This window comes from Meriones unguiculatus, chromosome 15, assembly GCF_030254825.1.
Source record: "Meriones unguiculatus strain TT.TT164.6M chromosome 15, Bangor_MerUng_6.1, whole genome shotgun sequence".
In the NCBI taxonomy this organism is placed as follows: domain Eukaryota; kingdom Metazoa; phylum Chordata; class Mammalia; order Rodentia; family Muridae; genus Meriones; species Meriones unguiculatus.
The window spans coordinates 51,510,725-51,654,903 of record NC_083362.1 but is presented as its reverse complement, the minus strand read 5'-3'; the positions used below and the strand labels follow the sequence as shown (position 1 = coordinate 51,654,903).

Below are 144,179 nucleotides of genomic sequence, written 5' to 3'. Positions count from 1 at the left end.
CTTCTCTTCCCCAGTCACAAAAGATTTAGACATAACTATAAGCCATTGACTCCTCCTCTGACTTAACAATTTGGAAAGATGGAAGGGCATTTATTGAGTGACCACTGTGTACCTAAAAGCAAACTGAACTATGAGATGATACCCAAAGCATACAAGATTAGTGTTCTCTGAGAAGTTATTAAGTTAGAGACACAAATGATTAAGCAATGTCATTATGAAACAAGTAACAGAAAAAGACAAACTCATAAGCAGGTCCACCGCTTAGTGCAGGAGTTGTGTTCTCTAAAAGATGGGTGACTGCTAATCTGGGGGCACTGAAAAGAATGAACTCTTTACACAGAGCTTCACAGAATAAATGGACTAATGCGCTGGTATTGCAAGTTGCACACTTTAGGAATTATTCTTTCCCCTGAGATAGCACTGGATCATTCATAGCTGCTGGGAATACCCTCTGAGGTCCTGTGCAGATGCCTGGGGCCATGGATAGAATCAAGCTTTGTATGTACTATGCTTTTGTCCTACACACACCCATAATGATGTTTAATTTATGAACTAGTCACAGCAAGAGGTTATAAAAGACAACCAATAATAAAAATAGAACACTTGGGATAATATACTGTATAATGTTACGTGGATATGATCTATCAAAAGAATAAAATCAGATATTAATATTCTCAGAACACAGTAGACCATAGATTATGGAAACCAGGAAAAGTGAAACCACAAGTAATGGGAAAATACTGTATGTGCTTTGGGTTATTGGTCCAGGAAAAACTGTAAGTTAGGAGGTAACTATAGAATGTTGCCTTGATGAACTGGATTTTAGGTGAGAGGCAAGAGAAAGTGAAAGGCAAGAGCTGGTAGTGATCTGGGAGAGGAACAACTTTTCCCACATGCTCAAAGTGGAAGAAAATAGCATCAGTAGGTGCTCCTCACCTACATCAGTAGGTGTAGGCTAAGCCATATATATTATATATGCAGATATATATAGCATATTATATATATATCATATTAACTGGTTGTTATGATTTTCATCTCTTTTAGCTAGATGATAAAAAATTAAAAAAAAGAACAAACCAGCTGTCCTCAAGTCCACAGTTGATAATCTGGCAACAGCCACCTATTACATTAATGGCACCAAGTTTTTCACATACCTAACAAACCCACACCCAACTCTTTTCTGGACCTCTCTTTTATCACTTGGATTTCTGTTGCCTTTAGGCTTTCTGTTATCTCCTAAGTAGACTCCATTTCCCCTTTTTCTGAAGTTTTCCCTGAATAGCCCAGTGCTCCAAAGTCCCACCCATTCTGCTCACATAAGCCAACACTCTGTGAAGCAGGCTACAAAACCATCTTTTCTAGGCTGCCTTCCTTATTAGGGTGTTCACGTATTGCTCTTCTCTGTTCCCCATTTAAAAGTAACCTTCACAGCTCATCTTTTCCTTGGTATGACATATACTCATCCATAAGGTGTTTCATTTACAGGCTGTGCTCCATGATTAGATCATACGTTTCTAAAGATGAAGGCCATTCTTCCATTTCTTTTACTTCTTCCAGATAAGCCTCTGGCAGCACCAGGATTCAGTGTTATTCGGAGCCCAACTGTTGTTATGGGGACGATCGGATTCTTTTCCAAAACATGAATGTCTTTTTTTTTTTTCCTTAAGAACAAAATTTTAAATGTTGCTTAAGCTTCTTGTCAGGCCTGCAAATGTGTACTTGTTTATGTTATAGTATTAGTATCATTAATCTAATATTAGGGCCGCTGTGCTCCTTACAATGCTAATGCATATTCATTCAAATTGTATGTGCTATGTGTACAGTTCATACTCTTCATTCTTGCTGTATGTACTTATTCATTCAAACTGTACGGTGTAGATGGTGTCAAGATAATGTACATGGTCCTTTCTCTGGTTATAGGCTACCAAGATAAATTATAGCAAATGTGAATAAAAAACAAACAGTGCTTCTTTAACAAGGACTCGTTTTTACTGAGACCTAGAAATCATTTACACAGAAGTGGAAGGGCTGCGAGACAGAAGTAATTGTGTGAGGAAAGGTTCTCTGGGAGAAAAGCTTCTCATGCTGAGAAACCTGGAAGGCCCCTGCGTCTTCAACATGGAGATGAGTATTGGTAACACACAGAGATAAGTACTGGTAAGAAATGTTATTCTGGAAGACAGAGAGACCAGGTCACATTGGGCTTGGGCCCCAATGAGGAGTCTGGGTTTAAGCTAAAAGTGATGGGAAGCCACTGGAAACTTTTAGAGAAGGATGCATTTTTGTGATAATAAGTTGGATATGGCTTGTAGAATTAACTATGCATGGGCACATTGTGTTTGCATGGGGACAATGGTCTATACAGGTTGGCCATGAGGGAATGTAAATAATGAATGCCTGTGTTGTGGTTCTAGACATGGCCAGAATGGAGTCCAATAAACAACCTTCTGCATCCCCTTGTGGGTTGCTGGGAATGGACAAAAGGTCTGACATCGGTCTGTAAGGCTGAGAAAGTATGTGGTCCATATCTTTGGAAAGGCCAAAAGCTGAGGGCTGTAAGCAGAGGGACAATGCAAGCTAGAGAGTTGCAGGTTCAACCCTCAGAGAGACCAAATCCCAATAATTACTAAGGTCAGTGTGCAAAGTTTACACAACTGAGTCTGAGAGAAAGGGAGGTGGAGGTTAGCAACACAAATCACCTAGGATCGTGGGGCTTCTATTGTTGGTAATGGCAGATATGTGATATGAGAAAACCCACCTCTCCCATCCCCCAAAGCAGTGGCAGGAAACTCAGTGGCAGGGGTTCCTTCTGGTTGCCCTGGCTTTGAGGAATAACAGTGTACCCTTGACCCACACCAGGAAATCTAGCAAGGTAATAAGGTACGCTATCAATTATAATTTCAATCTGGTCAAAGAACCGAGCCATGAAAGGAAAAGTCAGGTCCATCATATTGCCACAGTCTTCTCCCAGGCCAAGAGGATAGTTAGTAAAGTCGTCTCTTGTCATTCTGTAGCTATAGTGGATGTTTGGGGTGGGGTTAAATGTTAAAATGTGTGAAAGGCTTGGTTACATAAATGGAAAGACTGGTTTGAGGATAACAATCAGTGAACAGATATAACTTGAAATATGACGTACAAATGGTGATCTTTCACCTCCAGTATAAATATTTCAGATAGAGAAAAAACAAAACTCAATAGCTCACATCGAATGTAACAGTGCTTCGGCGAGGGATAATAAGGTTGAGAAAAACCAATTAGCACTGTGGTCACATGTAAAGAGGTCATCAATAAAACAATTATTTCCAATAAATTATGGCAACCTAGACATAGAAATCGTATTAACTTCCAAATAAATACAGTGTAGCACACAGGGAGCTTAAAAAGTGAGGTGGCTTGTTCAAAAGGCTACTCAGAAAATTAACAGATTACCACCAGTTATGGAAACACATTGGTATAATGTTCTTTTGAAATGTATACATCTTACCCTTGTTCATTCAAATGCTGATTTCTCTCCCCTACTCTCTGGTTTCAATCCGGACATTGCATTGGGATACTTATTCTAAGCATCACCTGTCTCAGCTTTGTGTAAACATGCCGAAATAAAACAACCAGATACAATGTTGAGCAATGGAGAGGAAGGAGTAGGAGAGGAGCCAGAGGACAGGAAGGAGTGGGAGGCAGAGATGGAGAGAGAGGAGAGAGAGGCTGGAGGAGAGGTCTTGGAACCATGTGGAGAGATGGATGGGACCTAAGATATCACTAAAAGCAAGTATAATGGGTAAAATCTGAATGGTAGGAAACTATGTGGGCTTGGAGGTTTAGGATGGAATAACTATTGCCCAGCATTGTAATCTAGGTTAATTAAATAAATCCCAGTCTCTGTGTGATTTGGGTATACAGCTGTTTAGAATTAACCACAGCTTTACTAAAAGATATATCAACAATAAATATTAGCACAACTACAACAGAGAAGAGACCAGAATAGAGAGATTGAGAAAGATTGTGTAAAGTAAGTGATCGTTTCTAAGACAGAGCAGAATGGCACAGTATGGTAGCCCACTGCACTCTGCTACACTGAGCTGAGCTAACGTATTTTGCATTTGGCAGCCAGCACTATATGATAGGAAACATTAATGTGTTGGCAGAAGTCTGTGCAGATGACCCAATGTGATGCTTGACTGACACAAAGCCTTTACCAATCATGGAACGGCTGCTTCTCAGTATGGAAACATGTTTAGGAATAGGGCACACTTGGTTTTCAAATCTTGAATAAAGAGCAATAGATTATTCCCCCTTAATGCATTTTTGGCGCCATGATGGTTCACACAAATCTTTTATGTAGGCCAGCAGTTCTCAACCTGTGGGTTGTAACCCCTTTGGGGTCACATATAGATATCCTGCATACAGATATTTACATTATGATTCATGACAGTGACAAAATCATAGCAGCAATGAAATAATTTTATGGTTTGGAGTCACCCACAACATGAGGAACTGTATGAAAGGGTTGTGGCATTAGGAAGGTTGAGGACCACTGACGTAGACTATGAAGTGTGTACGTATCAAAAATACATACGCATCTTTAGTTGGCATGTTTAACATCCAAACATTCAGAGATTTTAATATAAAAATTGGGACTTTTGGTTCATTGTTTCTTTGTGGCAGTAATTCAGTAAACTGATGATAGCAGGCTTCCCTTCAAACAGTGGTTCCATTCATTAACAGAAACGACATGAATAGCGCTGGCTGGTTCTATCTCACACTCTTGAGGGCTTTGCTCACAAGCACCTGTGTTCGTAAGTCAGGTGTTTGTGATATAAGGAATGCCTGCAGTTTATTTATATCTACAGGTGTTTTGCTTTCTTTTTTTTAATGTATGGACTTCTCTTTACCCCAAATGCAATTTTGTTTTTCATTTAAAAGTGACCTAGATCCATACTAAACAGGTCACAGATAAGTGAGATAAATGAAATCCCAGGAATAGAAAGAGAAATAATGAGTTTTATGGGCAAATCAAACATTATTCTCCTAATTCCACCATTAGCTTCTTAAGGAAGATCTGTTGGTCACCTTTGGGTACTAAGTATTTTAGTGTGTGCTTTTAACTTTAATATAAGGTGAGTGCTGTGGTTCTTGTGAAAGACAAGTGTACATAATGTCAGGGTCTTTTTATTAGCTGCCTCCCACATAACTACTTTAACAGATGCTAATTCTTCATCGCTATACCTTGAGGCTCCATAACCAGTATTAGCAGAAGCAGAACCTAAAACCTTCACATCACAGCTGTCTAGTCATCATTTGTAATGTTGATTGGGTTATGAAAATGAAATCAATATGCATTTGCATGTTTGATTTTTTAATGAAGATGTTGAACGGCTCTCTATATTATCCCAGGATATAGATTGGATACTAAGTTAATACCTTGTATAATTCTTGTGTTTAAAAGGAGTGGTTTGGAATGCGACATTTCTTCACATCTGCCACCTGTGTCATCTTACTACCCACCCCTTTCCCCAGAGTGAGTAATTGGAAGCTCTGTTTCCGTCTTTGACCATGGGAGGGACTGGATGGGGCAGAGGCCCTGTCTCAGGGAGTTCATTTCTCTGAGCCTGCATTTGATGGGGGTGTGTTCACTGCATCAAGTTCACCCTGTCTTAGTTCAAGAATGATTGACAGCACTGATCTAAGTCCATTAAGCTAAAGGAAGATTTTTTTTTTCCCAGGGATGGCCACTATTTCCTCTCAGAATGAGAATGCTTTCTAGAAGATACAAAATCTACAATCTTAGTTATTGCTCTTACGGAGAAAGCGTGGAAATGGAGAAGCCGTAAAAATATAAATACATGAAAAATTAATGTAATGGGTTCTTTTGTCCTGATGATTTTACTTGGTTAAAAGATTATTGACAAAAGCCATGAGCAATCATCTAGCATGAGGTAATCTAGTAAATTATAACTAGATATATTTAGGTCATACCTACATTAACCTACCCTACACTGGAGCCCAGCTCACTGTCCCTGTTGTTATCGATACATAGTTGTGCTCTGATAATCAGATTTGGTACATTTTCTTTGCACCACCCCCACAATTGCCATGTAAACGACTTAAAAATTACTTTAGTCGGGGCTGGAGAGAGCAAACAGTGTTGGAGCTCGCCAGCTGCTGTTCCAAAGGATCCAGGTTCGGTTCCGCACATCCGCATGGCAGTCCACAGCTGTGACTCCAGCCTCGGGGGATACTGTGCCCTCTCCTGAGCTCTGTGGGCACCAGACATGCCCACGGCCCACAGACGTACATGTAGGAGAAAGCTCCATATTTTAGTTGTTGAATTTGTAGTCAAAGAACTTATGGAAACATTGTAACATAGTTCCAAAAAGAGTAGAGTGTGGTGGGAGTTCAAGCGTGCTTACCCTTCCCTTAAAGGCTACCTCTCACCAGATGAGCATTGTCTAGAGTCACATTTACCACAGCAGCTGGCTCAAGCTATGCTTCTAGTCTATTTAGACTTTCATATGTAGCTAAGTGTCTATCAAGCCACAAAAGTATCTCTCCTCTTCAAATAAGTATTGCTTTACATTTTTTTTTCAATTTTTATACTCAACTGGCTTCTTTTAAAAACTTCTTTTCTCATTTATTCACGATTATCAAAGAAGTCACTGAATAGAAGCATACATTTTTTTTCTATTTTACCTGTTTTTTTAAGAATCGTTCTCTGACAATGTTCTGATCGGAAAGTGATTGTGTGCGTAACGAGTTTGCAGCGGGGCCCCAGGGAGTCAGGAGAGCTGGCCTGTCCTAACAGTGTTCATTCCTGTCCCCTACCTGTTGCCATGCATGACTTGAAACCGTGTAACAATACTGCAACAATAATAAAGCTATAAATAGAAGCCAAAGCCAGGACAACGGAAATGAGAGCCAGGGATGTCTCAAGTTCAGGATCAACACAGGGAGCTGAAGTCCAAAGGGTACAGTTATAGTTTGGCAAACTTGGTCTTTGACGTGCTATTGACCTCAGGACGAGAAGACACCTTATCCCTCTGAGTTTCCTCAACTAGAAAGAGCAAAGCCTGAACTATTAGATGGTTTCTGAGGTCTCCCTGCAGTTGTATGCCAGGATTTTGTGACTTGTGGTCTCTAGAAGCCATTACGCTAAATACAGAAAAAATACCGGTTTTATGACTGAGGCGTGACTCGCATATACAGTCAGTTTTCTTGTCAAATGGGTGTTGTGGATCACGGAGTGCACAATACAAGGGGGTGTGGGATGCTTGGTTTGTCTCCAGTGGACTGAGTGAGCCCTACATTTGACCATGCCGCACTCCCCTCAGGACAGGATGTGCAGTTGACCATCATTTCTGCCTTGGTCTGATTGGCAAAGCCCCCTTTCAACAGTAAGAGAGAGAGAGAGAGAGAGAGAGAGAGAGAGAGAGAGAGATCCTTAGGTATATTTACTAATTCACTTAGATGGAAAAATAACTTTATAGGTCTTACATAATATATGTTTACATGACAAAGCTACTTTAAGCAATCTGGAAGTGTTCAGGGAGAATGCAGAGACAAGACATGAGGCGACAAAGACATTAAATTCCATAACCCAGAATTCAGACTCCCTGAGTATTGCTCAAGTGAGAAGCTATTTTAAGAGAGATCAGGTAGAGAAAGGGCTTTGTTATAGCAGATTATCTCAAACTTATTATCTCAAGCAGTAAGAAGTGACTTAAATTTGGTACAAAGAAAAATAAACTGAAGTAAAATGAAAGGTCTTCCTGAGCAAACACACTTCATATGAACGCCATGAGGAAGAGACCTTTGCCCTAGTTTAGCCCGTATATTTATGGTTGTATGTAAGGAGGAACAGAAGTCAAAACACTGAATGCTAAACTCCCCCCTACACAGTCTTTTTCTTTTGCTGTGGTGTGAAGTGTCACACCTGACCATACCTTGGCGTGTAACTCCAATCAAGCAAGGAGACAGAGACTTCTGAACCCAAAGCTAGAAAAAAAGAAAGAGCCCATATGTTACTGTTTAACATGAGCCTTGGGGAGTTTCTGGAAAGCTGGCATTGTGGCTCTAGGTATAAGCAATGCCTATCGTCTGTGCTTCTTTTCACACACAAAAGCAATGACTTTTGAAAACCACAGAGTGGCACGGTGGATGGACAGACATACGTTCAAGGCAGTAAAGATCTGCCCACCTCCCATACCCTACTCAGCCAGATTGTGCACATGGAGGGCACCGGTAAGCTCATGAGAAGAAAGTGAATTTTAAAGTCATTCTTACGTATACCCTTTTGGGAGAAGGCGTTACAATGCCCACATTGCAAGTGCATCTCTCTCAGAGAAACGATGCTGTGAAGATGCCTGCTCCAAGATGCCTCAGAGAAGCGCTTTGTCAAGACTTCGAGTCTTATGCTAGGTGGCAAATGCAGGACCAGCCCGGGAATCCTCTGTGTCAGTATCTGTCTGTTTGCTCCTCCCCACTCTTGCCATCCCCTCCTTCCAAGAGATGCTGGAAGTCCAGATGGAGCACTGTTATCCCAAAGAACCGAAATCCCACAGACATGGTGGGATAATGTGACGCAGACTGAAAAGCCATCTTGCCCCACTTATTTCAATTCCTAAGTTAATGCTCTCCATTTCCTGTGTTTAATGCATTTTTGTGGGAATTTTTTCTCAAATGCATACTATGAATTAAAACTTGTCCAGGGCAGGCATTCGGTATTCCTGACAGATTCGTGTAAATCCCCATGCCTCAGGACATGATCGAAAGGGGAAAACACAAATAGGCTCCAACTTTCTCCCATGCAGCTTATTTATGCAGTTGCTTTGCCTTGCTAAGAATCTGCCTCTTGTTGACCTTTAAAATCACTTATTAGAATATTTATCAGTTATTAGTGCCTGCGTGCCTGTGTGTGCTCACAGAAAGAAGCTACTCCAGTTACTTCCTGCTGGGACTAATTTAGGTTGTAATATCTTGTATGTGGATTTGAAAACAACTGAGTCCAAGAGGGGATGGAGGGAGCATCCATCCACTGAGGGAGAGAAGACCGGTTAGCCAGGAGGTGCAGACGCCCAGCTCCCTGCCTGCTGCATCTCGGGTTTCTGGATTCAAAGAGCCAGCCTCCTAACAATCCAGACATAGGGCCTCTGTTGTCCATCACTATGGCTGAATGGATGTACAAGTGCCACCGCCACAAACACAACAAAATGCCGAAAACTGATTGGGTTCAATGCAGAAATCATTTCCCCCACAGTTCTAGAAGCTGAGATCCAAATTCAAGGCATCTTCAAGATCAGCTAGCTCTGGGGTGTCCCCACCCCCTCTATTTACAGCAAGCATTTTCCCCCTGTGTCTTCACCTCGTCTTCCCACCGTGCCTGAGAAGGTCACCACCAGTCACACTATACTAGGGTCTATACTAATGACCTCGTTTTAATCCAATTATTCCCTCCAAATTCCTGTTACCAAACGCAGTCAGGTCGGAGGCACCAGAAGTTAGGTCTTCAGCACCCACATGGGGGTGGGGCATGATTTCAATCCACAAAACGTAGCATTCCCTAAGGCAGCAAGCACCACTCTCACTGTGACAGCTAAGGTGCAGCTGAAATGGCACCGGAGTGGAGCTTTCTTATTCCACGACTGTCTTTACACAGCTTTGTGAAATGCTTTATCGTGTAGCTGTTATAAAGAGTTGGTTGCTCTCTGTGCTGGGGATGGCTGTATTCCAGCAAGGAGTGGAGTATTTCATGTGCCAATTCAGTAGTGAAGGAAAGAGAGGGAAGAATATTGGGTTTATTAGGACTTCCAGTCATAGTTATGAGATAGTCAGGAGTGCAAGTTTTAGTCCCATTTTGAGATTTCATTTGCATGGGAAAAATGTTAGTTATGGGTTGATAAAAAGTTTGAATATTTTCCTTCTCGCCCAATCCTAAAGGGACTTGAATTTGAATGCTCTAGAACATGGTGAAGAGGGTCAGAATATAATTGGTCCACTAAATGATCACAGTAGGTTCTCTTGCTGGCACTTGCAGTATTTTCTTTGGCTGACCAAGTACTTTTCTCCCTGGAAAGTAAACAGAAAACAGATGTCTAAGAAATGGGTCAGAGCAAATATATTTGGCCAGGTGCAGGATAAATAGATTATAGATTGGCTAAAAGTGCCCTAAATAAAACAAAACAAATCTCTTGAGTCACACAGACCCAACAGAAGGCTTTCAAAACAAAAAACAAACAAACAACAAACAAAAATCGAATGTATTCACGAGTAGTTCATATTTCATAAAATGACATGTCCTAAAGCTTGATTTTTGGAATTATAGGTGATCAAAATATTTTTTTTAAATCAACCCAAAACACAGCCTGAGCAGAATTTTTACGAACTAGGATCTCCTATGATGTCACATATCACAGAGGTCTGGAGATCTGGAGCCCTGTAAACCACACATGTTATGACACACTGAGCCCTGCTCCATGAGGTACGAGGAGAATGCACTAAGTTGATAACCAGGTTTATATTTTAGGTGGCAGCTGATTCTTTTAGCGACCAGAAAAAAAATGGAAGAAATACAGGGACAAAAGAGAGGGCAAGGGAGAGGCAGAGGGACAGAAAAAAAAAAAAAAAAAGAAAAGCCTCAGAGATGACTCAGTGGGAAAAGTGCATACTCTGCAAGCATGAAGGCCTGAGTTCAAATCTCCAGCATCCAAGAATGAGCTGAGTGCAGCAGCACACACTTGTAACTCAAGCGGAGGAACCCTGGAGCTCTCAGCCAGCCAGCAGAGCCTAAATGAGAAGGTCCAGGTTCAGGAAGGGCCCCTGGCTTCAAAAGTAAGGTGGAGAAAACTGCAGAAAAAGGCAGTTGAGGTCAATCTCCATCTTACACAGGCAGATCCATGGGCACACATACCTGTACCTACAGACACCTGCACACACACACACACACACACACACACACACACACAGAGGAACATATAGGGGCAAACATTCAATTTCAAGAAGAGGACAAGAAAAAAAACCCTATCAATTTTGGCAAAAAAAGAAGCAAAACAATTGTTTTGTGTTTGTTTGCAAAGAGAATGAGAAATTTAATGAATCCATTAGACAGAAAAATTCTGTGAACCTTTTGGGTTTTTTTCCCCCTATTCTGTTTAAATTGTCTCTATCCCTTAATAAAACTCACATTTGTTACAGTTGTAATTGACATGAGAGAATTCTAGAGTTCAGAAAGAAGTTAGGGATGTTTCTCTGGGAATGCCTTTGGTTTGGATGGTATTGCTTGGCCTCCCACCTCTCTTGTTGAATTTCCTGTCTTCTGCCTACAACCCTTCTTCTCCGCCCATCCTTAAACATCAGCGATTCTGTCCTTCACAGTCTCCACTCTGTTCTCGGGAGATCATTGCCTTTAGCAACCCTCCCTGAGCTGATGACTCCTACTGTGCATCGGTACCACAGCTCATCAATCCGTCTCTGCCTTGACACTATTGAAGTGTTTTACACTCAAAGCCAAACACCCCAAACTGAAGTCTTCATCATCTTCAATTGTGGTGGCCAGCTTCCAAGATGACCCCCACGAACCCCACCTCTTGGTGTTCATGCCACCGAGTACTGCTTTTCACACCAGAGAGCGTTGATCAATGTAATTCAAATAAATGACACTGTGAAAGTGATGGCTTGTCTTCCACGGTTGGCTCTCAGAAGGAGCTGTGGTCTCTTGCACCACTCACTGGAGGAGAAGGCCGCTGCTACACCATGAACATGAGTCCCATAGAGAGATCACATGTCATCATTGGTTCCTTATGCTAGCAACCAGAACCAAATGGCCACCCACCTTGCCTGTTATAGTCAGCCATATTGGAAGTAGATCTGTAGCTTCAATCAAGCCCCTGATGCCTGCAATCTTAGCCAGCACCTTAAGACAGTGGGATTTAGTCTTCAACAAGGTGGCTTGGTCTATCTCTTAGCTTTGCTTCACCACTTTCTTGGTGCTACCGAACTTTGGGGCATGATGACTTTAGGCTCCCCGTCTGACCACACCCAACATCTGATCAACCGACCTAGGACCAGTCTCTTCAGCAAGCTTGTAGGGAAGCCCTGAAGTTCATTTTGATTGGATGTCTACCCCACAAATCAACCATTACAGTAGCTGGCTTAAAAAACCAAACAAGCAAACAAACAAACAATCACTGTCCCACGAAATGCTAACATGTAAAAGCTGGGAACATACAATTTAGCTGCGAAGTTGTTAGGTCTAAATATAAAAGGAGAGTGAAAACAAAATAGTGCCTAAGCTAAGATTAGAATCAATTGCCTGAATACTGACCAGTATCCGTTGTACCCTAGCATGGGAGGTGAATAGTCTGGCAGGTTTCAAAGAAAGAATGGCTTCCATCCTTCCTCGACCCCCAGCTATCATTTCATTTCATGCTGGGTCAAAGTGCCCTCTGTCCTACATGCTGAGAATGGAGCCTTGCCCATGTCAATGAACTGTTGTTTTTTTGAGATTCGGATCCTTGGGACTTGTGGAACAGAATGTAAATGAGAAAGAGACCTGTGGGGAGAAATCACCACTGCTATGGTCAATGGACTAGGAATGGCTACACAAGGGACCTATTGGCATCTTTCCTGTGTGCTGAGACTGGTTTCCAGCCTGGAGTCCTGGGAGGGAAGTCTCACTCCCACACCGGCGCAGAGCAGAGTATGCAGGTGGGACTCCACAGTAGCAAGAGGCAGCCTCTGCTGTGTTGTCAGGAGCCGTGCTCCCTTCCCGGGAGCAGCCTGCGCATTGCATTTGTCTTTAAGAACAGCGCTGGGAGAAAGCGAGTCAGAGCTGGGAGCAGTCAGGGAATGCTGCTCAGGGGAAGGATCATGAAGCCTCTACCCACACTCCTCAAAGCTTGTCCAGGAAATGCTCTGGCTCACCCAGGTGGGTTAGCTTTGAGACCATCGGATGTACTGTAATGTTTAGAGACATTTGAAGGACAAAAGCTCAATTTGAAAGCATGTCCTATGGCCGAATGGCACTTTTGATTTGTGTTTCTTCTCATGTATGATCAGACTCCATTTTCTGTCTTCCATGAGAGTTAATTAATTCTAGCATAGGGAAGCTGAAGAATATTTCTTTCTGACTTCTGAACTCACTTTCTTTTTAATTCAATGTTTTTATATGTTTGTTTGTTTTGTTCTATATATTATGTACTTTAGAAGAGGCAGCCAATGCCCCGTAGGGTCACTATTAAGAAAATATACAATATAAAAACATATTGAGCCAGAGAGACAAAAGATAGTATTTAAACTACTATGGCTTTATAATCCTCATTATTCCTAGCAATAAGAATTGAAGTAATAAGCCTACATTCAGAAAGAAAGAGCGGGCAAAAATGTATCCCCATGATTTGTTTTTTTAAAGGATGGCTAGTAATACTTAGCAGCTGGTCTTACACTGCTTACAAAGGAACAATTGTGAATGTCTGCCTTTTGGAGTGTGTGTATGTACAGTACAAAGAAGAAGTGGCATTTTGCATTTGAGACACCAATTCTGAAAATGAGAGTGACTTAGAATTTCATCCATTAATTTTCATACATTTCTAACAATGGCCTCCAGGTATGCAAAAACTCATCTTTTACTGTCTAATTTGGAGGACATTTTCTGGTATAGATGGTCATAAATCTTGAGAAGATTATTTCTCTCTCTCTTTTTTTTTTTAAAAAGAAGAAGAAATGGTGATTCCCAGTTGGGGGAGGGGCCGCTGTCACACCCCTGACTGCTCTCTCTTCCCAGCAGAGGTCTTCCATATAGGCTTGGCAGCCCACGGTTGCCAGCAATTTATGGTGACTGTCCCACACAGAGAGAGGGTGCATCACCAGATCTTCCTGCTAGTGCAATCTCGTCTTCCTGGAATCTGTAATATTTTTCTAATACAGATAGGGAATCTTTTTTTTTTGAGAGTGCACAGTCATGTTAACGTAAATACTCTGGAGGAATACTCTCAATTAAAATTCAGAGGGTTTAGAAATCCAGGCTAGAAAGGATTTCCCTGACCTACAAAACCTAATAAGATTTTTTTTTCTTTCCATTTTATCCCTTCTCATGCCTCCTAAGTGTGTGAGGCTGTCCCGCTTTCTTACCTGGTGGCCCCATTTACATCTGCCCTCTAGACATCTCAGTCAGAAAATGGCTTTCAAGGGTATTTCGAGAAAACTTGACACACTGATCTACTCTCAAACTCAGTGATTTTTTTTTTCTGTTGTAAAAGAGAAAAGAAATCGCACACACACGGTGTATACTGTGAATACATGTTCATGTTGTGTGCATGTGTAGGTAGGTGACCATTCTCATGTATGTGTATGTGGAAGCCAGAGTTTGGTGTTGGCTGCCTTCTCTGATTGCTTTCCATCTTATTCTCTTAATTTTTTGTTTACTTCTTGTGCACGTGGAGGTCAGAGGATAACTTCCACCATGTGGGTTCCAGAAATCAAACTCAGGCTTTTAGGCTTGGTAGCCAGCACCTTTAGCTCCCGAGCCGCCGTCTCTCTGGGAACTTCTCTCTACCGTATTTCAGACACATCAATCACTGAAACAGAGCTCTGGGCTGGCCGGTCGATGAGCTCTGAGATCCGCATCTGTTCCTTGTCTTCAGTGCTTGGGTAACAGATGCGCACAGCGGTGCTCAGCGCTCAGCCTTCGTGGGGATGCTAGAGTTCTGAACTCTCAAGTACTACATTTGTGTGATGGGCACTCTCCTACTGAGCCCAACGACAAGTCTGACCAGGATAGGATTAGTGTGGTATGTGTTTGTGATATCAGCACTCAGGAGCCTGAGACAGGAGGATGGCCTAGATCCAGGACAGCCTTAGGCTGCGCAGCAGCGACAGTCTGAAAAACAACCAGACAAACCAAACCAAATAGATCAACAAAACTTCCCTCCAACCACAACAGTAAAAACTGACTAGGAGCTAGGTAAAAATTTATGATGACCAATGAAAGAAGTTAATATAAGAAAAAAGGATGCGGCTGGAGAGATGGCTCGGTGGTTAGGTATTGCTGCTTTTACAGAGAAGCTGAATTCAGTTCCTAGCACCCATACCACAGTGTAACTGCCTGTAACACCAGTCCTAGGGGATTCTATACCCTCTTCGGGCATAGACGCGTGTGCACATACCCACATGTGGACAGACACATTCACAATGAAAGATAAATAAATACAGAGAGAGCAGGGGTTGGAGACTTGGCGGGAGGCCAGAGCAAAGGCGGGATGGATTTGTGTTAGCATGCAACTATACAGTTACAGAGTGTCCTCTGTCCTGTAGGGCAGCACCCCTGGCATTTCTTCCAGCTTTGAGAATTTCTTGGTGAGTTTCACACGCTATCTACGTGACATGTGTGTCCAGTTTAAGCACAGTGCCTCAAGCCTACCTACTTACTTTATTATCTGGAGTTCTCAATATAAATAAAATGCTAAGTGCCTGGGCTATTCTAAGGGAAAGAGAACTCTTTTATTTGTAAATGTGTGCTCATTAGGAATCTGGTTAAATGCAAAGACGCACGTGAGAGCCAAGAAGCAGGAAATAATGCAAAGAGTGCTAGTCTGTAGAGTCGGTTCTTGATGGAGCTAGAGCTAGAAGTAGGGAGTTCCAGGAGAAGCACTGGGCCAGACGCTTAGGAGGCCTTCCGCCTGGGGGCCTGCATGCTAGAGCCTGCACAGAGCACTGAGAGAGTGCCTCTGTCAAGTGAATGCTCTACGTGACCCTCCTGCCCAGTCCTAGAGCCTAATAATGCTTTCACTCCTGGTGTCCAAAGACAAAACAACCACTATGGCTGAAGTCCTCTAAGACATTATTGCGGGGTCCAGCATGTGAGAGGGAAACAGGGTCTGTGGAAGACTATGAGGTTTACCTGCAGAGATGACCTCATGCTCAGTCATCAAGATCCAGAGGGACCTGCTAAGGTTTCCACTGTCGACGGTAACGAGTCATGACCTCATTCTTTCTCACACCAGTTTTAGTGAAGATGCCAAGAATAGCAAGTAGGATCTTGTTGTTGGATTTTTAGGGAACACACTGGGGGGCTGAGAAACAACTGTCACCTTCAAAAGCTTCACTCCCCCATAGGGCAGAAGATATGCCAAATGTCTAATGAGCCTCAAGAAACAAGGCAAAGGATCTCAGAGAATACTAAACAATTTCTCTGTAAAGGGAGCACAGATTGGATCCTAGGTGCAAAGATAATGAACCTAAGAAAAGACAGTGTGCTGGGGATCTAGCCCAAGTGGCAGAGTGCTTACCTGCAATGCCTGAAGCCCTGGTTTCAACCTTAAATGCCGAACACACTAAGTGTGGTGGCCCGAGACCATAATCCGACAATTTGGGGAAGTGAAAGCAGGAGGAACAATCACTCTGTCCCATACAGAGCTTGAGGCCAGCCTGGACTACACAAGTCTCAGGAAAGTATAAGGAAAAGTCAAGTCAAAGGGTTAGGGCCGAGGAGGGCTCAGTGGGTAGTGCTAGAGCCCAGATCCCCTACTGTTTCATCTCCCTAGAGTCATGCCACCCTAAGCAGTCTCTCCAGACCACCTAGAAACTTCTCCAGCTCCGAGGAAGAGTTGGTTCTCTCTACCCTCTTGCAAGTCCAGCCCCTCTTCTGTCTAGATAAACATGAATTATAATTTAACTTCTTTCTAGTGCCTTCCTGTCCTGTGACTCCCGGCAGGGGGCTAGTTCACATGGTCTAGGTTATGTGACCTGGAACTTACTCTCCATTACCATCCCCCAAATCATCAGTACGCGCAAGACACCTCACCCTCCTGCCACGGACACACTCCCATTGTTCTCTGGAACTGAGGCCTCTGTCTCTTTCCCTTCGAGGACTCCATCATACTATACAAGGCTGCTCTCTATTCTTAGGCTCTTACTTTTCAAGGCTTCATCATGATTGCTTACAGCCACGAGTCTCCACTAATAAAGCTCTTTGGGAGGGTTCAAAAAAAGACAGGAAACGAACCACCCTTCAAGAAGCTGGACGGCAGGTTGTAGGCAGACTCCAGCACAGACGTTTCGTTTGACCATCATATTTAAAGGGTTTGTAAGGGTGTGCCATGCTTCGGCCTGCCTTTAAACACATGATCCTCCTGACTCATCCTCTTCAGTGTTTGCCTCCCAGCATGTGCCACCAAAGCAGATAAGGTAAGCTAACTTTCATCCAGGCAAGCTACTCAATTCACTCACCTGCTCACTCAGTGGAAATCATCCACGGACATAACCCGGTAACAAACACTTTACAAAAAGGCAATTTGTACTGTATTAGGGAAATGTTTGGCTAGGGTAATAGGAAACCTAAATGTACTGTCTTTCAGCATGCAGGTTCAATTTTTTTTTCTAGTGTAATAAGGTATCCAGGCGGTAATTTCTTTGACCCTGGGTCCCCTTGGTTGTTCTTTCATAACCAAAATATGGCTGAGCAGCTCTAGCTAACTGAGGCAGGTAAGAAAGGCAGATGGAAGATGTGGGATGGCTGCCCCCATCTGCAAGGGAAACAGACTCCTCCCCAGAACCCAAGACTCTTCCAGCATTATGTTTCAGCTATGCTTCCTCCTAAAAGCACGGGTTGTAGTCCCCTGTACCTTGAGTGTGGATATCTTCGGAGCCAAGATCTTGGGAGCAATCAAGTTAACATGGGAGTCATCTGGGTAGAGTCACTATGGCTGGTGAACTCATGAAAAGAAGAAATGTGGAGGCAGAGCTATGCATGCTGGGAGAATGCTCAGTGAACATGAAGCAGCCACCCATAAGCCTCTGTGTAGGCCTTTGCTCACCCAGAGGGAAGCCATTTTACTAACACCTCAGTTTTAGACATCAGACTTCAGAGCAATGAAACATGTCACTGTTGTTTAAGCCACCCCATTTTTGTACTTTTCACGGCAGCTCTCGAAAACCCAATGCATGCCAGAAGATTTCTGTTTCCATCTGATTGGCCAGAACTATGCCCTGGACCACTGCTATCTAGAGAAGTCGGGAGAGTACAGGTTTGCTCTTGAGAAATGGACACTGGGTGGTTCGAGCGCCCTCCAGCATGGAGCAGAAATGTGAAATAACGCTTTGCAGCTCAAATTGCTCAGTGGGAAGCACAGAGAACCACAGACAGCTGGGCTTTTCCATGCCCACGCTACATAACTTCTAAGTTACTGGACAAATGGGAATACGACTGTATACTCTTAGCATTTTAAGGCTATCAATATCAGGAACTATCCAGAGTACCAAGTAGAGCAGCAGTAAGATTGTTGCTTTGGCTGTGTGGTTGGTTATTTATTCCGCTGAAAAGGGGTTATGAAGATCCTCAGGTCCAATATCTAAGCTGGAACAAATGAGACTTCTCTTGCAAGTTACAGTAATGGAACAGGAGCAGTAGCTCCCCCAAATCTAATCCTCCCCTCAAAGAAGACATCAATTGTGAAATGGAAAGGATGCTACGGAAAATAAGCTCCTACCCTCACAGCCAAGAGGCGTAAGCAGGTGAGGATGTCGCCTCCAAGCTTCATGATGCTGCTTACCTAAGTTCAGAGAGAGGGTGTCAAGGGCCCCCTTGAAATAATGTTTCCCTTTTTATCATGTGTATGTGTGTGTGTGTGTGTGCATGTCCTCACATGTGCATGCATGTATATGGAGTGTATGGTGTAGTGTGTGTGTGTGTGTGTGTGTGTGTGTGTGTGTGTGTGATTTCTGCTTCTATGACTGTATGGAAGCCAGAGCTTGACATCTGGCGTCTTTCTTGATGGCGACAGTTCTCCATTTTATTTTGGGGGGCAGGGTCTCTTGCCAAACCCAGGTCTTTGCAGTTTCAGCAAGCCTAGCTAGGCAGCTTCCCAGGCAATCCCCTGTCCCCTCCTGGACAGCAGTAGGAGTGCAGGTGTGTGTCTCGCTGTCCTGACTAGAGCTACCACTGCCAGGATGAGCCGCCATAACCAAAAGAAACTTAGAGAGGGAAGGGTTTTTCACTTACAGTTCCTCATCAAATGCCGTGAGGGCAGGAACCTGGAGGCATGATGGAGAGGCCATGGAGCAGAGCTGTTTACTGGCTTGTTCTGCATGCTTTCTTGTCAAACCCAGGCCCATCAGAACAGGGACAGTGCCGCACACAACAGGCTGGGCCCTCCCTCATCAAACACTTATTAAGAAAATACTTTCTAGCCCAATCTTATTGAGGCATTTCTCAGTTGAGGCTCTTTCCTTTCGGGTCTGTCAGGTTGACATAAAACTAGTCAGCACAGATGAACCCTTAGCCCCTAAGCTTTCATGTGGGTGCTTTCATGTGTGTGGTCCCCACATTTGCACCCCCCCTTGCTTTATGCACTGTGTCTCCTCCCTTGCCTCCTATTTCTAACTTCGGCGTGTAAAAATTGCTGGGGACTTTTATTCAAAAGCACTTTGTAGCTCTGTACGTCCAGATGGGGCTGCCATTCTGCATTGGCCAGTTGTCTGGTGGTGCAGGCCTAAAAGCCACACTTGGATGAGCAAGGTCTGCCCTGACATCCAAAGGGAAGCTGGCCAGAGATGGGGGAGCATCCCAAACTGAAATTCAGTATAACTGACCTTCCTTGGCACTGGAGTGAGCGCACGCAAGCACACACACACCAAACAAAAACAAAAACAAATGCAAACAAACGAAAAATACCCAAGGACTGTCACTATCCTTGCCTGAGTATCCTGCAGGTTTCCTCAATAAACTCAGCTTACAAAAGAATGTGGGAAAGTTGGTCAGAGAGGCACGCACCGGAGAGCAATTATAAACAAATGGTATAGATTAGTCTGGAACCTTTAAATAGTGAGTCACATCATTTTAAAATCATTAAAGGATAATATGAGAGGTATTCAGGAGGCAGACCTATGGTAGAGACCCTATTTCCTGAACACTGTGGGAAATTCATATAGCAGCCTTGTTGGAGGCCCACCAAAATCTCCTAAATCAAGGATATATTTTTATTTTGATGTATTTTCTTAAGAAAATTCTAGGAGTCACAACTAAACTCCTGGCGTGTTCGGGCTCAGGAAGATGAGCAATACAGTCTAGGGATCAACATCCTTGCTTTAAGTTGGAGGCAGGCCAAGCAGCGTAATGGCTTTGCCTGAGCGATGACCCAGGCACTGGCAGGAGGACTGTGAATATGGTATTTCTAAGCAACACAGCCAGTGAAACTTGTTACCATTCTGGTGCTGTGGCTTGACTGTGAATGTGTCTGAATGCCTAGTCCAGAGCTGATGGTACTCTTTTAGAAGGTCGTGAGACCTTTAGGAGGTGGAGTCTCTCTGGCTCGACAGGGCTGGCCCTGCTTTCTGGGCCACACTCTGCTTCCTGTGCTGTCGGGATGCAAGGAGAGGAGGTGGCACAGCTGCAGGCTCCTGACGCCACGGCACTGCCTGCCACATATCCACCCCTACGCGTGGGACCCTATCGCCTTACCCTGTGAGGCGAAAGAAACTAGGTTCCTCCCTTCCGCTGCTTGTCAGGAAATTCGTTAGTAGTGACGGGAAAAGTAACTGATATTCGTGGTATCAGTGTGGGAAATGCTCAAGGCATGATCAGTCAGCCCGGTGCCTAGATAGGAAGTCAGAATGAGCTCGGTGTCGAAAGGGGTTTGTGGAAGGCTTCAGTGTTCTAGTGTTATCTAGGTATGTCACCCTCAGAGTTCTGACAGGGCAAGCAAAGCCAAGCACATTGGTGTGGCACTCAGGCTTTGGATTTAGCTCACCTGACCCCATCACCCAGGAGCTGTGCAGCCTAGAGTTCTTATTTCGCCTTCCTGTGCCTCACTATGCCAAACAGATGGGCAATGGGTGTACAGGTCGTGTTTTACATATGTTATTCTATGCCTACAGCACCACACTAGGCACAGAATAATGTGTCTAATGCCCTTACCCAGGGCCAGGTACATGGCAAGCCTTGTGCATGTTGGCTATAATTGTCAGGCCTACCCATTGTGTAAGCCTAGGTGACATGGAGTTAGGAAGGATACCAAATGTGTTAGACTATAAAATCAAGAACGAAAAAAAGACTTTTGAGAGATAGGAAATATAAACAAAGCACTAAATAGTGACATTTAATGAGAACACAGAGAAACTCCTACAGGGGCAAAAGAACAAGTAAAGAATGAGATTGTCTTGATATCAGCACATTCAAAAACTGACTTATAGGGTTTTAGCTGATTACACTTAATGTATATACTTGTGATAAGCTTGTGAAACATTAGATTGAAATCACCTTAATAGAAATGCAGCGTCTAACACTGACCCTAAATACAGTTGGAATTACACTCCAAACTCTTTGTAATGGGCATTGAAAAGTGAGTACATCTAAAGGAACCGAGTGTCTTTTCCACTAAGATTTATTCATCTTTTATTTTATGTACCTTTTTTTGCACCAAATGTATGCAGTGCCCATAGAGGCCAGAAAAGTGTATCATAACCTTTGCAACTGGGGATGATGGTGCCCACGTGGGTGCTGGGAACTGAACCTAGTTCCTCTGAAAGATCAGAAAGTACTTTTAAATACTGAGCCATCTCTCCAGTTCCTAGATACACATCTTAAAAGGAAATGTTTGTTACAATAAAGAGAAGATTCAGGGATTTGGTAACCGTCAATGTGCTCTTTAGGGGTTGGTACAGGGAGGGAAAGGAATTTATTGGGGTGGCAGGATCTACAGAAGACAGATCCACACCCAGTGTGAACCTGTAAGATGTCAGATAGGCATCGTCTTAGTCTTAGAAATGACTAAGAAGCTCACTCTGATCAGGAGTTATGACACTAATGTCCTTTCCGGGTAAAGGGCCGTCTACTGTTGCTGTCTGCTGCTCTCTCACCCTAGCCACTTATCATGTTATATTGATGCTATTAGCCTCCCCAACCCCCTCCACCTCACAATGCTTGCGGGGAGAACCCAGGATCATTCACATATTGAACAAGTGTTCCAACACTGGTCTCTGCCTCTTAGTTGGTCCTGAGACAGGGTCTTACTGTGTGGCCCATACTAGCCTGGAGCTTGCTCTTCATCTGTCTCAACATCCTATGTGCTAGAATTACAGGTGTGCACCCTCATGCCTAGTCCAAATCCAGCTTTCTGAAGTTGCTGAAATTTCTCACCTTCTCACGTTTTCGGCTGTGTTTGTTACTTAGCTTCCAACCTCAGTCTTCCTTGGAGTTATTTCAGTGGCATATATCTCTGCTTATGGCTAAACATCTCTCTGGTTTTCCTCTCTCTTCAGGAACCAGGCTTGGTGTTCAACCTGCTCTATTGGTGTTTGTGGGCATTCCCAGCAAAGGGTCATTAAGGGCTCACTGTGACTATGGAAGTGGTCAGAGCTGAGAGAATGTGACATGACATTGGAGAGTCTGCCCAGAGATGAACAACCAATGGCAGTCTCAGAGATGATGTGGAGGAACCTGATTGGTTGCCCAGAGCTGTATAACATGCTCTCTCTTCTGTATTAAACTAGTCTGTGTCCACTTGTCCTCGGGTTGCATTCACCCTTCTCCTGGTGTCTGTGTGGTGATGCTGCACCTCTCACCCCCTCTGCCTAGACTCCCTGTTTCACCCACAGGATGGACCCTTGGGAGGAGGACCAACAAGTGTTTTCATATTGGCTTATACTTTCTGTTTGTTCTCAGGCGGAGTGTCCATCCAACAGCCATCTGGTCTACCTTTGCTGGTGGCACAATGAGCTGACTGCGGCATGGAAACACTTTGCAAAAGCCAAGGCTGGGAACATGGAGTTTCAGGGCACTCACTGTAAAAGCCACGTGGACTCTGACCAGCATTTAGATTCCTACCCAAGAATTTCTTATTATCTTAGCAGCTCAGCTATGATTTTGTCCCTATCCATTTCTCCTAGTATTTTGGTTGTCTTACAGAGAGAGGAATCTGACTTGATAACCATCTCAGCTATATTACTCTTCTTAGTTTTCATTTAGCTCTGTCTTTGAGTAACACGTCAGTTCCAAAATGGTAAGAATCACATTCATAGCAGCCTAATCCCTAACCTAGTGATTGACAGAACAGGTTGTCAGTAGCTTCCAAGTAATTGGAATCATAAAATCTGGGTAGTGGCCTGACCAGAAGCAAAAATCCTATAGCTCAGTTTTCTTTGCTTAGTTTAAGAGCCAAATGACCAAATTCACAGAGGTGAAATTTTTGTGTTCTAGGGACATTGATTCACAAAGCAAATTTACAAGGAACTAATTTATAAAAAAACATCACAACGTGATCAGTATTTAATGAGAGACCTAGCTAGAATGATAATGGGCACCTATTATATATCTTTTTCTGTTCTCCCTTTGTATATGACTTTTGTCTTTTATTTAAATATGAATAGGTTTTTGTATTAAAAATCTTGTTTTTTTTATTGTATTTATTCATACGATTCTCTGGGAGTAGAAGAAATAATAGGCAAGTATGAAAATAAATAAAAATTGATACCATGTGTTTATCCTCTTGTTACCAAGGGCAATCTTGCATAAGTCAATCCACTCTGAAAATGAAATCACGAGCAGGGGTTGCCATGGTGAGGGCAAATCAGAAAGGGGAAATTCAAGGTTGCAAATACTCACAATAAAACTTCTGAAGAAAATCTCTTTTAAGACCAAGTGATCTTTAAAGGTCACTTAGTACCAAGATGTCCTGACCTCCCGATGGTGTGGAAGAATCTTGTAGTTAACAAATTCTTCCTCACCGGTATTGCCGATGGTTCATAAAAAGGCCCATTATCACCTGATGGTCTGTAATGTGACCATATTAAGATTACATGGTTTCTCTTTTAAAATGTAACATGGGCCTGAGTATTTGCTGATAAACTTGTTATGGTTTAGCTTTAAATCCTACAAAGGTTCACAAAGGGTAAAGATTTGGTCCTCAGCCTGTGGAGCTGTTGTGATAGGACTTTCAGGAAGTAGGGCTCAGTTAAGGAGATTATGTCACAGGAGGGGGGTGCCCTTAAGGATACATTGGTACTGGAGACCCTTTTTGACTCTTTCCCTTTGTGTCTTAGGAAGTGACTAGCTCTCTTCCTTCTTCTCCTCCTCACATTCACACAATGATGCACTGTCCTGCCACACAGTCCAAAATGATGAGTTCAAGCAACCATGGACCAAAATCTCTAAAACCATGAGCCAAAATGAACCTTTCTTCCATTTAATTGATTTTTCTCAGATAGTTGAACACAATGAAGGGAGAGCTGACACAACTGGGCAACATCTCACAGAAAAATATATAGAATGTGACAGTAATCCTAGAACTCAGGAAACCAAGATAGGAGAATACTAACTTTGAGGTCAGCCTGGGCAATATAGTGAGATTCAGACCGGCCTGAACCATAAAATGAGAGTCTGCCTTATAAAAAAACCAAGAGCAACATAGATACTAAATACTATACATTAAACATAGTATATGTAGTATTCACAAATACAGATAAACTCAGTTACTGAATACTAAAATTCCCCAGTGCTTAAGGCCCTTATGTAAGGTGATAAGAGTATTTGCATATAACCTCCACACAGCCTCGTGTGTACTTAAATCATCTCTTGCTTATTCATAATACTTAATAGGATGTAAATGCTGTGTAAATACTTAGCCACACTGTATTGCTTAGAGAACAACTAACAAAAATGTTGATGCATATTGAGCATACGCTTCTTTCGGTACACGAGGGCATTTCTGCCCCTTGGTTGAATGAGTCTGGTGCTACAGAATCCACATGAAATACCGACAGCACAGAGATTTTCCTAGAAATCTTAAAACGTTTATTTGCCTGAAGTCCATCTGACACCATCTGAAGTAACATTTCCTCTGGTTTAGCCAACTAGACAGAAGGTGGTCTAAAACACTACTGAAGACGGTGTAAAGCAACATCCAAACACTACTGAAGGAGGAGGAGGAGTGTCTAAAACCTCTACTTAGCATTCCTCACTGAAGAAGTTAAGGAACCATTTTTATTCTTTGTATGCGTAGCTGTGTAATGTACACACATATACAATCTATATTCGCACGTGTGTGCAGGTGCACAGACATCAGGGAGAGATCAGAGGTTGCTCTGTGTATCGTCCTTGTTTGCACTCTAGTTATAGACAGGGTCTCTAGCTTGAACCCAAAGCTCACTGAGTCAGCCAGTGTACTTAGCCAGCTTGCCACAGCGAGGCCCCATCTCTGCCTCCTGAGTCCTGGGATTACAAGAGGGCTGCAGTGCCCACTTGGTGCTTAAGCGGGTGACCTGGATCTAAACTCCCATCCTCAGGCTTGTGGACCAAACATTTTACCCACAGAGCCACCTCTCCAGTCCTAAGTTGACTACATTATTTTAAAACTACAGTGGGAGTTTCTGCTCTCCTCAGACATTCTAGATGGCATGAAATTCTCCGTAGAATGCTCAGACAATTCTCAAAGGAATTGGTCTTCTCAAAAGGGTTATGGTGCAATGAGTGTGCAGAAAGCACAACCGGACAAAGGAACTGATCGAAAGCAGACATTCCTCTAATTGTGTGAACTGGTACTTCAGAAAAACAGAGGGCACATATGACATAGGGAAATGGGGTAGAATCACATTTGGGTGGTTGGGTGCAAAGAGGAGTCTTTCTGGGTTGCTCTGTTTTGGTGTGTGTGTGTGTGTGTGTGTGTGTGTGTGTGTGTGTGTGAAATGGGACTGCTTTGTCTTAAGTTTGGCAAACAGCATTTATCAAAAGGCCAAAGTGAAACGATGCCCGGGGTAAAACATGACCACCTTCATTTAAAGCAATCCTTGACCATTGTAAACACTGAGGAGAGGGCAGTTTGTTGGAAACTGTCTTGGATGGGCTGCTGGGTAGAGTGTCCCAGTGTCTTCCTGGCTACTCCTGGGTGGAGCAGAACTACCATTGAAAATGGTGATGTACTGGACATCTCTACCCACTCCAATCTCTACCCATTCCTCTACCAAGCGGAAATTCAGTAGAATTCAAATGAGCTCCCAGTCAGCAAAAAAACGGCTGCTGACATTATTAATCTTCCAGATTACTCAGATCCATCATATCCATAAAAACTCATCATCGGGCACTTGTGGAATAGGTATCCTTCACCTAAGAAATGGTCATTGTCAGCAAAGTTTGCAGCACAGGGACTTTCTATCAAATCAATCTTATTTTCCCATTGATTTCCATTACAAAATCCTAGGTACATTCTGCTGTTAACTACCATTAACGGCCTATGAAATCCTTTGGAAATGGCACATTTAAAAGAAAAATGATAATATTCCAATAAAAATGACATTGATGGTTACTATGTTAATAATAACGTTGTGTTGCATTCAACATGTCACAACAAAATATGTTCAGGGTAAAATATAAAACTGCCTCACATTCACAATGGGAAATAATCCGTAAAACATGGGAGCTTAATTTATCAGTACCTTTATAACTGTCTCGGCTTTTCTCCCCTTCTGTAGCAAAAGTCGCTTTTTATCATTTAGGAAAATCTTTTCTCATTTCCTGCTGGTTTCTTTCTTTAAATCTTTGTTCAGAAACCCTTTAATGGCTTCTGATGCTGTCCGTAGATGAGGAAAATCAGCCTACCAGCGACAGTCATAGAGGCTTAACCCTGTGCCTGCAGGGATTTCCCCATTATTAAAGAGAACCAGGTGCTGCCTGCAAGGAATGCTTCAGAAGCAAGCACAGAATAAAGCATAGACTAGATCAGTGGTTCTCAACCTGTGGGTCACATTGTGACCCCTTTGGGGGTCGTATAAAAGATATCCTGCATGCCAGATATTTACAATTTATAACAGAAGTAAAATTAGAGTTATGAAGTAGGAAGGAATAATTTTATGGTTGGTGGTCACCATAGCATGAGGAACTGCATTAAAGGGTTAAAGCATTAGGAGGTTGAGAACCACTGCTCTAGATGCTTCTAGTGTCTTGTCTAATTCCTAACACAACCGTCTACTGCTACTACTGTCTAACACTGGTGATATGTCTATGTTTACCAAACTATTTTCAACCAATGCCCTTCACACGATATGCTAAGTTAGGTTAGACTGAGTACTTTCCTGAATATATGTTGAATGACTGATTGAATCCCAATGATTTTGTTCATTCTTCATTAGTGCAATCATGTTACAGTGGTGGCCTTAACCATCTAAACAATGTAAAGCCTGGGCTGGACATTCGTAACCATGGGCTTTTACTAAATTCTTGAATTCGTTACTTCTTCATTACGGTAGATGAAGCAGTAAATCACTCAAGTTAGGAGGAGAAGCCCATTGTCTCTCTTACCCACACATGCTACTAGCAAAGCATCTACTCATCTTTTTATTTAACATGTGTATGTTCCAAAAAATACATGTTTCAATATTCTGGGTTGCCTTGCCCATTTTATGTTAAAATAAATGTTCTATTAAACTATTACCCACAGAATTCTGAAACAGAAAGATTAGGGGTACTGCTTGCAGAAACATCAGTAGGCCATTTGCCAAGAGTTCTTGGTTAATTCAACCGAGACAAAATTTTTTTTTTTTGTCAATCATGTTCAGAGTTTTCCGCATTGTCAGCATCTCAAAACTGGACACACACAGAGAGTGAGGTCCATGCTAACCAAACTCATAAGTAATAAGCATAGAGTTAAAACATTTTTGTATTGACAATAGCAATCACCATGGTCATTGTGTCCATGTTCCGTAAGGAGGCACATTTTTTTTTCTTTTCAGGCAGAGCAAGTGGGAGCCAAAGTACGGGCACAGAATAAAAACTAAGACAGATGTTTAGCCTCTAGAAATATTAGTCTATATACGTATGGTGGTTTGAATGAGAATGTTGGAGGCCATGCTGGAGAATACATGCCACTGGAGTTGGGTTCTGAGAGCTTAAAGACCTCATCCTACATCCAGTTCACTCTCTCTGCCTTGTTCTGATCATTCAGGACTTGAGCTCCTGCGCCATGCCTGCCACTTGCTGCCATGCTGTCCCCGACACTAACTCTCTGGAAAACTAAGCCCACAGTGAACTCTTCTGTAAGTTTTCTTGGTCGTGGTGTTTAGCCACAGCAACAGAAATATAACCAACACAATACAAGAGGCCAGACTTTAAATCAGAGAGACAGCTCTCTTCTTCTCTCTCCCTTTCAATCTTCCACATTTAGACCTCATCTTCTCAGTTTCTAACGCACCTCTACCTCTTGTTAGATACTCCTGTTTACATGATGCAACCGCAGAATGCTCCACAATTTCACGTTTTGTTTTAACAAGAGTGTAAAGGGAAGAAAGTAATGAATAATTGAAAGTCTTTTTTAAATTGTTATTATGATTACTAATGCATATTGTGTATCCATGGTGGAAATCATTCACTGATGGTCTGACCATTTGTAAGTCGGTCGCTCATTCACAGGTTTTTTTCTTAATACTCCCCTTCCCCATGAGGACAAAGGCAATATAATGCAAATACGTTCAACTCTGCTGTAAAGTGAAATTGCAGATCTTGCAAGGGGTGTTAGGGTTCATAATGTCAATAACATTGAGGTCAAAAAAGCCACTATTAAATGAAGAATGCAGACTTAAACAGAAATAAACAGGCAAAAAAAAAAGAGAGAGAGAGAATACTTGGATTACAAAAAAATTGAGATCTTTGAAGAGATGTACGAAGTCTCACATTTTTACAAAATGTCCTTTTTTATGCTGTGGAAGTCTAATAGAAGATGAAGTGACTTAGATGCTGAGCAGTTTCCCCACTCCTACTGTAAGGTTTATGCCCTCTATACCAATAGGAAAAGATGGTTTGGAAGAGAAAGGACATCAGATTGAGTTAAGCAAAGTTGCATGTGAGATGAGGCCCTTCAGAAATGAAGACCCAAGGAAAACTGCCTTTCTGTGCTTAGATTTGTGATGAAAAGGTGGTCGTGTGGAAGTGTGAGTGGACAAAGGGCATATGACTTACGGATAAACTGGGGAAATAACAAGGCCTGAAGCTCAAATGCTTCTGCCAGTGTGGGGCAGGATGCTTTCTACATAAGGCTCTTAAGGGAGATGGTGGGAAATCACAGGGTGACATCTTTCCTAGCTATGGATCACTTTGGAGGAAAATAATCCGGTTTATGCTACAACTTCAGGTGAGTAAAGAGGGGCCGCGGTCACCCTGAAAGATTTTGCTTTAGTTTCAAGTCAAATTACACAGCACAGCGCTTACTGTTGAGATGCTGTGTCCGTAAGCATCTCATGAGATGACGTGTCCCCAGACAGGTGCTTCACGTCTCATAGGCAAAAATCAAGTCAATAAAATTATGTTATTAATTTATTCCAAAATTAGCAGAAAGCTTTACAAAACATCTCCCTCCCCACGCATTCAGCACTACACAGAATAGATGTCTTAAGACTGAGACTTTTAAAATTTTTTTTGAGAATTTCATACATAAATACAATGTACTTTGATTAAATCCATTTCCTTTTATCCCTCCTATAATTTCTCTATCTCCCCTACCGCCATTTCTTCCCCACTTCATCTACTCTTGGTTTTAAAATCCACTGAGCCCTCTTATTGCTACCTGCATTTAACATTGAGTTTTAGTTTCCAACAAAATTCCAAAACAAACCTTTAATTAAAAAAAGAATATTGCTCTAAAATTTAGTCCCTGTTTTCAATAGATTTCCCTGGAGGAAGCTCTGCCAGTCCTTAGCACAGCAGGGAAAGGCACTCAGGTGTAAATGAAGCTGAACCTATCTGGTGGTAGCGCATGCCTGAGGGATGACGGGTCTTGCATCTGGTACTTTCATGTCATTACGGTCCAATGCTCAGGAACAAGGTAAGAGAGGGAAGGCTTATTTGGGCTTACGGTTTTGGAAGAACTCAAGTCCATCACTGCAGGGAAGCATGGGGAGGACTCAGCCTGTGGCAGTGGGATCATGAAGAGAGAAGTCACGTCTATTGGACCAAGAAGGAAAGAGAGAGGGGCCAGACCCAAGCAGGTACCTCTTTAGAGACCCCACCATTTGCTATCTATTTTGGATAGTCAGGCCCCACCTTTTAAAGGCTCCGCCACCTAAAGCAACACCATCAGCTGGGGATCAAAAATTCAAACCCATGAGCCCACGGGGACATTCAGATTCAAACCATCTCTTATCTACATAGTCATTAAAACGTTTTAAAGATCTATGTGTGGGAATGTTTTGCCCACACATATGTATGAACGCCATTTGTGTGTCCGGTGCCTGCATATGGGTTTGAGCCACCATGTGGATGCTGGGTCCTCCCTCTACAAGAGCAGCAAGTACTCTTCACTGAGATGTCTCTCCAGCCCCATATATTAATTTTTAAATTATTTATCAAAATATTCTCATTTCTGTATTCATGGAGTTAATATTATTTACTCTTGGGTATTTCCTTTAGTATCACTTCCAAAGCATTTTTATTTGTCCCTTTAAGACAGAATGTCACTCTCTAGCCCTGGCTAGCTTGAACACACATTTGGCTACCTCTGCTTCCCAAATGTTGAGATTAAAGGCATGACCACCACACTCGGCCATTATTATTGGAAATACTATCATTGGTGTTTCCCAAGAACATGGTCATGTAGGAGACAGATTAAAGTGCTTCTGGCACTTTACAGACATGGAGCAGTGAGCAAAATACATGCATTCTCCGAACTTCGGTGTCTTCATCCATTAAAACAGACCAACCCACCACGGTGGTAAAGACCTGAAGTGAGAAACTGTTGAATGTCAGATATTGCAAAGGCATTTGATATATGAGTCAAAAAAGGTGCAGGTTATTTTTGTTCTCTTATGGTCTTAGTTTGTTGATTATTTTGTATATTGAGATACTTTACATGTGCTTTTGCAAGAGGAAACTAGGATTTCTAGTTGGCTATTAGAAAATACCCAACAGAATACAACTCCTGATACACGAGGAGAATCCAAGAGACTCCCCAAACAGTATAGGTTATTTCTGTCAACCCTGGTTGCCTCCCAGAGGGTGAAGGTAGGTCCCTCCCTGTTGCTGAAAACATGCACCTTAGAGGCTGGACCCAGAGGATTCATGCTACATCTGACCGGAAAGACTCGTCCCCGAGGCTCAGTTTTCACAGCACCGGAAGGCGCTATAAACAACCCTCCCCAGATGGGGTGTCTATGAACCACAACGGCCAGCATGGCACAGTAACCCTAGTGGCACACATCTTGCCAGCAAGCAACAGCTCTCTAATTGGAGTTAAGGCCTCTCAACAAGAGGGAAGTCCTGACTGGCTAGTGAGGTCGTGGATCGTAGAGAAGAACCTACCACCGCTACTTAATTTGGCCAACTTATCCTCACACCACAGACGAGTACAACCCTCAGCCCCTCATCAATAGAACATCCCTCTGCAATAGACAGATACCATAACAGACAAATTGTCAAAATTCAGAGAGCAGTTAATCTTGGAAAGGCCTGCCTCGGTGCCTCCATCTACAATGAAACTCCTGCATCTAAGGCTCAGGGAACATCAAGGAAGAGGAGGCAAAAGGATTCTAGGAGCCACAGGACCAAGAAATCTGCTGTGGGGTTGGGTTTCCTAGAAATGACAGGGAGCATCATCCATGGTACCTCAAGACTTAACCGAGCACAACACCAGTACATGTGGTAACAGGGAAGGGGGAAATCTCAAAGGGCCCCACGCCTAGACAGAGAATGCAGGCAACAATAGAATGCTAAGAGCAGGAGAAACAGTCTTCTCCAGAAATGTGCTTCCTATGGGTTAGCCAATACCAAGTGGTCAGCCCTAAAATAATAGGTATACAAGCAACACTAAATGGACTGAGCAGGTTACATTTATATACTTAGGTATGTATACGTATGTATAAAAATATACGTTTACTTGTTTATGTGTACATACATATGTATGGTATCACACACACACACAATACCAAAGAAAAAGAGGCCATGAATTTGAGAGGGAGGAGGAGGGGACATGAAAGGAGTTGGAAGGAGGAAAGGGAAGAAAAAGCTTTGAAATAGAGCTCAAAAAATAATCTGTAAGATTTCTTTGTAAAACTTCATTGAGCGTTGTTTTTTTTTTTAATAGGTTGGGTGCCTGAAAGTTACATGGGGAAACGGTGAATGGCAGTCCTCCAACCCACTGGGGCACTTTTTTAAAACACATCTTAAAATCAAGAAATGGAATGTTTTGGTATACAGAGCCTCATGCAGAAGTCTTATAAATCAGAAACTCCTGGACTCCAAGTGCTACCAGGTCACTTCCGGCTTATCTGACCGTGTTTAATTTATATGCTAAGCTTGGAGATCTTCACCCATGTAAGCTGGAATACGGAGAATCCGTTTGGACTGTCCTGAGGGTTACAGGGGACACGGCACATGAAAACTTTAACGTGCACAAAGCATAATGTAAGTGTGATAACTATTTCCAAAATCTTCAAACTCAAAAGTTAAGGTATATTTTCATCAAAACAGCAACAAGCAGGCACGCCTTTATTCCCTGCACTCAGCAGGCAGAGGCAGGAGATTTTCTGAATTTGAGGCCAGCCTCTTCTACAAAGTTGAGTTCTAGGACAGGTCAGGGCTACGCAGAGAAACACATTGTCTCAAAAACCAACAAACCAACCCAACAAATGAAGAAAACAGTAATAGTGTAAAAATGTAAAAGTTAAATTCTTGTGACTAAATTCTCTTGCCTTGATGTTTGTCTCCTGTATCCAAGGTTTTTTGTTTGTTGGTTGGTTTCTCTTATTACTCATGAATGCACTTTCTGCATTAGGACCCCTCAATGCATTTCTACCCAAGCCCTAAAACCAGTGGAGATCTCCTAATGAAAAGTGCTTGCTACCTTGCTTTCTTCTTCAAGACCCTGGCCTGCTCCCTATGGAGCCTATTAGTTCAGATACTATTTAATTTCTTTGCTTAAAACTGGGGACAGTGACAACTAACATTTAGTACCTCTAATGGTGACATATACTACGCTAGATGAATTGCAAACAGCATTTTGTTTTTTCTAACAAGTAAGGCAGGGGTTTGCATTCTTGCTCCTGAGACGGGGAGGCAGAGACCTTGACTGCCATTTGCTCAAATCATGCAGCTAATTAGTGGCAGTGTTCATGCAAGCAAGGCATCAATTATACAATGAATTTTGTTACTCTGACCGAAAGAATCTCAGGCACTAAAGGGCGAATAAACCAGCTTTTCTCCAATCTTAGTAATCTGTTTACTTTCCTCTGGAGAATGGGGAACTTCTGTTTTACAGAACCAATTCAGTATTGTTGCTAAACAGATAGGAACGGTATGGAGTCGACTTAAGTTGTGTTTCTTCCATTGAAGGTACAAGGAAGTTTCTGGTCTTGTACCGAATTCTGCAGTCATTCCGAAAGCAGCCCAGCTCTCGGTGTATTTTGGAGAAGCCTGTACGACCCTAGCCATTTAAGGTCAAGCTACTGGGCAACTCTAAACCACGTGCACTGAGCCGGTTTCCATCTCCGAGCTTGCAGAATCTCGACATCTAAGAGCCCTGCTCCATTCCCAGTGCTCCACAATTCCTCCAGGGAACTACTGGACTAACCTCTTGTCAGCATCCACTGCTCCAGCCTGCACCCTGGTTCTCCCTACTCTCTTTCCCGCACACTCAAGGATGCCGGGCACCAGACTGCCGGGCAGGTCTCCGGCTCGGTCGGAGGACCCGGAGGGCGGAAAGACACCGGCGGCGCGCACGGGGGCGCGCGGGCCGGGGCGGGGACGGCGTGCGGCGTCGGGGGGCGGGCGCACACCGCGTCTCCGCGCAGCTCGCCTTTGTTCTCTGCCATTGTGAGGCGCTTCCCGGTCGGGCGCTTCGCTTCTGCACCCTGCGGGGAGCTCGGAAAGGGGCTTTGGGGACTGTAGTTTGGGGGTACGTGAGGCTGCCCTGAGCCTGGCCTGTCCCTCGCCGCCCTCCTTCCCCACGCACGGCGGGAAGGCCGATTGCAAAAAGCCTCCTGTCCCCCCGGCGGCTGCACCGCCCGCTCTCTACCGGCTGCTCCCGCAGGAGGCGTCCCAACCCAGCACCGGGGAGCGCACGTCCCGATCGGCCACCGGGGCGGCCCGGTCCCTCGGATCGGCACGGGGGACGGGCGCCGGCGGCCCGGACCAACCCCGCAGCGAGGGTCGGAGGCCGGGGCCGCCCCGGCGTCCCGGGAACCGGTGCGAGTGTCGCGGCGGCCCTCCCCGGTCGCTCTTGCTCCCCGACCGCCCGGCGGCCGCCTCGGCCCCCTTTATATAGCCCTCTAAAAATAGCTCGCCTCGCACCGCCTTGTAAGGCAGCAGGGAGATCCGCGGCGCGCCAATCGGCGGCCGCCGTCGGGGCCGGGCTCCGCCCCGGGGTCCGCTCCGAGCGCCGCATTGGTCCTCAGTGACTTCATGAGCCCCCTGTTTACCTTACATGGTCACACGCGGCCCTAATGGACGCCCTCCTCCGAGATCCCACGGCTGCGCGCAGAGCCGGGCGGAGGGAGGGTGTTTGGGGAGGGGTGGGGGGGGAAGAGCAGGAGGAGGAGACAAGGGGGAGGGGGGACTACAAACTAGAGAGGATGGGGTGGGGGGGTGGGGAGGGAAGGGAAGGGAAAGGGTGGGGGGGAGAGACAGAGAGAGAGAGAGAAGCGATCGCGAGAGAGAGAGAGAGAGAGAGAGAGAGAGAGAGAGAGAGAGAGAGAGAATGCAACCTCCCAAAATAAAGAGCAAAGATTGCATTAGGAGCGAAACAGCGCTGCAGATATAGATGGCAGCTTCGTGTCAGTGAGTTTGCGTCCCCCTTCCTGAGCCACGAGCTGGAGTGATTAGAGCCCTGGAAGGGAATTGTGACTCCCGTGAAGTCCCCTTTTCCTGGCAGTCATCTGCACTGTACAAGCTGGATCCCTCTCTCCATCCACCCCGCTCAACTCGCTCCTCTCTTCTCGTCTCCTCTCTCCCTCTCCTGCATTGATTTTTTTTTTCTTCCTCTCCCTCTCTCTCTCTCTCTTTTTTTTTTTTTTTTAGTTGACTGAAACAAAACAAAACAAAAGGGCCACTGGATGTCTGCCTTCCTGGGGGGTGAGCCAGACAGACTGACAAACAAACAGACCCAGCTGAGCTCGGGGGAGGGCTTCTCCTCCGCTTTTGCCCGGCAGCAGCAACATGGACGTGTTGGCTAGTTATAGTATATTCCAGGAGCTACAGCTTGTCCACGACACCGGCTACTTCTCAGCTTTGCCGTCCCTGGAAGAGACCTGGCAGCAGGTGAATGATTTAAATTACTTGTGTAAATCGTGGCGCGGCGGCGGCGGAGACGCAGGGGCTGCGTCGGTGTGGGGTTGGAGTCGGAGATTTTTTTAAATTTTTTTTTCTTCCCTTAGAATTTCTTTTATTTTCGGCTGGGTGTTGTTGGAAATGTTTTCTGAGACAATCATAGGCGCTAACCTCTCCACCCACCCTCCTAACCCCTTGGTGTGCTGAGCTGAGCCGGTCCTAGCTGCCTGCGTTTCTGTCACCAACACACATCCTGGAGCACGCGTTGGTCGGCTCGCTGTCCTCCCAGGCAGAGACCTGCTGGCGAACTTCTGGGCTTTGGAGGAGCCGGGTGGGAAGGTGGTCGAGCAGTGGTTGACAGGATAGCACGTCCCTAAATGCGGGAGTTTTTGACCTTCTCGGTACTTAAATCAGGTTCATCTGTTTCAACTGGTGCCGAGAACCGTCAGATGTTGGCCGGGGGGCAACGGGGTGTTCGTCCCCCAGTAATTTAGCGAGTGCCGATAAAGAATAGGAGCTCGGTTTTCAGATTAGACGGTGAGCTGTAAGGAAGAGAGACCAGGTGACAAAAGATGCTTGAGGATGTGTACCAGGAAAATGGGAAGATGCGTCTGTTTCAGGCTGACAGGCATTGTACGCTTCCCCAGCTAATATCTCCAGAGAGAGCAGCCTCTACTGTCTCCTCGCCTCTCTTTTTCCTTTGGGGTGCCGCTCAGGTTAGCATCACCTTGGACAAAGGGTCGTGTGTGCCTCCGTGCTTTCGACTTTTGTCTTAGAGGACTAGTTAAGAAACTCCTAGGATGCTAAAGAGTACCAGTGCCAAGTTGGCTTGGCATCTCGGGGAGGTTGAAGCCTGACCGGGGACAAGTTCACTGGGCTTTGTGAAGTGGAATAAAGAAACTGCTGGTCAGTGGAAAGTGCTGGGTCTGCTGCGGAAACAGTGGTTTTTCCAGCAGCGATTAGGAGCTGCTGAGGGGACATTCTGCAGGAAAGATGGTGGTAGGTGGGGGTGGGGTGTCTGTGGAGAGGGGACACCGTGGGTGTTTAAAAACTCTACCGTGTGCACAGTGGAAAGTCCAGGAAGGCAGTCTGGATTTTCACGCCAGGTGTGTGAACTTGTCCAGTCCATCCTGGAGAAAACGGCTAACCCGTGGGGATGGCCGAGCGATCCTTGGTGTGTGGCTGCTCCTGCAACTTCTCCACTCAGTGACAGCAGCTTGTTAGGACTAATGAACGGCGGAGTTTCCTCTGCCAGGATCCAAAGCAGGATTTGCCAGCTTGAGGCTGGGATATAACAGTTGCTTCTTTAGGAAGAGATGTTTATAGCTCATGGTGTATGGAGCCAGTGGTAAAGCGCTCACTCTTAAGACTGTGCCATTGTTACTAGTTCTTGCGTGGCTGTAAGCAGCCCGTTTCCCTCCAGGTATTGGCCGCCAGTGTCTGTGTGTCTGTGCAGGGCATACATTCCAGTCGGAAGGCTGGCGGATGCTGTCCTTTGCTAACCTGGCAGGCACAGTGCACACATCATTTCTTTAAGGCAGCCTTTCCTCTCATCCCACTACATCCCTTTTTTCCCTTTTTTCTTTTGCATGCGAAGTAAGCCAAAACGTTGCCAGAATTTTGGTTTCTAAACAGCCTTCTTTTCACACTGTCAGCCCATTGGTGTGGAATCAGTTGCATATTAACTACAGTCTAGACTGGTTAGGGTAGGGAATCTGTTGATTTAGTCAGCCTGCCCCAGGCAGCCCTTGTTTGTGACTAACTGTTATGCAGTGTTGGAGGGAAGAAAGTTGGCTTTATTTGTTACAACGTTCCCTCCAGATGAATCACACAACTTTGTTTTGGTTCAAGTTTTCACGGTAGTAAAGCCTGCTTGTGGGGTGGGGAGTTTGGGGGGAGGGGGGAGTTCTTCGGAAGAAACCTGCTTTTCTAGATCTGCCTAGAGGATCCAGAAAGTACAGCTTCAAGAAAGCATCGTTGGCTTGACAATTAGGGATGTATTAGATCTATTGTTTCCTCAGAAGCCAGCTCTGCTCTTCTTCCCCCTCCCTCTTCCCTCTTCCTCCTCCCCCATCCTCCTCCCCCTTCTAGAAACCTCTTGCTTAGTTTTTATCACCAGGCAAAGGAATTCTCACTTCCGTCCTCTCCTCTTTCGTATTTCTTGCCTCAACTGTTTCCAACTGCCATCTTCTCTCATCTTAAAATCCTTCTCCGCGTCCTCATGGAAGCATAACTTGTGGACACGCTAGTCTAAACAAGGTACCACTGCCAGGAGCTCTGTGCTCCGGACTCTGGTCACAGCCGCTCTGTTCGAAGGTAACCAGGACCCTGAGTTCATGATGATAACAAAACCTTTAGCCTTTATCTCTTCCTTCCTCCCCCTCCCCACACCCCTTTCTTCTGAGTCTAAGGGGTAGTGGTGGTTTTATGCAACTGTTAGTTCAAAATTAACCAGGTGGTGAAATTTTGAGACTCCTTTGCTCAAAACTCAAGGTTGCTACAAAAAACCCAGGCAGGAGGAAGTTTTCTGATGCTGTGGAGTAATCAGATTTTAGAGGTCAAGTGAGGAACCATTATTAGATGTTTCTCTTAAAGTGAGCAATATCCCTGGCCTCAGGGACATTTGGAGGCACTGGGGTGGGGGTCAGGGTGGGTGGAGATCCTGATAATCTAATTTGGTTTTTAGAGAATGGCTTTGGATGATAAACTCCAGAACATCTGTGCACTGGAAAACTGAGGTGGGGCTCTTTATCAACTTTGCTTCAAACTTAGGCCATGGGCTAGTTTCCCCCGTCCATGAGCCTGTGACAAAGATGTTGATTATGACAGGACTACCTCCTCTCACTTAGGCAGTGATACTCAACTATGGTTGAGTCCCAACTCCCCAAACCGTTGTTGGTGTAATTAAAAACCCAAATGGACATCCCAAATCAAGCTCTCCTGTCTTGGAAATCAAACTCAAACTGCGTGCTTAAACAGTTGGCCCACGAAATACCATCTCTGCCTGTCGTGTAACTGTAAATTACACTGTGCTTATGCGGTCTGTTTTATGGGATTCAGCTGACACAACTCTGAAGGCTACCAGCCTTAAGCTCTCCGAAAACTTAGAGGAAATGTAAGCTGTTTGAGCAAAAATTGAAAAGCGTTAAGAACAGACAGAAGCTAGCGTAGGTTTTAGGGTACCATTTGATGATGAAGGGAGATACATCCATAATGTCACAAGAGAAGTAGGACTCTTTGAACTGGCCACTGACTCAGAAAATAAAAAAGCATTTCATAGAGCACCTTCATTTTCTTCCAGTCTCTACAGAGACATAGAGTTTTGTTTTTTTAATACATTCTTTATTCCCAGTATGCTGTTTCATGAGGACAGTCCAAGTAACGACACTGACTATGATTTGCACCGAACTTTGCTACATGTCACTGAGAAGCGTGGCATGTTTACTTGAAGACTCTTACGGAATTATGATTATTGTTAATGCTGATTCATAATTGGCAGATGGGGTCAATTTGAGGCCTCCTTTTTGCTTGGAGAAAATTTTCCACTGCTACTGGAAACAAATAAATAAATCATAGAACACTCGTCCCTCCGCCTCTATTCCCCCATTGTTTTAAACTAATGGCATACTTGGCTTGTGTAAAGACTAAAGTGTCCCCGTAACTCTGCAATTTCATCTTGGTTTCAGGCATCCCGAAGCAATTTTTATGAGGGCTTTTGGTATGAGGCATCTCTAGGGGAAAACCTACAGAAATGGTTGCCTTCCAAGAACAGCCTCCTGGTACCGGGAGCTGGGATTTGGTCTGTGACTGCTTCTTCCTGTGTGTGTCCTGCCCCTGCATTGCCTTCCACAGGCTGGGGCAGCCAGGTGCTACCTCAGAAAGACAAAGCAAACTGCAGGATCTGGCCATCCGCAGGTTTGCCACTGTCTCAATTTGCAGAAAACCTTATCATGAATTAGAATTTCTTGGCAACAGCACCACCCTGAGAAATTTGTAGACACAAAGGAGCCTTGGTAACGACGTTGAAAGGATAAAATAGCTGGCTTTTTTTTTTTTGTATGTGATTTGTGTGTTTGTCAGTTACTGTAAATTTTTTTTTTTAATTGAAACAGTGTCTTGGTTGGAAAAAAAAATCAGAACTGCACTGATTCTCCAGCTTTTTTTTTTTTTTTAATATAAAGATACAGCCACTAAATAAATGGGGCTTTAAAAACGAGAGCACATGTGAGTGCCATCAATCCCACACTTAGCCTTTCTGTAATAAATTCATTCTTATGTTCTTTTAATAGACACATCTTCATGTGGGTTTAGGGGTTCTCACACATAGTTATTCCGTCTACCTGTTTGCAATCTGGTATTTCAAAGTAAGCAAAGATCTCAATGCAGATACTGCTACTACACCTGCCTTTAGTAAGGGAAAAGGAACCCACCATTCTTTGTTCTTCATATATCTCACACCCCTACTCACCACCCTGAGGAGAGAGGAGTCTTGGGGTCCCATCCGTTTAAAAGGCAAAGTAGAAGATACAGACAGGGTGACAGCTTTGCCCTGAGATGATTTATGGGTGGGTTTGTTGGAGACCTTAAGTGTTCAAAGGTGGGCTCTTGTCTCCCATCCCCCTTCTAAATAGAAATGCCTGTTGAGGCTAATTTGCTTCTCCGCTTAAATGGGGGTAGTCTAGAGAAGGTCAGAGTGAAGCTTTTAATAGCCATTCTCTGGTGAATCTTAAAAGTCTTCCTTTACAGAATCCCTCTTATTTTAGCTGTTTGAGTATAGACGCTACACACACGCTTTGGCCAGGCCCAGCCAGCGCATGCTAGGATAACTGCTCTGATATTTGACCAGCTGGTTGTCAGAGGTTTCCAGCTCTGTGGTTATTATAGTATGCCTGGCATTTTTAGACACCTTCCCTGGATCCGTTATTGGCGGATGTATCCAATGCCTCCCTAATACCGGCTCACCTGCTATAGCTAGCATGTGTGTTGGAGTTGGGATTTGCTGAAAGTTTGGGACAGCTCCCCGACTTACCATGAGCAGTGCCAGAATGGTGAGGGCAGAGACTTAGTGTCCTACCAATCCCTTTGTTCTCCCAATCAGCTAAGTGCTCGCTTAGCATGAGTGGGTGGAAATGTGTGAGCCTCAGTTGCCAGCCAGCTCTACCAAGAAAGGAACCAGAAAACTCTACAGCTATTAATGATACCTACTCAGTAATGTATATAACATTGACAAGCTAGAAAGCCCTACTCTTACATTTTAGAACATCGCCATGAGAAAACATTCCTATCCAGTCTCTTTTAGGAGTTCCCCAAATAAAGTATTCCCACTTTTTTTTTTTGTATGTGTGTGTTGCCACTTTTAAGATATGTGTTTAACTGAGTGGTCCTGATGCTGCTCTCCAGTTATCCCTACTTCTTTGCAACATCTTTTCTATTGCCTTGGGCCAAAGATACTGCCTTGTCATTTGGTGTGAGCCTAGGAACTTGGTATGGTAGTCTGCCTTCTGTCTGTCCCACTTTCCATTACAGGAGCTCTGTCTGCCACATCCTTTGTGTTCACGCTACAGCTGAGTCAGCAGCTGCCTTGGGGAAAATTAGTCCCAAAGTCCACCTGCTTGAGATGCAAGCGACTTCCGATTCCGGGGGAAGAAACCATTCCTGATTGGGCTGCCAGTAGACCCAGTGAGGCTGTGTGGGCCTTTACTTTTAATAAAATGTTTTGTATGCAACTATAAGTCTATTCCATGTTAAATATTTTGTTTCTTAAGCCCTTATTTGTGTGGACTGTTGTGTTTGATTGTTCCAAAGTTGAAAAGGATGAAGGTTCTTCTCCACAGCAGGCTCCCTCTGGAAGAGGACACGTTTAAAATTAAGTCACAGAATAGGCGACCACTGTCAAAATGAACTCTTCTCTCCTGTTTTTGAACACTAGTCTTTCTGGTCTGTTTTTTTTTATCCATGTACTTGTTTATATAAAGCAGGTGTGAGGTATGCCTAGCTCTATTGTGAGCACGCTTTGAGTTCAGGGCATGTTGGGGGCTGCTGAGCAACAGTGTGACCTCACATATTCATGATGTCCAGGAAATGGCGTCCGTGTCTGTGTCATTCGGAAATGACTTGACGTAATTAAAATAATTAATGTAGAGCCACATGCAATATCTATTTCTGAACATGGATTCATTAACATTTCCTGAGGGTCATTTTGAAATTCTGGCCTCTGGCTTGTAACAGAGCTAAGAACCTAAAATCATAAAATTTTAAATCTTGAAAGGGGTTTGGTTTGTTCAACTCTGAAGTATTGGAGTTGAATCACTGTAGATTGTTGAAGCCAAAAGAGGCATTGCATTCTTTAGGTTCATGTCAAGACTGATGACTCCAGGTCCCAGGGTTCAGACAGTAGGTTTCACTGCTTATCTCTCATTCTACCATCTCAAAGAGACACGAGAAAACACTCCTTTTACTTCTGGGTGCCAGTTCCAAAACAAAACAACAAAATAAAACCATTCCCTCCTTCTCACTACCCCCCCCCAAACAAAACAAAACAAAACAAAACAAAACAAAAAAAAAAAACAAACCCAAAACATTGGCATTGCCTGGGCCCTAGATCAAAGCATAGAGTAGTTGAATTTAATACTTCTCCCACTGTAAATAATCTATAGTGATTTAAAAAAAAAAATTGCATTCTTTTTGTGTGAGGGAGAGGCAAGAGACCCCACCGTAATAAGCCGTTCTTATAAAAAGTGTTATCATTTAAGTAGTAACGAATGGGTGAGGAGGTCCATCCAGATGTATGTCCTCAGAGGCTGGATAAAAGACAGACCTGGGTTGCTATAGCTTCAACTCACCAGCCACCTTTCACTACTCCCTGTATACTCTGTTGTAGAGAATGTTCTAGACTGAAAAATCTTACGAGTTGATATATAAAACAAGAGTTCACTCTCTCATTGGCTTTGGTATGTTAGCACTGGGTTTTCAACTTTTGGTCCCTTCTGCCACTGTTCTGGAATTGTCTCCACGCAGCTTGTCACCTCCTGCAGCCAGCTTTCAAGCCTCCAGTGCCTCCATATTACACATAGGATGGGTCTAAAACTTCCAAGTGTCAAGTTGTTCTGAGACTGAGCCCCTATAACATCAGCAAATTTTCCCTCCTTTGAAAAGTAACAAATACCATTGCAGTGAGGTGAGTAGTTTTATCTGCCTTTGGTCTTTTGTTGTTGTTTTGTTTTGTTATCATTTTATTTTAGGATTTTTTTTTCCTTTTCACCTTTTTTCTACTTCTTCCCCCTCCACAGTTCTCTTTGTCTGAATCAGTGGCTCTCAACCTTCCTAAAGCTGCAACTCATCATGTTGTGGTCACTCCCCCTTCCCAACACCATTAAATTATTTTTGTTGCTACTTCATAATTATACTTTTGCTACTGTTTTGAATTATAAGTATTTGTGTTTTCTGATGGTCTTAGGCAACCCCTCTGAAGCCCCCACAGGGGTTGAGAACTGCTGGTCTAAATTCTATAGCCTTTATCTTTTAGATAGTTAGTATGTTGTTCCCAGGAAACAGCATCCTCTTACCCTCATCCTTAGTCAGTAACAATTGCCACTTTATTTTTATTTTCATTTTTCTTTTACAATTTTTTGTCCAACTCTTTTATTTCCTTGTGATATTTTCTTCTTATACTATTTTTCAGTTATATTATATTGCTTAAAACAGGGTTGTTACCTTAATTATGATTTTGATAATTAAAATTTACTATTTAATCTCCTAGATGTTGGCGAGTCCAGTAGAGATTCCATAGTTCCTTGAATGCTTGCTGTGGCTATGCTTTAATATTTAAGGTTAACTATGGTTCTCAGTCACACATACCAAGTAAATTAGGGGGTCCTGTTGGGGGGCCTCAGTACGGCTTCCACATTTGTCAGGCTTCTAGGTGATTCCAGTATGCAGCCTCGGATTTGAGCTATTGACACCCAGGGGGTTAACTACCAGTCACAAAAGCCTAATCCTTATGTTAGAGCATTTTGCTACTTGTATAATTTAAATTATAAGATGACCAGATATTTCTAACAAAGAAGAACTGAGAGATATTCTGATAGATATCCTCTGTCCAGCTCATTTGTTAGAAGTAGCTGCCCAAGTGCTGTTTCACCCTTCTTATTTTGTTTTTCCCAAACTTGGTGTGTCTAAGGCAGTTCTCGTTGGCTCACATTTCTCATTACCCACCCTGAGTTTGCTTAACCTGGTCAAATTCCATTTCTGGAAGCTTTTGTGGTGTTGGGCACTAATATCCAGTCATATGACATTTCAGATAATTTATCCTTGGTAAGTCTGCAGTCATGGTTTTCCTCTTGTCTCAGCCTGCTTCATGGTTTTAAAGGAATATATGTGTGCGTGTATGCCTTCAGATTGCACAAGTAGGCATTAGGTCCCACTTCTCTTTTTTTTCTTACTGACCACATTGTTTGTAATTAGACTGTTTATTAAAAAAAATCAAAGGAGCCATCCTTCTAGTAAGAGGGACAAAAATAAACTGCAGAAAAATTGCTGCTGAGGATGTTCGGGCAAAGAGGCGGCCTCCAAATCCGTGGAAGGCTGGGCTCCTGTGGTAATGACTATGGCCATGTGGTCTTACTCACAAAGAATCCTTAGAAATGTCTCTTTCTCAAACTGTGATGTTTGTAAAATTGTATCTCCTGTAGCTTTGTCCTTTTATCTATAAACTGTCTTTGAAGGCGTATGGTTGGCAAGCCAGACCACCAGGAGAAGAGCTCAGGGCTCAGAGTTGAAGGATGCTTTTTGGAAAGCTCAACCCAGCTGTGAAAATGGCAATTAGCCATGGAGCAATTGCCCTGCAAGGGAGTGCCTGCCTGCTCTTGACCCCGACTCACATTCACCTTCCAGGGCCGAGTGAGCAGAATTCCATGGAGTGGTGATAGTCTCAGTGCTTCTGTTTGGAGAGGCAGCGGATTTGAACAAGCTACAGAGGAGTGGAAATAGCTTGTTGTGTTCATGTAGCACCGTAGTCCCTGCTCACGGGACACAGCTCGTCCTATGGCATTGGGAGGGCCTCTGTGAGAAGGCTGTTTATATAGCAGCTCTCCTGTGATTCATAGGCGATCCTGCTCAGTGTCAGACTTGAGTCACTGAATATTCTGCATTCAAAAGTTGTTAGCCCTTAACTGTACATTTTCCCCTGGGCATCAAGATTCTTACTTGCTTTAGGACTGAGCAAGAGATGGTCTGCCCCGTGATAAAGAGTTTCATATTTAATGAGCATGTTGGCAAGCTGGTACGTAGAATTTAAGAGTTCTGAGGGACTCGTGGCCTCTTGTCACCAACAAGGCACATTCTTTCTGTAACGGGGAAATATTACAGAATTTCCTACTTCGGTGAAAAATTGAGGTGGAGATGATTAAGCAAGTTATCTTACTGTGGCTACGAAGTAAACAAGTTGCAAAAGTAGGGGGAGAGTAGGTTGGTGTCTTCCCTTCTTGCATCTGCTTATTATCCTTACCACCACACAAAGAATCAAAGTAGTACCTAATATGTGTCAGATACTTCCTAAAGATTATCGCCTTTGAGTATATTATACATGTCATTCCATTCTGTCTTCTACACAACCATGTGAAATACACACTCTGCTTGGGCCCACTTTATTGATGGGCTCACGGTGGTTTTAGACACACAGTGGCTCGCCTAAACTCTCATGCCGTGAAAGTGGCTTGGCAGAATCCAAACCTAGATAGGCCTCTGACAGTTCCCGTGTTCATATGTGTACTGATCCTTACTTTGGTAGGAGACACACAGGCAGCAATCAGAGATATGGCTTGGTACCAGAAGACCTGTCAGGATTTGAACAGCCTAGAGATTTTGCTTTCTGGACCATGGTTTTCTCAATCATGCTTGTTCCAGCTGTTCCGTAAGGTTCTGGTGTTTTGTGGTAACACCAGAACAAATTATATGGAAGTGTATCTGGACCCTCAAGAAGGTCGCTGCCACGTCTGTTCTTTGTCTGGAATGGAGTTATTGATTCCTAAGAGTTGGTTCTGTGACCCAACATAGGGCATCTAACAGTCACTCAGCAAATGCTCTTCGTACTGAGAACTAGGAAGAGAATATAGAAATTGGACCTTTGGTGGCTGACATCCATGGAATGTTCTTGGCTTGCTCATGCAGATGTCCAGCCTCTCTCCTTTCCTTTTGTACCCTCTTACTTATCATTTACTTCTACGGAGTTTTTCCAGTCTGCATCCTCTGTGTCTCTCTGTTTCTCTTTCTGTCTGCCTCCCTTCCCCCCTCTCTCTCTCTCCCTCTCTCTCAGAGCCAGAATTAGGCACATATAACATAATACAGAGCTCCTTACCACACCTCCCATTTCCAGCTTACCTGATGACTGCGCTTACAGCGCTTATGAGAACAAATCAGGTTTTATGAGATCTATAAATATCTCGGATAGGAATTTTATTTCATTTTCCTCCTTCAAATAAGGCATAATAGAAGCACTCACATACAGGAGAAATATTCTTTCTGTGATAAAGTGGGGTGTTGGTGAATAGGCCTCTGAAAAGCAATCGTTTGATATGGTTGTTCATTTTGGGAGTTTTCTCTCGGGGAGGGGCCATAGCTGTACATACACTGCTATAAAAGTCAAAAGATTTTATCTCGGAATTTAAGGTTTGGTTCAGCACCTCTGGAGAGGTTTATTTTAGAGATGCCAGCCTGGTGTGTAGACTGCATTCTTTCCTTTAGTAGATTTGGCATCTCCCGTGTTCCTAGGGGTAGAGAAACCGGGCTACCAGAACCCCATTGAATAGCGAGGGTGGTAATCTCGCTGAAGCCGTGGAGCTCAACCTTCCTAATGCTGCGACCTTTTTTTCTTAAAATAGAGTTTCTCATGTTGTGCTGACCCACAAGCATAAAATTATTTTTGTTGGTGCTTCATAACTGTAATTTGCTGCTACTATTATGAATTGTAATGTAAATATGTGATATGCAGAATATCTGATATGTGACCCTGAAATATCAATATGTGATCCACAGATGGAGAACCCTTCCAGTTGACTCTTGGGGAAGGTGTTCTCATTCTTCCCTCCATTCATAGGCTGTCCTAGGAAGATGTCAGACCACTGCATAGGATTCAGGACATTGTTTTTCCCTGGGTTTAGACTTTGAAAATACTCTTAAGCTCATTCATTTTCCTATTATATTAACTTAGAAATGGAAAAACTACCCCCCTTTTTTTTACTACTTTCTCTGGATAGTATCTGGAAGAAACTATGAACCCCAGACATTAAATTATTCATTTTACGGCAGACAGTGAAGTAGTTGTCCTGTGACCCTCCCTTCTCTTGTCTGTACAATGGAAATCAAAGGCCTCCTTTGCCATATCTTACCCAGGACTGTCTTTACAAGTTTAGCTTTAACGGGGCTTTGTTTTGGTTTTTGGTGTGTTTGGAGCATATTGTTTTGTTTTTTATTTAATCTCAGACCTGACCACTGAAGTTATTTTTCTTTCTTTTTTTTTTTTTAGTACAAATTCCCGCTCAACTTACCCCCCCCCCACATTCTCAGTAACTCCAGTAACTCATTTAACTATAGTATAATTTAATTTGTTCTTGAAACAGTGAATCATTTGAACCAAGTAAGTATGCACGGACCAGAAGAGGACTTTTCCCCTAATGTTATTTAATTTTTCTGCTTAACTTTGCATCCGTGTGCAACACAATTTTAGCTTTTGGTTCTGCCATGTGCAGCTTTTCTTCTGTGTTTCTCCACCAAAGGCTTTTTCTACTCCTCAGTGTCCTAAGGTGTACTGTGGAGATAGAGCTAGGAGCTATGAGATTAGCAGATACACACACAGGAAACTCACTGGCTCGAAGCCATGTCTTATTTGGCTAGCACACGTATTCCAATTTTCATTGTACCTCGGATGTTTTTGGAGAGGATGGCAAGAAACCTTGTCTCCGCTGTTCCCATCCCCCTTCATTTGTGATCACAGGTCCTGGCAGCATGCGTTTGGGTTTGAACCCCAAGACCAGCAGCACTCCCAAGACACCTTCACCTCCCAGCAGCTACTATCTGGGACAGCCTTGTCGTCTCCATCACTCTGTCATGCTGCATGGCTTTGTGCTCTCACTCAGGATCCATTTTAATTTTCTTTTTAATCTCTCCAACTTGCTGAATGTCTTTGTTTGGGAGCCATTCTATTTTATAAGGCAATTTCCAAATTGCACCTCACTTTTTCCTGGTCATCCAGGTTCTGTTATAGATCACGGAAATCTGGGGTGGGAAAGGCCATCTGCCCTGCCCCTCCCCCGCCTGGGCTGAACAGTTGCTCTTGAGAATTCATTCTTTATTGGTAGATACATTTTCCAACTTGGAAAGATATTGACTCTGAGTTTCCTAAACATCATGTTTCCTTGTCTTAAGCAGGAGTGGAAAGAAAAACCAAACCAAAACAACAACAAAAAACAACCACCCCTCCTCTTAAAAAACCCTCAAAACTCCTTTAGTACTATTTATAATGAAAATTAAAATTAAATGAAATTTTTAAAATAAAATTAAGTGAAAATTAAAAAAAAATTCCCTTCAGACATTCCTTGCGCATTAACAAAAAATTGCTTTTGTCATGGTTCCCTTTGCCTCTTTCAGAAGCAATAAATGGTGGGAAAACACTTTGTGTGTGTATCTGTGTGTAAGAAAAACCAGTTCAGGGGTTTTCTTAGAAACATGTAAAGAATTCTGCTTTAGCTGCTGCTTCCCCCCACCCCCTTTTAATGGGGAAGTTGACTTTGTGGGACTTATTTCACTTAAAGAAGTGATGCTCTTTGTGTAAAAAGTCCCAGCATTATAATAAAGTACTTTCCAAGACTCAAGTGCCTTGCTCTCTTCCTACCATTGGCATTCAGAAATTGCCAGCAAGGCACTTGGCCTTCATTTTCTAGCGCTTTCAGGATGCAATTCTCCATTAGGGGTGCTTAAAGGAATTATTCTTTTATATTGGCTTTCTTGTGTTACTAAGGATATCACTTTTGTTGCCCAGATGGGGATTTTTTTTTTTCTTTCAGGGTCATTTTACCCTCTTTAGGGCTATTCCTTTGACTTACTTAATATGAAGTATTTCCCTTTCTTTTCTCCAATCTCTCTCTCTTTTTCTTTTCTAAAATTCCTGATTGCTAAGTGGTGGCTCAGGGTCAGTCTCAATCCCCCTGTTCCCCTGTCTCCCCCTCTCTCCTTTCTCTGTGTGTGTTTGAACAAGTTTTCAAATCCAAGTGCCATTTATGTTACTGTGAGGATGAACAGTTTGAGAAAATATTTCCAGCGAGGGAGGAGAAAAAGAAGAAAAAAGGGCTAAAGATGGACAGGATACGGGCATGAGAGGTGCCTGCAAACCAGCAGCAGAATGCAGAGCACTTGTTCTACCCAAGACGTGTGCCTGTTGACTTTTTCCTCCAGCCTTTGAGCCCGGAGACCCAGATTTATAAAGAATAAAACTGCAGGAGCTCTATACATTTCACTGATAACCCTTCTCCTCCCCCTCAATTTGCAAATAACCTGGCTGAGCTTTTAGGGGTCATTAAGTCCAAGCCAGGATTGGTCTCTTAAGAATTGTGAGCCCCCGTTGCATAAAGTAAGCGCGTTTGCATGTTAGCACAATGCACAGGGCAGGTTCAGCATGGCTTACTAAAGCCATTGCTTAGGGGAGGGGAAGGTTGCACTCCAAGGGGTTTTGTGAGCCGGGATGCTAAATAACACAGAATCACCTTGGGAGACAGTTTTATTCCCTTTTCAGCTTTCTTCGCATCCTTCTAATCCAATGAAGAAGTCAGCTTTGGAGCAGCTCCTACCTTTAACCTCTCCATCCTTCCCTCCCATGTTCCTCTGTGCTTTCTTTGGTTTATGTTACTAACACTCTTATTACAATTTTAAATGAAGAGAACAGGTTTCAGGTCCTAAGAATCTGATGGGCAGACATTTGGTTAAGGGTGGATAATGTTTTCTTTAATATTACGTGTTTTCATTTTTTTATTCCCCACGTCAACGGGCATATTTAATAAGACGGTTTCAGGCACGTGCAGCTTGGGTAAGGGATGATGCGACAGATAGGCTTGCTGACTCGGTAGACATTTGTGATAGCGGGTGAGACTGAAGTAATGGGAGCATGGAAAATTTGAGGGATTTCGCCTGGTCATAAGGGTAAACCGGGACAAACCAGCCAACTCTGTTTTCCCATCTGCAGCTCAGGTGCAGTGCTCACGTGACACAGGGATATGAGCCATCCTATTCTACTGTTTTCTGGGCTGTGGTGGGCGCGTGCCTGTGTTGTGTCTGATAGAAGCCGTGTGCAGAGGTGAAGAAAGGCTAGGCTTGGAGGGAAGGGAGAGCTCTGTCTCTGAAGGTGGGTCTGCATGGCTAAGTGACTCATTAACAAAGCACACTGTCATGCGCTATTCTGATAAGACAGGTATTCACCTGGGTGGGAAGTCCTGGCCTTACTGGGACCTAAGGGGTGTGTTTCCCTGAGAATCTTGTAAGTCTTTACTGGCCTACAAGTGAGGCACAGAGCAGCATGTGGGTGTGTGGGGATGTGGCCTTTTGCCCCACTCCACCAGAGACAACTCCGGTGGAGGAAGGGAGCCTGAGCTCTTTGGTAGGAGCGCCATATTGACCTTGGATAGAGTGGCTGTGGGTAGGAGATGACATAGAGTCTACACTGACTGGGCTGGCCAAGCCCCGTGAAATCTTCACCAGTGGTGTTCATGTTTGTCTGCTGTTCAGAATGGGTCCTATGCTGACACGGCTTTGGGAGTCAAGTGTCACATACTAAGGGCATTTTCATTCTGTGTCCCCCCCAGAGCACTGGGAAGTTAGGTGATTTCTGCTTCTCTCTGAGGGACTCTATGTCTTCCTGTCACCAGAGACATAGCTAGGGTGCTCTGTTGCCCAAATGCTGCAGGAGGGGCTGTCCATTACTGCTCAGGCAGCTCACGGGTTTTCTAGAAGGGCAGGCATGGGCAGACTTGAGGTGTACCTGGAGATCCCATTTTAATGTGAGTCTGGTACCCTGAAGAACCTAACTAATGACAATGCTTATGGGGAGAGTGTTGTCTCTTGAGTGTGTGTTGGGGGGGAGGGGTGTTGATTATGTGGTTTACTTTTTTTCTCTTCAGAAAATCATTTCAATCCACGACAAACAAGAAATTCCACTAGTTCTTAATAGTATTTTACTGTATTTTCTGTCAGTGTTATATATGACCAATTTACCCTCCCTCAGGTCTCTCTCCCCATCACCCCTTCCTATTTTCATGCCCTCTTGGCCTTTCCCCCAAGCAATAATTAAGTGAGTTCAGTTGGTGCTCTTTGCCCATACAGGCATGTGGGACCACCCACAGGAGCGTGGACATCCTACCTGGAACCATACCCCAGGAGAAAATCAACTCTCCCTGCCATCAACAACCAATAGCTTCTCTCCTAGGGTTGGGTCCCTGGAAAACACCTCCCCTGCTGTAACTGGCTTGTTTGATGTTGTGCAGATAGCCTTAGCTGCCGTGAGTGAGTTCTTGAGTACTGCAGTCCTGCCGAATTCAGGAGACAGCATTTCCCAGCACTCCTCTCTCTCCTCCAGCTCTCACATTCTCCTTCCTCCTGAATCTTGGGGAGTTGAAATAGATGTCCCACTTAGGGCTCAGTACTTGGCCTACTTTGCTTTTTATTGCTGTGACCAAACACTGATCAAAAATAACTGAGAAATGTTTTGTCTTATGGGTTCCAGCCCATCATCTAGAGGAGCCAACTAACTCCTGGCGGGAACCTGAGGTAGGAACCGAAGCAGAGACCATGGAGGAATGCTGCTTGCTGGCTTGCTCCCTTGCTTGCTCAGTTACCTTTATTATATAGGCCCACTGCCTAGGGAGTTACACCTCCTAGAGTAGACTGAGCCTTCCTAAATCAACTAGCAAGTAAGAAAATACTAAACACAGATGTCCACAGGCCAGTCTGATTTGAGTAATTCTTCAGTAGTTTCTCTGCTCTCAGGTGACCTTAGATTTGGGTCGTTGACAGCTGAAGCTAACTAGGACAGTACTCAATAGTCACCGATTCTCTGTTCTTTGACCAGTTATAAGTCTTGCACTGACTGCTGCTGCCCAGTGACAAAGAGGCGATTCTGACCAAAGTTCAGAGCTACCTAATCTGCGGGTAAAAACAAGTACTTAGAAGGCAGTTTGGCAATATGAGCATTTAGCAAAACAATACCAGCATACTCTACATTAAGGCCTGTGACCTTCTTAGCTATAGGCTTTTGGCTAAGTTACAGTATCAGGAATGAGTTTTCTCTTGTGAATGGGCTTCAAATCAAATCAGAAAGTGGCTGGTTACCTCCGTAGTGGTCATGCCACCAATGGGTACATTTTGCCGGACAGGATCTTGTAGCAAGCAGGGTCTACCACTGGGTAAGCCCATTGCTGATTGTTTTTCTGCCAGTGGCCTGCAAAGCACCTCTGCCACTATGAAATCTAGCCAGCAGGAAGGAAGTTTCCTAATCATTTTGAGATTGATGTCTCAGTGTCCTTCAACCAAAGCATGTTCCACAAATTTCTTACTTTTTTTGACAAGATTTTAAAACTTATTAATTATTATTATTATTATTATTATTATTATTATTATTATTAGCAGTAGTAGTTGTTGTGTGTGTGTGTGTGTGTGTGTGTGTTTGACAGCATACCTGTGTAGGTCATTGGACAACTTTGTGGAATCGGTTCTCTCCTTCCTTCACCTTTACTTAAGTTCTGGGCTTAAGTTGATCTCGGGCTGTCTTGTCAGGTTTGTACATAAAGTACTTTTACCCAGCAAGCCATCTCATTGACTTATTCTTACCTAAGAATAAGACATGGGAGAAAGTAGAAATTAGTCCTTAGTAGCTGCTGAAAAGTGCACTTGAGGTAAGTTGAACAAGAGGAGTATTGGGAAATTTCTTTTTTCTTGTGGTTATAAGCAAAACGAAGACATGGCGGGGGCAGGGGGTGAGTAAAGACTGAGTATGTAGCACATGCTAAAAAAGCACCAAGAATTTAGACAGTGGATTGGGGGAGAGGAGGGCGAACGAGATTCTTTCCCTAGCACCCCATTGCAAATGAAGAGTGCTAGAGCCACAGGAGTGGATGCTGGGAGCCAAGGAGAGAGGCTGGCAGAGCGGAAGTTAATGGAGAGGTGGGGACCTTAGCTGTCTAATAAGTACAGTATTTCCCCCATTTAAACGGGAAGCTGCCATTCAACTCTAGCTATATGCTGCTCTGAGGGACACAAATCTGGTGAGAGATCTCAGATCTCAAGAGAAGCTAAACAAAACAAAACAAAAACAGGACACAAGAAAAACAATAAGAATATAAAAATTGTAGTTCCTTGGTTATTTTCTCTCTAAAAAGGCAAAATAAAAGTGCTGAATGTTCAGATAACCACTGTGGTTTGGGCTTGGACATGGGACCACGGGACATCTAGTCCATTTATCTTTTTGGCTAGTGGAGATCTGTCCCTTTATGTCCCTTTGAAGTGGAAGTTTTCATTTCAGGACGACTGTGGTACCGTCTACCGGGACTTTGTTGGTCTGTCTGCTTGAGTGACAGGCTTTAGGTAGAGTCTAGTGTGGTCTCTGAAGCTTACAGCTCCCATTAGTCTAGATTTCCATGATGAGGAAGGGGTGGAGCCGCTTTAATATTCATCAGCCTCCCGACCCACCTCTGTAGGGATGTCGTGGGACATATATGTGGCGCAGCTTCCCACATGAGCAGTTTGTTTCTGGGGTCAGGAATATGCAGAATGCTTGAGCCTGCAGCTAGGTTTTTGCCACCAGTTGGCTTTTTAGGGAAGTGCAGCTGTAAAATGCTTGCTTGACTCATGAGTTGGACAGACTCTTCATCTGGAGAGCCATACCTTTCTCTGTAAACTTAAGTATTTGTGTACTTTGAAGGTTTAATTTTGATTTTTAAGAGAGGATAAAAAGGCTCAACTAATAAAAAAATGTTAAATGGTTTAGATCAAGTAGCAACAGTCAGAGCTCGTGACTATGACAGTTAATTTCATTGGGAAACACCGTTTTGTTCTTAAAAAAAAAAATCAAATATGTGCTAAAATAGTTCAAAAACCTGGTTGGTGTTGTCACCCTGACCCAGGAACCATAGAAGTAGGCAAGCCAGAGGTGGTGATGTTTGTATTCAAAATCAATTCTCTCCCTAAGTAGGTCCCCTTTCTCCTACATTAGGGACCCTGCTGTGTCCCCCCCCCCCACAAAAAAGCTTGGGCTTGCTTCATTTTTGAAGAACTTTTTATTTAGAAATAATTACAGACTCACAGGAAGTTGCAAAAAAGAATACAGAGAGACCTATGTGTCCTTTACTTAGCATCCTCCAATGTGGCTTACATACTCATCCTAAGACCTATTTTGAGGCATTTCTTAGGACGCGTGGGTGTGGTGGGAGGAATGGCTGGGAGAAAAAAAAACACAAACAAGCCTTTATGAGAAATAAAGGCTGTGGGCTGAGGTAGGGGAGGGGCCGATCTACCCTAGCCTCTGTACCTTTCAGCTGAGAAAATGAAAAGCCAGTTACTTTCCATCTATATACAGGAGAAGAAAAGTAATAAAAATATCTGTTGTGAATGCCAATGTTCGTAAAATTTTAATTAAAACCGTAGGGGAACCCTTATTGGCAGTTTGGGGAAGGGGAAGGTGTATAAGAGGGACTAAGGAAAGGGAAACTTTGACTCTTTATAATTTTCTGCTCTGCTTAAATGTGCTTGACTCTCCTGTGTGAACATTACTTTTAAGTTTTTAAAGAGCAGCCCAATACAGTGACAGACTGTGCATGCGTGTGTGCATGCGTGTGTGTGCACGTGCACATGTGCATGCATGTATTAACAGTTATTTTTGTAGAACTGTTTCTCAGTTTCTCTCCTAACCTGGCTAGCACACAAATAATTGAGACTCTCTTATATTTGTTTAATAATAAGCTTCACAGCACACTAACTGATCAGTTATTACTCTGTTCTTAAGCCGCTAAGCTAATTGGGCCTTCTCCCGGTATACATCCGGAGATAACTTGCATTTTGTAGCTTTTCTTGCTGAGCTCTCTTTCCTAGTCCCTCCTGGACATCTGCCAGGCCAAATCTCCTGGCTGAATCTCCTCCCCTGGCTGGCAAAAAGTCCAGCCCTATTCTCTCCCCTGCTCTGTAATTGGGTGTAAGCTGCCTTATTGGCACACCATGGGACAGTTGGGGAGCAGTATTTACACAACACTGAGACAGGACATTCTCAGAACGAGGATTGTAACCACATATGGGGAGAAGTGGGTACAGAAATCAGCATTTGAATTACACGGTAACCTTATGCTGTGGAGGTGTGTGTTTAAAGTCTTAAATGATAGCAAGGTTCTTAGGAGGTTTAGTAATTTGGACTAGTAAGAGAGCCCTGTAATAGCCATTGCTGCTTTTTCAGCAGGGGCAATACATGGACCTTTCCTCTTCTTATTGCCTTCATCGAGAAGACGCAGGATCCAGACAGGTGGAAGTCAGACACCAGCTTTGGTATTGATCAAGCTGCACACAGCCCCAGTGGGAGCTGTCTCTGTCTAACATCCTTATCTCTAACCACATCTTGCCCTGGGTTGAGCCACCAGTGGGCAGATGTCCCTGTGCTACCTGGGGTTCAGAGCCACTGTGTCTTGGGCTGTGAGAGGGGTGAACTCCAGGGAGAGGTAGAGGGTGAGTAGGGAGATGGGCTGTTCTTTGACTTATTTCCTCTTTCTTTTTTCATTTCTCTTGGGCAGCAGTGGCTGAAGGGAGTAAAAGGAATTCTGGCAAGTTGAGTTTCCAGGGTACCTTGAAATAATTTCCTTATGTCAGTAAAGGTCTCATGGAATCATAGGTCAAGAGAAAGACCTCCCACAAGAGTATGGAGACTAAAATAAGACAAAACTTTCCAGAGGACATGAATGGAAGGTTCAGGAAAGCAAAGAGCATTTGGAGGAGAGAAGGAAAGTAGGTAGCAGTGCCAACAGACATTCGCTTTGCTTAGGGGAAGGGCTTGAGGGGATATTTCCTCCAGTGTTTGATAGAGTAGCAGAATGGAGGGAGTTAAAGGGAATGATTTAGGGAATAGCTTTGCCTAAAAGAAAAAAAAAGTTGGAGGGAAAATGAGAGGAGTATTTCCTGGGTGGGGAGTATTCATAGAGCAACAAGAACACCAGAAACCCTGGCCTCCCTCCCCGTTACTTGCCCGCTTGCTTCTTGCCTGTTTTTTTTTTTTTTCCACTGTACATCAGAGCAGTTATTCCTAGCCCTGAAGTCAGCGGGCCTTGTTGGAAGAGTCCCTTATCTGCCAACAGTGGATGAAGACATGAGCGTGATCATACTCATCCATTGCAAACCAATGGATGCTTGACAAGGGGGGGGGCTCTGATCCAGGTTTCCCATTCTTTTTCTTTTCTCTCATTCCTTCTCTTAATTCCTCCCTCCCTTTAGTCTTCCTTCTCTTTCTTCAGTGGTAGGGCTAAGTTCTGTGCTTTATCTTGAGGATACTCTGGTGAACCAAAGGGGCACTGTCTGTGGTGATCCATGGAGCCTAGCGTGTAGAGGTGGAACAAGAAGAGAAGAGAATAACTATGGAAGAGTGGAGTACCATTGGCACAGAAGGAAAAGAATGGGCTGCCAAGGGTGGACGGTGTTCACAGACACATCTGACACAGCCAAGGAACTTTCCTACTCGTCTTCCTAAAACTGATATTCCAGAACTTTCCCCACAAGTTTATAGTTACTACTCAGAACGGATTTAAAATGGAACAGTTATTTGATAATTCTTGGAACTCTTGAACATCTGTGCTTCATTATTTTGAGTCTCTTTAGCTTGTGTAATTCCCTTTCTCTGTATTTAGATGCATGTTTCTAAACAAAGATGTTGTCACCCTCCATATTCTCTGTATGATGGCTGTTTGTATCCATTTCAACAATGGGTCAGAACTTTTTAGGAAGTGGTGTCTGTGACTGAGAATGTACACACATCCTTCTTTTTCTCTTCTGTTTCCATTCCTAAACAACGTGGTTTAGTGGCTAGTTCCAAAGCATTTACACTGTAAAGAACATTAGAAACAATCTAGAAATTATTTAAAGAGGCTGGAAGATTATATAAAAATATCACTCCAATTAAGATAAAGTGTTTGAGTAGATTTTAATGTCTGATGTAGAGTTTCTTCTAAAAATTAGCCTCCCATATTCTAGAGTTGAGTGTTCTTAGCCTTCAATCAATGTATTGTTTAAAGATTTTTTTTTCTTCCTTTGTGTAGGGGAAGGAAGAATGAAGAAAAGGAAAAGTTATTAGGTGTCCCTATGTGACTGAGTAAGCCATGTCACATAGGAAGAGACCTTAATGATATGTTACTTAGCCTCACCAACAAAGCGTAAATACAGAAGCAGCAGGTGGCATGGCCATCATGGTGGCAGCTTGTTTCTGAATGTAAATGATAGTAAATATTCTAGTCCTGGAGTTCTGCTGGAGGCCTGATTAGCGAGATGCCATTGTACTCTGTTGACAGATGTGAATAGTGTTCGTAAGTAGAGCAAGCTGCGCGTGTCTGATTCTGCTTGGCCCTTTCTGGTGAGCGTGGTGTTTCCTTAACAGCAAATAGACTGAACTCACGTCTGATTTACAATAGGGAACTTAAACTTCTACTTAGAATCAAAAGCTAGAATCTGAGAAGCTGAAGGAGGCTGTGACTTCATAGGAACGAGGCACTTGCTTGGATGTGGGGATTAATAATGTATCCAAAAACTTGCTTTGTTTACCTGTAGCAACAGTTGGCAATTTGCAGGCAGTCACCAGCATTACCAAGGTGTGGTGTCAGAAGACATCACGTACTTTCCCATGAAGGCAGAAATCAGGGGAAATCATTTCACTGGGTATTACGAGCTTTGAGGGTGATTTTGATCTCGTGGTGAAGGCATTTGGATTGAGCCATGAGACCAAACGCAGAGAACAGTGACTGCTGGGGACAGAGCCCTAAGCAAAGTGGAAGTGACTCGAGGATGGAGGTGCCAGCATCTTGGTGCAGGCTTAACAGTATCTCCTGCGCCTTTTGTCCTGGGAAAAACACAAAACAAAACATTTTGGTGCTTGAAGGTGACTCAAGAAATCCAAATGGAAAACTAGGGACTGTCTACTACTTTAAAAATGTATGACTAAGGTAAAGGGATGCCATGCCATGTGATGGACATCAAACTCTTGCTTTAGGCCCCTGACATGACCTCTCCCTCCTTGGCATTTCAAGAAGCGACCAGATACTAGCTCTTTGCCATCTCGACTTTGCCTGGTGTAGCTCTTTTTGGTGCACCGTGACAAGACTTGGACCACGGGAATTTTGCTTCTAAGGGAACACTGGGTTCCCTCCTTCAGGGTTGCTGCCTCCCTGACATTGATAGGTAAAGATGGGCAGATAGCATCCTCTCTTGCATCTGCCAGCCTTTCCCCCACCTTCTCTCCACTTAGGCAGTAGTGAAGCCCTCTCTCATGATATTGCAGAGTCCATAATGCTGCTGTATTGATTTTGCCGGCTGCAGTCACGGGAGAAATGTATGGGGGCTGGGCCTGGAGCATGCAGTTAGCTGCTTCCAGCCCACTCCAGTCCTGGGACTTTTATTTTCAGTCTGGAAACTGCAGGCTGGAGCTGGATTTTCAAAGGTCAGACATGCCTGAACACTTTATCCTGAATGAGGGAGCCTGGCTCTTCCTAGGTGGCCAGCATTGAACCCGAGATATAGCAAGCAGAGTACTAGCTCCATAACCAGGTACCCTAGCTGGACCTGGACTGCCACCTTACATCTGAGGAAGGGCCTCTGGGAGCCTTGAGTGCCATTGGCTGCCACAGTTGGGTCAGGAACTGCAGCCTACAGGAATGGGAGAGGTTTCCTCTTTGCTTAGAAAGCCAGAAAAACATCCACAGTAGAGGTTACAAAAGAGAAAAACACGCTCAGGCCGTGAACCTTTGGTTGGATTTTTTGATACAACTTTTTTTGAGGGTTTTTGAAGGAAAGTGTTTCATTGTAAGAAAAATCTTTGTGTAGTGTCAAGTTATTCTCATGATCTAATTTCAACACCACCACCCACACACACAAGCATGCACACACACACACACACACACACACACACACACAATCTTTCTCTGTTTATTTGAAACCTCATGAACAAGTCAGTGGCTCCCTGACAGTTGTTTGGTCGTGAAACTTTAGCTTATTGAGGGCTGTGTTTAATTTAGGAACTTAAAAAAAAAAGAAAGCTTTTGGGGAGTAAGGGGTACATCTATATTGAGTTCTTACTGTGTTTTGATTCTGTTTTGTATTTGTTGTGAGTGTGCTTTATGTTGTGGGTATAAATCGGGAAGAACCATGCCCGAGAAGACTGTGAAAGCATGTAGCTTCAGAAATACCACTTCCCTGAATTGTTGTGTATCTAGAGAAGCAGCCAGAGCCTTTCAGCACCCTCCCCCTACAGGAAAGCTGAAGCAGAGGAAACTAGCTAGCCACATGACCTGAAACTGAATGCCCCAGGCCATTTCTGGGCCTTGCTGGTACTTTTCTTGCTCTCCCTGATCATGTGACATGTGGGTCAGACTCCCTAGGTGTGGCATCTTTTCCCAAATACGCAGTGTGGCCTTGATGCGTCCATGCCCTCATTCCTGTGGCTTGTCCTTCAAGAATGTCATTGTCCTGTCCTTCACTTTGCAAAAGCTCTTTCACTCGTCAAGGTCTACGTGGAATGTGACTTTGTCACTCTACATTCACTGACCTCTCTAGGAACAATGCATTGGTTCCCTTTCTGTGTTGCCCTAGCAATGACTCCATCCCAGCTACTAATTACACATGTGCTGGGTCACCTCCTATTGTTTGCATTTCTAAACACAAACCCAGCCCCAGCTCTACAGCAAGAGATCCTGGCTGGACCTGGGTGGCTATCCAGAAGCAGGAGAGGTGCTGTTGGCTGCCACCATTGGCTTAGAAATGCCAGTATAATATTCCATGGGCAACTTACAGGAAGGCACTAAGCTCCAGGATCCCCAAAGTCTCCCTCCATCAGTGCCTTATAGAAAGTAGAAATTCAGGGCGTGAGTATTGAATTAATTTCAGAGCAGTAATAGATAGAATTCCCTGCCTCTCAAATACCCACAATTCAGATGGACACAGCCTACCGTCCTACCAGAGTCTTCTTTCTCTTCAGTCGTTACCCTGTTGGCCAGTGCTATATCAGGGGGTGTTGGTCACCTCACAGAAGAACACGCAATGAGAAACAAACGTGGCTCGGCTAAAAAGAAATCTTAAAAGGTTTCCATTTGGTTGAAAGGGAATTAATTACGGCTTTAGTTGTGAACCCTCTGCTGAGTCCCCCAGGCTGCAAGAGAGAGCGCCAAACCCGCAGACACAGGTGGCTCTAGTTAATCATGGTGGTGTTATACCCAGTTCGAGAGCCCCCAAAAGATCTACAGGAATCGACTCCGTTGCAAAACACGTGAGGGTCTTTTTATTGTAAATTACAAGCTGCAGCTTGGGCTCACAACACCCACCGCCGAAGTGGTGGGAGCTGAGCGTGCTGTCCCCAGGTTAGTTGGATGATATATAGATTCTGGTCCCTCCCAGCATGCCCAAGGCAGGGGCAATTCCTGCCTGGCAAGCATCTATTGGTCAAGTTGCTACATTTTGAATCGATTGGCTATAGAAAGTTTCCCAGACCATTGACCATGACCAGGTGTCCCTCCCTAGGGGGAGGGTCCAGTTTCCTAGCAACTGTATCTCTTGTGGGTGGGGAAAGAATGCAGTGAGGTAGCTCTCCCCTCAGGGCATTACTAAACTTCTTTACCGCACCTACTTTAGGCCTTAACAATAGCTGCTACTTTATCTTTTGGTCTCTCAGTGGTTCACAAGACAAAACATGGACGGGAGAGTGAGGGAGGTCTGTGGGGGAGGAGGAAGGGTAGGCAAGGATAGTAGGGAAGTGACAGGTCCGAGTTGTCCGTTCGCAAAGCGTATATGTCTGAAATTGTAAAAAAATAATAATAATAATAATTAATAAAATGTAAAAGGTATATAGAATACCAGGAAACTATGTTGAAATGTGGTCATCTGGTCCATAAATGATTTTTAATTAAATATAAAAATGTTTTCATATAAACGTTATTTTACTGAACAGCATACTAATGCGCCAGGCACTGTGCTTAGCCCCAAAGAAGTTTAAAGCTTCAGGGCTGTCAAGGGGCTCGCCTCACACTCCGTGCTACCATCTCCATAGTTTGCAGTCCTACGCTGAGAGTCTTCGCAAGAGTGCAAGCAGGCATGTTGAATAGGAGCCCTAAAGAGAACCCAACATTCAGTGAGTGCTGCTTGTTCAGTGTTCCCTTCAGTGGCTCTCTCCTCCAAAAGGGTATTTCCTCAGAAGATGGGAGAGTGGTTCAGGTCGTCCTGCTTGGTAGCTGTCCTTAAGAGCCAAAGTCCACAGCAGGAAAGAACAGCACAGATGTGACTGGGTTTTATTCTTTTCCTTTCTTCTCAGATGGAGGCCTCATTACACCCTAAGTTTTAATAGTTTAAGCAGTCAGCAGATTTCAGTTAACCTTCTTGAACTGAAGTTTCTTTATGAAGGGGGGGGGGTCGACATTGGGCTTTCATTTCCCTTCATGATACCAGTGAACTCAAACTATGTAGTCTCTTTCTTTTCGATGGTGTATGAAATCCCGGTTTGCCAGAGTTCCTACCCCTCCCTACTGTCTTACTCCTTTCACTAATATATCTAATTTTTCCTTGGCCCCTGTTTGTATTTGAAAACTATGATTTATCAAGAAGAGGATTTAATGCCTACAGGCAGCTATCTACAGAAATAATATTGTCCGGCACAGTGTAAGGGTTGGACTTTGTCTGTGAAATGGGGTAGACACCGTAGTTTCAAGTCTATCATTGAGATTCCTGGAAACATGGCACTTTTATATGGAGAGGGATCAGACTAGTAAATCCTATATCCTTTGTGCCTAGCTTCTTACAGACAGGCAAGATTTGGCCATAAGAAGTTTATTATATTTACAGCCAGAAGATTTTCATGGTATTGAAAAGGATTGTATCTAGCTAGTCCGTTTTATTAACACCTTTAGTTTCTTGGTAAAGAAACTCATGAATTAGGACAAGGTGAATCACTGAAGGACACACAGTTAATTAAGTAAAGGGATCTGGTAAAAGTTCTCTTGGCTTTGGGCTGCATTCTTTCCACCATTTTGCCTTTGATTTTGCATGCTTAAAAAAGGTCCCAAAGTTGAAAGACCTTGCTATTTAGAACAGTCTAGTTGTCTGTTTCCCCGAAGATAGTAACAAAGATGATCTGCCACCATTCATGTCTGAGCCACACTCAGCTTCATCTACACTGTCCTTTTCCCATTTAGTCTGTTACCACCAGCTGCTTACCGACAAGATGCTTTCAAATTAGTGTTTACATTCCAGGTAGGAAGCAAAGCCAAATGTCTGAGGGATCTTCACGTTGGTGGCTAGGATTTTTGTACCAAAGGGAGAGGCTTGCTGTTCTGTTTTCCATCGCTCCCATTTCTCCTCCTCCTCTTTATTTCATTGAATTATTTTTTAAAGCTTTATTTTTTATTATTTTTGTTTATTGGTAGCCATGTGTATCTGTGCAGGGGTATGTTTGCACACTTGGGTTTAAGTGCCCTCAGAGGATCTGGCTGCTGGGGGAAAAAATGTGTGTGCTCTGAAAGGGCAATGTGCACTCTGATGAGCCATTTCTCCAGCACCCCTCCCTTTTTAAAAACGGTTACATGTGTGTATGAGTGTGTGTGTGTGTATTGGGATGCCCAAGGAGACCAGATGTGGGCATCAGATACTCTGGAGCTGGACTTACAGGTAGTTGGGAGCCACAGAAGGTGGGTGGTTGGGACAGAACTCAGGTTCAGTAGAGAAGCAACAAGCTCTCTCAACTACTGAGCCATCTTTCCAGCCGCCTCTCCTCTTACCGCTGTTTTCCTGTGTTTCTTTTTTCTAGCTGCATTTTTCTGTTGGATTCTTGAACAAAATGGATGAGTGATTAGTAATACTGGTGGTAAAAATGAGCCAAGAGGGCCAGTGAGAAGGCTCAGTGAGTAAAGGAGCTTGTTGCTAAGCTTGGTGTACTGAGTTCAGTCCCTAGGGCCACATGGCAGAACCAGCTTCTAGATGTTGGACCTGCACGTATCTGCCACGGTGCTCTTTCTCTCTCATACACAACATGCACTCACACACACACACACTAAATGTGTAAAAAAGAGAGAAAGAAAAGGAAAAAGCAAACAAAGAACCACTATTTCACAAGGCAATGTGGAGAAAAATGTTGGGTGTCGTTAGTAAATATATACATATATATATATAAATTTTTTAAATCAGGAATTTTTTTTAAATGTTGTCTAGGAGGCTCGAATCTGTTCTTTATTATACATTTTAGTCCATATATATTTGGCACTGATCAATAAAGAATGAGGCCATTAGTATGCTATGCAAGTTTTTTCTAGCCACAGTCTAAAAAAATTACACTAGTTTCATTTTTTTTATTGCATTTTTTTTATTTTTTATTGGAAGTTTAGAGATTAGAATGATAAATCATATTTGCTTGTCAGTGGTTTCACCAAAATATGGAATGACCATAGAAGACTGAGAAATCTCATAGTAGCGGGATGTCTTCTGAACCAAGACCGCCCATCTCAGATTTATCAGAAATGGCAGAAAAATATAGTTAAAAGTACATGGGATGAAGTTTGGTATCTGGTTTTTCTGATTTGGAAGATCCCATTCTCTCAGCAGGAGTTTTTATTCCATAAAACTTTCCAAGGGATGATCATGTGTTGAAGTTTCAGACTGTGCTGAGATCCTTGAGCAAAAGTTGAGGGTTGGACCAGAATTGTTGAACCTCATTGTTATTTTCCAGAAAACTTTTGATTTTTATTTTTGGTTTTATTGGAGACTTGGCAGTGTAACTGTGGAAACACCAATTTTCTTCCTAGATCAGGTTCCCTAGAAATTGGAATTTTTGTCCTTGTAGCCTATAGGGCTTCACAAGGGGATTCCCAGGTGTGTGAGACTATGAAAAATACTGATAAGCATTTTTAGATGGGTTTCATAACATTAATTCTGTTTGAAGAAGTCACGTCATTCATTTCATATGGATGGATTTGGAGAGTCCTTTCCTCTCCTCTGCTCTAGTTATGACTTTGTTCCTTGTCTGTCAGCTTGTTTTAGGGCGAAATGGAAGGTTTCTGTAGACTTCTCAATCAGAAAATCCCGGGTTGTCAGCTTGCAGTGTGCTTTTAAGAACTCTGTAGATAGCCTCCTTTAAACATAAGTTGACTCTTCTGGTAATGGGGACATTAACAAACGCTGAGAGTGCAGATGTCATTTTTTGTTTTTCAAGAAAATAAGTCACAGGCAAGGAAGAACTGAAGTCATTGAAGATCAAACCAAATATGACCGAACTTGCGGCAATGATAGACATTCATACAAAACATCAAAATTCCCCCTAATTAAGGCAATGTCTCTGCTGGGGCCCACATTCCAGGATTCTCAGTAGAGAAAACATGTTTTCTTTATAGGCGAGTTTTATTAGCAGTGATGTTCCGGTATGTGGTTCAGGTTAATTAATGATGTAGTCACCCTGGTGTCTTGCCATGAGCTTTATTCCAGTAAGTAGGGCACTAGGAAATCACACTGGCTTATCTTATCATACCAAAAAGAAATCCATAATTTGGACCATTAGAATACGTTTCTGTGAGGTGTGTCAACAAAGTAATTTAAGAATTCTTACGTGAATGCGGCCTTTGACTAAGACTTAGTGCACGGGAAGTGGTAAGTGTCCTGTGCAATGGCTTCAGTGGTTATGCACATTCTTAAGTAGTTTATTGGCTGAAATGATTGAGACCTCAAGGTTCAGACCACCCACAAATTCCAGAGGCACTGACCTTCATCGTATGAAGGGCTTTGTACCGTTCCCCCTCATGGGAGTTTTTTTATTATTAATTTTTTATCATGGTAATGTTTTAAAACTTAATTTGGGCTGTGCATACGTAGCAACCTTCCTTGGAGGTTGAAACAACAAAGCAAACTGGATTGGAAATTAGATTTTCTCCCTCACACAGCTAATGTAGTTCCCATTCCTTTGGGAGTTCCCCTTTGCATGGGCTGATGATTTCTCTGAAACTCTATGGAAATTGGTTCAGACAGGAACAAAGGGGGAGAACGGACAGTGGTGATGATTCAAATTAGTGCCTCTTCTTCAGTGAGAGTCTGGTGTGCTTGAGAGTGCATGTCATCTGTTATCAGTCAAGCCACCTAAGGTTACGTGAGGTGCCAGAGTGACTGCAATCCAACCTTCAGGGTCTCAGGAGCTGAGTCTTCCTGTCAAGTTGGGTTGAATTGTTCATTTGAAACCTGCGCCATCTTTGAGTGGTTCAGAAATGGGCCAGACACAATTTTACTCTTCCTTACCTGATGGAAAATCATTTCTTTGTTTTTCTTTTATCTTTTCCCAGGCAGCCCATGAAAGAGTCCTAGTGCCTAACATAATGAATTAGAAAGGGAAGGGTTTTGTGACTCAGAACAATGCCAGCTTTAGGAAGAGGCATCCGGAATACATGAAAAAGAATATACGCTTGCTGTCAGTTTTATGCGTGCAAACACATACACACACATTCAAGGGAATCCTGTATAGACACTATTCAGTATTTTCACCTTCAGCCCATGCCGGTTCAAACACCATCTCCTGTTAATTGAATTTTGGCTTACTTCCAGTGTTTGAGAGCCCATACCTATGAAATAATGACCTGAAATAAATAATACCTCTCAGTAGAGATACCTTTTTATGTAAAACTCCTAAAGGGAACAGAAGGGAAGGAAGTACTTCTGTGTTTGGAAATTATGGAAAAGACAAATGGGCCAGCTAAAGGATTTTGAAGGACGACACCCAGGGAAGGACTCTGAATGGCAGAAAACAGGGGTTCCTGGAGGCATCCAGGTTTGAGTGGACTTTTCCATGGGAGGGCTTCTTACTTAAGGCTTGGTGGTTGCATGGCTGCTAATCCTTGAGGCCAGATTGTTCTGAGCTTCATGCTTTGGAGATCAGTGACCAGAGTTGTCTTTGTCATGGACATCCATTAGAGGCGGCAGAAATGGCAATAAATGGTATAGAGTGAAATTTAGTTGAGCCTCTGTGTCATTATTCCGTTCCCCCAGGGCAATGGATAATAGGCACCCATCATGCAGGTGCTGAGAGGGGTGGGTTTTGTTCATCTGAGTGACTCTTGAAGTACATGATGCAATCTGGACCGCTGAGAAGAAACAGGTGGTTGTTTGCATCTGTCTGGAATAGGCAAAGTTTGAGCAGCCAAGGAGGTTTCTTTGTCTTCAGAAGAGACTCTTTTCCCTCCAGTTTGAGGAGTGTGAATCAGCAGCAGGTACCTTCTAGGTGAAAAGAGCGATCTTTCCAAATAGATACGACAGCATTTTTGGATGGATTTTCTGGCTCGAGAGATCACCTCAAGTGTTACCTAAAACTCCCAGTTGAGATGTACCTTGATTTCTTCATTCAGCTAGAATATTTTGGAGAGACTTTTAAAACGCATTTTGCTGGGTGATGGGCATTTGTTGTTACTTTACAGTCTCTATTCCCTGAAACTGCTTTTCTCTGTAGGAAAAGACAGACAGTTCAACATGAAAACCAAGAGTTAAGATCAGTCCAGGACTTTGTAAACACTAAAATGCAAGTAAAACAAAGTAGTATGGAAATGGGTATTTCTGGCTGGTTTGTTGTGGCAGGTCAAGGGAGTGCTGACCTCTTGGTTACCTGTGTAGGTAACAATGAATGGAAGGAAACATGGTAGATTAAAACTGTGTTCATGTGTAGAAACCAAGGGGCCCACATTTCGGGGAGTAGGAGGGCAGGTACTGGTAGGAAGGCTTGGAGAGGTGTTTGGTCCTTGAGTGATGTGTCTGGGTAAGGAGTATAATGAGTGAGAAAAAGAGAGGGGGAAGAAGGAAGGTCAGCAGGGGCCATAGTAAAGAAGTAAGGGGATGGCAGGCTCTTGGTGATTTGCCAGCAGAAGCCTGAACAGAAAGAGCCTTTGAACACATGGTTTACATGTTTTGCAGAGAAGCAAGTGAACTGCTACTTGAGGAAAGCTGAGGCACTGGTGAGGTGTAGACTCATACTCCAACCAAGGACTATTCATAGAGATAACCCAGAACCCCTGCACAGATGTAGCCCAGGGCAGTTCAGAGTCCAATTGGGTTACATAGTAATGTGAAGAGGGACTGCCTCTGACATAATCTGATTGGCCTGCTCTTTGATCACCTCCCCCTGTGGGGGAGGGAGCAGCCTTACCAGGCCATAGTAGAGGACAATGCAGCCACTTTTGATGTGAACTGATAGACTAAGATCAGAAAGGAGAGGAGAACCTCCCCTATCAGTGGACTTGGGGAGTGGCATGCATGCAGAGGGAGGAAGGAAGGTGGGATCGGGAGGGGAGGAGGGAGGGGCTTATGGGGGGATGCAGAATGAATAAAGTGTAATTGATGAAAAATTAAAAAAAATAATTCATTATAAAGAAAAAAAAAGAAACTAACACCAAACGGGATTCTCAGGCTGGAGTTCTTTTTACCGATGGGGTTTAGGCCGACAAGACGAGTATGGTGTCCATTTGTCCACACTGCTGCTCCTGGTCTTTTCTAGAGACTAGAGAAGGAGGCAGTTCTGTGGCTCAAGAAAATGGATTTTTTCTTCCACTCAGGCACACATTCTAGGGCTACCACACGAAACAAAATTTCCTCCCAGCTTAGAATATCAGATTTGTTCTATACTGTAAACACGTTAGTTTATCCTCAAAAGCCCTGAAATAGACATGATGCTTGTAGTTAAAGCTTCACAGAGAATTCAAACAGGGACAGCCACCCCATCTCTTGTGTGTGTGTTTTTTGTTTTTTGTTTTTTGTTTTTTTTTTTTTTCAGCGAAGATTTTTCAACCTGGGGTCCTTTCTCCCCAGAATTGCTGTCACTGATGGCTTTTCGATTGAATCCAGGGTTGCTTCATTCATTCATTCATTCATTCATTCACTCACCCAATCACCCATTCACTCATTGAACAAATGCATGAAGCAGGTCACAAGTCAGAAATGGGTCCAGATGTCTTCGAGGGAGCTTCACTCAAGCTACGTGTGCGTTTTAGGTAGGGATGAAGCCAGTAGCCGTGAGCAGGCAGGACACACAGACCGTAGCATTCTGTAAACCAGGGTTGCCGAGTGTCACAGGTATTGAGGCTCCTGTTCATAGGCACTTCTCATGCCAAAGGCTAGCTTCTTCAGCCCCCTTCCCTTCACACCCCTATTGACAGCGAGTCTTATCTTCTGCTTCTGGCCTGGCTCCCCACGCGTGGGTCTCGCTTTCATCTTGCCATTTCTATTTCAAGGCATGTGAGCCCCTCAGACTGTGCGTACTTCAGAAGTTCAGTCTGTTCTAACAGCAAATGAGAACAGTGAGCTCGGAGAGGCTAAGGTCGCTCCGTCATGTGGCCATCTTAAATATTTTAGGGGATCGATTCCACGGGCATACAATTACACAAAAATCACAACCGTCGCTCAAGAAAAGCATCTCAGGGCTTGCTCTCTTTGTGCCCTTGGCTTCCATTTCCCGTGGTCCGAGGAGCACAGCGCTCCTCCTGTACCCTGCGCTGTCTGTAACATTCCGCACCAGAGGTTCCTGGAAGCTGTGTTTTGAAAGTGCCCTTGGTGACTGTCAGCAACTTGATTGCATCTGCCACTGAGGGCCCCAGTGGGATTTGAACCCGTTCTTCTCAGGAAATTCAAGCTGGGAGAGGGAGAGAGCACTGTACATATGTGCAATGGTGCTTTGTGTCAAAGAAGTCATTGTGTGTGTTTGTGTGTGTGTGTGTGTGTGTGTGTGTGTGTGTGGTGTGGAAGGTAGGGAAATGGCAATATTTAATTAACCCAACTGAGGCCATAACAGTGTTCTAGTAGAGAGTCAGTGAAATGAGTGTCCTAAATAAATAAATAAATAAATAATCATCCCAATAGCCTGAGTCAGGCTGAGCAGTGATATGGGAGAGGAAGGGGAGATGATGTCATTGTTTCGGCATCTTCCCATCCTGGCTACTCAGAGTACAGGGGCCTGGGGAGTTTGTGGAGAGTGTGTGAGTGTGTGTACAAGGTTAATAAGAACGGGTGGGGTGTGTAAGAGTGAGCTGTAAAACAGGATTAATAACCCGTTGTCAGACCTTTCCCCGTTAACTGTGTTTTTCAGTAATTTTAGTTTGAATGAGAGCTCTCCAGCCAATTAATGTTTATTTGTTTCTTTTGGCAAGGCACGTTGGGGGGAAGGGAATTGGGATTGGCGAGTTTAAAATTTTTTTTGTTTTGTTTTTGCATTTTGGAGGAAGTGAGTAGCATGAGTTTGGATTTTCAATGATGCCCCCTCCCTCCCCTCTCTTAAGAGGCAGGAGGCAAGACGGGGCCAGCTGGTGCCTTGAACCGACACAGGTGCAGAGGCTGTGGGGGGTGGGGAGCCAAGAATAATTACAGGTTTCTGAAGCATCAGACCCTGCCCGACACAAGCGCTCGTCAAGAAAACTGCTCTTTATGGAAAATTAATGGTGAAGCTGAAAACCCGTCAGGCTCATTGTTGTTCTTGGGACGCCATCTCTCAGAAAAGAGGCTTTTCCCTTAGATCGGTGGGCTCCTTCCTGGACAGGAACTGCTTAGCATTGTCACCGGCTGTTACGGTAGATGTCTCCTTTAGGATCGTCAACCTGTGGGTTGTGATTCCTTTGGGGTCGCGTATCTGATATCCTGCCTATCGGATATTTACATATCAGATATGACATTACAGTTGCAGCAGTAGCAGAATTACAGTTGTGAAGTAGCAATGAAACAGCTTTGTGGTTGGGGTCACAACAACACGAGGAACTGTGGTAAAGGACCACAGCCTTAGGAAGGTTGAGAACCGCTGCCTTAGGGAGTCGTCTTGTTTAACTTTTGGATATGGTCCATTGCTCTTGACAGCAGAATATAGAGCAGTTTCCTTTGATTCTTTAGGCATGAATTTTATTTTGTCCATGAGAATGTGATGATGACTAAAATTGAGACATCAACTGAAGCTTAGTTTGGGGCTACTAAGTAGCGAATAGTCTTTTCACCCGTTTAATCTTAAAAGGTAGCTTGGTTGGAAGAGATGGATAGAGGAGACAAAGTATCTTGTCTATCTGTGGATTTGTGTGCAGTAGTATTGTAATCACTCCAGAGTTGGAACTTGGGTTTTGTTCAGGGCGGTTTTGTTCAGCAACCTTTCTGAGGGCTAACCTTTCTGAGGGCTAACCCTCACGCAGACCCGTGGACTTCAGTTTGATAGGTCCTGGGAAGTAGCACGCAGAAAACCAAGAAAGAAGCAAGTTTAGGGAGTCTGTTTGTGCCTGGGCCATCTCCTGCCTAGTTGATACTATTAACTTAAGAACTGATGGTAACAAAGGACAGGCCTTCCTAGTTGGAGAAGGAGGGAGACCTGGAGTCTTCTTCCTTCTGGAACCCAAAGCTTGGCTTTGCCCAGGTTGCATGACTTTAGTGTCTAATTTAGACCAGAGCGGTTTGTAGGATTCGCTTTATGAGTTGCAACTAAAGATCCCTTGGAGGATCAAAGCAGTATTTGAGGATGCTGTACATCCTGGATTCAGGGAAAGTCATTTCGAAGTCACCATCCTCTTCCCAGGCCTTTAATCTCTCCTTCCTTCCTGGCTTCCCCAGGGAAAAATATACAAACAAATATTTTCTTTGTATGTTAGAAATGACTTGGGGAGGAGGGGCACTGATGGGGATTTGATACACGTTTTCTAACTTTCATGTTTGTTTAGGATTGAGTTAACTTTCATAGCACTGTCTCTCAGAATTTACAAATTACCGGAGGGAGATGTTTAATTTTGTTTCAGCTCTAGCAACCAGTTGATGTGAGAAAGAGTCAGGAGGAATGCGATCTTGCATTGGCTATAGTACCTTGAACGTTTTGTGGCGTTCAGCAGTTCTGACAGCAATGTGTAAGACTATTGTACCTATGGGCTGTGCTACTGGTGTGTGTGTGTGTGTGTGTGTGTGTGTGTGTGTGTGTGTTTCTTTTTTTTAAACCTAATAGCTAAAACATGCAGTAAGAGATTTTTACTCATACTGTATTATTGCTTAGGTGAATTTTCTAGACAGAATCCATTCTTTTCCAACTTTCTACCCTAATGTGCTAGTGCTAAAAAAAAAAATCAAGAAAAGGTTAAAACTCTCTTAGGACTGACTTTTTTTGAAGCTGTAGGAAGTGGATTGAACAATGGTTCATGTGCTCGTTCTGTTCTGAAGCATGTTCAATGTGACTGTTCTTCCTCAACCCATTTTAAAATGTTGAGGCAATGAGTCTAGTGCTTGGAAATTGAGGTTCTCCCACAGGCTTCCTGGCTTTGTCAATAGTGGCTCTGTTCATCTAACCAGAGAGAAAAATGGTACCAAATCTCTCTGGTTCCTTTCCCATCTTTTAACTCTGACCTAATTTTAAAAGAGTGGAAATATGTCAGCATCTTTGAGCCTATCACTCTTTGAAGAGGAAGGAAGAAAAACAAACAAACAAACAAACAAACATGACGTTCCCATCCATGTCAATCTTTATAAATCTTCTTGTTGATTTCAGGAGTTGGAGGAATCTTTCTTTTTTGATTAAAAAGTCTAAGTCTAATCATTAAGTCTCTGGGAAGAATATTTTAGGAAATGCCCACAGAAAAGGACCCCATTTTCCCTTCCTCTCAGTAGCTGAATTTCCCATTCTGGGAGGTGTCTGAAGATTTCAAAGCACACACACACACAAGTGAGCTTTAGGCCCCTCCCTCCCAGGAGAAAGCAAGAGGTTGGTGCCTTCTTTCTCTCTGTGAGACTCTTTGGGGACTGTGGCCCTGTGGTTAATAGCACGTGGCAAAACCACACATAATAATTGGCAGAAAGAGGTTCCCATGGGCAGCCAAGTGCAGTTCACCTGTGTGTAATTACCTGGGTGAACAGTCTTGCTTGGAACAGAAGTTTACCCCTTCCTTGCCAAGAGCATCGTCATCACACTCATTGGCGTCATCAACAGCAGCAGCAGGTCAAGGTCTGATCTTAGAGGAAGCATGAGTTTGCATGTTTCAAAAAGTGGAAGGCTGGGTTTCTCTGTGTTTTGGCATCTATGTCTTTCTTAAAATTGTCTTATCTGTGTGTAGGCTTAGCTCTTGACCCTTTTGTGTGAGACAAGCGGGATGACTGTGATGAAGGACAACTGGCAAAAGGACCACAAATGACCATTGATTGATTAGCAAATTAGGTATTGACTGCTGGCTGTTTATTTCTTTGACTTTGCATTATTCCAGAAAAAAAATCATTAGAAAAATGTAATTTCTTTTCCTTTGGTTTTTTTTTTAACTTTCTAACTTGAATACACATAGATCCAAAGATTCCTGACTACTTGTCATGCCATTGTTATTAAGTAGTAGCAGAAATGTTATACCTGTGGCTTTGTCTCGTGTTCAAATTGAGAATCAAAATAAAAATTAAAAGTTTTTATGTCCTAAAAGGTATCTAAGGGGGTGGACCCAAGGAGCCTAGGCTAGAGTGTGTACTTTGTGCTTTTAAGATTATAATCTTAAGCACCCAGACATCCCGCTAGTCTTTCTGCACCTAGATTCATTTAGCAGATATGTTTCATTGCCCAGGCCTGGGGAGGAGTGTCTTTCAACATTTGGCAATCAGTACATTTTCTCAGCACCGTGTTTTGTAGACCAGGCTTCCTGTGGGAGATAGACTCCATGCTGAAATCTGAGTGAAGAATGCTTAGGGGGAGTGGAGGTGAAAGATCGCTTCAAGTATATGGACTTGAGGGAAAGTAAATAGGCAAAAAAAAATGAGTGAAAGAAACCCGGGAAGGAGGCATTTAGGGGAGATGCTAATAGTTTACTCTCTGGATTGGTAGGTTGGGGTGTAGTTTATGATGCAGTAGGCAAGGGTTGAACAAAAGCTACTTGGTGACTTTGGCATCATATAACCAAGTGTTTTTCATTTCTCTTGAACCCGTGACAATGACTGTTAACTGACAGTGGGAGGGGGATTTTGATGGGCTTATATGCTACAGGACTGGAATTTTGCTTTTCCCCTTCAACTTTGGTTTCTGGAACTTGTCAGAGAATTAGAGGGTATGGCAGTAACAGGCTTGAAGTATTTCCTTTTTAAAATACTTTTAACCATTGATTTATTTGTGTGTATGAGAGTGTGTGTATGTGTGTGTGTGTGAGAGAGAGAGAGAGAGAGAGACAGAGACAGAGACAGAGACAGAGAGACAGAGACAGACAGACAGACAGACAGAAGGAGTTCAGAGTGCCCATGTGGAGATCAGTTCACTCTCTCCACAACATTGGGTTCTAGGAATCACACTCAGATCATCAGGGATGGCAGTAGGCACCTTCACCCATGGAACCATTTCACCAGCGCATTTTCTTTCTTTCTTTTTTAAAAGCCAGGTCTTGGATTATTACCTTTAACAAGCTTGTTTCAACAAGCAGGAGGCCTGTGAAAGCATGAAGCGAGTTATTAAAGGAGCTTTTAGGGTGATCGTTTCAGAGCCAGTTTTAGGTAATATTTACTAGGAGACCAGGCAGAGAAGCCATGAGTCTCAGGGTTGGGATATCACAGTCTTCACGAGGCTCATCTGTGACTCATGAATACGTAAGAGAATCATTTAGCACTTGAACATTCGTTCCCTTTCCCGAAAGGAATGATTTCTTCAGGAGTCAGGCTGATGCAACGGATCAGGGCTTAAGTTGTGCTGATAGGTCAGCTCGGAGAAGCCTCTATCACCAAGGTGAGATAGCGGACAGGCATAATTTGTGTCATTAAATTGACATCTGCTGACCCATACTTGGAGTTTGGTGGCTGGAGTGTCATTAGAATAGAGAGAAGCATCTGAACTCTATTCAAATTTATAGCCTGGAGAAATTACTAGCTTGCTGATATTTGCTCTGTTTCATTCTCCCTTCAATATAGTATTATTATCATCATCAGGAAATTATCATTGGAAAAAAATACCATCAGCTAATTTATATATTTGAATTGCATTTTTTCCAGTATTTTATTGGTCTAAGATCCATTGTATTTAAATGCCATATCATACTGTCTCTTCTAATCTGTGACAGCTTCTCAACCTCGCTCTACAGTTTATGACCTTGACATTTGTAACTATCCAGTTGTTTTGTGTAATGGATTCTACTTCGGTTTGTCTGATGTCTTCTCGTGATTAGATTGAGTTTATGCATCTTTGGCAGGAATAGAACAGACTAATGTAATACCTCTTTGAACATAATCATACAGAGGGTGCACATCACCAAGATGAGTTGTCACTGGTATGTTAACTGTGATCAGTGGTTCAGGTGGTATCTGTTTTCTTTCCTCACCATGAAGTTACTATTTTTGTCTCTGGATTTAACATCTGGTTGGGAGATACTTTGAGAGGACAAATACCTTGTTTCTTATATTTTTGACTCTTGAGTCCTCATTAATTAGTCTTACTTGCTGTCATTATTGCTTTGTTGTTTGTCTCATGGTTGATTTTTGTTTGTTTGTTTTTCGAGACAGGGTTTCTCTGTGTAGCCTTGGCTGTCCTGGACTCTCTTTGTAGACCAGGCTGGCCTTGAACTCACAGCAATCCACCTGTCTCAGCCTCCCTGAGTGCTGGAATTAGAGGTCACTGCATTTGGCTTCAGGGTTGTGTTTTTTAAATTACTATCAACCTTTCTCCCTATAAATTATAATTTAATGTAAGGAAAAACTGATTCTTTCCCCTCCATTTATTTATTTAGTCATTATTTATAGGTGTATAAGGTTTTATTTTATATGATGCGTTACATTCCATTATCATGATCAAAAGTTTCCCTCATTGTGCAGATTTAGCCACTGGAGGCCTCTTTAAGTTGACAGCACAAAGTCTTTGCTGCACCGTGCTTCCCTTATAAGCAATCCCTTACAGTTCCTTATTTTCTGGGACCACAGGATCTTTTAGGCTTAGCTTACAGTTTTGTCCCAGTCCATGAAACTGGTATTTTTTCCAGTGAGCTCTGCCTCCCTTTGATGGAAAATCATATTTAGGAAATGAGGTTCTGTGCCATTGCTACTGGATATCTTCATCTTTAAGCTTTTCTAGACCGAGTTAGGGTTAACAGTGTGTATACTTCTACGTAATATACACATTTATTTCTGTAAATACCCGTATGGATATATAGAACTGATAACATTAAAATCCATGAGCATATAGCAGAGGCTAATTTCAAATAAAACATTGAAGGCATTGGTTAAAACAGTCTTACTGGTAGTTACAAATAGTATTGTAAATGAACTCTTTTTTTCTTGTATATGAACTTAACATGTTCTTTTTACCTGTAGCATTTTAGTTTCTATACTCTTGACAGGAAGTTCTTTAAACTACTCCTCATCCTGCTAAAAATAGGTCTTGTATCTAAACTTTATTTTTAACAGAGATTACAGGTAATAGATTTCTCAAGACAAAAATAAAAAAAAAAAAAAAACCTCTATAGTGACTGTCTGGGGAATTCTGCACCTCCTGATAGACACTCATGGAAAATATCCTACAAATTATCCTTCAGAAATTCAGCCTTTCTGAAGCAGCCCAGATTTTAGAGGCTGCTATATGTCCATGTTTCTAGCACAAAGACCCCTGGGAGGCAAAGCCTGGCATACTGGGGAGGCTGTTTTTTAAATACTTCTATAACAGCATCTAAATGTGTTTAAAATCTTCCAGCCCCTCAGAACTTACAATATGAAGGGATCTGAGCCTCCTACCAACCCATTTCTTGCACATCTTTGAATTGAAAACTATAGACATAGACTGGACATAGTAAAGATCCATCCACAGACAAAACAGCATCTAGGAATGTGCCATTAATCCTTGCCCAGGAGACAGGGAACGACCCCAAGGACATCCAATAACCCATGACTCAGCTGACTTTCAGCCGGAACATGTCCGCCTCTCAAAGCTCGGGTTCTCCTCTTTGGGAGAAAGGGCACGAAAACCTCTGATTGTGCCATGTTTTAGTGGTCGTTCCTAAAACCGCCTACCTCAGCGAGATGAGGCATACTCTAAGGCTGCAATGTAAACCTCAGGAAACTCAAAAGGCTTGATACCTCTGAAGTCTATTATTTGCTCACAAAGAATTGAAATCAGGAAGCAGTAATAGAGATCTGGAAAAATCTCCAAATATCTGGACATACCTTTTGCTTGCCCCCAGTAATGATGGATTCCTCTACTGAAACAGCTATAAAATAATGAGCATGACAGAATAAACATGGAAACCATTCATTAGCTCATGGCATTAAACGCCAGATGTGAAGCTCAAGACTGATATTTTGTTGTTGTTATGAATCTGGTTCTTATTCAGAAATGCAAAGTTTTACCTGAAGTCTGACTAAAAACTGGTTGGCTTATGTTACCAAAATAAAATCCTTGACAGACACAACATAACTAGGCATGCCATTAGAATATGCTCTGAACAGAAAAACTTCTTATAGCCAGAACACTGGTTGATTAGCAGCATCATGGAGGCAGGAAATCGTGTTAGTCAGATTTTGAATTTCCGTTAGCATTTCTCTTTTCAAGCCTTTAGAAGCGAGTGAAAGTGAGCTGGGTGTGCAAGTTAGCAATGTCATTTATGTAAGCTTCTGGAGTAGTAAAATTGACAAGAACTCTGGAATTGAAACTTATTTTTGCCTAAGTCCTTACTACCTTTCAAGGACTTAGGAGAGCCTTGGTTGAAGATTTTATTGTTAAAATTAAACCTTTTTGGTTCCTCTCCATTTATCAGGTGAAAAAAATGTATGCTGTTCATTATAATCTTCTATCTTTCCCACTACATAGGCCAGGCTGGCAGAGGGGTCTGCCTGCCTCTGATTTCCTGAGTCCTGGGATTAAACATACCTGTCACCTTTCATAGGTCTTCATTGCTGCCTTTGAACTTAGAATGGAGTCAGAGGTGCTAAGCAATCGTAGTGAGAGCCATGCCCCTTGCCACACAGTGGAGAGCAATTGCATTTGTTATGTGTACCATATGGACAATAGGGGATTTGTCTTATGTCTCAAAGATGTTATAATAGGCATTCTGCAGAGTGATAGCCATTCCTTGTGTTTGTGAAATCCAGGCTCAAGGCGGTGCTGGCTCTAGCCTGATGGCTTCCGAAGGTACCTCTTTGATTAGACATGGTTTTCTGTGCAGATCAAGTTGTAAAGTTGGCTTAGTTTTGTGACTTGTTCAAGTCTGCTTTGAACATTGAAATGGGGCCATGAACGGTCTTGGCTTCTATTTGCATCTTGCCTCCATGGAAAATCCTAGGAAGACTTAGTGCATCTTACCTGCTCAATGGATGGAAGGGAAAGAGATCGTGATTTAGGTGTTGAGGTTCTGTGGATTTTGCAGGTGTGAGACAGTCCTTCTGGTTCTCTGTCTACTACAGTGGTTCAAGTCATTCCATGGGGCTCTGCTGAATACTTCAGAAGTACTCAAAGAGTAAATAACAAGACATCAGACCCATGGGCAAGAGCATCTCAGACATTGGCCATCTCTGTCCTTTTCCGTTTACCTGCCAATCTGTGCATGGCCTCCTGGTGTCCTTTGCCTCTGATGGTTACTTTTCTCCTTCCTTCTCCTGCAGACATGCCTTGAGTTGGAACGCTACCTCCAGACAGAACCCCGGCGGATCTCGGAGACCTTTGGCGAGGACTTGGACTGCTTCCTCCACGCCTCTCCTCCCCCGTGCATTGAGGAAAGCTTCCGGCGCTTAGACCCCCTGCTGCTCCCAGTGGAAGCCACCATCTGCGAGAAGAGCTCCGCAGTGGACATCTTGCTCTCTCGGGACAAGTTGCTATCTGAGACCTGCCTCAGCCTCCAACCAACCAGCTCTTCTCTAGACAGCTACACAGCGGTCAACCAGGCCCAGCTCAACGCAGTGACCTCATTAACGCCCCCCTCGTCCCCTGAGCTCAGCCGCCATCTGGTCAAAACCTCACAGACTCTCTCAGCCGTGGATGGCACGGTGACGTTGAAACTGGTGGCCAAGAAGGCTTCCCTCAGCTCAGTGAAGGTGGGAGGGGTGGCGGCGGCAACAGCCGTGACACCAGCTGGAGCAGTTAAGAGTGGACAGAGCGACAGTGAACAAGGAGGGGTAGGGGCTGACACATGCCCTGAAAACAAGAAGAGGGTCCATCGCTGTCAGTTTAACGGGTGCCGGAAAGTTTATACAAAAAGCTCCCACTTAAAGGCCCACCAGAGGACTCACACAGGTAGTGGTACAAGTTGGCCGCAGGTCTTTTCTTCCTCTCTTGGGTGTTCCCCTTGTGGTGGGATGGGCTTCTCCTGTAAGAAGTTACCTTCTTGCTCGCTAGGATGGCACAGGGAGGCAGGAGGGCTGGCTAGGGAAGTAGTATGACTCACCTAAGCTCTTAGGAAGTCCTAGTACAGGACATGCCTGGCTGAGGAGAGCTAGTTTCCGAAGCAAGGCCAACCCCAACAGAGAACCAGGCAGTTCTCAGGCTGCTGGAAAGGGGCTCTGGGTGTGACTCACAGACATTCCTCAGGCCCTGTCTACTCGGGCATTTGTCGTTGTTTTGTCACTGTGTCTCTGCAGGTTTGATCAGCATTAGAAGTTGAAGGGGTACATGTCAAAGCATTCACAGTTAAACTAGGTAGCCAGGGTGTCCCTGTTCACCCTTTCCCCAGCATCCCTGATTTCTTTATCAAAGTCACCAACAGCAGGAGGGTTTCAGAGTTCATTAGATGTGATCATTCTATAATTAATTGGCATCTCCTCTTTTGCATTGTTCTCTGGCGCGTGCTTTATGGAGAGATGGCAGAATTGCTTTTTAATGAGCTTGTTACCGAGAAGAAGTTGCTAAAGTGATTTCATTGCTCTGTGTGGTGTGTGTTTGTGTGTGTGTGTGTGTGTGTGTGTGTGTGTAGGGTGGGGAGGGGAGGGGTGGAGGGCTGTATGTTTTACTCAGAATTCCTGTGCTGATTCCAGGAAATTTTATTGGTCTTTGGGGCAGTGGGGTCGTTTGTATGTGAGGGGTTCACACAGAAGAGTGGGAAATTGGCATTTTCCTTGAGACTGTCTTTGTTTTCAGTTCTGGGGTCGGAACTTGGGGTGATGTCTCTTCTTGGTCGGCTAAAGTGCCACTAGGAGCAATTACTGAGATTGGTGGTTTTTAAGTGGGTCGCTAACAGTGTATTGCTTGTATGCTTCTTGTATACTGCTTAAGGAGAATCCCCAAAGGTATTAGAGAGAAATAATGTTCTCAGAGTAAGTCGGTGATGGCATACGAGGTAAGAGAAGTCTCTGGGGCCGGATATGGCTGTGCAGGCCTTTCAGTCCCAGGACTTGGAAGGCAGAGACAGGCGGCTCTCTGTGAGTTTTAGGCTCATCTACTCTACTTGAGTACCAGCCAATCAGGGCTATATAGTGAGACCCTGTCTAAAAATTCAACCAACCAAGCTACCCAACCTGATGCTGGGGGTTGGTAGTGGGGTTGGGGAGATGGGAGTGTGGCACTCTGTGTCACCAAGGAAGCTGCCCTGGCCCAAAAGTCAGACAACCTGGATTCTTTTTCTAGCTCTGCCACTGACTAACTCTGGGACACTGTTGTCTCTTTACTGCTTGAACCCTGTTTTCCACATTTGTCAAACAATATGGCTCCAAAGGCCTCATTCAGCTCTGATGTTTGGGTGGTTCCTGTGATGTCTTTGCAAGACCGTGAAGTTTTTCTGAAGGAAAATGAATGCCTTGGTGAGTAGAAGCCATGGCTTTGAACCTCAGAGGTACTGTCATGCAATGCAGAGGACCAGCATTCCCTCTTATATCCTGACCTAGGCACACGCTCCTGGGACTGAGCTGGAAGCACTGTGGCTCTTGCCGGGTTTGTGGTATGGTCTCCCTAACATAGCTTTCTAAATCTTATGGCCCAGCTTTGGCTTCCCATCAGCATCTGAGCTCAAGTTCTCCAACTCCAGGCACCAGAGTCCATGCTTCCTTCTTCTTCAGTCCTTTCCCTCTCTTGGTACCTGAAAGGATTTTAATTTTCATTTCTTTCTTGGTTGAGTCAGGGAAGAAAGTAATGACAAGATACGACAGCGCCTCCGGGTTGCAGAACAAAACTCACTCCTGCCCCGCAAGGAAGCCAGGGGAAGCAAAATGAAGCGAGAATGTTGAGATATTCTGGGTTGTGAAATACATGGATGTAGATAGTCACCAGTATGAACCTTTGGCCCCTTGTGTAGAAGCTGGGTAGCTCTGAGGAACTGAGATTTGGGGAGTGGTGGGTGAAAGTCCAGATTTTTCTTTTTTTCACCCTGTTACCCCACAGAGAATTCTAGAGGCTAACTGTGATGACTGATGCATTACTTGGGGCTTTGTTCTTTGAAAATGGCTTCTCAGAGCGGGTGCCAAGGTTGGTCTCGTCTTTCGTGAGTTTCAGTTTCCTCATCTATAAGGACAGATAACTGCATCCACATCACACATAGTTTCCAAGAGTGAATAAGCAGTTTAGTTGGCAGATGGTGCATAATAGCTCATTAACAATAGTAGTGGAGTTGTTTTATTATTATTATTATGGTGGTGGTGGTTTGGGTTGTTACTTTTGATGTTTTGACCTCGGTTAGTGATAACCGAGTCAAGCAGCTTTATACAAACTAGAAATGAGGTGGTTAGCTAATACTACAGAAAGGTTGAGTATCCTGGACCACAAATCCAAAAGGCTCCAAACTCTAACTCTTTTTCCTTGTGTATGTATGTATAGGTGTTCATCCCAAACAGTTTCTCCTTCTTCTACTCCTCCCCACTTTCTCCCCATCTTCCCTCTTCTTTAGATCCATTCCCCCGCCATTTCCCTTTAGAAAGGAGCAGGCCTCCAGGAGACAACAACCGAAAACAACAAAACAAGGTACAATAAGACAAGGCAAAAGCCCTCATATCAAGACTGTACAGGGCAACCCAGTAGGAGGAAAAGAATCCCAAAAAAGTCAGAGACACACCGACAACTCCCACTGCTAGGAATCCCACAGACACACCAAGCTAACTGCCCTAACATCTGCTGAAGATTCATGCAAGCCCCATGCTTGCCCCTCCAGCCTCCATGAGCCCATATGAGGCCACGTTCTCTTGTTGTCCTCCAACCCTCTGACTTCTGTAATTTTTTCTCCTCATTTCCCACGGATTTTTCCCAAGCCCTGAGGGGAGGAACCCCACGGAGACCTCTGATTTACACTTGTCCACAGAATGTCTGGCTGTGAGTCTCTGCATCCTCTTCCATCTGCTTTTAGAGGAAGCTCTATGCTGACAACCAGACACCCATCTATGAGTATAGCAGAAAACCATTGAGAACCATTCCCCTGACTTCTTTTTTAATGTAAGGCCTGAATATCTGAACCCAGATGCTCATGCTTATGTGGCAAGTGCATGACCAAAACTGAGTCATTTCTCCAGACCCTCTGAAAATTTTTTTGAGAATCCCTATTTGATACCACAACTAGACAGTTCCACAACTGGCTTTTTACGCAAACAACAGTCAAAATGCAAGCAAACAAAAAAAAATAGTTGTAAAATAATACCTTCAGGCTATTTGTACGAAACGTTTATGGGACATAAGTAGTTTGTGTTTGAACTTGAGTCTTATCCTTGAGATACCTCATCATGTGTGTGAATGTATTCCAAGATCAGAAAATACAGCATCTGTGACATTTCAGCACCCACACATTGAGGTACATGGAACATGCAGTCGAGTAATTTTTCTGACTCCGGTGACTGATTTGTGGGTGGGGAGAGATGATGTTCATGGACATGAAGGTGGAGGGTTAAGCGGACCCTGCAAGCTCCAGCCTATGGAAATTGGCAGTATTTCCATATGTATGTAGAATACGGCTTTCCTAAGATAGCAAGGGAAGCCATCACCAACCATCCTACAAAAGCCTTCTACATCTAAACTGTTCTGAAAGACGGGCATGGATAAAAGGAGAGGAGGTGCTGTAAGGAAGAGAAATAGATGAAAAGTGGGGCTGGGATGAGGATGGAGGACAAGAGCGGGAATATGAATTAATTTGGATTAAATGGATGGGGAATCAAGTATTTATTTGGAATTGGTGTGAATGGGGCACATGGGGAACTGAAAATGAAGGCGATAATTTATGTGGTGTGGATGAACTAAGAATAATGAAAAAAGCACAAAGGGTAAAATCAGATTTAAGTGCCTACATATAAAGGGGATGGGCTGTTGAGAGCTTGAGGGCAAAGGTGGCTGACAGTGGGAACTGGGGTGGAAGAGTCTGCTTGTGGATAGAAGGAGGCAGAGGGGAGAGCGCTGACCAAATGTTGAAAGGAAGTTTTTTAAAATGGGCTATGGATAGACCCAGGCAAGCTATTCAAGGGTAAGAGTCACTTCAAGTCAGTGGAGATATTTCTTATTTTTCTGATGTTTGGGGGGTAGAAAAAGAAAGGCCTTAAGGAAAGGATCCTAGAGAAAGGAGCGATATTGGCTTCTTGTTTTCTAGAGTTATATATATATATATATATATATATATATATATATATATATATATATCTGGAACTCTCTCTATATATATCTATATCTATATAATATATATAGATATATGCCATACCATATCTCTTTTGTATGGTAATATGTTGCAAAGGAGACACAGTTGTAAAAGGAAATGAAATAAAATAAAATGTGTGAGCCTCTGTCTTCTCCACATAAAGACAATATATTATGGTGACGTGGACTTGCTCACATTGAGGAATTTTTAAAATGTTATTCATTTAGTCTTTATATAGATGAGATTTACTGGGCTGGAAAAGACACGCTTTTTTTTCTTCTTCTGTGGCTGTTTTTGAAAATGCTGAATTCTGCAAACTTTTTGGCCCAGAGGATATCAAGCAATGAGGTGGATTTTTTTTTTTTTCTAACTGATTTTGTTGAAATTGGTAACTTGGGCCCAAATACTGTTTTGAAAGGAGGAGAAGTTAGGGATGGGGATTCAGGGGAAAAGGGCAAAAAGGTGAGACAAAGCTGGATGACAGGAACGTGAGGAGGCTCTTAGAAGAGGGAGGTTTATGTACAAGTTGACGTGGTTTATCCGTGTTTTCAGCAGCCATGCCATTACACACCTTTGACCATCCCCCTTTTCTGATATGTGTGATAGTCTTCCTCAGTTATTGACTTGCTGTGATCATAGTTTTCTTCATTCTGCCTACAACTATCCTTACATTTTTAATACTAGGGGACCTTCACTTTCAATGCGTAAGAAAATCTCCCCATTGTGCTCATTTTCAGCAGCACACAATTGCTTAAGATGTGAGTGGTTTTACACACAGGGACAATGCTGTTTTCCCCGTTTCTTCTTGATCACTTAGAAGTAAGGACTGAGGTGGGAATGGTGCTGTGTACAGGAGAAGGCATTTCTTGTTTGGAATTCATAGAAAGGCATGCCCATATTCATACATAGTCAGGGCAGAGGCGAGCCATTAAATCTTGGGTTCTGGATCACTCCAGAGGAAGATATGAAGGAGCCCTGCTCTCTTGATGCTGCTTGGAGAACTCCTTCTGTGGGGTGGGGGTTCTGGAAGGTCATGCACAGGCGTGGATAGCTTTCGCATTGAGGGGTGTAGAAGAATGCTTTCCAGCTAATACAACACAAGCGTGAAGTTGGCATTAGCATTTACGTCCACTTTGGAGCAGTTTTAATTGAAATCGAGGGGTAACATAGTTTATTTTCAAGTGAAAAGATACCTCAAACAAAGGAACAAGTGTGGATGTTGGAGGTAGACAGAAGTGATTATAAAATATACATAGTGAAAGTTCTTTAAAGTTTGAATGTATTCTGTTTCTTCTACTTGTTCAGCAGACACTGTAAAAATACTGCTGGATTTCAGACATTGCTTATACCTTTTACAAGTACGATACCTTCAGTCCCCATGTAAAAAGGCCAGGGTACCATCTTGATTTACATATGAGGAAATGAGGGGACCCAGAGATCAGCATCCACAGCTCTTACAGATGATTAAGGCAAAGATTCAAATCAAGAAACGGTGCTCAGGTCTGAGCTTTTAACTTTCATGCTCCAACTAATGACAAGGGAGAAGTAAGATTTTGTTTGTAATCTATTCTGGTTTGGGGTTTTGATTTTTCAAGATAGGGTTTCTCTGTGTAGCCCTGGCTGTCCTGGACTTGCTTTGTAGACCAGACTGGCCTCGAACTCAGCGATCTGCCTGCCTCTGCCTCCCTGAGTGCTAGGATTAAATGTGCCACCTCACCTGGCTTCATAATCTATTCCTGAGAGGAAATGGAAAGCATAGTTTAAATACAGATGGACAAGAAATAGTTAAGAGTTAGGACCACCTTAATTATACTTGTCTGTAGGTACCTGGCACTCGGAATAAGGAAACAGCAGAGCTAGCTACTGCTATTCTGGTCGTTACCATCCTCACCTTTAGGATTAAGGAGAGACTTGCTTCAGGATATTCCAGTTTATTTATTAAAATGACAAATATAAATCACTGTCCCTGAGGAAGAAGAAGGGCCAGAAACATTCACATAGGGGAAACTGAGGTCTAGGAAGGTAAAAATGACTTAGCGTAGGCTACGTAGTCCTCCCACTAGCAGAATTAGGGTTTGACCCAGATCTCCTGTCCCTATAGGTTTTCATCCTGCCATTACACATTGTCTCGCTTCCTTTATTTGTTCTTCAGCTATACCTCAAATGGGCATTAAGCTTACGTTAATCTCCGTTGTTGTTACTGTAACAATGCCTGACCATTTAAGGAGGGAAGATTATTGTGGCCCACAGTTTCAGGGGATAGCCCATCATGGCTGTAAGATGGCGGCCGGCAGGTAAGATGGCTGATTGTATTGTGACTGCAGTTAGGAAGTAGAGAGAGGTGAATTTTGGTACTTATACTTTCTCCTTCCTACATTTAGCACAGTCTTCCCGCCCGTTTAACATCTAGGAAATGACGTACACGAGGCACACTAGGAGGTTTTAACCCTAAGACAACTCTAAGTCCTAGGAAGTTGAGAATCAAGACTTCCTGTCACATCTCCCGTAGGTGTCAGCCGCTGGGTAGCCTTCAGAGAACAGGGAAGGCCATTCTGAGGCAGCTTAGGGGAGAATGGGCATTGAATGATCGCAAGGGCTCATATCATAAGAGGAGGTGGCATGGAAGGTTCAGGGATGAAAAAAAAATCACTTTTTCCTTTTTGGATGGGATGTTGGGTGATGCCGTTCATGTTTCTAAATGACAGGAATGCTATAACCCACTAATTTATATAAATAGAAGACCCAATTCAAGGTCAGGCATATCAGCAGGATAAAATTAAATACCTCAGCGTCAAACTGCAGGGGGCCTGTTGGCCCACTTTCAACTTCCTCGGGTGCCATAGATAGGGCTCTTTTGGATTTATACAATTGCAACTGAAATGGGGACAATTTAAAGAGATTAAAAGGGCCTTTAAGATGCTAAGACACATGGCCGCTAATGATGTTTATCCGTGTGTTGAGGCAGAAACTCATTAGGCCTCTGTTATGGGATGGGAAGTAGAAGGAGGGTTAAACGCTCAGTTCTCAAGCTGGGTAGAGCTTAACAGTTTAGGTTTAGAGTGCTCAGGAGCCTAAAATGAAGATGTGTGAAATGAGGAGGTAGGAGACAGTTGCTAGGAGAATTTTATGATTCTGAGAGATCTAGACTTCACCACATGATAGTCTAGTAATATGAAAGCTCTAAACATTTATGAAGATAAATTTATCTAAACACATGTTGGGTAGAATGGTTTAAACCCAGCACATACACAATAAGCACATTAATTTTATCATTATACTATAGTAATAAATACAGCCTTTGTGGGACGCCTCTTCCAGATGTCCTTTTAATGGATAATTGGTGTTCACACAGTAAATAAGTATCTTAAAATAAAAGAACCAAAAAAAGAAAGAAACATGAAATTATTCAGTATTTTATTGCTCTGCTAGAAGTTCTTCCTCACCCCATCCCTGAGAACGTGTTTCTTCTGGAACAAAAGCCTGAAATGTGATTTCTTAACAATGTTACCTCGGGAACCTCTTCTCGCGAGAGTACAGCCTGCATCGTGGAAGGGCGCCTTCTGTTCTGGGAAGCGTACTAACAGCAGCCATCCTGATCGCAGCCATCCTGTGTGGATGTCAGCCGGTCTGAGGGAGGCGAAGTGGAGTTCTGTAAGGAGCAGTGGTTAAAGGAGTAAGGTCCTCTTAAGAGAACTTGCTGGAAGCAGTCTCCTGATCTCCCAAAGTTGAGCAATAATGAGGCGATTCTGTTTGAACTGGGAAAAAGAGCTGAACCCTTAAAAACAATCAAAGGACAACACCAAGTAACTTGGACATGGTCCTTTTCCAGAAAGTGAAAAGAGGACAGATGGAAGCCCTCGTAAAACAGCCTGTGGAAGAATGCGTGTGCACAGGTGCACGTTCACGGGTGTAGAGGCCAAAGGACAACATCAGGGAGCATTCCACCTTGTTTCTGAGACAGGATCTCTCACTCACTGTGACCTGAGGCAGGTGGATTAGACCAGTCTGGCTAGTCTGCAGACCCCATACTCCCGACTCGCCTTCCCCAATGCTGACATTTCCAGGGCACTCCACCACAGCCAGCTTTTTATGTGGGTACTGGGATGGGACTCAGGTCTTCAAGCTTGCAGAACAAGCACCTAGCTGACTGAGCTATACCGAAGTTGGTTTTTGTTTGTTTTGTTTTGTTTTTCTTTTTTAGAGAGAGGATATATTTACACACACACACACACACACACACACACACACACATTTCTGATAGTGGTTGGCTCTTTCCATTTCTTCACCCCTTTCTGTCCCCTCACTAGTCCAATTCATATACTGATATATTCCTTTCTGCTTGTGTGTGTGTGTGTGTGTGTGTGTGTGTGTACACTAGATTCTGCATGAATGACTTCGTCATTCTCCCGATTTCTCTGTGTGAAAACAACACAATCTGTGTTGTTCATCCATTCCTTCTTTAGGCTTCTCCATCTCCTGTTCCCCATCCCCTGCCCAGTCTTCCTCTGCTTTCATGTCACATACGTATTTATACTTAAGTTAGATTCCACATATGAGGGGAAACATGCAGTATTCGAGCCTGGTATGAGGTAACAGTTGAAACGTTGACAGTGCATCCTTGGGAAAGCAGCTTTTCATATAGAGTAGTTCTGAGGAGCCAATGGGATTGCTCGGGGATCTGGGCTACCATGCTGGGTAGATACATTCCAGAGGGAGAAAGTCTGACCTCTCCCATTCAGATAATTCCCGTTCCTGCCCTAATAGAAGTATACTGGATGCCCTGAGCAGTCTGGTTTTCTTAAACGCCAATTCCTTTGTTCTACACTCCCTACCCAGAGACCTGAGCAAAGTCATCAGTCCCCTTCCCCGGCTGCTCTTGTAACCTTCCTTAAGTTACGATCCAGTAGCATTAACTAAGGTTTACTAGTGGCTTACATATAATAGAGTACAACAGTATGCTTTCTTCTTTTTTTATTAAATTTTATTTTTTAATATTAGTTACAGTTTATTTACTTTGTATCCCAGCTGTAGCACCCTCCTTCAGTCCCTCCCAACCCCATCCTCCCTCCCTCATCTCCTCCCTGCTGCTCTCTAAGTCTACTGATAGGGGAGGTCCTCCTCCCCTTCCATCTGACCCTAGCTTATCAGGTCTCCTCAGGACTGGTTGCAGTGTCCTCTTCTGTGGCCTTGCAAGGCTGTCCCTCCCTCAGGCATGGGGAGGTCAAAGATTCAGCCACTGAGTTCATGTCAGAGATAGTCCCTTTTCTCCTTACTAGGGAACCCACTTGGATACTGAGCTGCCATGGGCTCCATCTGATCAGGGGTTCTAGGTTATATGCATGAATGGTCCTTGGTTGGAGAATCTGTCTCAGAAGAGAACCCTGTGACCGGATATATTTGGTCCTTGTGGAGCTCCTGTCCTCTCCAGATCTTATTAATTGCCCCTTCTTTCATATGATTCCCTTCACTCTGCCCAAGGTTTGGTTATGAGTGGGAGATTATAGAATTTTAAGTCTTTAAGTCAGCAGGGAGACATGATCAGCGTATTGGCATCATCATCTGCATCATGTTCTCTGGGTCTTTTCGTAAGACTAGCTTCTCTGTCTTTGTGAATAAATAACAGACTGGTATAACAGTTATCATGCTAACTGTTGGTGGAGATGTGACCATTAAAGTAACAGAAGGTAGCAGCTTTTAACACGCTCGTTGCTTGGCAAGCTAAGGCTGGAGTCTTTTCCCTTCGCTTGTCCTCAGACACTGTTCTCAGAGCTTATGAATTGGGCTCAAACCCCCTGAGTTACTTAGGAATCCATATAATGACAATAGGTTTGCCATCTTTGTTCTGTATTTCTGTTACCTTACCTCTTCCATCCTAGTGAAGGCTTTTGGAAGAATTTGGCTGGGCATTGACCCAGAATTGGACCCCATAAGCTTTCAGGGCAAGGAAGGTAAAGAACTAGCCCATTGCCAGGTGCTTACAGAGCTTAAATACAGTTTTGGCCTAAGCCAAGCCTCTCTGGCAGGCCTTCTTGCCTTTTGACCTTGTTATCTGCACTCAGGTAAGATATCTTTTGTTTGTGTTTGCAAAATAAAGTGCATTTATAATTCGGACCTCTTTTATGTTCTACAACATTCATTTATCATCATAACATATATTCAGGTTCTTTCATTGTTTCTGCCTTCAGATTATAGTCTCGGTTTATCACCATAATGAACACTAACTATATGGAAGTGAGGAAAGTGATATATTCCAGTCTCAGAAACTTATGTTTCAAAATTTTCAAGTGTATTGGGACAAAACAATTTCAGCAGATGAGCTTAAGATAATAAAATATGTAAGTCTTTTCGGTGCATTCAAGAAAGTGGATGTTCTCCTCCACATGGAGAGTGACCTAGCTAGGTGTGCTATGCTTTCTAACATCTTCCTCCGGAGCCCTCATTTGCGTATCAGAGCAATCTGAAAGAAAGATTATGCATTGTCCTCAAGTCTTAAGTCATTGTCAAAGGATGACGATCCTGAGATTCTGGTGGGTGCCTGAGGAGAGTAGAGCGAGGCAGTGTTTGCCAATGAATAGAATGTAAGGGAAAGGTTCATTCTGCTATATGTTCACTGAATATCAACATCAAGTATAGCAGGAAATATATTTTAGAATAAATGTAGGAAAGTCATATCAAAAGTTTTTCTGTCTTCATGGAGTGTGATGTCACCTCGGTGGGATTCATTGCTTGGTTATGAACTGAAAACATGGAGACGAAAGCTTCCTTACAATGGGATAACAGCATCCCTCACTTGCTCTCGACTTGTAGGAAGGAAATAATGATTGCTCATATCGAATTCTCAATTGCTCATGAGCCTGTTGAAACTGGTATTGGTATTTTAGAAAGAGCAACAAAAGATACATTTCCCTTCTCTGATACAGGTAATAAGACATTTTATGTTCCTAGTGTTCAAGAGAGTGCCAGAAAATCAATATGAATAAATTCAAGTACACAGAAGATCCAACCTATTTGAAGATGCAGAGCATGGCAAATGATAGGATGTAGCATACATACTTTGTTTCGTTCATATGCAAACACTTGCATGTAGAAAATGTTTCATAGGTTCTTTAGACATTTAGGCAGAGGGAAAATTGCTGGATTTTCTTTTTCTTCATTCCTTGTTGTTGTTTAGTGTTTCAAGGCTTACAGCTAAACTGAATTTGAAACTAAATACTGTCATTACAGAAGATTTTTTTCTGAGTTCTTCCAATTTCTCTGGGGACAAAATAATGGTTGCTTGAAGCAGAGGAGAAACAGTAATTAGGGCAAATAGTAATACTGTGCATGATTGAGGAAAATGTGGGGTGGGGGAGAGAGTTCAACAGACAGACTTGTGCAGCTTGTTACTAGGAAACCACATCAGCATTAAATACAGTGTGCTAATTGGCTATCCTGTTTCTGCCTGGGTACCAGCCTGGGCCTGCTACACAGCTGTTTCTGCTCCTTCTGGTTGCTAGGTAACTGCATCATTTCTTCCCCCCCTCCCCCTTTGTATTCTGGAGGGTAATTGGCTACTTCTGCTCCTGGTGTTGCTGCTGGGTACCAGTCTGGGCCTGCTGCTCTGCTGTTTTCCAGAGGGATTTGAGGGGGGAGGGGAGGAAAAAGGAGAGGAAGATATGCTGGCAATTAATGGAGCATAAGTGCAAATTCTACACAATGTCTGGCACCTGCGTCCCCTCGTCCTGCTTTCTCAACTAAACCCTTTAGCTCTGAAAAACACATTAGGCTCTTGAAGTCTTTCCTTTCTCTGCATGTCTTATGAGTGTAGTTTAAAAGAAATAAGGCATTTAAAGACCAATCACATAAATGATAGATTGTGCCTTCTTATGGAAAAAAAAAAAACTTGGCAGAACATTACACACTGGTATTTGATAGAGGCACCAGGAGAATCTGCGCAAACATTAAAATTACCAAGTCACTAACAAAGCAGCAGCTTCAACGTCTCAAGGGTAGTACCACTTTCTCTCTTAAACGGACAGGATTCTTTTGTAAGGCTTGTTCGTTCACAGTGCACAAAGTACAAAATAAAGTGAACCCCAAACATAATAGGATTTCTCCCAGTGGTTTTGTTCCCTACCAAGTAGTAAAGGAAGGCTTCTGGACCCTGCTGACTCGGCGTTGTGGGTTTTGTTTCTCTGATGTGCACAGCACATATCCCATCCTTAAGGGCAGCATACTGTCCTTAAACCACACAGCCACACAGAATATAATACGTGGTTTGCACAACTTGATCACTTATAGCAAATAACTAGATACGAAGCAAAATAAATATGAAGCCAATTCTGGGATTCTTAAAAGAGTATTTTCGTTTGTTTTTGTTTTGTTTTGTTTAGTAAAAAATATAATTACAGTTGTCATCACCTGTTCAAGTAGAAGTTTCCATTTCATCATTACTGAAATTCTCACTGGAAGTGTGAGGAGGAGTCTTCAGATGTGAAGTCATGCTCCAAGGATATTTCACTTTAAAAGTTGAGAAAGTCTATGTAAATTGGGGTCCCTTCAAGAGACAGCTCTCTCCCCTGGGATGCAGCTGTTCTATTGAGAAAACTCAGAGCATGTGGCGTGACTGCACAGAGAAATAGTGAGCAAAGGACACTTTTACTTGATGCTAATGGCTGACGCTGGTTTCCCGTCCTCGTGAGGTCACCATGCCCTTTGGAAAGTGCAGCCGGGAGAGGCTGATGCAGATTCAGGGGAAGGGTCTGATGATGCAGGCTCTCCCGCCGTAAGACTAGACTCCGTGAAATCATTTTCGTTTGACCACGCTCTGGAGTCAGGGGATGGACTCACATTGTGTTGGGTGGATGGAGAGACTGCGGCGTGACCTACAGGTCAACAGTAGAGCAGCGAGCCATTAGTGAGCTAGAGAGCAAGAGACAACGCTCACCCTTAGAGCACACCACAGAGCAGGTACACTGCTATTTCCACTGTGTGTACTGAGAGCTCCAGTTGTTAGTCACTCCTAAGTGTTGAAAAGATGCACCATTTGCTCAGGTGGAACCAGCAGAAGTCAGAACGTTCCTTTATCATTTGTCAAGTATTATATTCTGATGGGGAGAATATTGGTAATTGGAAGGTTTAGCCAATTTGGTAACAAATTGCCAGAACAATGGCTTTTTACATGTATCCTGTAGATTGTTCATAGTTGATTTAAGCAATATATGAATTGAAAAGTCCCAAGGAGTTCTGCAGGTTTGTCGTGCTTGGCCCTATTTGTCTTTTATTTGTCTTTGTTCATTACTTGGATATGATAATGTGGTCCCACTGTATTTCTGACCCAGGAAACTCCAGGAGGGGGTCTTCGGAATCTTGGGTGACTATGATCAGTCCCAGTAAGAGGTGCACGTCAGTACACACTTCTGGGTTCCCTTTGTACCCTCTGAGGGCACAGACTTCTTGTCTTTGAGCACTTCCATTTCTAAAGCATTTGTCAAAATACAGCTATCCAGCCAGCATGGAGCTGCACACTTTTAATCCCAGCATTTAGGGAGGGAGAGGCAGGCGGATTTCTGTGAGTTCAAGGCCAGCCTGGTCTACAAAGTGAGCCCAGGTCAGACAAGGCTACACAGAGGAACCGTGCCTCAAAAAACAAGAAAACAAAACAAAACAAACAAACAAACAAACAAACAAAACCCAAGTATCTAACCAAATGCTTTGGGGTTTGGAGAAAGCTGCTTCAACTTTTCTACTCTCCTCAGCGTGAAAAACGAGCTTGCTAATTCTCATACTTCACAAAGCTAACACCTATTGTGTTAAGTGAAGCAGCTGGGACATGTGGACAGAGGAATCTGATCACTGCTTCCCATCAGGGATCAGTGCTAGCTTGTGGCATGCCTTTTTGGGGATTGGAACCAGTACCCCCCGCATAGAGTAGGTGCTGCAGCCCTGTGCATTGGAGGAGAGCTGAATTCTCCCCCCTTCTCTCTTATAGGTAGGCCATTGTGTGCTTACTGTCTTAGAATGGCCAACTTCTCGGTAGGGTAGTGACATATTCAGAGGGCAATGGAGGTTCAAGTCAGCAGTTTAAGGGGAAACTGAGGCCTCCTCCCCATAGCTGAACCAGCCACCACACAGGAAAGCAACCCTTTGATTCCAGCTGTTTCCCACAAATGTGAGATCATCAGTTTCTTGATACAGTGGTTCCTGGCCAAGGGTGGGGAGGGTTTGCCCTCAGGGGACATCTGGCAAGGTCTGAGGATGCATTTCATCTCGCATCTTGGTGGGGGAGGAGGGTGGTAATACTGGCATCTGGTGAATGGAGGCGAAGAGGCTGCTGAGTATCCCATGATGCACAGAACAGCCTCCCAGCTGAAGAGGGGAGATAGCCACCTGACATAGCCTCATCGTCTGCTCTCCACGTTGCTATAGACAACTTGAAAAATATTTTCTATCCACTTAAGATCATCATCCAGGCCTTCCCTTCTGCTTAATGGCCTTTAACAATATGGACCAAATAGAGGCATTACATACTTTGTTATTTCCATTGAGACTTAGAACATATGCTGTTTCCCCCCCGCCCTTAGGAAGTAAAGCAAATCACCCTACCTGCTAGATGCTTAGCTTTCTAGATTAACATTCAGGCATACCATCCATACTGCTTTTGCTGAAGGCTCCTGACCTGTAATAATTTGAGATTTGGCTGAGGCAAAGGTTTGAACTACATGAGCTTCCAGGCTGGTACTTTGCTGGAAGTGGAGCTCGCTGACCAGGTCCTTGCTCTGCCGTGCAGTATTGTCTTTCTATACCTGTCTGCTCATGTGGCATGCCCACAGAGATTTATGACACCTATTCCCCTGCTAGCAAAAAGATTAACTTCTACAGTGCAGAAATAAGCAAGGTATATTTCCAGCCAGAAGATATTACCTTCATTGAGGAAACTTTGCATTGTATTTGACTTGCTGCTTCAGTACATTTTCTGTCATTCATCATTCAGATCTGCAATAGCACCATAAGGAATATCCTGGAAGCACTTGAAATTTGCAGGGAGAACAGTGCTGTTTCAGATAAAAGGACATGAGTGGCACAATCCAATACACACGTACTTTATATGTGCATTTTGTGAGGAGATGTGAATTATGCATTGGCCCTTTCAGCTTTATACACATGCATAGAAAATAAGATTGTCAGACATGCTATCCCCAGATACAATGGACAACATGCTATTATAGTCGTGTGGCTCTGTTCTTGCTGTTCGGACATAATACTGCTGACAGTATTGCTCTTCTACATGTGAATGTAGGGAGAACGTGACATCTGTGGCTTTCACACAGATTAGCTTATCCGTTGCCACTTGGAGAGATTGCCATTAGTGAGTTGGCCTCGTGGGGTCATGGTAAGTGTCATGTTTTGGATCACAGTTGTTATTGGACCTTAGTTTTAGACTCTGTAGGGAATCAGTAATATTTATCTTGATGACCTATAGAAGCAATGGTTCTTTAACCAGTTCCCCGGAGCAGATGTGCCAAAGAAAGGAGAAGACACACTGTGACTTGGGCTGGCTTTGAGGGCGAGAAGGCACTTTGGGACCAAGTCTGGAAATAGCTTTTTCTACATTATTTCATGACCCAAGCAAGCAACAGTGTTACTTACATCCATCTTTATCCCTTACAAAGTAAAGTGCTCTCTCATGCAGCTATTCATTTAACTCTCACCTGTCTCTGACTCAGTTATTCTCATACCCATTTTACAGATGAAAGGAATAGGAGAAGATCACTAAATGTGAGCCCCGATGACTTTAGCAGAGCCTCTCACACTGTTTTCCCTCGGGGCCTGTTGCTTCCCTGGGGAGCACTGACAATATGGACTGAAGGTATTCGGCTGTGTCAGGGAAAAGAAATGACTTGCTGGTTCCTGTTCTGCTTAACTCACACGTATGCCTACAGTCACAGGAAGCATCTTCTGGTCCAGTGGGTGGACAAATTCAGAATAGGTGAGAAAACGGAATGTCTTACGTGGTCTGTCCGTGGGTTGCCTTTGGTAGTCTTCAGTCTTAGGTGGACGTTCCCAATGACAAGCAAGTTTGAAAGATGCAAGGAAGTGCAAGGGGCAGATTCCTCAAATGATGGCCAGTAGCAGAGAACTGATGGCAAGAAGTTAAACAGAAATTTCTCTCTGGCCCCTTAGTAGCCACCATCTTTGGTTAAAAAGCTGGGAAATCAAATGAAGGTACCATAGGGGAACTGAAGAATGCTGTGTTTGGCTTGCATGTAAACTTTTCATTCTGATTCTGCTTATTTAGAGTCTTCCTAGCTACTTATGAAAGAACGATTTCTTTGCTCTAGTTTTTGCTTATATGAAATATGTGAAGTCAGAGATAATTCTGTTCGGTGTAACTCCCTCCCCCCGCCCCCCCCCAGCTTCCTGAGGATCATTATGAATGAGCTAAATGTCTTCAGAAGAGGAAGGCTTGGGAAATATAGAAACTGTACATCCACTAATGAGCAAAAGCATGAACTTGGGCTAGACTTAGCTGTCATGTGCCGTGAGCTCTCCTCTGTGGTCAGAGAAAAACACACAGTGAGGAAGAATGGCTGTTCCGCACCATCCCATCTGAAGGCTGTATATGAACCATGGGTACATACATTGTCTTCCAGAGACCTGAAGGGGGAATAAAAAGACACTAACACCAACAGACAAATTCCTCGAAGGCAAAGAGAAATAGCCCACGTTACCCTCAAGGGCTCACTTTTTGCCTGTGGATTTTTCCTTTGTGTGGTCCTTTATTTCCAGGAATCATTGTGCTTTCAAATCTATTTCTCCCTTTCATCTTATTCTACCTGCCAAGGAAATAAGCTTAAGAAGCCATTGTAATTGGCACGCCCTGCCCCCACCTCCATTTGATGGATTTTTAGCTAGTTCAGAACTGGTGCATTTAGAGTACTTTCTAACCCACCTGCGTGTCCTTGTTTCCCAGCCCTGCTGCCATGGTTTCACTGTGGTTTTCTGTGGTGTCCCTTCTTCTACCAAAACCAGAATGTTTAATGATCAAAGCCAGGGGCTGGGAAAGATCCTTTTCAGCCAAGGAAAACGCTGTGTGCACCTCTCCCACTTCTGTCATTGCATGGCTAAAAAGGACCACGGGGCACAGAGTTTACTGGATCCATCACCACTGGCTCCCTGTTAAACTTTTTTTTTTTTTAATCTGTTGTGGGGCGAATAAAGCAATGCTTAAAATTAAGTGGCTCTGGCTCTGTGGAGGCGCTGGATCTGTGTATACGCAACCACCTCGTCCAAACCCGAGTCCGTTCAGATGTGACCGAGACTCAAAGCACTGAAAATTTAAGGCCTGTGAGTCAAGGGGCCATATTGACACGGTTTGAAAAGTCACCTGATTGTTCCTGGGTGAGTATTGCTGCACGGAGAGCTGGGAACGCGTGGTGCTCCCTGCCTGATGCCCCAGCACAAAGAAGATCTGGCTGGCATTTGGCAGACAGCGTGTGTCTGACAAGAGTGCTGGGGGGGGGTCGTGCACGAGGGGATGGGACTCTATATGGGGAGAGGCTGTATTGGGGGGCCGGTAGGGAGTAGTTAGGAACCTCTGGGATCCAGGCAACGAGGCAGCCTGGATGTGTAGAAAGCAGCAGTTATAAAATATAAATGTATTTATTAGTATACTGGGCCCATGCTATATAATTTTACACAGTCATATTTGTGATTTACAGCTGAGCGTCCATATGGAGGGGAGGCTTGCTAATTTATCCAAATTGACAAGGAGGGCTCTGAAGATGTTCAGAGTGGAAGGAGGAGACGGGGCTGGGAAAATGGTCTCCTGAAACAGCCTTTAAGAGGTGGGGGCAGGGGCAGCTCTGTCAGAGAATCCTTTGTTCATTTATTTTGATAAGCAGAGCTTGGCTTTAATTATTCATGATAATGCTTGTCCTGGAAGGAGCAGGCCTCCGCTGTCACGGCAGCCGCAGGCTGGCGTTCAGTTCTCTGCACAGTTAACGCTGAAAAGCCTGCCCTGCTTTTCTTCCTGAGATTTCCTGTGCTTGCTTCTTCACCTGAGACCTGAGAACTAGTTTCATTTGCACTCACTGAGGAATCCATATTGGCTGGAATAGAGGGGGAAAAGAAACCACTGAGTTTTGGGAACTCAGTGGAAAAAAAATAGGGAGTCCAGTGGTTCTTTGCCTGTGCTCTGGTTCTATCCCTTCTGCCTCTTGGCCATCAGCCTGCCTGTGCCTCGTAGAGTCAGTTTTGCAAAGAGTGAAGAAGACTGTTAGCCCCTTCCAGGATTTTCCTGCCAGCCTCAGGAGCCTCTAGATGGAAAGGTGATTCACAGCAGAAAAGGGATTTCAGGAAGCCCTTGGCCTCTGGGGCATAGGCTGGGTTTTACAGAGCAGATTGTTATGGAACAGGTAGCGGGAATGTGCTCAGCTTGGGTCTCCTGCCCTACCTTCAGTGCATTTGTCCCTAACATTTTAATATTTCCACATTATCTTGAACAGAAAAGGACAGGTGGAGACTCCTCTTTCACGGACCACAGGTTCTTTACCTGTGTTGTTTTACTGAATTCTTACAGGGAAGGCAGGGTTTTTCCAGTGCAAGGACTTAGGTGTCTGCCTCTGTCATGTAGTCATGAGTTGAGCTGACCTTAAAGGCTGGGTGTGATGGTGAAGCTTGTTCGCCTGCACTATTGTGCTAACATTTCCCGGGAAGGAAATTAAGAAAGGGGCACCACTAGCAAAGACCCCGCCCCTCCCAGCCCGGTGGGTCCCATTTGCTGCATTTCCTGGCCTTAACATCAATGACCATCATGATTTTTGGCGGCATATCAAACCGTTTCTTGGCTTAGCAGACTGGTAGGTAGCTGGTCTGAGCTCTTCCACTAGAAAGCACTTTGGAGCAGCATGCTCTAATTCCACCATCCCCAGGGCCTCTATCACACATGCCTCCTGAAGGAGAGCTTTGGGCACACTGGCTTCAGCAACCTCAGGATCCTCGATAAACCATAAGTATTAGCAATCTAATGCTGAAAGGCCGATCCATGCTGCATATAGCAGAGCCCTGGGAGACAGCCCTGGCACACCTCTCAACCAATTGCCCTGTCTAAGGCCACTGCCATCTAAACATGTTTTGTATCTGCCCACTTTGCCTAGCTCTGCTGCTGTGAACGGTAAAATCCATGTTCTAACCACTGTTTTCTCTCCCTGGGATGCTTGTAGAGAGAGCCTCTTAGGGTCCCTGACCCTCTTCACTAGAAACCATTGCCTGCTTCAGCGCATTCTCTACTTCAGAGTTTAATTCTGGTCATGTCTGGCCTCCATTTAAAAGCATCCAGCCCCACGCTTTCTTCATAAAGTCCAAGGTGTTAAATGTGGCCGTCAGAGTTTTCAACAGAAAGATGGTGTGAGCCACATATGTAATTAAAATTTTTCTAGCACCTTCAATTAAAAAGCCATCAGTTGCCCCAATTAATTCATTCTAATGCTGTTTTATTTACTCAATATATTCAAAATATCATTCCAAATGCAATCAATATAAATAATTATTGGGGTGTTTTATATTCCTCCCATTACTACCTTCTTCCCCCATTTCACGAACTGAAGTCCTGTGTGTATTGCACGCTTAGGATGCATCTCCATTCAGATGGCTTAAGTAGGAAGTGCTCAGCATCTGCAGTGCTGAAGGCTCTCTGACGGGATGGCGCTGCTCTGTAAGCCTGTTGGATGGCCTCTGCCTATTCCGTAGTTACATGTGTTATCTCCCTGTTGTATGACAAGACTTTCTGGGGAGACGCAACACATACGTCTTCTTGCCATCTTGGTGAACCACCAAGTCTTCTTGGGGTTGCTTTCGGGAACAGAAATGACTCAAATATAGCTGCATCATCCAGGTGTACCCCAGCCTGGGTGACAGCTCATGAAAGCTGAGGACATGGTGCACACTGCACAGCCTGCAGGCAGGCAACTCAGCAGGTTGCAGAGCGTCCTCTCCGGGTGCCTCAGTTGATCTAAAACTTTCATTCCAGGCAGCTCAGCTGGTTTCTCTTTCTTCCAGGCAGCTGGTCTGCAGAAGTCTTCTTTGCACCTTTGTCTTCTCTGAGAGAAACTCTCATTGGTCTTTAACTTATTCTTGGAAGGGTTGGGTGTAATGAATCTGGTCAGTTTCAGGGATTTCCTGAAGCTTTTCTGAGTTGTTTATTTTCTATCCTAAGGAGCCTCTCTGCAGGGTGAAACATTTCAATCTGGTAGAACACTGCTCTAAAGCCTTCTTCCCGTAGCACCTGTTTCAGTTTCCCTTTCTGGTTGGGTCGGGTGTGGGGAGGACGTGGCTGGCGATTGAGAGAACCTCAATCCCTGTGAAGAACTTTTAGGAAGCAGACCCTGGCAAGGCTTACAATCATCACAGACCCTAGTGAAGAATGAACGCTTGCGTTGCAGTTGGCCTTACAGCTTTCTGTTTTTGGTTTCCCTAGAACTGTTTCAGGTAACAAAGATGTCGGGGAAGGTGGAGGGAGTAAAACGAGAAAATGCTGATAAAGCCAATGTGCCGTCTAGCCTAAGAAAAATGGTCTGTCTACCCACACTACTATCCTATTTTCTGAACCAAGGGCTTGCAGTCTTCAGGTTACATTCCTGTGCTTCTTCATGGTTTAAAAGAACCACTACATGAGCACATCTAAATAGCTCTGATGTTCTTTCCCATTGAAACATTTGTTTTATCAGGACATTTCTCCAAAGGGAATGTAAACATGCATTTTTTTCTCTATTTTAATTGTCGAAGGAGGCGGTGACGTAGTGATTATGCACGTTACCCAAACTAAGGTGGGATTGCCCGGTCTGAAATCTTTATTCTTCCTCCCATACTCTAGGTAAATTGGTAAGTAACTTTCTCATCTAGAAAAACAGAGGGGCCTCTGTCTCATTGGGGGTGGGGTGTTGAGAGGATTAAAGAGCAGAATATACAGGGTCTGAAGGGTTACAATATCTAGAAGGTCCCTGATGAATGAGTATTAGCCTATGGCCCATCCCACCATGATCTGTGAAACATGATCATCCATTAAAACTAGGTAAAATTAGGCCCTAAATCTTAGCTCAGGGGGGATCATTTAACGTGTTTCTTCAGAGACACATTTGTTATCAAGCCTTCCTGGGTGTACATTTTATTCCTCTGTCCCTCATTCACTTTCACCCTTTCTCCTTCTCCCTCCCCACCCCAGCTAGATACATAGCTGTATCAGGAGGAATGTAAACACCCCTTCAGGGATTGATTCTGCACCTAATAGAAGCGGGAAACACATTTCACTGAATGAGATATGTGACACGGTGAGTTACATACCGCACTTGAGCAGTGTTCAGACTTTGGGCTATGTTTATAAATGCAGTGTTGAGCTAATGCTGTATGGCCCAAACCCTTTGGTTTTCTAACCAGTGCCACATCATGTGTTGAAGAGCTGGGATAGGGAGACATATCTCTACTGAATGAAACATCTCAGGACTTGTCATCATCTGCCTTTACACCGGACTCTCTACACGCTTTGTTGAGGAGAGCTGATATGGCAGGCATAACTCTCCTAAGACTGCACAGTAATCACTAGAGCCGGGTTAGAACCCAGGCCTTCTGCTGGAGAGGACTGTATCTATGGTGTGTGTGTGTGTGTGTGTGTTTCTACTAAGTTGTACTTGTGTACAAGAAACCTTTTCTGGAAACTCTGGCAATGTGACCAAAAGGGAAGGAAGGTGTGCTTGAGTGGTGGAATAATTTTTATGCTGTAGGTCCTGGCCATTTGGACATGTATCACTTTCATCTGTTTGTTTGTGTTATTCTATGAATTCCCTGGGTTCTACACAGAGCTTTTATGTCCAGTATTCAAGCTAGATGAAGATTATATGTCTGTGATTTTCTCTCTCTCTCTTTTATGAGAAGCCCAGGCTCTTAGCTCTGTTCTAAGAAGTGTCCTATGTCCCCTGTCCCTGTTATACAAGATGGCTCCCAGCATGTCTGCTTTCCAGGGACCCAGTTCTCACACAGCTCTCACGAAAGTGGGAAGGAGTGGGGCTACCCCAGCCTTTAAAAGTGCAGCTTGAAACTGCATTTGTCACCTCCACTCCTGTCTCATCAGCCAGGGCTTAGTCATATGTCAGCCAGCAACTGCAAAGACACAGATATAGATCTATCTATCTATCTATCTATCTATCTATCTATCCATCCCTTTTGAGACAGGGGCTTGCTGTATAGCCCCATCTACCCTGATCTTGTGGTCCTTATTCTCAACCTCTGAAATAGTCAGAGGACAGGTAAATACTACCACGCCTGGTGAAATAAAATCTCTATTCTTAGTGGTCATGGACTTAACTAAAAGTCAGGGGATCTTACTGTGAGGAGAAGTGCACAAACGGAGGCAGCAGCTGGCAGTCTGTGTTACATGCCTCTGCTCTTAAAAGTGCTTTCTTTTTTAGCTTATAGTGCAGAGCTCCTTATATAAAATGCTTGGCTTGTGAAATTCCTTATGCGGCGCAGTGGTCTGGGGAAAATCCTAGTGCATCTAGTTGGCGGTGCACTAGGAATCAGAGGAAGTGTGTAGAAGTTCCATCCCTGAGAAGTGGCGGCCGTTCTGATTGGGAGCTTAATGCACACTTGCATTGTAGCACTATTGAATATGAAGTGAACACGAAATCACTACGTTGAGAGAGCAAGTATACAGGGTCAGATTGGCCACATGCTAATATTTGCACCTCTCCCCCCCGCTTCAGAATGCAAAGTCAAACTGCATTGACATTTTCTTCCCAGGATGCCTTCATTTTTTCAGTACAAGAATAAGGAGAAAACTATTATAGCTGCAGGTTTAGCACTGAGAAAATTCAGGCTGTTTGAGGTTAGGGCTCTGTCGTCTGACAGATTGTGTGGGGGTGCTTCTGCATATGTGGGTGTCAGGTGTTTATACTGAGTCGTTTGCAGATTTGAGGGGAAGGGGAGGTCGGTGTGTGTTAACATAAATTCCAAGGATAGCTTCATCATCGTTTTTTTTTTTTTTTTTTCCCCTTAATGATCCCTGTGAGGGAGCATCAGACAGAGGACAAATGCTGATTGAGGGGACAGTGCTTGAAGAAAAAGCAGGAGATAGAGCAGGCCTCTGTGTGTGTGTGTGTGTGTGTGTGTGTGTGTGTGCGCGCGCACCAGGTTAATGGAAGGTCTCTGACAGGTCTCCAGTTTTCTAAGCCTTGGGAAAAGTGAGGTGGATAAAGTTGGTGTTGCCCTTAAAAGGGGGTCATTGGTTTTGTAATTCTATAACTTGTAAATGGATTTCTCAATGTGATAAGTCTCTTCTAGACCCCTGTCACAAAAGGAGGGGAGGGAGTAAGAGAGGGAGGTACACAGGCAGGCAGGATGGTGGGGGTGGGGTGGGGAGCATTTGCCTGTGGTAGTGACACTTGCCAGAGTACAGGCCTCTGCAAGTGTACGAGAATAATACGTTGTTTCAAGTTCTTAACAAACAAGTATCAAACTGGGCCTCTGGCCTCAAGACAATCAGTGTGTAATTAAGGCCCTTTGGTCTGGCTGTTGCGATCTGTCTGTCCACTTTGAGGATCGCTCCTCATGTATTCACCCATCACCTCTGCTATGATAAGCCTCTGGGTTCTTTCACAAGTTCGTCCTTATCTTTGGAATGCCCTTGTCCCTGGCATCCTTCAAACTTCAGTATGTCTGTTCTCCTCTGGTAGTTTCTGCTTTAATGATCCTAATGAGGTGAAGGCTTTTCCTCTCCACATGGCAGCGCGCACGCACGCACACACACACACACACACACACACACACACAGAGAGAGAGAGAGAGAGAGAGAGAGAGAGAGAGAGAGAGAGAGAACGAACACTGGGCCCTGCAACATTTCTGTGCATGCCTGATGCTTTCCCCCTGGGATTTCTCTGATGGAGCGATTCTTTCCCATTCACTTTCATCTCTGGCCATATGATTGGTAGATGCATATTAGAACTAACACTGGTGAAACCAGTGTGTTACAAAGCGGAGAGTCTTTCCTGTCAGTGAATAAGAGAAGTCTAAGAATTGGGGGCTGCTCTCTTCAGTGTGGACAGAGACAAAGGGTTCATTATCTTTAAGATAATGCATCTTGAAGGTCTGTGGGTCTGCCAGGCAAGGTGGTATCAAGCTCTTGTACTATTGGATTTTGTCTGATTGCTGATTTGTTAATTAGCACGCGTTGTATTGGATGGGACCAGTGTATCTGAGCCTGTATTAGACTCTTCACCATGGCAGAGGCCAACAAAACATCTATACCAGTTCTTGGGATAGTATTTATTATATACTTAGTATTTATTGAATTGCAAGTATAAAATATACCAGTTGTAAAAAGACTTGGCGTGTGATGGGGATGGGGAAAATCAGGACAGAATATTGCGCCATGAAAAGATAACTCTACAGGAAATAGAAGATAGGGGAGCAGAGACTGAAGATGTAGAGAAGGCTGAAATTTGGCAGGGAAAGTAAAACGCTTCAGTAAGGGGTGACATGTGGAAGCAGACATCTTGTGAGTGGATGAATGGAACGCCAGTAGGCAGACGTGTAGAAAGGGTGGCAGGACACCCCACGTCTCAGAGAGGGCACATAACGTAAGGTAGAAAAGCAGGGGACATAGTTTCGTGGACACTTTCCCCCAAGTATGTTGGCAGTGGCATGGAAGCAGCATCTACCCTAGGTTGTCATTCGTCAAAAATGAGAAACGTAGATTTCCATTTTGGGGTATTTTCTTAGACTTTTATGCTAAGGTAAATTACTTGGGTTGGTTTAGACAATGGAGAGGTTCAGCCGCTGGGGGGAGGGGAGGATGTTTAATCGTTTTGGAAGAGACTTGTATAGGTTATTGATGATTTAACCCTTCACCTGTTTGACATTTGTCCCTGGAGGAGGTAGAGCCACACATACTCTGTTGAAAGGTGGCTCATCCGGAGAAGGCATCTGCCCTCCGTTATCTCTGTGGGAATTCTCTAATTTGAGCTTTCTGGGGTTTAATAGAATTGCATTTTTTTGACTTGTTAAACTTTAGAGCAAACTGTCTTGTGAAGGTTGGTATGCTTAGACTGCACGCCCACTGTCAGAATTTGTATAATCAGGGCATAACGATTAATATCATCATGACCCTAGCCAAAACATATTCAGGATGCTGACTCCAGCCATTTTAGAGTATATATGCTTTTGAAAAGCAGCTCTGGGGTGGTTGTTTTGATAATCCTGTCCTATTTTTTAACATCTCTTTTTCACATTTGTAACATAATTTCCAAGTGACATCAGCTTTTGTTAGATCAGTCTCCAAAATAGCTGATAAAAATAAATTTTTAAAAGTGAACTCACACTAAATAGAAACACAACAAATATATTTTTTAAAGTTATCTTGGCGCTTTAAAAAAAAGTAGTACTTAAACTGTCTCAAGTTCAAGTGTTCATAATTTTCTGCTTCATAACTTGAGAACATAGAATGCCAAACACAGGTGCTGTCAGGGTTTTAATTCCTCCCTCTCTGTCTCTCTCCCTCCCTTCCTCACTCTTCCTCCCCCTCTCTCTCCCTCCCTTCCTTCTTCTCTCTGTCCCTCCTTCTTTCTCCCTCTCTCCCTCCTTCCTTCCTTTCCCCCCCTCCTCCATTTTTCTTTGGGGTCATTTCTTTGAGGCTGTTGTCATTGAACTTGCTGTGGTATAGCCAAGGATGACCTGATATTGTTGTTTTATGCCTAAATGTGTAAATGAGTTTACAGCCTCGTGGAAATAATAGTGCCCCTATTTAATCATTGTGGGACTTTGCTTTGTTGTGTTCTGGGTATGATGATCACTGGCTGTGCTTTGCCCAGACTCACTGGAACACGTTAGAACACTTCCTACATTTCCAATTGAACAAGGAACTTGACCGTGACCCTCCCTTGGCTTCCTTAAGGCTTATGGGAAGCTCCGTGAGGTGTGTTTCCATGTGATGGAATGGCATGTTGCACACTGAAAATTCTTCTTGGCTTTCAACAGTTAACTGTATTTCAGCATCTTGATTGTTTTCTTGTCTTCATGAGCAAACCAGTTTTCCTCCAACACTGCAAGCACAGCCACCAGAAACCTGATGCTTTGCCTCCTAAAGAATTAAAAAGTGGAACATGGCCCCAAAGGGTTTGTCTGATTCTGTGTATTCTTCTGACCATGCCGTGCACGGCAGTGTAAGCTAGAGAAGCGACTCTTTGTGTTCCCTGCTCTCCAGCGTAAGCCTCATGAAGAAGCCCTTGTGTACTTGTCCTCACTGATGTACGCGTGACAAGGGACTCTCTTCTCACCATCCTCTCTGGCCTCCCATGTACAAGACCCTTTTTGTGACCCCCACCATAGATCCAAGTGACACCTTCCTTTCAAGTGGGCCTTTGTAGCTCACTAGTCACATTCACACCCCAGGTTTCACCAGAGCAGAAGAGCACATGCCCCAAATCCTAAGTGGAGGTCAATGACAAGGTTGCTTTTCACCTTCCACCTTGTTGACTCAGGCTCTCTTGTTTCAGCAGCTGCACTGTGTATTCCTCTCCAGGCGATTCTCGTTGTAGAGCACTGGGATTACAGATGTACCCCACCACATCCAGCTGTTTCTAAACACAAGCCAGAGGTTGCACTTGGGGCTGTCAGGCTTCGGGCTTGTGTAGGTAGTGCTTTTAACCACATACTGAGCCCCAAGAACTCCTGAGTTTTAAAGAAGGTGACTGCTAAGTGACGCTATGAGAACACACTGTCATTATATGATGAAGGAGGAACTTGAATGATTCATTTCCTCCTCTGGAACAATGGCTTCTGAAGCATCAGCTGGGAATTTGCTAGAAATGGGATTTCTGCGTCCTTCTCTAGTGAATGAGACACAAAGGGGAGTCCAGCTTTCTTGACCTCAGGAGGGCCCTTAGGCAAATGGAAGTGAGAGAACTCCTACAACAGGAGATTATCCATGGCAAGAGAGGTTACTATCGGAGATAAAAACTACTCAAAATAGAAATTAGGTTGGGCTTCTTATGGCACTTTTGTAGATTATATACACACACACATAATTTAGCATATATGTCAAAACTGACATACATATTAATGGCATAATTAAATACATGTTAAACTTTTCAATGGTGAAAGTTAATATAGCCATACAAAGAGGCCAAAATATTTTTATGCAGCTTCTGTTTTGTGTGTGTGTGTTTATTCATATATATATATATATATATTTATATATATACATACACACACACAGAGGAAGTTTATGCTATGCTTTGTGAATAAAGTGAGGAGGTTGATGCCAGTTCTTGACCTCAGTGAACTTTACACTGTGGCCACGGAGAGACTCCAGCCAACTATTAAACTTGGCAGTGGGAGATCAGAGAAGACTGCTTTGAGTCTTTTGGTATAATGAACATTTCTGAAATGTTCCAAGCTTCTGTTCCCAGGCCCTTTACGCATGTTGCTGTTTAAATGTGCAAAGTTTCCTTCCACACCTATGTCCTTCACCTTGACCTCTTGGCTTAAATATCACTTGGGCGGGCTCCCCAACTCATGCACAGAGATTCTCAAAGCAGATTCGTCCACAGACAGGTGACTCGGGTGATTAATCCCATTGTACCAATAAGGAGGAGAATCCTCCAAATTGGGGAAGGCTGCTGTCACATTTGGGGAGACTGCCAGGGCCTTCCAGACAGAGAGATAATTGACAGGAGGGGGAAGTAGGAGGAGCAGGGGGGAAGAAAGGAGTAGGTTTGAGGGTACACCAACTGAGTGAGGCTACCAAGACACTCTCCTCTCTTTCTCTCTCTCTCTCCCTCTCTCTCTCTTCTCTTTCTCCACCCCCCATTTCTCTTATAGCTGAGAATTCATACAAGGTTATCAGTGTGGGAGAAAGCAATGCGGTAGGTAATGTGGGGGAGGATGAACCTTTAAGGTTGAATTGGCTGTGGGGCTTCTGTGAAGTTCAGTCCAGAGCAGAAATAATTGTAAGCCACAGAGGCAACGTTTTATTTTATTCAGACAAAAAGAAGGCCGGGGCTTATAGCTCAGAGTCAGAATTCTTGCTTAGCTCAAACAAAGCTGTGCCAAAAAAGAAGTGAAATAGAAGCAGGTAAAATTAATTTTAGCAGTATACTTTACATAAGCCAGTGTGTACAAATAGGATTACATAAAAATCAATATGAAAATGTATTAATGAGTCATAGTTTCCACTCCTTTTAGAGTGAGTCTTTAAATTCTAGTGTGTGTTATTTTTTTCAGCATGTCAGAATCCGCGTGGTAACCTCTCAGTGGTGAATATAGCGTTGCTAAGAGTTCAAAATATTTGACACCCCTTTAGTTTTTAAGGTCTGTTTTACAACTATAGGTTTAGTTCTCTGGTTCTCTTAGCAAATGTCAAGAATTCATAACCACATGAGGGTTGTGTCCAGCCTGTTGGTGAGCACAGTTATCGGAGGCTGCGAGAGTAAGTTGGAACCCCCTTCTATGTCTTTCTATGTTCTGAAGTGGGGCCCGTACATCTTTAACGATGTGATTTATATTATTCATTTGTTGGAACAACCATTGTGAAGTAGACACCCAGGCTATGAAGAATTCGGCTAACTTAAGCAGGCCATTGTTTTAAAGCTGTTTAAAGAATACATTTGAAAATAGAGTATGTACAAGTTTGGCCTGAAGATGTATAAATGCTTTGTCTAAACGCAGTGGCCCCACCCCTGAAAGGCCTTGGGTGAGAGAGTGATAGGTGAAAGGAAAATCAGTGTAGAGCCCAGCTTAGTGGACAATTACACTTTATCTTAGGAGGTAGCTATCTATGGCAGCCTTTGTCTTATTTTTCTGTTCATCAGCTAAGTCTTTATTGGAGAAAAAGAGTAACTACTTATGATACAACTGGAATCAGAAAGAGGCCTGGGCAGTTTTCCAAAGCAGAGCCCGTCAATAACTCAGTACTGGTACTTTTTAACTGTAGTACCTACAGCCTGAGCTGGCATCGCCAAGTTGTTCTCTTTCTGGCACTAGGAGAGCTTCATGGCATTGTTTGTCCTGTGATTCACCCTCTGGGTGCTGTACTGTACAGCCTTTAGTGCTGCTGAGTGGGATGTAGAAGCAGTTGATGGGTTGATGGTTGTCCCTAAAGGGAAAAGAAACTCACGGCAAGTATTCTCTACTATTTTCTCCATTTCCCAACCTGAGAAAATTCCACATTCTTAGTCCTAAAAGGACTCGAACCTTGAGGTACCCAGATGCCTAATCACATCGCAAATAAATAGAGATTCAAATTATCCTTTGCAGAACGCTAGCCATGTCCAAGTTCTCCTCTTTGTAAGACGTGTATTAGAAATGATGTTTTGCAGATCAGGAAGTGGATTTCGAAAATTTTCTTGCACGGTGCTCGTTGCCAAGGGTCCTTTAAAGATTCTTGAGTGCACGATTCTGCTCCATGCTCATATTTCATCCTACCATCTGCATCTTTAAGGTGAACTTGAAGCTCGGTGCATCTGCCCTCTGAGGGATGCTCTCTAGCCCGGTCCAGTGGCAGCCTTTATAAATGGGGTTCCTAAGTTGATACACCTCACTTTCTGGGCAGTCGCTCCGGAGGCCTGGGTCCTAGGTAAGGATGGTCAGGAGTGTCTTTCTTTAGGCTCTGAGTGATAGGGAAAAGATGGAAGTGGTCTCTGATGGTGAAGGAATGTATCATAGAGGAGCACATTTTAGTCCACCTCTGAGAGGAAATGTCAGATTTAAAAGGCACATGTTTTACCAGCAAGGGATTAGAACTCACACAAGCTATCTTGCTCCTCCATGGACTCCAGTCTCTGCTGACAAAAAATATGCAGTATGTTAGGGAGATTTATTCATCGTCATCATCATCATTATTAATTTAGTGTGTTTTACAGGGAGGAAAGCAACAGCACGCCTGGGCAGTTGGCATTGCGGTGAAGAAAATGGCTGCTTGCTAATGGGTAGAAGCTGGCAGGCTAGCAGAGGAAGAGGGGGACAAGAGCACAAACCAGCACCTTGCCATCCCATTTCAAAATGATGCAGTGCTGTGGGTGGAAGGACAGGGAGCACGTTGCCTTCATTTCATTCGATTTAGAGGCAAGACCTCCCTCTGTAGCCCAGGCTGGCTTGGTACTCTGCACCCTCTTGCCTGCACCACCCACATGCTAAGTTTACAGTATGGCCACCGCGACATGTCATCCATTACCTGCCTTTTCACAGAGGCTAAAGAGGGAGGGTGTACTCTGAGCCAGAGGCTGGATGGAGAATCAGGTGAAGGAGGAAGAATGTTCCAGGCATAGGACAAAACAAGGACGGACAGAGGCCCTGAGGTCAAGCGCGTGCGGAAAGCAGAGCGGCAAGATAGCAGTTCCTAGAAGGGCAAGTTGGTGGATGAGATGAGAAAGGTGCCAGGAGTCCGGTCATGCTCTACTGGGACTTGAATGATAGGGAACCATTGAACACTTGTGTTTTATTGTAACCATTTTTGAGGTGGGAATGGTTTGGCAGCCTTTTATAATCTAGTGTCGTCTTTCACAGAAAAATGTGTGTGTGCGTGTGTCTGCATGTACACGTGCACACATGTGGAGTTCAACATTGGGTCTCACTGAATGTGGAGCTCACCGATTTTGCTAGGCCGCCTGGCCAGCGACTCTCAGGCGTCCCGTCTCCACCCTCCCGGCTCTGAGATTACAGCTGTGTGTGCCACAGCGCTTGGTTTCTACGAGGGTGCTGGGGTTCCAAACTCGGGTCTTTGTGCCTCTATGGGGAGTACTTTACCTACTGAGCCGTCTCCCCAGCCCTCAGAAGAAGGTTTTCAATCCTCAAAACAACAATCCATGGGATGTGAAGGATGCGGGTTGTGGGGATGGATATATATGCCAAGGTCTCCTGAAAGAGACGCAAGCTGCGATTTGAATTTTCAAAGGTTTCTGTGACGGCTGTAAGAAGGATAAACTGTCAGGGCCAGCAGACCAGTCACGTGGGGCTAAAGCAGCTGCTTCCCGTTCGAGGACCCCGCCCCCAGGAAGAAAAAAAATGTATAACTTCTATTTATATTTAATTTACAATCTTTTCAGCGCAAGAAGAATAATGTATGACTTTATTTATGTTTAATTTGCCCTCATTCTTTTTAATTGCCCTCTTGGATGCAGGCTTTACAATATCCTAGCATACTAGGTCTTTAGTACGTTTATATAATTCATGAATAAATCTACATATGTTTGGGGCGCATGGTCAGAAAGTGTTTACGGCGGTGCCGTTTGATCGATCACGCCTGCTGATCACAATTTAGGGAGAGTGACCCCGTGGGAAGCAGGGAAAATGCCATGCTGTTTAGAGCTCTCTCCATTTCAGATCCATTTTGTGGGAGTGCGTGAATTCTCGCTGTAATTCAACCTCGATAAATGTCAGTTGTGTTTCTCGGGCACCCTTACCTCTGCTTAAGAGCCCTCATCCAGCTGTAAATCACCTCTGAGGTGGCACGTCTCCCCCAGGGAAACAAGTGTCTTGAGGTGATTGCCAGGTAGGCAAAGTGGTTCTTGATATTCAACGTGAAATCGGGGGGTTCTGAAGAGGGCTCTCCTTCCCGCACCGGGAGCTGGGCACATAGCTGGGCACGTAGCTGGGCGTGCAGCCACCTCTGTGAAGAGTGCACCTACGTCTACTCTCCGATCCACTGGGGACTTGGGACCTGATGCTTTCCGTGTTCCTTAATCTGCCTGTCTCAAATGCCCTTCTCAAGGATAATTTGCTCACTCCTGGGGTGCAGCAAGCTGAATGGTTTACCCATTCTAGTACCACACACCTGCCGTGTGCTTTATACATCCTGGGGGAGGATCTGGTAGAGACAAGAAGGAAGGCAGGGTGGAGAAGAAGGTCCAGTGGGGAGAAGAATGAGTGACAGCTTAACCTATTCCACTTACAATTAACAGCCGCCGCCACCCCTCTCTTCTCTCTCTCCCCTCCTCTTCCTCCCTCTCTCTCTTTTCTCTCCTTCCCCCTCTCCCCTCTCTTTCCTTCCCTCTCTCTCTCCTCCCCTCTCCCTCTTCTCCTTCCTGTCTCTCCTCCTCTGTCCTCCCACCTTCTTTCTTCTCCTACTTCTGTCCTTTCTCCTTCTCTCTCACTAATTTTTTTTTCTTTCCCAAACAGGGAAAAAGGAATTCTTTATAAAGAAAGAATTAAACCTCTTATTTAAGTGAGCAAAAATCCCCACAGGTAGGATTAGAACTCATTAGTAAGATAAGAACTCATGCCTTGTAGGTATCAGTAGATCCACACCTCAGATCTAGTCGGTGGTTGGGGCCTATGGAGAAGCCACCTTGGCCATGGTGGAAATGCTAACAAGAATTTTATAGACCTGCCTCACCAGTACAGACCACCTTAAGGATCTGGGCACAGAAAGTGGAAGTACAGCAGCCTAAGGGATGGGAAGGCATAGTCCGGATTCCTTATGTCTTCTGCTCCTCTGATCTCTGACCTCTGCAGTTCAGGCCCAGGTCCTTTATTTTGCTGAATTCTCTCATGGTTATTTAAATTTTCTCGTTAATGAGTATTTGCAAAAATGGTAACTTGGAGGTAAACTGATTAGACATTAGGAAGAAAAACAAAAACAAAAACAGCCTAGCGAGTAATATAAGTTCCATGCCTAAGATGTCGGTTACAAAGGGGCCTGCCGTTTGCACTATGCTGCCCAGTGCCTGACCACAGCAAGCACACACACAGTGCCAGGAGAATTGGCTCTGAGACACATCAGGCCTCCCGCACTCTCACCCTCCCCTGTGGCAAGAGAATCACAGCCACCAGGACAGCTGCTGTGTGCCGGGAACAAACAAGGCAGCTGCAGTATTTGGGGGGAAATAGCTAAAACTTCAGTGGTGTTTGTTTAAGAACAAAACAGTTAAAAGAATTTGTTTAAGAAACAAAACTGTTAAAACACTTTTGAGATGAGGAAATCAAATGCTAGGGGCCACTTGCTTCTGGACCCTTCACAACATGGCTACCTCTGGTAGACCAGCCAGTTCCAGTGTGAGATTGATCTGGAATAAAGGATATTGGCTTGTAGCTGTGGGATTTCATGGCGTTTCCTCTGTTCTCTGTTGTGATTTGACCATGTTTGGTCCCTGGTACTAGGAAACTCCAGTCTTGGAATTTATTGTTATTGTTGTTATCTGAAGGTCTTTGGGACTGGAAAGCATTTTGAATTTCTGAACACTTGTGTGCCTAGTTCATATTTACATATATATTTTTGTACCAGGGCTTCATGGGAAAGAACAGAGCCCCTGAGTGTGATTCATGGCATTAAGTAGCTATGGCCACTAGGCTTTCAGACAGGGCACTCGCTATCTTGTTTTCCTCTCCTTCTGAACACACCTGAAGACCACTCTGGTCTTTTCTCCATCTACACACTATTAAAACTCGAACTGTTTCTCAGTATTTAAGATGAACACAGACTCCAGCCTTGCCCCTCGACGTTTTTAATTGACATCTGATTAGGCCCTCTCTCCACCCCGCCCCCCAGCAGCTCCTTCAAACTGAGGAACTGGGGAGGAACTAAGGTTCCTTGTCTGTTCACTAGGTGCCCGGCTCAAGAAGCCTGTTGTAATATTTCAGAATTACAGGCTTACTAATCAGTTCACTCCCTTGAACAGATAAAGGCACTGAGTTATGAATTCAGCAAAGTGGCAGGTGTTCTGACAGGAAAGGGCACGTGTTTCTCTCTCTCTCTCTCTCTCTCTCTGTCTCTGTCTCCAAAAACGAATCTTTCTTTCTAGGCTCCCAGCACTGCATGTGTTCTTGGTTCCCTTTGAAAGAAATTTACGTCTTGTTCGTCCTCTGTACTGGGTCATGAGAGCAGTGGTCTCACTGGGGCACCGATTTTTATGAAATAAGAATTTCAAGCATGTTTGATTTGATTCTAAATGATACAAGAGGAGGATTATGAATGCTTTGTAGTCAAGTTTAAAGGGAAAAAAAGGTGGAAAGAAAAAAAAATAGGTCAAGTGCAGTAACTGGACAATGTCTTCTTAAAGGTTATATGGAGACACAGCTGTTGAAAATGGAGAAAGATGGCTACATCCATTGTAATTTGGATGTGTAGTCTGTGTAGCCTGAAATTGTCTGTGTGTGTGTGTGTGTGTGTGTGTGTGGTATGTATGCATGCACACATGTGTGCAGTATGTGTATGTAAGCATGTATGTATGTATTATAGTTGTGTCTATGAGTTTGTACAGGTGCATGTACAGATGTGTGTTCATGAATGTCGAGGCCTGCGGTCAACATCAGGTGTCTTCTTCAATCACTCTTCCCTTTGATTTTGGAGACAGGATCTCTCTCCCGAACCTAGAGCTCACCAGCCTAGCTAAGCAGAGTGGCTGGCTCGTGACCTCCAGGGATCTGCTTAGCTCTCCTTTCTAGTGCCAGGGTTACAGGTGTGCACAGCGGTACCCAGCTCCTTCACCTTGATGCGGAGATGCATATTGGAGTGCCGTGCTTGTGCGTCAAGCACTTTGGTGAGCCATCTCCCCAGACCTCCAATTGCATACTTTACAATATTTACCAATCATATGAGTCTCCCGTGTGCTAGCTACTGTTTCTAATTAATATGCCATTTATAGCCATATTGTTAATCTTTCCAAACCCTGTAGAGGTACACACTACGGTTACCTCCCCGAAAACAGGAGCACAGAGAGTTTTGTTAACTTGTCCAAGGTTAGACAGTCACCCAAGATTAACCAGCCCCAGGAAGGTTAGCTTTGGACCCTAAACTGCTGTGGGGACTCCACTTTATGGGGCTTTAAACATTATTTTTCTACTTAATTAGGACCAGCTCACTATAGAGATGGAAGTATAAATATTTGTCCTGTTTGGTGACAGATACGACGGGTATAACAAAAAAAAAGAAAGAAAGAAAGAAAGAAAGAAAGAAAGAAAGAAAGAAAGAAAGAAAGAAAGAAAGAAAGAAAGAAAAGAAAGTCACGCACTTTTTCCTACATATCCAAACCATCTGTATTTACTCTGTGAAAAGGTCACTTGAGCATGAGTGCTCAGATTTCGTGTTTCTCAGCAGCTTCCCTGCGGCTAAAACTTGCTCTACAAATTGACTTCTAAAATATTTTGTAATGATGGATATTGCTATCCAGTATGAACACTCCAGAAGAGCCACTGAGGCATGGGAACCTCTTAACTAGGACCTCTGGGAGGTTTCTCCAGGAATGCCAGGAATTGGGAAGTGATTTTTTTTTCTTGCTGCCATTAAGTTGATGGTCCTATCTGTCCACCCAGTCACATTTACTGGAAGGAACACTGCTTCCAGGAGGTTGAGGTGTCCGTCTCATCACGGAGCTACCTGGCTATGGTTTGCAGTGGAAGAGAAGGGGGAGGGGGAAGAGAGAAGAAAGGCTGAAATGGTAAATTACTGTAGGTTCTTGAGAAAAACAGAATTAGAAGCATTTGTGGTTCAGATGAAAATAGCACATTTCCTTTCTGCTTGGACCGTGGGGCTCAGAGTGCTCCGGGGAATAGAAAATAAATAAAAATTGATCCTTCACCAATTGAAGGAAATGTCCTGACTCTGGGAACTGAAATGACAGCCCTGGATCTCAAGCTCTTGTGAAGCCACTTTTGAAGGTTAAAAAAAAAGGGGGAAAGAAACAAAAGAAAACACAACAGCAAGAGGCTTTTGTTTTTAAGTGACATTCTATGTTAGGGAATACAGCCTACCTAAAATGACCTGGGAGGCCATTTTTCCGAGACTGTCAACTAGCAGCCGAACCTGATAAGCAATTGTGAGAGCCTTCCTTGCTGACCATGGTCCTTCCGTGTCTTCTGCAGGTGAGAAGCCTTACAAGTGCTCCTGGGAAGGATGCGAGTGGCGTTTTGCACGGAGCGATGAGCTCACAAGGCACTACAGGAAACACACAGGTGCAAAGCCCTTTAAATGCAACCACTGCGACAGGTAAGGCAACCTAGAAGCTACTTGACTAAGGAGGGAGATAGGGCAGTAGGTTGGAGGCTGGTTCAGCGTGTTTGATCTGGGGCTAGATACAGGCCTGTCTCATGCCCAGCTGCATGGGCCTGGCAATGCCTTTTCCTTCTCTACTGCTTAGGAAGAAGAGAAGATGCATTCTCTTACGTAGTATAAATTCAGGCTCTCCATTCGGTTGCATAGCATTTACTCAGCACTGGCTTTGATCAAGTGTTAGTCACTGGGTATAGACAAGACATCATTCCTCACACAGGTAAATGATGAGGCAAAGAATTACAGTATATTGAAAAAAGGTATATTGAAATAGAGTATTTCATTGAGGTTGCCTCCTCTGACTTTTTTGTCATCTATACCATCCCTTCCTCATCTTTCATAACAAAAAAGAAAAACAAAAACTTTGATTAATGGGAGAAATGTTGATTTCTAAGGCATTTCTATGAAACATTATTGGAAATGTGTTTACTAAAGGAAGGGCCTTTGGGCATCTGGACTGTTCTTTCCTTGATGAAGATATGCTCAAGGGTCCAAAGATGGTAATACTCTGCAAACTCAACCTGTAATCGAATTTCAAACCTTCAGTATTTGATAGTGGAAGGCTCACATAGCAACAGATAGTACCCAAGTAATAGTATCTGACAGCCCTGGCATTATCAGCCGATAAACCCCAAAATGGAGACTCTGCAGGCCAAGGTGAAGGCAGGATTAGGTTTAGACATAATCAAATAATGGGCTTGCATCTGAGCATGTTATCCTTCTAATCCTATTTCTGTGTTTAAAAGGAAGCTTAAGAAAATTAACCATCTTTTTAATGCAATACTAAAGGTCTCGGTTATGATGAGAAAAATGCTTCTAATACAATAAAAGCCCCTGAAAGCCTCAGGGTTCCCCGGCTTGGACAGCAGCTTGCGGGATGGCAGGAGGGGGGAGCAGGATGTCCACAGAGGCCTGGCTGTCCTTGGAAGGAAATGAGATCTCTCTCACTTCCTGCCTCTCCCAGTCCCTATACTCCACACCTGCACCTCCCACTGGCCAGGCCGTCCTCTGAGGGTTTGCTTGCTTGGCGAGTAGAATAGGATGTCCAAGTCCATGCTTAGCCAAGTTGGCCTGGTGTTCTTTTGGGATGCTTATAAAGGACAATCCTGTTTCTCCTCCCCCATTCTTCCTGAAGAGACTATTTTTCCCCTTATCTTCATCCTCTGAGGACTAAATAAAGAGCATAAGCCTCCTGGAGTGCAGAGATAACCCTCCCCCCACCCCCTCCAAGCCTGAGGAAGTGGGAAGTGCCTTAGAAACTATTGTCTTCCACTGCCCGGAGAGCTGTGTCTGCTGTCCAGGAACACAGCCCTTCATCCCATTCCCTAGAAGGCACAGAGTGTGCATGGGGGACAACAGCTTTTCCTCCTCAGGGAGTCCCAGTCAGTGTCTCTGTGTTTGACACCCTCCTTCAACCTCTATCTCGAATGTCTCTGGTTCAGTCCTTCCCAGCCCTGGCTAACAAAGATGCCCATAGGTGTTGACAAGTTCACATGCTGCCCACAAGCATGTGAAGAAGAACTCTGCTCTGTATCACCTGGGATGAAGATGAGTTCTCTGTGAGGTACCCACATAAGTCACTCATCTCTGAAGGGTGTTGAGGCTGTAGCCTGGAGGTTGTGGCGTTATGGCTTGCCCTAGTGCTTAGCTGCAGACAGTGAGCGCCTCTGAGGAGATTGCCAGCTCAGCACACTGAGGAATCCCTAAGTAGTGAGGTACATTATCAGTCAGTCACCCACCCGTGTGAGTGATGTGGAAAAATATTCCAAGCCTGTTGGGTGTAAAGGAAAGAGCAGTGATGGGTAATGTGGTTAGTCACCGGCTTCGTTTTCCTCATCAAAACACACTGAGGTCTCTGGAGATAGAATCTGCTGTATGGACGGTACAGATTCTGTGATGGGTTACCTCGGGAGATTCTGAGTCCACCAGAGTTCCACGCCTTAGGTGAGGAGTCCATTTTCAACGTCAGGAACGAGGGCTGGGACTTGCTAGTGTCTCATGACAGGCAGTGACTGTTTAGGGCACTAAGAATAGACGGGTCTGGGTCCTGTTGTGAGGCCCCGGAGCAGATGAAAGGAAGGCCTGGAGCGACGGGAAGCTGCCGTTCCTTAGGACACTTTGACCTTTGGAAATTGAGGATATCTGCAGCTGGTTCCAGGAGCCTGTTCCCTTTTGTCGTGAATGCCTGGCTGCCGGCTTCAGACATTAAGCAGTCAACCTTTTCTCTGTAGAGGCCAGATGAGGATTAACCTTCCTTTCCTTAAACATACACGTGTGTAATTAACGCTTTCATTTTGTGTGTGCAAGTTTTAAAATTATGTGAAGCGAATATACTTACTTGTTTTTCTTTGCTCATGTTTAAGATTGTTAAATGTCACCTACAAAACAAGTCTGTATTTAGAGTTAAATCCGGAACAATCGTACCTGACTACTGTGGGCTCATATTCCCAGAGGGTTGTCATGGACTGGAGCTGAAGAGCTGTCATGTATTGTGATGATTGCTTTTTCCACTATCCCCACCAGTCCCTCTTGCCTCTCCAACATGAAAGCAAGTCATTTGTCATCTAGTGTTATCCTATTTTCTGTCTTATTTCCTCTTACAAAGAGTACTACTTCTTCATACTTGGTGCCTTACCACAAGTGGAAACAGTCTGGGAGTGTTGTGTGTTTTGTTGTACTTGGCTCACTGGACTACATACTTTCCCTGCCTGGCCCCTGAAAACACTCAGTCTTTTGACCTCAGGCTTCAGGTTCACTCTCGTGTATTTTCACCATCAGACAGAACCTACCGTACCTCACCATGTGACCCAGAGCCAGAGGAACGGCTCCTTTTACAGCCTAGAGAGCTTGAGGGCCCCACTCCTACGGGGAACACACAGAAAACCCTTCTCCCAAGCAGGCTGTCAGGAGCCAGATGTGGCCGTTACTAAGGTGGTCAGACAAGGTCTTGGATGGTTGAGAGTTTTACTGCTTAGAGAAGTACACCTTTAGGTGATAAAAAGTATTAGCCAGGTCTTAGCGTCTTAGTCCCCTAGGGGATTGCAGTTGGCTTAAAAACACATTTGACTTCAGATTGTCCTGACTGTAAGCAAGAGGACAACTGTAGGCTTTGGGGAGTCCTCGGTAATGCATCAATTGCAATCACTGTAGACCTTGGTATGTAAGGTCTTTAGGTTTTGTGTCATTATGAACATTTCCTGCAGAATGCCTCCCTTAAAATGATTGGATTCTGCGCCTTTCGATGCCCCAGTTTATCTGCTACTCTTTTCCGTTTCCGTGCAGAGCTCCATGACTATAAGTTGATACATATGAGTTGATCCTAACCTGGTGTGTTGAACTTGAGTGGAAATCGTAATGGTGGGGAATCTGGTCTAAGTCTAAATATCAGACATTTCCTGGAGTTTGAGCAAATAAAGATGCTTGTTTGGATCAGTTGGCATGCAGTTGTATTTCATACCAGGCTAAGGGGCTTGGCTTCCTTCCTGAAAAAGATTTAAAGATAAGAGCAGATAGTTGAACATAGATGGCTAGATGTCCTGCCATAATAGGAGCCAAGGAAAAACTGAACACGTGTGACGGAATGAATAATGTTCTCCATCAGGGATATGCTCCCAGGACATAAAAAAGGAAAGCAAAGGGGCTTAGCTGTCTGCCAGGGCCTCTCCTCACCTCACCAGTTCAAATCCCCACATATCCTGGAGACAGATATAGTTCCACACGCTTGCTCTGTTGTTTTCTCTCAGGTCCTAGCTCCACCCTGACAACCTATCTGCTGAGTTGATGTTCCGGTTGCCAGTGACCACAGATGTCTCGTGTTTATCTGCATTACAAAATCATTCTCTTGTCAGGGTATAGCTTCTAAGTTCACCATAAGTGCCCATCTCTGGGTTATGGTCAAGGTTATGCAAGCCTGCATTCTATTCCAGAGGATTTTAGGGAGGAGGAGTCTGTTTCTTGCCCTTTTTCAGGGTCTAGAGCAGGAGTTCTCGACCTTCCTAATGCTGCAACCCTTTAACAGAGTTCCTCATGTTGTGGTGACCCCCAACCATAAAATTAGTTTTGTTGCTACGTCATAACTAGTTTTTCTACGGTTATGAATTGTAATACAAATACCTATGTTATTCATGGTCTTAGGCGACCACTGTGAAAGGGTTGTGACCCACAGGTTGAGAAGCAGTGGTCTAGAGGCTGCCCACACTCACTGCTGGAGACTCCAGTCCTCCATCATCCAAGCTTCTCTGTCATTTAACCCCTCTGTCATTTTTAAGGATTCTGCTTTGACAATGGAGGGTTGGAGTTTCCAGAAATGGTGAGGGCAGCCTCTAGATGCTAGAAAAAGGCAAAATTGGGGGCAGGAAGATTAAGGGAAGGGAAGACGACAGCGGGTCCCATGACAGTACAGAATTGTCCAAGTTCAAAGCTGAATTCCCTGTAGACCATTTAGCTATATCACCATTGTATGGTAAATCAAATCTGTTTCAAGGTTGTTTCAGGGGGATTGTCTAGATAGCTTGTTCACTGCAAATTAGGGCCTAAAACATGCTGCTGGGGTTATGTTGTTATTCAGGATATCTTGGATTAGACTGTATTCTGCTCTCGTTTTCCCATTCCATAAGTTTTTCATTGTCTCTTGCCATCGCCTAGGGTTCTGTTGTGCACATGTACCTATTTAAGGAAGGGATACAAACAGAGGGTGTGGAGACTGTTGGGGTCAGGGGTCAGGGTGGATTTGTGCTTTGTTTGTTTTAAGAAGGAGCGAACACAGGGAAGTCCTGCTTTGGACAGGAAACTCTGCAAACCTGAATGGGTAGCTTGCTGATGTTCTAGCAAGGGTTTTGAGTGGTGGGGCTATCTCAGGCTACGGGAAAGCCTATGAATGTTTTCGTAGACAAGGCAAAGAATGTTTTCTTTAAGGAAAGAGGTGGGGGTGGGGAGAGAGGGAGCGAGAGGGTGTGAGCACACAGCCAGAGCCACGCATGGGTGTTGTTTTACATGCACATAATTGGTACTCCAGCCAGAACCCAAAATTGCACACTGTTGGCACAAGGAGATGCCCACACTGTTAGTGGTAAGACACAGAAACCTGCCTTAGGCTGATGTTAGCATAAAAGGTTATTTATTAGCGCAGATAACAATTAGAAATGGAATTCAGTTTCTCTTTAAGGTTGGCTAAACCCGAGTTCTCAGATACCATCCAGATTTTTTTCTCTTTTACCCTTTTCTCTGCCCACAGTGGCAATATGGGCATGCTAGCAGCTCCAAGCTCATCTCGTAGCTCCCAGGGGAAGGAGCGTGTCTCTCCTCCAGTAATTTCAGCAGCTATAGAAGCACCTTTCTTTGGCCTCTGTGGGTCATGTGACTGTTGCTTAGCAATCACTGCCGCCATAGCCTTCACCTTAGAAGGAAGGTCAACTTTACACTACTGAGAACCTCAAAAGGGTTTTACCCACGAGACTATCATGTATCTACTATCAGAGTAATGAGGAAGGAAGATGACCGTAGCATCTGCACTCAGTTGTGGAACCTAAGCACCAAGTGTTAGTCCAAAGGCCTCAGCCCATCGCTCTTCCACTACTCCCCACCTACGTAGCCTTAACTCAGCTCTTCAATACGCACAGAGACAGACAGACGACAGACAGAAGCACAAACACAGACTGAGTGAGTCACCATGGAGATGTCACTAAGGTAGTGCTGGGGAATACGATACCTACATACTGTAACATACTCAGTCTATGGACATGCAGGCCATGTACACCCCTGGGCTTTCTTCATAAAGCTTGAGCCGGTCATCGGAGCGTCGAAGCATCGGCGTTCTGCTGTCTGATGATGCGGGCCAACCATTTGTTATTGTATATACAGTACACGAGCATGCCGTGTGCACAGAGAACACGTCCACAATTTGTCCCTTCTTAGATAGTTATAGTTATAACCATAACAGTTAACATACATTGCCACCCGACTGTGTGCGATGTGATATTCTAATATCCATCCTGCATAATCCTTAAAACAGACCTAAGAGAGAGTGCTGTGAGCGTCTCTGTCAGCAGCACAGATACTGGAAGAGCTGGGGTTTGAACTAAAGCAGTTTAACCCTATCCGACTCCTCCAACATCCTTCCTCATCTCTCCGTAACTCACGGGTGCTGTCTGTCTGTAACCCTGACCATTCGGTGACGTGAAGGAAGTAGCTGGCCCTCTCTAACGTACTTGTTGTTTATCATTCTAGGTGTTTCTCCAGGTCCGACCATCTTGCTCTCCATATGAAGAGACATATCTAAACAAAACAAAACAAAAACAAAAGTAAACAACAACAAGAGCAAAACACCGCAAAGGCCAGAGTTGCCATGGCATCAGCCAGCGTCCGAAGGAAATGCCGTGAGGCAGAGGGCTGGACTTCAGGCGGGGCGCACTGCCTCGCAGAAGAGAGTTCTCGCTTACAAACCTCTGTGTACATACTTGTACACACACACGTCCACACACACCCTCTCACACAGAGACCCACACACATACCCACTGTCATGCACTCAACTATATTTAAAGTATATACGTCTATTTCTTATGCCTTGCCCTAGCCAGATGGTAGAAGACAAGGAAGAAGGGAGCCAGGTGAACTCCGAGAGGCGCCGGCTGCCGGCTCCAGCACTATTGCAATTACTTCCCGCCGTTGCCAACGGAAAACAAAGCAAACGGATGTCTTCACGGTGGCCGGCAGTACGAGGGGCTTTACCTAACCGGCTTCTTGGTGCAACTTGATAAGAGAATCCAACGTCTTACAGTTGCATATGTGTGGCACTAATGTTTCTTTTTAAATAGTTGGGGGAAATTGACCTAGAAAACCAAATTGCAGTTTGGTAGCCAAACCTAACTCCCGGTTTATTTGTCCTTTGTGTGTGAAAAGTCCTACTATTCCGTGCGTCAGACTTCCTCACAGAACTGTCGGTTGGTTTTGGTCCTTCTTAGGACCACTGAGATCTTTCTGAGTCACTACCGATGGCCTTAGTGGCGGCAGACTGTGGATCCACATCTTACACCTTTCTGGCCTGCATCTCTCTAGACTTCACTCTCAAGGGAGGAGTTTTCTTTTCTTACATTTTTTTTCTTTTTGACTCTCGCACATCATATGCACTAGGGATTCTGGAAACTTCTAGCATGACTGCAAAGTGGCCAAGAGAATAACGTTCTTGATGATAAGTCACAGTAATACCCCTTGAGCCTCACCTTCTTGCCAGTGCTAGAATTTTTCTTTTTAATCTCTCTGATTTTTGCTAAGGAAAACTTGAAAGAAAAAAAAAAGCTTATTTGGAAGCTTAAACGTTTTATGTTTTCTCCATGGACTAAACCTCTCCAGGACTCTCTCGGCACCTGGATGTCTAGCTCTCGAAGCAGCCAATCAGACGGGACATCACAGTTCTCTCATCCCTCCTTGAGGCGTGATGACCTCAGCTCACAGTGAGCAGCTACTGTGCTGTGTCATTGCTACCCTGTAACCAGTTACAGCATAGATGTCGCTAGTCTCAAAGGGCAGCTGCGTATTTAATCTAACTCTGGGTTATGACCTGACAAAAAGCCAAAAATATCACTCTTTCCAGGAGTGGGGGAATCGGAGGATGTCTCCCAAGTCTAGAGGCTTCACAAAATGTCATCCCATCTCTTCCCTCTCTTACCCACTGAGATCATGGTACCCACTTGTTAAATACATACTTCAAAATGCCATCGTGGGAATGAAGGTTGTCCATTAAGGAAAGGGTGGAGGTGTCCCTTGTGGTGTGTCTAGGAGTTTAGGGGGCTTCCTTTTTAGGGGGGAGGGAACTGGTTCTTTTTGGCTAGGCCCACCATGGCTTGTGACCTAAAGCCCCCAGGATCAACAGAGGCCTCCCACTTTACCCTGAAAGCTGACTCCAAGGGGGTTCTATTGCTCACTTGCATTTCACACACATGTATTCCAATGTCGGTTTCTATCTTCCTGCATTCTTAGCTAGCTGGCACTGGCCTAAACTCCAAAGACTGCCTTTAGGACCATTAACTGGCCTATGCAAGCAAGCGGGGTGGGTGTTAAGGCAGATTGTATATTTTGTATATTCTGGGACCATCCCTTGAAGACAAGTCTAACAAACAAAAATGGCATTTGGTCCGTACATGGTTGCTGCTCCTTCATACCAGCTGGCTCCCTCCTGCCCTCCTTTGACTGTGTGACTCGCTGACTGTTAAAATGTCACCCCATACATATTTGGGATGCAAAACTGAAGCCTTTTAAAGGAAATAATACTAATGTAAGCAACCCAAACACATAGGACAGCGGCCTTCAAGATCCTTGGCACTTGGGTTCTCAGCTTTCTACAACTTTTGTTTCACTGAAATGTTGAATCTGTTTGTCTGAGGGTAAAGGGACCTCCTTGTCACAAATGCTATAGCTTTCAGTTGGACACTTGGGGCATTTTGAGGTCTAGCCTTTAGAATTTTCTTTTACTTTTCTTTTCAATTTAGACCAAAAATAAATAATAAAAAGAGAAAAGAAACCACTCTGAACACACACACACACACACACACACACACACACACACACACACCGCTCCATTTGCCAGAGCAATTATGTATATGTTAGTTGGAGGGTATTAAAGAAAAAAGAATCTGTTTTATTCCAAAGATTTAAAAGTGGACATGACTTAGAAACTGTTCTGGGGCACTGCTTGCTGACAATCTCATTCTCTGCTACATTTGAGTGCATTTTGCAGCCAGTCCATCAGGGCATACCATGGGATTATGAATGTGTGGTGCATCCTTTTCGGATGAAGGATGTGTGAGGGACCTTGAACCTCAGCTGTATTGAACTGTTGCGCCTCCAGTCAGTGCACTAGATGAAACTTTTTAGATTACCCGACTTCTGTTGGTTTGTTTCTTTTCCCCCTTAGGTAGCAGCCTCCAGCATGAATGCACGCACACGCCGGACATGGCATGAAGCCATGTCTGCCATGATTTACAGATGTTCTCTCCCAGGCTGGAGCTGCTCTTGCTCTCAAAATGTTATTACTAAGGTTTATAGTAGTACTTAATTTAATTTTTGTACTGACCAATGCAAGGCTCTATAAAAAAAAAAAAGAAAGAAAAAAGAAAAAAAAAGAAAAAAAAAACACAAAAGAGTAATCATTGCTGTTTGTCCCTCTCGTCATCTGTGGTTTCATTTGAATGTGACAGAACAAAGGCCCCTTGGTCCTTTTTGGTGTCTGAAATGTTTGGTAATTTCTCTTTCGTATCAGTGAGGTCCTCTGTAATCTGCTTCTGACCTCTCTTGGAGCAGGGTGCACTGAGCTGCCGTGACAGTGCTTGCTTGCTTCGGAGTCCTTTGTTGACTGTGGGAACTGGCCTGAGAATTTGGTGGGTGCTAAGCGCATGGCTTTGGATCTATTCTTCTCCAGCCACAATGGACACCCGTGGAAGATAACCTCAGGATAGGATTGGCAGCCCTTGGACATTTTAGAAAGAGGTCTGTGGTATGTCCTCTGTTCCTTCTCACAGGCAGAGATGGTCGATTGGAGCCTCTGAAGAGAGCAGGCTTTTTTTCAAGAAATAGGCTTAACAATTTATTTTGCTCCCAAGAGGACTGTTATCTAGAATGGTGTAATAGATATTTGAGACATAAAATCCCTTTCACAACTTAAAACATTACCTCCTAACATTCCAAGGGATCCCAAATTTTGAAAGGGCAAAGGTGGCATAGTGTATCACACAGGCTGTCCTCCTGAGCTTGCTGTCCAAGGTCCAGAGCTGGCTGTGTAGAAGACGTGTTTCTAAGCCACTGGCGATTTTCTTTACTTCCAGTTACGCCTCTATCTTCTCCACATGACCTTCAAGGATGTGGAGACCCGACATTGTAATGCTGCTCCTTGCTCCTGGCCTCCTGTTCCACTGTTGGCTCACTGGTCCGGCTTCATGCCTGTGGTGATGAGTACTTTGTCCAGAAAAAAAAAAGAGAGAGAGACGTTTGGATTCCACGATATAAAGCTGCGCTTTTATAAAATTGTTGGAGACCCCAAAATCACCTTTATGCTGACCATCTCCCAGCCTTTCCAACTTCCTTCACAAAGTCCTTCAAACGCTCCTGTCTCCCTGCCATCACCTCCCCATATGCACCACCTCTATCCTTTTCCATCTTTGATTGCCTGATGATAACAGGGTAAAAAGACAGCCCAACCTCATGCCTGATGAGCAGAATGGATTCCTAGGGTTTTTCTTTTTTTTTTTTTTAATTTTATTGTTCTTTTTTTTTAATCTTCTTTGAAGTCAGAGAAGAATTTATTTAGGGACGTGGATTTGGGAAAAGTTTCCAAATGATCCATGTCTATTTGCATCCAAGGGAGAACAAACGGGGGTGGGGGGAATTCGCTGACCCAGGCACTCAGAACAAAGTCCTGCCTGAGCCTTCACTGCTACATCCCATGGGAAAGCCCAAAGATACGGATTTCCAGTGAAAACCTCAGTGATTATTTGTCATGGCTCAAGGCGATTTTCTCTGTGGAAGTCACTTCCTAATGTAAAAGTGGAAGCTACTATTTTCTCCTCTTTTGCGTGTGTTACTTCAGAAGGAAAAAGCTAAGGAGCGTCAACAACCTATTGGTCTGCAGAAACTGGTCTGTTGCCTCTCCCTTTAAAAATAAAACCAAGCAAACCAAGACCTCACATCTGGCTGAAATCTTACAACGAGAATATTGCCCAACTGGAAATTCAGTAAGTAGGACCTGGCGGAAATGAACTCACAAAAACTTTCCCTCAAATTTCTTTGGAAGTGGCAGAAGTTGGGGCAGGAGGATACCTCGTTCTGAGTGTCTGGGATGCATTTTGGGAAATGTGTGATACTTAATTGGGACCTGGGCCCAGCCTGAGCGTACGTTGCTGCCTTCCTGCTGCGCTGTTTTTCTCTTTGAGGATCTTTGGAAATACTTGAGACAGGACAACAGAAATAGGTCAAAGGAAGTAAAACCCACTCCTATGACACGTGGTGTCTCATGGCAGAGGCCTGAGGCTTCAGGGTTGCCTGTTGTTAACACTTAAGTCCCCTCTCTCGGTTCCTCTCACAGATCCCAGAAAGGAGATAACCAAGCTGCAATGAACTCTCTTATGCTCACCCTTCCACTAGAGTACTGTATTGTTCAGGTGTTCTGCGTTTGCATGCAACTCCTCGGGAAACAGGTATCCAAAACGAGAGTGAAATCAAAGCTGTCGCTTCGCAGATATCCCAAACAAGATACTCTTTATGTTTTCAGAAACAGGGCTCCCTCTCCGTGGTCATGAGGGAAGAAGGTTGATGTGATCTTGGTTGGGGACTGTGTATACGGTTTTTTTTTTCAACTGTGAGCTTTGGGATCATAATTGCTTTCACCCCAGCTTCTGTCTACTGCCATAAAAAAGGACCCCACGTGAGAACACTGAGGTGCATGTGCAGCCGCCTGCTGTGTACCTGCTGAACCTTCGCAGAAGGAAAACAGGCTGCTGAGGTATAAGAGGGGTAGCCACCAGTGCCTAATCTCTTTGGGGAGGGGGGGTTGAATGCTTCTAATGCCAGTATCTAAAAACCACACCGCTGGGAGTTCGTTCCACATACGGGGGGAGGGGGCAGTGGAGGGGGAGAGGGTACATTTTAATCCTAGCCCTTGGGACCAGAGGCAGAACAATTTCTGTAAGTCGAGGTCCTGAAGATTTTTTTTTTGGGGGGGGGGGGGCTCATTGGCCGGTTCTTTTGTTTTTGCTTCCCAGCATGCATTTCCTAACCCAAGCTCAGATCGTTTTTTGAGTTTTTCCGTTTTTCACTTCTGCTTCATTCCAGGGAGGGGAAAAAAAATACACCTGTTAGGGTCAAGATCTTGCTAACACAGAGGCAAAATAAATGTTTAATGTTTTTTGGAGCCTGCCCTCCCACCACCACATGGCCCCCGAACCCCACACCATCACCTCACTGCTCTCAGCACGTGACTTCCCAGCCACCCCCCACCCCCGGGGCACCCTCCATCCCCTCCCTTCCTGCTCTCAACAATAAAGCCCCAGCCACGACGACTTTTCTTTCTACTCTCCATTATCCTCTTCACAACTGCTTGAAGAAATTTAATTTTGCACTATACATTTTCGTTTTGCCGGACGTGTCTAACAAGTGTGTTTGGAAAGACCTGCTCCCAGCCCTCCCCTTCCTCCCCCACCTCCCCGTCACATTCTCTCAGGCCTTCTCTGGTATTTATAATATATCACAGAAGTACCCAGTCTTACAGCCCTCGGTTATGCCTTTTTTTGACATTTTATTTTTTTTAAGCTTTTTATATATATATATAAATATATTACTTTGTCAAGTTTTTTTGCTGTACAAAAGTCTTAAGATTTAAAACTATTATTTGTATTATATGATGGTGGTATGTTAATGTTACAAAATTATTAATGAAGAAAAAATTTATTTTTGTTACTGGTCTGTTTCATAATTCTTTTTTAAATTGGTATATTGTAAGATATCTATGCAAAAATGTTATGTGACGCATTTTTATTTAAGAATGTAATATGTGTAATAAACAGTAGAATGTGTTTGGCCTTGGAATGGTTCACTGTATTTCCCCGTTAGCTCATTTCATTAGAGGAGAAAAATCCTTAAAGAAACAGAAATGGCTCCTTATGTTCTTCATGCAACGTTTCTTCCTCAGGAAACGAGAGGCAAAGCAATGTCACTGCGTGTGTGTGTGTTTGTGTGTACATGCATGCACTTTTTGGTTTCAGTGAGGTAGAAGAGAAATAGCAAATGGTTAGAGGTTATGAGAAGCAATATTTCAGAATGAGGTCGATTACGGAATGCTGTTTGTTTAGGGAGCTGGGCAAGGCTTATTGAAAGTGGGTTATTTGATGAGGGAAAAGGGGCAGTTTGCTCTGTGCTGGTATTAACCAGGAGTGTGTTTGGAAAGGATCATTTGAAGAGGTTTGTGGAGAAGAGATGAGGCAGGGAAGGGTGGAGGGAATCCCTGAGGTAAGGACTACACACCAGCAACACTGGGTAAGAAAGGGCACGAGGTGACTGAGCAAGGCGGGAAAACTCAAGTGGCTCCACGGGGTAGGAGCAGGTGCAGACGCGAGGACCCCAGGAAGCAAAAGGAGAGATCTGAGAGAATCCTCAGAAGGACAAAACAACCACTCACACTGCTTCTGCACCGGGCTTTTAGACGGAGCATCAAGGTAGGAAGGAAGATAGAGGATCTAGCTATTGTGTGCTCCAGGGTCCCTCAACCTGCCGGTCCCCCGGGGAAGCAACAATAACAAACACCCTGTCATAGAGGATGCACAGCTACTGGGGGTTTCTTTCCATGCTTTTGGGTTTCCTGAAATGGATATGATGGCTAAAGCCTCTATCCCTAGTCACATGAACCTAAAGAAAAACTTGAGTAAGTGTCCACTTAGAAACCATGCCTACAAGGACTAAACCTGCCACAGGAGCAAGCAGGCAGTGCTGCCCGGGCAATGAGCAAGAGGAGCAGGCTGGGAGCTGCCAAGAAATAGATAGGTGATACGGTTTTCCCCTTCAGAGAACATCAAGGAAAACAGTAGGTATTTCGGAGCCAGAGAAACGCTTTTGAAAGTCTAATTGTCAGCTGTCTGCTCCGAGCAGAGTGGCCCAGACTTACAGTGACCTGACCCAGGGAAGGGCAAGACAGCAGATAGCTCCAGAATTCCTTAGTCCTCGGCCTTTTAGTAGCTTCAGCACATGAGCAGTTTAGCTCTCACAGCGAAGATCATTCACTAGAAACCTCACAAAGCAAGAAGGGAAAAGATGGCTTCGATACAGTACCTGGGACGAGGCCTGCCACTCCACTTTCTTGATTTATGGCAAGGCATCACACAGGACACTTTAAATGCCTCACAACCCGCACTGTGCTGAAATGCTGACAAGGGAGGTAAATCTAATCTATGTGGCATAAGGAAGTGACACATTGCTTCAGGGAATACTCTGGAGGACTGAAGTGTCCTCCTTTAAAGTCACGAATAGGCTGAAGTATGCATTACCCGACTCACAGCCTTTGGAACATTCTTTTAAAAAATGTTATTACATGTGTGTGCATATACACACATACATACATACACACATGCACACACACACACACGGAACCATGGACTGTATGTGGAGGTCAGAGGATAACTTTTGGAATCACTTCCAGGGCCTTGGAGATTAAACTCAGATGGTCAGGCTTCTTGGCAAGCACCTTTAAGGGCTGACCCATCTCGCTGGCCACTGAGCATCCATTTTACACAGTATAGAGTTGAGGACAACTCCAGTCTCTGGGTTTTGCTTGCCTGATACTGGAAAACTATACTTTTTTAAGTGGAGCAGTTTTATTTTATTTTTATTTTAGTCAGTGAGTTAGTTCGTTTTGTGATCTCTGTCTTCTTTGGATCGTGGCAAAGTGTTTGTTTGACATTTTTCCAGAAGGCCAGATAAATGAGATTAGGAATGTCTTAAATGAAAAATAAATAGATGAATAAATAAATAAATAAATAAATAAATAAATAAATGGCTGCACCTGGCACCCACCAGTGGTCTGAGAGTGTGGCCTGGCTCCTGGCTTCCCTGGACGTGAAGCCTATGAGCATGGCGGCAGCTGTGTATCTAGTTGAGAATGCAGGACCAAGAAGTCTCAGAGAAAGCAAGGTTCGATGGACTTGATAAATAATTTAGTGTTTTTAGCTCATCTTCCACTTACAGATTTAGAAGAGGAGATGGTCACAACTTTTAACTAAAATAGGATTGTGAGGCTACCTAAAAGTGATGGTTCTCCGGTGGAGCTGTGATGAGCCAATTTCACGATTCCATCTGCAACTCTCAGTGTTTTATCTGATATTTTAAAAACTGTCACTATTAACTGGTTTGAATTTTATGACCTTTTAAAAGTACGTCTAATTTTGCTGTAGCTATACATACAACCAAAGCATATTTTTAAACGATAGAACGGCCAGGAAAATCTACCAGAGGGTAAGAAGCCAATATTTCTGTTTGCAGAGAATTTTTCATTTCCCAAAGTTCCATCCAGCTTTCTGTCAAGACTGTATAGATCGAATAAACACTCTCTACCAGCACAGCCTTTTGCTCTTTTAGGTAGAGAAATGGTCACACTCAAAGACAAATACTACACATACCATTTACAGAGAGAATCTTACCATGTTGAATTCATAGAGGCAGAAAGCCACCACAGGCTGAGTGGAGATGTTGGTCAAAGGAGACAAAATTTCAGTCGGAAGGAGTAAGTTCGGTAGATCTATTGAACCGCACAGGGGTGCATGTGTGTACATGTGTGAGTGCAGGCTCCATGAAGTCAGGAAGAGGGCCTTGGATCCTGTGGAGCTGGAGTCACAGGTAGCTGCTGGGAACATAACAAGCCCTCGGTCATCTTAATGGCTAAGCCACCTCTCCAGTCCCAAACAGTTTTATTCTTGAAAAAAATCACAGATAGAATAGATTTTAACTGGTCTGGCCATAATAAACAAACAAACAAACAAACAAATAAATAAATGGGTGTGTGAAATAATATGTTAATTAGGTTGACTTGAGTGGTTCACCATGCAATTCAAAAACAACATGTTCTATAATCAATATATACTATTTTGAAAAATTAAAGTGGTCACAAAAAATAAGCAGAGGGACTGGGGCTTAAGAGGAGGGATCCATGGTTTTAGCAAAGCCACATCACACATGTGACCGAGGTGGCCCCAGGGTCCTTGCTTCCTAATCTAGCATGTTTACTTTCTGCATTCCTACTTTAGGGAAGCCAAGAGCTATCTCCATGTCTGGTGAACCCACACGGTAGCCAGAGTTGTCACGTGGCCGAATAAGAAAGTGTCTTAGAGATATCTGCCAGTGCTACTGTGCCCCTGCCGTTCGAGTCAAGTGGGGTAGAGAGAGTTCCACCTTGCTCAGGTGGAACTGAGATGATGCTTAAGGCATCGTCTTTGTACAATGAAGTCAGCCCAGGGGGATTGGTAGGCAGCCATGTTCTCCCGGTCTTGGCTGTGGTTCTTCATCCTGAGCCGAGTGTGCCCTTCAAGAGCCTGATGATTTCTTTGCACTAGTAATTATTTCCTTAGTAATTTTCTTCCCATTAGCGTGCTTTTGGTTTGGTGTGGTCTTAGTTCGTTTTGCTTTGCTTTCTTCTGTTTGAGACAAGGTTTCTCTGTGTAGCCCTGGGTGTCCTGGAACTCTCTCTGTAGATCTGGCTGGCCTCAAACTCACAAAGACCCACCTGCCTCTGCCTCCCGAATACTGGGATTAAAGGCGTGTGCAGCCAAACCTGGGGATCAATGTGCTTTTTAAGTATAAGTTTTAGTTTTGCACTAAGCAAAACCACTCCCACAGCAGTGGCTAGATAACTAATTTTTTTTAATTAAGTGAATAACTCAAACTATAACTACTCGTCTTTGAATTACATTAAAATGTCCAGTTGCTGTTGGTATTTGAGAGACATGGTCCGTTGCCATTCTCTAAAGTGTCTGCTGAACCATTTCTCTTCCACTAATTGTTTAGTCTGTATAATATAATCTCCTTGGAGCACATTTCAAATTGAATCTAAAAGTGTGTGCATGTGAAAATTTAAAAAAGACTGTTCTGAGGGGCAGCTACTTCAGGGCACAGTCCTCCTGGCTTATTAGCGAAGTAGATGTGCACTCTACCTCACTTTCCATGCTTTGGAAGATCCACCTCTAAAGACTCTCTCATGGTGGGTTCCCATGGAGGTTATGCCATTTGCCTGGGAATGGAGCCTCGAGTATGAGTCTTCGTTGCCACACTCTCCTTTACTCCTGCCCATGGTCAACAATCAGTGCCTGGAAGCAGTGCATGCTGGGTGCCCCATTTTCAAAATGGGCTCACCTTCATGCTAAATAAGGCTCCTGGGTCACTAGCCAGCACCTGCACTCACGTGTTCACAAACACACAACTCGGCCTCCTAAATGCTTTCCTAATCATCTTGCAGATGCTTCATGTTCTACTATTAAATATTTATACTTTGCCTAATGTCCTTCCTATTTTGAAACCTCAGCTAGCCAAAAGAGGCAATTCTTTCAGTCTTACCCATTCTTAATATGGACACACCTTAATATGAACGAGTTTATTCTTTTACGTGAAAGCGTTTCAAGAGAAGATGATGAGAGCTATGGAGATTATAGGTAAGAGAAAAGAAACAGGAAGAGTGGCTGACTTTGGAGGGAGAAACAGCCAGATAGGCTACGCTTTACCCTTTATCAAGGGGCTGAAGCAGTATTTGTTGTCAGTGAAGTCTTCCATGAGATCAAAAGAAGACTCTCCAGGAACCCAGGTCTGAAGAGCTGATCTCAAGGAACTTGGAAATGGATCACTCTAGATAAATAACTATGGCAAGAGCGTATCCCATACCATGCAGATGGGCTTGATTCTGTTCATTGAAATGAAAGCTTACAGCACCGTGGTCTCTTGGGAAGAAAGTCAACAGGCTTTCTAGACTGATGAGGATGATTGAGCCACTGGGGATATATTGAAAGGCACATTGCCGAGATGCTAAATAATGTCAGGGTCAAAGCAGCAATGGAGTGTTTTCTGCTAGTCCATAAAATATTCTTTTCTTGACATTAAAACTGCAGAGAATTTTGAGAAATATGTGAAATACTTACAGAATTTCTGACCAAAGAATCCAATGATTAGAAATGGAAAATACAGGTAGTATTTATGTGCTCTGGTGAAGTCACAGAAGAAGGTATCTGAGAACAATACTAAATAATGGGTAAAACCTTGTCTTTGAGTCTGGCAACTTTTAACACCTTTTACTTCCTGTCTTGGGTTTTTTGTTTGTTTGTTTCCTTTTTCTCTGCACTTATTCTCTTTGTTTGGCTTCTTCTCTTTTCCCCCCTCTTCTTTCTGTCCTCGTATCACTGTGAGGAACCAGTTCTAAAGCCCACAGTGGGCTTCCCTCTCTAGGATGGTACCAGCGCCACGGCCCATCAACCTCAGGGGCTTTTGAATGCTCTTTGCTCCCTCTACTGTACAGTCACTGTCTCACTGTGTGAGATGAATCAGCCATATGAATTTCAATATTCCTCACTACACATGGACAATAAAGTATATATAATAATGGAATAGTTATCACATGAGTTCTGGGGAGACAGGATTATAGCATGACCAAATGTAAACCACTTCCATTAGTTTGCAGTCCCTCCTGCCGCTGTAGGGTAGGCTTTGATTTACATGAAATCATTAATTCCCAAACAGAAATTATCCTTTTTAAAACACATGTGCGGAAACTTATTGTGTGCAATTTTTCTTGGAGTGGGGGCCAGTGGCCACTCAAGTCAGACTCAATCCACATTTTGTTTTCTAGGTGCCATTTTCTGTTTCATTCCAGACCTGATTTAGACCTTGATGGCCAAGAGTTAGTGCTGTGGGTTACACAAGGATGTTTCAGCAAGCTCAGACAAGTCATTCCAGAGAACTCCGGTGTCAGAAACGCTGATACAGGAGGAACCAGACTGTAAAACAAAGTAGTATTTTTGTAAAGCGAATAAACATTTTTCCTGGTTTTGTTCTGTGAAAACGTGGGTTTACAGACAGCTGCGATTGTGACTTGCTAGTTCGGTACGCCTCTGATTGGAGCTGTGTCCTCTAGGGCCTGTCACAGTGAAGATGTCCCCCTATCCCTTACTCCAGGTGACTTCAGCAGGCAGCTGAAGGGGAAAACCACAGACAGCTCCCTCTGAGAATGTGCTGAAAGGAAACCTCCGTGGGTCTTTTCCTTTACACTTTTTTTCTCTCATTTGTTTTTGAGTGTGTGTGTGTGTGTGTGTGTGTGTATGTGTGTGTGTATCAGAGGAGAGCTTTGGAAATCCAGTTCTCAACTGGTGTATATGTTCTGGAGACCAAACCCAGGTCTTCAGTATTCCCAGCAGGCACCTTTAGCTGAGCCCTGTCCCATGCCCTCTGTGTCTTTTCTGAGCACAGTCCTCTAGAGGCACAATTCCTCCTGGATATGAGTCTTCACTGAGTTGACTTTGATTCAGTCATCTTGTTTGCACTTGGCTGCTGAAGCTTTGTGCAGAGATGTGTTCAGACAGAGCCCTAAATGGAGTTCAGGAACACCGAGTCCAAAGGACTCACCCTCTTTGGGGTATAACATCATAGTCTGGGCCCCATCTTGGGCTCCAAAGGAGTGACAGCCTCCCTCTGTCAAGTCTTATACGTTTTTAAATCTTTGTCTCTCTCCTCACAGTCTGAAACCTAGGACTGAGTATTTCAAGGAACCCCATGCTAGAGAGAGCTAAAATATTTCTGTCCACAAAGCATTTTGAGTTAAGTCTATGTTCATATTTTATCAGCTACACTAGGAGAAAGACTATGTGTCATAGTTGGAGAACATGGGCTTCTCTATATTCTGAGAAAGTTACTTCTAAAAATAACATTTCTGGAAGCCCTAACAGGAAAACACAAACAGAGAGGAATTTTAAAAAACTATGAAAGTTCTTCCTTAAAATGTTCAGATACAGGTTCTTACTTATCTCCTTCATCTGACCTACAGGCTGGAGATGATGGTGTGTCGTGGGTGGCTTGGGGAACAGGAAGGGGCATGCCTTAGATCTGATCTAATTTGGAAAGGGAAGGATGAAGCCGATATACAGCAATCAATAGAGCGGTGTCTTGTCTTGTTCTGTGGCCGGTGCTTACTGGCCCTGCTGCTGGCATGTGTTCCTGCGGAGCCTAACCCTGAGGTGACCTGGGTCCACAGAATGTCCTCCCTTGTGGTCAGTAGGCATGGCTCCTCAATGCACGGACTCCTTACTTTCCAACTAGAGAAAACAGTGGTCGATGGTTCTCCACATCTCTACCTTTTATTCCTCTATGTTTTCTCATAAAAGAGGAAAAGCGATTTCTCTTCCCCAAAGCCACGTTTGCAGGACAGAATGTACGGATTCAAAACATTTCCTCCTGAAAAATCCTGTTGGGAGAACAAACAGGGAAAGCAAAGCCACAATGAGAACAGGCACTCAATTGTTCCTTCACTGACTAAGCCAGCCCTGATGCCTTGTCCTGCCACTGCTGGGGGTGGGGGGCGGGGGCTGGGAGCAGGCAAAGCATGTTTCCTGATCCTGGAAAGGAAACGGCATTAAAAAAAATGCTTTGACTGAAAAGTGAGTGCACTAATTGATTGTTAATGACTGAGAAGCCCTAAATGTCTGGAATTTGGTTTAGATTCAATGTAATTTGACATTTGCCAACCATTATTAAATCCCTTTGATGCTCTCCCTGTGCAGCCATGATGAGCAGCTGATTGGCTCTGGGGGATGGAAAATGCAACTAGCTGGGCAGGGAGTCAATGGGTGTCTGGAAGTCAGCCATCTTCCCCTGCTGCCCGGGCTCACCAGGTTGGCAGGGGTGGGTGGCCTTCCCTATAACCCTGTCATCTCTGTTTTCACTTACTTTCCTGTAGCCCCCCTCCCCCACTTATTCTCAAAGGGGCATCCCTTTCCAGCACCTGCTCACCTCAGAGCAAAGCATCTTCTGTTCTATTGCTTTTCTATGAATCAAAAAGCCAACATGTCTCTCTGATGACAAACAAATAAAAAATAAAAACCATGCTACCATTGTATCAAGGATTAAGAGAAAGATGTAGATGGTGGCAAAAAGCTACTGTGGGAAAAAAGTACCTGTGGGAATTTGAGGATTTTCTCTCTTTCCCTTTCCCCTCCCTCCTTATCTTCCTCCTCCTTCTCTTCCTCCTTCCTTCCCTCTTCTCCCTTTCCCCCCACACTTCATTTTTATTTCTCACAACTCCCTTGGCTCCTCACCTGATGCATACAGTGCAAGGTGCTTTTCCTCCCAAATGACTTCTAGTTTCTTTTCTGGCGTGACCTATCACCTGGCTCCCCACAAAAGTTGATCATCTCTGGGTGCCCCGCTTCCAGGCTCCTGGAGGAAAAACTTGATTGTCCACGTTCAGGTCTATGGCTCGTCACTGGCCAGGTACATGCGTCCATTCTTCTACAGCCATAGGTAGGTAAGGAGCAAAGGATATGCTGCTACCCAGGGAGGCTTCTACAGGGCAAGGCACAGGCCTGCCCTCTCAAGGCAGCTCTGTGAGAGCCAAGAAGAGAGCGCACAGTGAGAGAAAACTCAATTCCATTCCAGTCGGGACAAACACGGCATGTCTTTCTTGTCACATGGAAAGCTGCTTGATAGAAGAAAGGAAATAAATGAAGGCTCTAGACTCATTTTCCCAGCTCTCTGGCTGGGCCTCTGGTAAGCTGTGTGGCCTGAGGTCCATTGCTTGGCCTCTCTGGGCTTTGTTCTCTCAGCTGCAATGCAGTAGCTGCGAACAAGAAGAGTGGAGATTGTAGGAGAGAGACACCAGGCCACTTCCCCTCCTGCATCAGATCCTCTTAACAGGATTTCCACTTGCAGTTTGGAATTACATTCCAAACACATTCCAAGGTTAATTTTACAAGCGTTGAGCACACACTAATTGTGAATTATCTACCACCTCTGCCATTGTGTCCTCTCTCAGCTCTTTCAAGATATTTGCAAGACTTACCTGAGTCTGTGCAAGGGAATGATGGGGTAACTCAGTACACTCGCTACGGCAGTACTCTTATTATCACTGGCAGAAAATTCCCTGGGGGAGGGTTTTCTAGTCAGTGTGTAGTCTTGTCCCAGTCTCTTTGACTGCTGTTCTGGGTCTCCAAACACAGTGTCCCCCACACCTCAATGAGTCTACCTAGTAGCTGGTTAGTTCACACCTGAGGTGGGCTTTTCCCAATTTCCTTCTGGCCCTTTCTCCAAAGATGCAATCCCTCAAAAATTACTCAACATGAGGGTCTGAAGAAATGGCTCAGGGGTTAAGAACACTGGCTGTTCTTCCAAAGGTCTGGCGTTCAATTCCCAGCAACCACATGGTGACTCATAACAATCTATAGTGAGATCTGGTGCCCTCTTCTGGTGTGTAGGCATACATGTAGGCAGAGTATAATATAAATAATCTTAAAAAAGTGTTCTCAGAAACTGGAACCTGGTTGGGATGTTTGTCTTTTCTTCTTCTTCTTCTTCTTCTTCTTCTTCTTCTTCTTCTTCTTCTTCTTCTTCTTCTTCTTCTTCTTCTTCTTCCATGTTAGACCTCTGATTTCCTACAATTCTTGGAAGGTACTGGGAGAAAGAAGGTGGGGAAATGTGTTCCCTAGGGGGCTGTGATTAAGTTGGCTCTCTTTCGAGGCTCCTCCCCTTCCAGGCAGCAGAGAGCTGGATTCCCTGAAACACTAGCTTCCCCCCAGCCCCACCCCACAGGAGGACTGTAGTGTCTTTGATGGTGCATTTTCAGATGATCTAAACAGAATCATGCCTGCATGTCTGTCCCTCTCCAGCAGGGTAACTTTCTGCTCACTGGTTTGTAGTTCCTTCCAAATAAAATGTGAGCTAGGCCAAAGCCCTGTTGTTAGAAAACTCTCCTGTCTTGAGAGGTAGCTTTCAAGGACGGAGATGAGAAAAAAAGTAAGACACCAAAGGTTCCAAAGGCATCCCCATGCTGGTCTAAGAGGAAGTTCACTTTTTAATGTGTGTGTATGCAAGAATGTGCAGATGCTTGTGCTCCGGGAGAGTGAAGGCCAGAGTCAAGGTCAGGCCTTACCTCTATCTATCTCTCTCTACCTTCCTTTTGAAACTGTGTTTCTCAGCCTGGAGCTCACGAATTGGGCTAGGCTCGCTAGCCAAGGAGCTTCAGGAATCCTCCCGTCTTTGCCCCCAGCCACTCCTAGAGTCACAGCTGCCTTATTGGTGGATTGTAGAGTCAGGTCCTCCTCACTCTTGCCAGGCTAACACTGCATCAACGGAGCCATTTTCCCTCTAAGAGAAACTTGATAGTGACTGTCACAAACTGATCATAGGTGGTAGTGAATTTGTGACTGTGATAGACCTTCTGATTTTGTTGCTTTATTATCTAGATCTTTAATAGTTCTCACGGCGGGGGACTCGGAAAACAGTAGTGACCTAGCCTAACTCGCTAGAACCACCTCTTCTTTGGCTTTGAATGAGGATGCTGAAGCCCAGGGAAGTCTGATTACGTGAACCCTAAATAGAAAGCCTGAGCTAAAAATTTTTTAAAAAATGAAAAAAAAAAACAAAACAAAACAATTCTAATAATTGTGTTTCTCTTTGGTGTGATGTCCAGCCCATAACAAGCAAATTTAACCCAACCATGCTAGGCTGCACCAAGATTTGCATTACTTAACATGTCTTTATGTCTATAATTGAGTTAAAATATTCTGAAAGTTTGCTCACTCAAGAGGTGTGTTTTACTGTATTTATATTAAAGCAGGCAGCTTCATTTTGCGAGCTAAAACACAGCTACACCATTCTGTTTGTTCTTTTACAAGAGGAAGCATTTTCATTTGGTGTTGTATGATACAGGAATTGGGATTAATTAATAAACTAATTTAGCTAATGGGTATACACTAAGCTAAAGATTTGTGCTAAACGCTGGGAATTCAAACATGCACAAGGCAATTTATATTAGTTAGGACTGTGTGTATTTATATTTACTCATTGGCCTTTGGTGGTGACAGAAACTCAACACGAAGAGGACTTGTACAAAGGGGAGTTCATTATAAGTGTCTTAGCATGTAAATAATTCATTACAGGAACATAAGGGTGGAATGTACTTCGAGAACCATTAGGCCTGGGAACTCAAGTGCTCAGCGCCTTCCCTTCCCCTCATTCATTTCACTGTTCTCTTTCTAGAGGTTTCTACTCCTCTGCCTTCACATGAGAAAAATGTGGCTGCCATAGCTATAAAGTGCACTGCGTCAAAGCTGGAGATGCTGACTTCCAGCTCCTAGTTACAATACCTTATTTCCCAGGGAAAGTCACTGATGGGCCCGGTTGGGGCCAGGATCTCACCTTATACCCACTGACTCTTGCTATCGGTGGCTTTCTTCCCCTTCAGTCAGTGCCATACCCTCAGCCAAGTGTGGTTTCACAAAGACACAGGACCGCTATGATGGAGGCCGCGATATCCACATGGGATCCGAGTGAGTGTAGGTGGAAAGTTGCTGTTCCTGGAAGGGGGATCATGGGAAGAAAACCATGGGATCATGATACGTGTCTGTGTATGTGTGTGTGTGTGTGGTGTGGTGTGTGTGGTGTGTGTTGTGAATGTGTATGTACATATGTGTGTGGGTCAATATACCTGTACATGTGTATGCCTCTGGAGACTAGAGCTCATCCTCAGGTGATGTCTACATATCTCTGCCTTCCCAGGACTCCAGGACTTTGGGCTTACCTGTACCACCAAAGGCAGATGATTTTTTTTTTTTTTTATGAGGGCTTTGGGGATCAAACCCAGTTCAGCATGCTCACGCAATGAGTACTTTACCAGCTGAGCTAGTGCCCCAACTTGATGCTGTAATTTTAACATGAGCTTGATCACAGACACATAGATTCCCACTGCTCAGAAGTACCCAGCGTGGGGGGGGGGCAATGCCCCACCTAAGGCGAGGATTGGGGAGGATGTATATAGAAAAGTGAGGCTCTACTGAGCCATGAAATATGAAAATAAAATCAATGGGGAAAACGTATTCCAGGAAGAAGGAGCAGTCTGTGTGGAAATTCGGAGGCATGGAAACACAGCACAGAAGCCTACATTCCTCTGTCCCTTTGGCTATCTACCTTCTCTGTCTTCTAAGGAGCCAGCAAAGTCCTGAGATAATGGAATAAATGACATAGAATCCACTGTGACAATATGCTGGACACTGTTGGAGGTCTGGAGTTCCCCAGCGGTCAGAGTTGACGGGGTCCCTAGGCAATGACTGGGGAAAACGGTGTGTGAAAGTGTCAGCTAGAATTCTGGTTTAGTGCTGCAAGGAAGCGGAGAGTGCACCTCACAGTGGATTTTAGAAAAGGCTCCTCTAAGGGCGTGACATTCGAACTAAGACCTGACAAAAATGAGCTCCCCGTGGAGAGAGGTGCTAAAGAGGGGATGCAGGACGTAGAGCTGGTGACAGGAAGGAGGCCTCTGTGACCAGAGAATGGGAAGGCTATTAGACTGAGGAGAGGTTCAGGGGAGGCGAGTAATTCCCCCCCTGCTGGTAAGGGGTCACGGCGATTTGAACAGCCGCACCCTCTCCTGGTTTTCATGGCAAAATAACAGCATCCGAGTCTAGCCAATTCCTTAGGTGAAGAGACTGAGATAATCTTGCCTCCTCGGTTTCCCTCTCCTCCTCAGTCAACCAGTCTTGAGCTCTTGTCCTCTAAAACAAACCCAGAGTGTCTTGGTTGCTTTTGGCCTTTATGTAGGCCTCACGATCTTGTCTAGCCTGTGGGTGGAGCTGGGCACAGGCTCCATTTGGAAAGGCATCTGAGGCGCAAGCTCACGCTGAAGGTTATGTAAGGCGGCACACCGAGGGCGCTGGCACAGTGCTCGGCTTTTCGAGTGTTCTCCGCACGTTTGATCAATTCCTTTTCTTCTAATTCCCATCTTCCTGGTACATTTCAATATGAAAAAGAGATCAAGGGATTTTGGACAGAAGACTTGAATTTACGTCCTAGTTTAAAAGACATGTGGCCTTGGGCAAGCCCTCATTTTTCTCAGCTACACATCCCTTCTCTGTGACGGAGGATGTTGGAAACGTGTCATTCCTATTACACAGGGCTCTAAATGTGATGATAGATGTGAAAACGCCTTGCAAGCAGAAACTCACTTTTACATGGGTGATCAGCTTTTAAATTTGTATTTAAACAGTTTCCCCACTGTATGGGACCTCACAAGTTCCTATACTGTAAAACACCAAAAAGTAAACTTTAGCCTATGGATATGCAGCCCAATTGATCTTTTTTTTTTTTTTCTAATATGGAGATGCGTAACTGTCCTGTTCAAATAGGTAGCCACTAGCCATTGTGTGCTTGAAACAAGACCAGTGCAACTAAGAAACAATACTTACTGTGTTTTTGCTTTTAATCGATTTAACTTTGAAATGTTCATACGTAGCTAGTGGTTGCTGAGTAACCAGGACAAGCACAAGCCCTCTGCAGTTTCGGGGTCCTGGTCTAGAAAGCAAGCCCTGCCAAGGACCTTTCCAACTATGCTTCGAGGTACATAAATCAGAAGTAAATAAGCAAATTCAAATAGAGTAAGGGCTAAATCATAGGTCAGGTTTCTTGATTTTGAGTTGGATTTAATTCTAAGCTTTTTTTTTTAAAGGCCAGTAGTTGGTTTATGTATCAACCAGGGGAGAGGCTTCAAAACAAGAGTCTCAAGCAAAAGGCAGCCTTGGAAATAAGCTGCCTAAGAAACTGTCTCTTGGGAGTTATATTTGAGCATGGAGTTGTTCCAAATTTAACAGTCTTTCTTTCTCATTAGGAAAAATAGCTATAGAAAACCTAAAGTTGAATTTTTAAAAGGGTGTATGTGCCTAACCAGGAATTATTTCATGATGGCCACAGTCTCAAGATCACAAGGTTTCCCTAATGAAGTTGGTGTGTGTGTGTGTGTGTGTATGTGTGTGTGTGTATAGTATTATATTTATATTTTAGACCACAATGGACAAATTTACAGAGAAAGGAACAAAAAGAATGCAATGTGGCTGAATTGTTTGGGAGAGAGAGACGAGAGCTCAGTGGGAAATAATCAAGATGGTGGACAAGACCAGCAAAGGGGAGACATCGAGATATGCAAATAGCCTTTGAAGGGGAAATGGCTACAGAGATGAAACCAAGAGGAAGGAGAGAGAACAGATTGGGGTGGGTGGGGTGAGCATTGGCTCCATTTGTGAAAGTCATCAGGAGCTGAGCTAGCTCACTCCTCCCTCTACATCTCTCTGTCTGTCTCGTGTGTGTGTGTGTGTGTGTGTGTGTGTGTGTGTGTGTGTGTGTGTAAAGGGAGAAACAGACAAGGAACAAAAATAAGAATGACCAGAATGAAATGACTTGTAAAGAAAGGAGAAGGTGAGGTGGTATGGCAAAAGAGGGCAGCTGTCAGCTCATTTAATTAAGGGACTATTAATAGAACAGGCAGATAGCCACAGTGAGTCGTTGAGACTTTGGAAGCTACTGATATTCCAGGTGAGAGGAATGGAAGGCAGCAAAGTTATTGAGAACAAAAGTGGTAAGAATGCTAATTTAGTTGATAATAACATTATACTTAGTACAATGCTTGGGAATTTAAAAATCACACATTAAATAAATTTAAATGACTGGTTATCATCCAATTATGATTGTTTAAATAATGTAATATAATTAAATAGAAAAAAAGTATTTTAAGCAATCACTCTTTGTACTGAATTCTCATTTTAAGTGTTTGCTGTTTGATTCTGCAGTCATGGCTAGAGGTAATACAGGCCCCAGGGCTACCCCTTCCCAAACAGATGCAACTGTGAGGGAGATGAATGGTAAAGATGATAAATGATAAAGCTTCAAATTGCTTTTTTATGATTGTTCTCTCCTTTCCTTATTCCATGACTGCAGTGGTTGCCTTCTTTCTTCAGACACCATTGGTTTAACTTTCAAATAAAACAAAACAGAACTGTGGTCACTACACATGACAGTGACAACTCATGGAAGAAAGATTTATGTCGGGTCATGGTTTCAGAGGTTACAGTCCATCATCATGATAGAAAGGCACAGTGGAGCATCTCAAGTCCCATCACCACAACGGACCAAGAAGCAGGGAGTGATACAGGAAGCAGCCAGGGGCAGAATCTCCACAAGGACTCATGCTAGTCACATGCCCATTGATCTGCTTTGTCTGGCGAGGCCCCTCCTTCTAAGGTTTCCAACATCTCCCCAAACAGCCTGTCTTCTGGGATCAAGCACACACAGCTGGAGCCTGTGGGGGACACATATCCACAATGTCCGGTTTGTCCCCTCACTTTGATCTCCCGTCAAGCAGGTTTTTTGACAAGGCCTCCAGCGTTCTTCCTGACCCTCTTGGCTAAGTTCAACTGAGAACCGGTCACACAGGGGTTCGGTCAGGCAAGCGGGCTTCACAGAAAACTGTCTGGATGGTGGACATGAGCTCGGGGTGGGGGGGGGCGTAGACTGGGGACCATGGCTTTATGGCTGCCTGAAGTTGTCACCTGCTTTTATGCAGCCAGTGCTCAAATTCTCAGTTGGTGTTAAGGCATCACTATCAGGAAAAATAAGATGACAGATGCCCTGGCTTATTTGAAATTATCTTTTTATTTTTCTGATAATATGCAGCACTGTAAATTTACCTTTAAAACCACAGAGGAAATTAAAGCTCTTAGAACCTATCTAGACATAATCCCAAATTATTGCATCTATTATAAAAATTAACATACACATTAATGTAAGAGGAATCTTCCTATGGATTGTCTGTAGGATCCTTTTTTAAACTTTATGGACAGTGGTGGTGTGCTCTTTTGATCCCAGCACTCAGGAGACAGAGGCAGGTGAATTTCTGTGAGTTCAAGACCAGCCTGGTCTACAGCGCAAGTTCCAGGAGAGCCAGGGCTATACAGAGAAACCCTGTCTAGAAAAAACAAAATTAAAACAACAACAAATCCAAAGCAACAACACAAAAGAACCCAACTTTGGTGTGTTGGCTACATTTCTACACTAATATCCTATGCATCATTGACTCAAAGATGCCTGTAATTTTAAAATTGCCTGCCCATAGGAAGGAAAAATTACTGCTGATTATTACTGGCAGATTTCTTTAACTGTAAGAAACTAATTAATTTTAAAGATATCATACTAATTTGTAAGAAAATCCTCTCTTAAGTGATAAAATACTTCCCCCACGAGGTGGGCATTTGTATTGGTTCACAAACTTCTTCTTCCTCCTCCTCCTCCTCTTCCTCCTCCTCCTCCTCCTCCTCCTCCTCCTCTTCTTCTTCTTCTTCTTGTTTTTTGGTGACAGGATCTCTTGTAGCCTGACCGTAAATACTGTGCAGCCAATGCTTTCCTTAATCTCTCATCCTCTCTGCCTCCCTGGTGCTGAGACTGCAGGCGCGGGCTACCAAGCCTGGTTTTTATAAACTTTTTAATGTGTATCTTCGAACATTTGTCCTTTTTACTTCCGAGGGTTAAATTCCTAGAAATAGAACTGACGGAGTGTAAATGTGGATTAGCTTGGTTCAGCCACTGTACAATGTATTAAGCACAGACAATTTTTGCTGATTTAAAAGAATTACCATATACATTAGCATAAGTGAGGTGGTTTTTTGGTTTTTTTTTTTTTGTTGTTGTTGTTGTTTTGTTTTGTTTTGTTTTGTTTCTATGGACTGTCTGTAGGATCCTCTTTTTAAACTTTCTGGGCAGTGGCCATAAATGCTGCCTGTTCTGGGCAATGTTGATTCACTTAGCTGCCAGTTGTGTTTTAAGAATGCATGGCCCAGCAGGGCATGGTGGCACACACCTGTGATCCCAGCACTCAGGGAGGCAGAGGCAGGCAGATCTCTGAGTTTGAGGCCAGCCTGGTTTACAAAGCAAGTCCAGGACAGCCAAGGCTACACAAAGAAACCCTGTCTGGAGATATCACACACACACACACACACACAAATAATAATAAATAAATAAACCTAACTTTTACCTCAAGTAAGAAAATTCCCAAACCATTTTCCTGGTTTGTTGTTTCTACAGTTCCTGTCTTTTGTCTTAGCATTTCCAGGATTCAAGAAGCTTCAGGGCATTGAGATAAGTGAAACCTATAGAGGATTCCCTGATAAAGAGTAAAGACTGTTCATTTTTAGGGAACCATCCTAAACAAGAGGAATATTTTTGATAATCAACTTTATCAGCTTGCTGCCAGTTAAGGACAACGAGGTTGGAAGGTTGGTGACGGTTGCAGGTAACTAAGAAGTATTTTGTGGGGGAGAGAGGTGATTTTCCTAAGCTCTTTTGTTTTTTTGATCTGAAGTTGCTGAAGAGCCCGCTGGGTTCCTAACTGCGGGAAGTGAGGATAGACATGGACAATCCTGTAATCTCCTGTAATCCGCAGGGGGTGGGGGATGGGTAGGTGAGATGTGCCCACAGACATAGTCACAGAACAACTGAACAACACGATCATTGGTTTTATAAGACAGGGTATGATTTAGTACCAAATATGTAGCCATAAGTCCAGAATTCGAATGTGATCTCAAGACAGAATTCCCTCTCCCTCTGAAAGGGACCAAGACAAATGCTAATTTGCCGTGACCCTCTGGCAGCACAAAGATGACACACAATCTGTCCCTTTACTGGGAGC

The 144,179-nt window shown here is 43.9% G+C and overlaps 1 protein-coding gene across 2 annotated transcripts; it reads left to right on the top strand.

The window, feature by feature from the left end:
- Positions 1–34,583: 34,583 nt before the first annotated feature.
- Klf7 (KLF transcription factor 7) lies at positions 34,584–126,522 on the top strand. 2 transcript variants are annotated; one of them, XM_060368490.1, is made up of 4 exons: positions 34,584–35,212; positions 77,030–77,657; positions 113,779–113,902; positions 120,191–126,522. In XM_060368490.1, the coding sequence occupies exons 1-4, from the start codon at positions 35,111–35,113 to the stop codon at positions 120,240–120,242; spliced, it is 906 nt and encodes a 301-aa protein (XP_060224473.1). In that variant the 5' UTR covers positions 34,584–35,110; the 3' UTR covers positions 120,243–126,522. The 2 variants fall into 2 exon arrangements, with proteins under 2 accessions (XP_060224473.1, XP_021497698.1); XM_021642023.2 differs by having other exon boundaries at positions 77,030–77,660.
- The last annotated feature ends 17,657 nt before the right edge of the window (positions 126,523–144,179 follow it).

Excerpts from the sequence above, each read along its gene's own strand:
- Klf7 (XM_021642023.2), top strand. The coding sequence starts at position 35,111 with ATGGACGTGTTGGCTAGTTATAGTATATTCCAGGAGCTACAGCTTGTC. Across the intron at positions 35,213-77,029 it reads TGGAAGAGACCTGGCAGCAG|ACATGCCTTGAGTTGGAACG; the intron begins GTGAATGATTTA and ends CTTCTCCTGCAG. Across the intron at positions 77,661-113,778 it reads CCAGAGGACTCACACAGGTA|GTGAGAAGCCTTACAAGTGC; the intron begins GTGGTACAAGTT and ends TGTCTTCTGCAG.